This window comes from Ranitomeya variabilis, chromosome 1, assembly GCF_051348905.1.
Source record: "Ranitomeya variabilis isolate aRanVar5 chromosome 1, aRanVar5.hap1, whole genome shotgun sequence".
NCBI lineage: Eukaryota > Metazoa > Chordata > Amphibia > Anura > Dendrobatidae > Ranitomeya > Ranitomeya variabilis.
Window position 1 is genome coordinate 170,778,580 of NC_135232.1, and position 144,179 is coordinate 170,922,758.

Consider the following 144,179-nt stretch of genomic DNA (forward strand, 5'->3'; position numbering starts at 1 on the left):
GTATTATGTTCAAAGAATGAGATATCGCGCTGTAGCACTATTTGTATGAACCCACCTATTCAATTCAATAGAAGCCTATACAAATATGCCATGGACTAAAGATAGAATGACAATAGCATAACTGGTAAAATAAATAAAATCACAATAATACTATGGAATGTAGAATATACTATATAATAGTGAACTGCCACCACTTCAAGTACCAAGAATAATATAAATAAATAAATGATTAGGTACCCTGACGAAGAGGGACGGTCCCTCGAAACGCGTTGGTTAGCCCCTTTGTGTCCTGTGCTACACGCCGTAGGCCCTTGTGACGTCACACGCTGCAGTCTAGCAGCGGCGGCCATTCTTTCACACGCGCATCCAGGACCGCTACCGGCCGGAGTGCTCCTGGCTCTGCGCGTTCGTAGAATACAGCCCTTTCTTTGGACACTTACTCCTGCCGCCAAGTATATAGCATTTCCAGCTACTGGCACCATAGTACCAGTATCGTTATACCAGCGCAGCACAGGCTATTCTGATACCTACTTCTGCCGCCTAGCACCGCAAGTTATTGACATCTATCACTTACATCGCTGTACCAGCTGTTATTCGCCTCAGGCTACCATTTAGGTAAGGAGCATGGCTCATTTGCTGCACATATACTAATCATATATTAATCATTTATTTATTTATATTATTCTTGGTACTTGAAGTGGTGGCAGTTCACTATTATATAGTATATTCTACATTCCATAGTATTATTGTGATTTTATTTATTTTACCAGTTATGCTATTGTCATTCTATCTTTAGTCCATGGCATATTTGTATAGGCTTCTATTGAATTGAATAGGTGGGTTCATACAAATAGTGCTACAGCGCGATATCTCATTCTTTGAGTATTCTTGTTTCACGAATAGGTGTGACGGGCGAGTCACGGCACCCGTCTGATATCAGCAGCTGGCACATATCCTATTTCACTAGCGCCAGTGTGGTACTGTTTATTATCTAGAAGTATTATGTTGAATTTCCCTTTATAAAGGGATGTGTGGGTAAGATTTTTGAACTAGCATCGTACTTATAGAGCAAGTTTCATTACTCATATTAGGCTACTTTCACACTAGCGTTAACTGCAATCCGTCACAATGCGTCGTTTTGCAGAAAAAACGCATCCTGCAAAAGTGCTTGCAGGATGCGTTTTTTCTCCATTGACTAACATTAGCGACGCATTGTGACGGATTGCCACACGTTGCAACCGTCGTGAGACGGTTGCGCCGTGTTGTGGCGGTCCGCCGGGAGTAAAAAACGTTACATGTAACGTTTTTTGCTCCCGACGGTCCGCTTTTTCCGACCGCGCATGCGCGGCCGGAACTCCGCCCCCACCTCCCCGCACTTCCCCGCACCTCACAATGGGGCAGCGGATGCGCTGGAAAAATGCATCCGCTGCCCCCGTTGTGCGGCGGAGACAACGCTAGCGTCGGTGACCTCGGCCCGACGAACTGCGACGGGCCGAGCCCGACGCTAGTGTGAAAGTAGCCTTATTATTCTGTGTAAGGCTGAAACCTGAAGAATTGTGTGCAGCATATTAATGCATTCATGTTCCAAAATGTACAAGTGCAGACCCAAAAATCAACATCAGACTACCAGATACATGCTTAAGGAGATTGTGAGAAGGGCAATACAATAAACAAATTTGAATAATAGACTATATAGAGATTGAGAGCAGAAATGTTACTTTTGCACAATGTACAAAGGTTTCAAAAAATTACCCCAAGGGGTCTGTATCATACACGCTAAAAAAGGCTGTGATGTGGACCTCACAATACACTTTGCAGTAATTACAAGAGGTAGTGATAGGCAGTTCAAGTTTCACCATTGCACAGTGTGCAAAGGTTTAGAAAAGTACAAAATATTACCCTCTTGGGGTATACATAGATGAACACTAAGTACTTGTTGCAGAAGCAGGAGGAGGAGGTGATTTCCTGAACAACTTCCAAAACAAAACATTTGACCTGCATTTACATAAAGTTGCTGTCAGCCCTAGGGCTTACAAAGTTGGAGGAAATCGAGCCCTTGATCAATTTTACAAGAGTCAGCCTGTGTTGCATTTTCCATTGACAGGCGTGTGCGCCTATCCATTATGATTGCACCGGACGAACTAAAAACCTGCTCAGAAAAACCACTTGCGGCAGTGCATGGCAGCACCTCCAAGATGTACAAGTAGAGGTTGGGCCAAGTGTGCATCTTGGACAACCAATAGTTAAAGGGCACTGAAGAATCAGGAAGGACGTTGATATGGTCACTTAAATAATCCTTCACCATTTTGGTCAACTTCTCCCTTCTCTTCATAGTTACACCCACAGATAGCACTTGCTGATGGGAATGTCCCATGAAAATGGCCAGTTGGTGGACATTTCTCCCCCTTGACTTGCACCTGATGTGCGTAGCTCTCTCCTGTAATCCTTGTGGGTGACAAGAGTCAGCACTTCTGCCACCAGCGTTGTCTGAGGGTAACCTTCAAGTTCAGCACGTGGGCCATGCATGGAACTTGTACCAGCTTGCCAAGCTTTAAAGCCGCCACCAAGTTACACCAATAATCACACACAACCAGACTTGGTTGGAGGTTTAGCGGGGAGAGCCACTGATCTGTTTGTTCTTTTATCCCTTTCAACAGATCGGCTGCGTTGTGAGTTATATCACCGAAACAGATGAGCTTCAGCAGAGCGTGCTGCTGCTTCTCCAAGGCAGTGATGCAGATTTCCCAGCTGGGGAGTGATGGGAAGGATAGCAACGCTCAGGATGAGGAGGAGAAGGAGAGACAGGAACTGGAATATGAGGAGACTGAAACCCTGATGGAATTTGGGCCCTTATTCTTGGTGTGGGTAAGATGTGTGATGTCCCAGCCTTTGACCTAAACTCCACCAGGTTAACCTAGTGTGAAATCAAGGAAATGTATCATCCCTGTCCACAAGAACTTATCCATGTGTCTGTGGTTTGGTGGACCTTCCATGTGACTGCATTGGTCAGAGCATGGCTGATATTGTGTAACACGTGCTTATGTAAGGTGGGGACGGCCACCGGGAAAAATAGTGGCGGCTGGTAATCGAGTACCATGGGGCTGCCACCATGAAGAGGTCTTGGAAAGACTCAGTTCCGGCAAGTCGAAATGGCAACATTTCCAGGGCTAGCAATCAGGCAATGTGGGTGCTTAGCGTTTGGGCCTGTGGGTGGCTGGCTGGATATTTCTGCTTTCTGGTAAACGTCAGGGGCAGGAACAATTAAATGCTGTGCTGGGACATGATTGCTGACTGTTGTGTGTGTACAACCGCTGGTTGTTGGCAGGAGGCAACAGCGCCTGCTTTATGGTCAGCAGATTGGGAAGACTGTAACACAGGGGAAGGGGCAGTGGTTTGACCCTCAAACACAGATTTTGTACCCAAGCGTTCTGGCTGGTTGGCAGATGGTGCAAATTACAGCTGTTTCGTCTGAAGGGCTTTCAGAAAAAAACTGCCATACCGGGGAACAACGCATCCTTGGTCTGTTATCTAGCCGAGGGGGGGGGGGGGGGGGGGGCTCTGTGGAACAGTTGACCAAGTTCTCCCTCTGGTCAAAACCACTACCTCTCCTTACCTATCTGCACTGCTGTGCTCGCTAGGCTTTGCCACCATGCCAGGTTGGATCGGTGGCCTCATCATCAACCACGTCGTCTTCCAATTCCTCAATCTGATCCTCCTACTGACTTTTGATTTGAGGCTGACCTAATGGCACCTGTGCATCATGATTATCTTCCACCTCTTCAGACATGAATTGACCTTCCACAACGTGGCTTTCTCCTGGCTGTGGGTGCTCAAATGTTTGGGCATCACTGCACTCTACCTCCTCACTTTACCCCCGATTGCGGTTTGCACGTTAATGACCAGGCCAATTTTTACAATTCTGACCACTGTCCCTTTATGACAATAACTCTGGAATGCTTCACCGGATCCCGGTGATTCAGAGTGTTTTTTCGTGCTATATTTACTTCATGATAGTGGTAAAATGTCTTTGATATGACTCGTGTTTATTTGTGAAAAAAAGGAAAATTTGGCAAAAATTTCACAATTTTCCAAATTTGAATTTTTATGCCCTTAAATCACAGAGATATGTCACACAAAATACTTAATAAGTAACATTTCCCACATGTCTACTTTACATCAGCACAATTTTGGAATCAAATTTTTTTTTGTTAGGAAGTTATAAGGATTAAAAGTTGCCCAGCAATTTCTCATTTTTGCAACACTATTTTTTTAGGGACCACATCACATTTGAAGTCACATTGAGGGGTCTATATGATAGAAGATACCCAAGAGTGACACCATTCTAAAAACTGCACACCTCATGGTGCTCAAAACCACATTCAAGAAGTTTATTAACACTTCAGGTGCTTCACAGGAATTTTTGGAATGTGGAAAAAAAATGAACCTTTTTTCACAAAAAATTTACTTCAGATCCTATTTTTTTTAATTTTGACTAGGGTAACAGGAAAAAATGGACCCCAAAATTTGTTGTGTAACTTCTCCTGAGCATGCCAATACCCCATATGAGAAAGAAAACCACGGCAGAGCTTGGAAGGGAAGACGGCCATTTGACTTTTTGAATGCAAAATTTACTGGAACAATTTAAAAGTCAGTAAGGGTACCGTCTCACAGTAGCACTTTGGTCGCTACGACGGCACGATCCGTGACGTTCCAGCGATATCGTTACGATCTCGCTGTGTCTGACACGCTACTGCGATCAGGGACCCCGCTGAGAATCGTACGTCGTAGCAGATCGTTTGAAACTTTATTTCGTCGCTGGATAACCCGCTGACATCGCTGCATCGGTGTGTGTGACGCCGATGCAGCGATGTCTTCACTGGTAACCAGGGTAAATATCGGGTTACTAAGCGCAGGGCCGCGCTTAGTAACCCGATGTTTACCCTGGTTACCATTGTAAATGTAAAAAAACCCCAAAAACACTACATACTTACATTCCGGTGCCTGTCACGTCCCCGGGCGTCCGCTTCCCTGCACTCCTTCTGCATCCTGTGTCAGCGCCGGCTGGCCGTACATCAGAGCACAGCAGTGACGTCACCGCTCTGCTTTACGGCCGCGCTTACACAGGATGCAGGAGTGCAGGGAAGCGGACGCCCGGGGACTTGACAGGCACTGGAATGTGAGTATGTGGGTTTTTTTTTTACATTTACAATGGTAACCAGGGTAAACATCGGGTTACTAAGCGCGGCCCTTACCCGGTTACCCTGGTTACCCGGGGACTTCGGCATCGTTGGTCGCTGGAGAGCTGTCTGTGTGACAGCTCCCCAGCGACCACACAAGGAGTTTCCAACGATCACGGCCAGGTCGTATCGCTGGTCGTGATCGTTCGAAAGTTGCTGAGTGTGACGATACCCTTAATCCTCCTTTAATTACAGATGGAGGAGGCAGTGATCACAATTCTCTGTTAAATCAGATTATGTTGTTTTTCTTCTTGGTCATGGACATATAATGATCTTATATTTAACATTATTTATTATACATGGTATATGTACAGAAAATTCAGTTCACCTAAACTACAGGAATTTGTGCACTGTATCTCTAAAATGGGAGACCACTTGGTTCTATAATATATTAAAAGAAATGGAAGGAAAACATTTGAATGGACAGATTTGTTGACTGTATGTGTAACATACTGGAAATGATGTATCCAAGCAACAGTCTATCCCGATAAGTGATGGTAATTGATTAAAGGGCGTACAACCTTCATTTTATTATGTAGTTGTGCTAATAATTTGAATGCTTTTGTTACCTTGAACAAAGTCTGTTCTCTTGAACGGTAAAGAATTAGCATAATATACTGAACTAAACTTCAACATATCCCGGTGATTCTGAGCTTGTTTTCTCATGACATATTGTATTTCATGATAGTGATAAAATTTGTTCGATATGGCTAGCATTTATTTGTGAAAATACTAGAAATGTGGCACAAATTTCAAAAATTTAGCAATTTTCAAACTTAATTTTTATGTCCTTAAATCAGAGCATTATGTCACACAAAATAGTTAATAAATAACATTTAATTACCACATGTCTACTTTACAACAAAACAGAACTAATTACTACACTTTTAAAGCTGGGTTTACACTCAATTTTGCAGTAGCTATTTTTTTTTAGCTAAAATATTACATATTCCTTGTCTAAAGAAGAACTGAATGGACACTAAATCTAGAAATTTGATATCTACTCTAACGAGTCATTTTATTTTAATGCGATGGAGTGACTAAGTGCAGAGAGCCTAGTGATGAGAGATGAAGGGGACACTACTTAAGGGAATATCAAGGTCCAGTCTAATCACCTGTCATGCATAATGTCAATGAAAGACAGTCTCTCGCTGATCTAGTGATGTAATTTCTAACCCTATAAATATCAGTCTCGTCTTTCATCATTACTGTGTTTTCATCTGTTACTATCATGCAGTGAATATTATATAACCAAATAAAAAAAACTCAATATCAAAATAATTTTAAGGCCACCTTCATAGGTTTTATTTGGGTTGGTGGGTAGGAAGCGACTAAAACACTAGAGCCACATAATTCTAGCAAGTAAAAATATTAAAAGTTTCATACATAGCTTTCTCATTTTTATATTTTTAAGCTGTAGGCGGTTTGAATAATAATAATCTTTATTTTTATAACGCTCACATATTCCGCCGCTCTTTACAGTTTGCACACATTATCATCTCTGTCTCCAATGGGGCTCACAATCCAGATTCCTTATCAGTATGTCTTTGGCATGTGGGAGGAAACCGGAGAACCCGGAGGAAACCCACGCAAACACGGGGAGAACATACAAACTCCTTGCAGATGCTGTCTTTGGTGGAATTTGAACCTAGGACTCAAGCGCTGCAAAGCTGCCATGCGGCCACCGTGCTGCCCTAGGTTTTCTACATTTGCTTCATAATGCGCCAAAAAAAAAAAAAAAATCTTGATGAAGGAGGCCTCAGGTAGAATAAAAAAAAAAATCACTGCATTATATGAAAAGACGGTGAAAAAAAATCTGAAATTTACTAAAAAATTTGGAAAATGTTTGCAATTTCTAAAATTTAATTTTGTTGAGGTTTTAACACATAGATATACCACACAATATAGTAAATAAGTTAGATTTATTTTCTATCTACCTTATGTTGGCATAATTTTTTTTTATATATTTTTTTTTTCCAGAAAATGTTCCAAACTTGTTACTATAGAGGACCAACTCAGACTTAAATTTATTTTGTAAAAGCTAATCGGGAAAAACAAATGGCAGAATTGCATTTTTTTTCAAAATTTCACCCCACTTGGAAGTTTTTTTTCCCATTTTCAGTACATGACATTGTAAAATGAATGATGTCATTCAAAACTACAACTTGCCCAGCAAAAATAAGCCCTCATACGGCTATATCGATGGGAAAAAAAAAAAAAAAAAGATAAAGCTCTTGGAAAAAGGGAAGGAAAAAAAAGTAAAGATAAAAAACAATTAATTGGTCAACTTTAAAAATAAGAAGGAAATTATATACCTGGACCTCCTGTCAGCGATTCACACTGTGCCTCACGGACCAGGAATACTTGTCCCTTCCCCTCTAGAGAAACTTAAATATACACCTGGTTCAGAAGATTCAGAACATGAAGAGCATGCGGGAAGTAAGCGGATCAATGTATTCCTATATGTATGGAATCGATGCGATTCCGCACTTTAATGAACATGCTGCGTTTATTTCCGGAATGCGATTCCGAAGTGGAAAAAAAGGCAGCATGTGCACAAAAAATGCAGAATGCATTCTAAAAATAGGATGCTTAATGTATGCATTTTTTTGCGGTTTTATAGCGGAAAAAACGCGAAAATTCCTAAACGTGTGCACACAGCCTTAGACTCAGAGGCGTAGCTAGGGTTTTGGTTCAGGGGGGCGAAGCTTCTGAGTGGGCCCCTAACCAGGTAACCTTGATTACAACTGGGTGACGCACCCTAATAGTGGAGGAGAACCTCAGCAGATGACCGCGCTGTTACTGAAGATAATCTCTATATAAAGACCTACATAGATATTACCGCCATATGGTCAGTGGTAGATACCAGCCCTACAGAACATAAGAGATCACAGCACAGTTACAGATGTCTTACTGCTGACGTTCTTTATGATGGAATCGTTCACTTTTCACGTCTTTTCCATCTGGCCCAGACCGACATGACAACTTCTTCCAGCCACGACTCGGCTGCAACAAAGGCACGCTTCACTTCTCACATTCCAGCCCCATCACCATCTATTCCCAACCTGCACAAATGCCTTATCCAGCTGATACCCCAATACTGAGTCACTGCTGCCTTATCTGTCCCTATTACTACACCTGATACCCCAATACTGAGCCGCAGCTGCCGTATCTGTCCCTATTACTGCACCTGATACCCCAATACTGAGCCGCTGCTGCCGTATCTGTCCCTATTACTACACCTGATACCCCGATACTGAGCCGCTGCTGCCATGTGTCCCTATTACTGCCCCTGATACCCCAATACTGAGCCGCTGCTGCCGTATCTGTCCCTATTACTACACCTGATACCCCAATACAGAGCCGCTGCTGCCATGTGTCCCTATTACTGCCCCCGATACCCCAATACTGAGCCGCTGCTGCCGTATGTGTCCCTATTACTGCACCTGCTGTGTGGTTCTCTGTGCCTTCTAAATTCTAAAGTAACCCTGTATAATATATTAATGCCGGGTGCAAGTGCCCTAGAAAACAGTGCCCATATTTTGCCCTCTAGAAAGTAATATTGCCCTGTGTGCCCCTTTGATAGTCACAGTAACCCGAGTTCCCCTATAACAATAAGTGCCCACTCTACATTTAATAAAGTCCCGGGTCTCCCCCCCCCCTTACAGCTCCCCTATACACAGTATAATGCCCCCTGTTTGATGGCTCCAACACTGTATGATGGCCCCCTCACTGTAATCTCCACACTGAATGATGCCCCTCTAGATAGCCTCCATATAGTATTATGCACCAGATAGTCCTCGATATAGTATTATGCACCAGATAGTCTTCAATATAGTATAACTCACTCCCCTTAGGCAGACTCTATAGCACAAGGCAGCACCCATAGACAGACTCTGTAGTATAAGGCAGCACCCCATAGGCAGACCCTGTAGTATAAGGCAGACCCTCCCCATAGGCAGACCCTGTAGTATAAGGCAGCACCCCATAAAAAAAATACTCACCTCTCTTCTTCCTGGTTCCTGCGCTGCTCTGAGCGCCCGCTCATCTCCTGACAGCGGACGGCAGGCAATGAAGTCATCACGCCTGCTGTCAGTGTCGGCAGACGCTGACAGGGGGATGATGGGAGGAGCATAGCGCAGCGCTCCTTCGCTCATCATTGCGGTCAGCTGTATTGGCTAAATGCCGGTACAGCTGACCTTGCGATGACAGGCGGTGGGCCCACTGCTGGCACCGGGCCTCCCCCCGCCTGCTCAGGGGCCCCATAGCAGCCAGCAGAGATCGATTCTCCCTGCTCTGCCACAGAATGTAACTGTATCACTGCGCTCGCCGATACAGTTACAGTAGCATAGCTCCAGGTGGCCCCCTCTGAGCTCCAGGGCCACCGCCCCCCCGGGTAGCTACACCACTGCTAAGGCTATATTGCACACGTTGCAGAGTTGACTGTGGAATTTTCTGTGCATATTCTGCATTTCTTGGCAGAAAACGCAGGTCAGAATCTGCGCCTTTTTTTTTTTTGGTATGTGCACACGTTGCAGATTTTTGTGCTGATTTCATCCTTTTTTAACCCCTGCAGATTTCTATTATGGAATGGGTGTAGAAGCGCAGCAGATCTGCAAAAAGAATTGACATGGTCCTTTTTTGAATCTGCTGCGTTTTCTGTGAAGATTTTTCTGCACCATTATCACAGCATTTTTTTTTTTGCCATTGATTTACATTGTACTGTAAATCACTTGCGGATCTGCAGAGTTTATGCGCGGAAAAAACGCTGCAGATCTGCAGGAAATCTGCAACGTGTGCACATACCATAAAGGAAAAGAACCTGCTTCCTCCAACTACCTGTTTTTCATGGTACAGAAGCAGAGAAAATTAATTCCTTTTATACTTTTCTCAAGACGGTGCTAAATTGTATTGCAGTGATCTTCTTGGGCTGATGGAAAAAATAAAATTGAGTACAATGTTAGCAAATGGAGACTATTGATTCGTCCAAAACAAGGCTGAAAGCTGTGTTGCTGCAAATGGCAGCAAGTATGCTTCAGTGCCTGGTAAGTATTCATGATCTGTTATTAATTACATAACCTTGTAAAAATGTGCACTGTGAAGCATGAGAAGTAACATAATCCATGGCTACTACGACTGGCCTCCAAGTAAAATTTTCCAGCTCTCACAAATCAGCGGCCTATAAAGGGATGCAATGCTCACACCTCCTGTCACGACTCTGTTGTCAGGTGTCCCAGGACCAGGTGCTCCTCTTTCCCCAATGCTGGGGGCGCCTTAGCTCGCCCTGTTCCCCGGATTACTTCTGATGGTGAAGATGCCGGAGCCACGTACCCTGCCTTAGCTCCTGAATCTGCCCTTAGTCTGTACCCTTCTCCCACCCAGGGAACAGGAGAGTAGTAGTGTACCGTAGTACAACAACCAGACTTACAGGGTAATACGAACAGGGGTAAGGGAAAATACCAATCATAAAAATATACGCACAAAATTAAGAGGAAGGATGGGGTTAAACCAAAGTAGAAGAAAGGGAATTATCACACTCAAAACCTAGCAACAGTCACAGATAAATCCACCCAACCCCTTCTCCAATAACAACCACCAACAACCTCCAGCCATGCAGCATAAGCTAACTCTGACAATGAGTGCTAGTCAGGACCCAGACTATATAGGAGAGGCTAACAGTGCACAGCTGAGAGCATTAACGCAGGAAAGCTTCCAGGAGCTCTCAACTGAGCAGATTAACAACTGAACTGCTAAAAGAAACTTAGACCATTTAATATGAAGGTGAAGTGCTTCTAATCAGTGCAGGAGTAGGAGAAATCAGACACTGCGGTCTTCTGGCTCCTCTGTCGCAGTAAACCTATGACACCTCCCTTGGACGTCAGAGTTTTTTAAAATCAGGTGTGAGTGAAGCAGCCCATTAGGGGCTGCTGATTAGTGGCAGCGCTCACATGACAATGTTACATGAATGTCGGGAGACACAGCATCAACATTGCTGGCATAGTGCTGGTGCAGGAGGTGCGAATAATGTGCCATTAAGTTTACTTGGGAGGTGGGAGTTTTATGGCATTTGAGAAGCAGGTGGATGACCCAATTTATATTTTTTAGCTCTCACTGGGTAGAGTTTTATTTTTTTTCTAAAATACAGAATGTAAAAGTAATCATTACATTTACTGTAGTCTTCAGTATTCATGATTGTAATATTTTCCCCTTGTCTGCAGGCTTGATTATGCTTTGATTCTTTTCGATCTCTCAACGCCTGTTTCTTCTTTTGTTAGTGTAGCTGATTCTTGTAATAAAACCAAAAACAGGCAGAGATGCTTACCTGTCTAAATGGGCCTCAATACAATTGCACTACCAGGGTGCAGCGGACCAAAGTAAAATGGCAACTGCACAGGTGCAATAATACCAAATGAAACAGCCAGCCTTCAGCCAGGGATTGGCCGTGTGGTACACCAATGCAAAAAAATACTCTGTATGTGGCAATGTTCACACAAAGAATGCAGAGCATCTGGTTATCAGCCTATTAATGATGCACCATGGCGGGCTGCCCAGTGCTAACTATGATGCATCCTGTGTGAACAGAGGCCAGTTTACAGAACCATTTGGGCCCAACTGCACCCTGAAAAAATATAACGTGCATTCTTTGTGTGAACATTGCCACATACAGAGTATTTTTTTGCATTGGTGTACCACACGGCCAATCCCTGATTGAAGGCTGGCTGTTTCATTTGGTATTGCACCTGTGCAGTTATTATTTATTATAGCGCCATTTATTCCATGGCGCTTTTATTATGTATATCCCTCCTCACATGTAAAACAGGTACAATAATCTTGAACAATACAAGTCACAAGTGGTACAGTAGGAGAGAGGATCCTGCCTGCGAGGGCTCACAATCTGCAGTTGCCATTTTACTTGGGTCTGCTGCACCCTGTTAGGCCGGCGTCACACTCAGCGTATGAAAATACGGTCCGTTTTTTACGGCCGTAATATGCAGAAATGTTCCCAAAATAGTGATCCGTATGTCATCCGTAGGCAGGGTGTGTCAGCGTATTTTGCGCATGGCATCCTCCGTATGTAATCCGTATGGCATCCGTACTGCGAGATTTTCTCGCAGGCTTGCAAAACCGACATCTAATGGATTTATGGGCTCAAATGTTCATTAAAACATATATACAGTATATATATATATATACACACACACACACACACATACACGCTGTATTTATATTTAATTCAGCGTGAGATAGCTTAAAAGCCGGTAATTCAATTGCCGGCATTTGCTATCTCCTTCCCAAACCCGACAAGATATGAGACATGAGCAATAATATACTTGGCACTCAGGAGAGCTTTGTGGTGAAGTAAAACATGATTTATTCAGTGCATCCAGTTCAACATGAACGTTTTCGGTCCCAACATAGGACCTTCATCAGACAGGATTTTTTGAACACTGGAATACACAACGTGTCTGAATGGGCCTACAAGAGGTTCCAATACCAGACCGGGTCCAGGAGGTGTAGTACGGCCTTAGGCAGAAAAGAGGAAGCGCTGTGGACAGGCGAGCTACTCGCTGATGTGGGAAGCGCTGGTGCCGCCGCGATTAGAAAGCGCCGTGCTGCAGGGAGTCCTCCCGGAGAAGGATATGAGACATGGTTTACATACAGTAAGCCATCTCATATCCCTTTTCTTTTTTGCATATTCCACATTACTAATGTTAGTAGTGTGTATGTGCAAAATTTGGGCCCTCTAGCTATTAAATTAAAGGGTTAAATCGCAGAAAAAAATTGGCTTTTTTTATTTTTCCTTTTTTACAGAACGAGGGTCTTCAGGTGGATTAAGAGTCTAATAAAATATTACAACACCCTGTGTCTTTATTTCATTAAAGTACTTTCTAATGTGTGTGTTTTATTACTATTGGATTAATAATGGATAGGTGTCATAATTGACACCTCTCCATTATTAACCTGGCTTAATGTCACCTTACAATAGCAAGGTGACATTAACCCTCTATTACCCCATATCCCACCGCTACACGGGAGTGGGGAGAGAGTGGCCAAGGGCCAGAATAGGCGCATCTTCCAGATGTGCCTTTTCTGGGGTGGCTGGGGGCAGATGTTTGTAGCCGGGGGGGGGGGGGGCAATAACCATGGACCCTCTCTAGGTTATTAATATCTGCCCTCAGTCACTGGCTTTACCACTCTGGCGGAGAAAATTGCGCGGGAGCCCACGCCAATTTTTTCCGCGATTTAACCCTTTAATTTAATAGCTAGATCGCCCAAATTTTGCACATACACACTACTGACATTAGTAGTGTGGAATATGCAAAAAAAAAAAAGGAATATGAGATGGTTTACTGTATGTAAACCATGTCTCATATCATGTCGGGTTTGTGAAGGAGATAGCAAAAGCCGGCAATTGAATTACCGGCTTTTATGATATCTAGCGCTGTATGAAATATAAATATATATATATATATATATATATATATATATATATATATATATACCGTATTTTCCGGCGTATAAGACGACTTTTTAACCCCTAAAAATTGTCCCAAAAGTCGGGGGTCGTCTTATACGCCAGGTACGGCATGTGCAGGGAGCGATCCTGGATGTTCCCAGGGTCTGAAGGAGAGGAGACTCTCCTTCAGGCCCTGGGATCCATATTCATGTTAAAAATAAAGAATAAAAATAAAAAATATGTACATACTCACCCTTCCGAGAAGCCTGGCTCTCACCGGTGTAAGCGTCTGCCTCCGTTCCTAAGAATTGCAGCGTGGAGGACCTTCGATGACGTCACGGTCAGGTGACTGGTCACATGAGCGGTCACGGACCAATCACAGGCCAGTCACCTGACCATGACATCATCGAGGGTCCTTCATGCTGCATTTCTTAGGAACGGAGGCAGATGCTTACACCGGTAAGAGCCAGGCTTCTCGGAAGGGTGAGTATATACATATTTTTTATTTTTATTCTTTATTTTTAACATGAATATGGATCCCAGGGCCTGAAGGAGAGTCTCCTCTCCTTCAGACCCTGGGAACCACACGCTGTATAAGATGACTGGGCATATAAGATGACCCCAGTCTTATACAGCGGGCATATCCCAAATTCCATATTTTATATGGAAAAGTTGGGGGTCGTCTTATACGCCCAGTCGTCTTATACACCAGAAAATACGGTATATATATATGTGTCTCACTGATATATATATATATATATATATATATATATATATACACACATACCTATTCTATGTGTATTTATTCTACCTATTCTATTCTGTCAGTGTGATTTTACTGTACACCACACTGAATTGCCAGCTTTTCTCTATAACACCGGTGCGTATTTCTCGCAAGTCACACTGCTGGTCCGTGTGTAATCCGTATTTTTCTCGCCCCCATACTTTCATTGGCGGATTTTTTGTGCAATACGGTGACAAACGCAGCATGCTGCGATTTTCTACGGCCGTACAAGACCGTATAATACGGATCAGTAAAATACGGGAGATAGGAGCTGGCCCATAGAGAATCATTGTACCGTATGCAATCCGTTTTTTCTGCACCTCTCATACGTCCGTAAAACACGCTAGTGTGACGCCGGCCTTAGTGTATTATGGCCCAGTTAGACAGGTAAGCATCTCTGCCTGTTTGTTTTTTTTTCTTGAATATTGGAGGATTTTTTCCTCTTTTTGGAGGTTCTCATGGTTCTTGTAATACCCTCTAGGTCTCTACACTATACTTTTGTGTGACTTCACACAGTCATTGTTTGAAATGATTGGCCTAAAATTAGATTTCTCTCTCAACCCATTACTTTCATATTTGTTCAACTCATTTTCTCTATTTTTTAGAATAACAAGTTTATGCCCATTTATATATGTCTAAAATGTATTGATTCTTTAGCGGATGCAATCTTAAGCCTTTATTCAGTACTTTATAATGTGCACTTACCAGAATAAAAACACCAAATGTATCTTATTTTAAAATGTATTACATCCTTTTCTAACCTTTATATTTTTTACACTAGTTGCCCAGAGTTCTTTGGTCCATTTGGAATGCTTTCGTTGTGGTGATGTTTCCTCCCTGCAAGGTTTCCCTGGTTTCTTTTTATGCATGCAGACAGGAACTAAACATTTCATAGTTTGGATATATATGGTTTTTCCTCTTGTGCTTCTATAATTATCTCTTTCTTTGGACTATTATAAGTGGTCTGCATATATTTTTACAAAATAACTTTATTTAATTTGTAACAATGCAGTCTGTGTGCATGTATGAAAAAGAGCGGTAATGTGTGATTAATGACAAGCATGTCGGTACTGCTCGTTTCCTCCCAGAATTGTTTCTAAAGCCATGTTCACATAAGAGCAGCATTCAAACCACAAAATTGTAGCCGCATGTTTGCGAATGCCAGGTTGTTTTCACGCTTCAATTTATCTTTAGAGTAGAAAAGGGGTGCTCACTGTAAAGTAGGTGCTCTGGAGTAAAAATACACACGGGGATACTGCATTCCGCCACCCAGGGACCCCGAGCCTGATGTACCTTGAAATAGGCAATATTACGCCGAATCATTTATGAACTATACATGTCTGTATTCTTTTGGGTCTGTTATCCAAAATTGTGGATTTTTCTAATTTTTGCATCAATAAAATTTGAGTGCCGGAGTTTACCATTTAATCAATTTATCTGTAGTCATACTATTCTGCTGAGTTTCTGCAGCAGGTCTGCCTCATGTGAACAGACACTTATATAAACCTACCACAGCTCCATGGAAATAGGTTAATTGAATGTGCCACCTGAAGTTGGGTCAGTTTTGTGAGAAGCAATAATGAAGAATGTTTCTTTCCTTTCTAAAGAATAATTGTTTTGGCGTTGTGAACTATTATTTGAAAGAAGATCTGATTTTTTTTTATTCTATATGTTTTAACAGGATAAATTATTTTAATATGTGCTTGTTAAGGGGGATGGGTTTGTGCAGATGCAATTACGGTAATTAGAAGTTATGCTAAGCTCACATTCCCATTGAGGAAGTCGAAAGGGCGAAACCCTGGGTTGGGAAGGACGTTGACCATATGGTTTTGATTTTCAAAATTGAATTATATTGATGTGTTCACTATACTATGCTCTATTCTGGTTTTCTGGGAGCATTCGTATTCCATTTTAGAAGAAAAAAGAAATGTGAATGGTTTTACACTGTGTCTTGACTACTCCAACTTACAGAGAATCGTGCCATTTATTTGGAAAAGAATATCTTGGACATTGAGAACAACTGCTAAGTGTAAAGTCACAACCCGACATCTATCCCAATGGAAACACCCTGAATAGAAGAACTACCTGCTCTAAAGCATCAATATGAAAGCTCTTTTTCTACTTCTACTTTTGAAACATGTCAATTTCGAGTACAGTCCGATTTACAAGGACACATTGGAGAAATTAAGTTTGAGTAATATGGCTTTCTATTATGTCGATCACCTTATATCATACTATAAGCCTCTCTGGATCCAGGCTGCCAGATGCAAGCTGTCTGCTTACAGATGAAAAATTGTGCCTTGAGAAAAAAAAATGTTCCACGGACCAAGGAAGCATTGAAGGTTTTTTTTCACGCTGATTTTCCAAGAGGGAATATCAAGATATTTTTGCAACAGACGGGTGCAATTAGTTGAACTTTGTATTTTTTTTTCCCAAACTTTTGAAATATATATTTTTTTAACTTAAATATCTATGGAAGTTTGGTGTAGTCAATATAGTCATATTTCCAGGATATTTTTACCACAGAATTTAGTAAAACAAACCGCAATAAAAATATACCTGAATTATTTTCAATGTCATTCCACCTTTAACCCCTTAATGACCAGAGGTATTTTGGATTTTTTGTTTTTCGCTCCTCTCCTTCCCAGAGCCATAACTTTTTTTTATTTTTCTGTCAATATGTCCATGTGAGGGCTTATTTTTTTGTGGGACGAGTTGTATTTTTGAATGACACCATTGGTTTTACCATGTTGTGTACTAGAAAATGGGAAAACAAATCCAAGTGCGGTGAAATTGCAAAAAATAAAGTAGAATCCCACCCTAGTTTTTTGTTTGGTGTTTTTGCTAGGTTCAATGAATGCTAAAACTGACCTGCCATTAGGATTCTCCAGGTCATTATGAGTTCATGGACACCAAACATGTCTAAGTTCTTTTTTACCTAGGTGGTGAAAAAAAAAAAAATTCCAAACTTTGCTTAAAAAAACAATTGCGCCATTTTCCGATACCCGTAGCGTCTCCAATTTTCGTGATACCGGGTTGGTTAAGGGTTTAGTTTTTGCACGCCGAGCTGTCATTTTTAATGATTCCATTTTGGTGCAGATACGTTATTTTGATCGCCTGTTATTGCATTTTAATGCAATGTCTCAAACATAATTGATGGCATCTTGACTTTTTTCTCGCTGCGCCGATAGCAGTCAGGTTAATCTTTTTTTTTTTTTTAATTGATCGGGCGATTCCGAACGTGGCGATACTGAATATGTGCATGTTTGATTTTTTTTTGGGTCAATTTTGAATGGGGTGAAAGGGGAGTGATTTGAACTTTATATTTTTTTTATACTTCTAAACTTTTTTCTTACTTTTCCCATGCTTTAAGAGTCTCCATAGGAGACTAGAAGCTGGCACAACTCGATCGCCTCTGCTACATAGAGGCGTTGGTCAGATCGCCTCTACGTAGAATTGCTGACTTGCTATGAGAATCGACCACTGAGTGGTGCTCACAGCAATCCGGCAGTGACGATAGTTCTCCAGGAGACCTCGGGTTGGCATGCCGACACATCGGTGACCCGCGATCATGTGATGCGGGTCACCGGTGTGCGTATTTCCAGCATGATTGCCGGAAGCACCATTTAAATACCGCTGTCAGCGTTTGACATCGGCATTTAACTAGTTAATAGCCGCATGTTTGCTGTTCAAAACAGCTGACATGTTCCGGGAAAGATGTGGGCTCAGTGGCGTACTATTACGCCTGATTTCGGAAAGGGGCTAAACCGTTCATCTCCATCAGCCTGAATGGAAGCATTTTGAAAACGAGTAATTTTTTAAATGCCGTAATTGAGGAGCATGGCTCGTGGATGGTAGAGGCAAATTTAGTCTCTCAAGGGTCTGCAGATGGACAGTTGAAGTTTCATGGGACAGTGTGGAGATCCTCGGTGACACGGTCAATGGTGGTAGTGTCACATCCTGTTTGAGGGGAGGCCTTGTTGATCATAAGTGCGGGGAGTGGAGGAAGAGGCAGAGACTGGAGCAGAAGAGGGAGAAGTAGGCTCTGATCGGTCATGCTTTTTAACGTGTACTCCCACTGCAGCTCGTGCTTAGATTTCAGATGTCTGATCATGCAGGTAGTGTTCAGGTTCAGCAGATTTATGCCTCTCTTCAAGCTGATGCATGTAGGATAGCTGCGGAGACACCATCACGTGTTTCTCAACGCAAGCAGTGAGTAGCCAGACCTTTCCCCGGGAAGGACAACCACAGGAAGGGCAGCATCCAATAAAGGAAAACATCCAATACAGGAAAACCACCTGTGCCAAGCATGGTATCCATCCACAGACAGCTGTTTCGGGGTGTTTGCCCCTCATCAGTGTGGAGTAGGAATCTGGCTATTAGGAGCTGTGCCTAGTAAAAGGCTGTAAAGGTACAGATGATTGGCCTCGGGGATGCTGCCCTTCCCGTGGTTGTTCCTTCCCGGTGAAAGGTCTGGCTATTCATTGCTTGCGTTGAGAAACACGTGATGGTGTCTCCGCAGCTATCCTACATGCATTTGCATATTTCCCATAAGGGATGGGGGCAGTGTTCTGGATCACTGCGTTGAGAAACACGTGATGGTGTCTCCGCGGTGTTGGATGTTTTGGTCTCCCCGAGGCCAATCATCTGTACCTTTACACTCTCTTCAAGCTGATGGCACAATGTGAAAACCACCCATGTCTTGTTGTCAGGACATTGTCTGAAGAAATCCCACTCCAGGGAGCTCCGTTGAGCTGGCTTAGGTCTTCTCATTTCCTTGGCACGGTGGGCAGCAGAAACAGGCGACGTACTGGCTACGGGTGTGCTTTTTCTACCCTGTTCCCTCTTTGGCTGTGATGCTAGGTCAGCGAGACGACCTCCTCTTCCTCCAAACAGAGCACGTCACCATAATGGCTTTTGCGCCATGTGGGATCTAGAACCTCATTGTCCCCCACATCATATTCAAACCACTTTGCAACCATCTTCCTTGCCGGTTGGCACACTGCAAAAATACACACCAGTTGGTACCGTTTTTTCCTCATCCTCTGACATATGCCGCAGTGGTCCACTGACCATGTGCACTGGCCCTCCTAAATACTCATCCTGCGGTATAAGGTGTTGGGCATCAGTGCATTTAGTCTCTTCCACTTGTGGGTCAGGAATAGGGCCAGAAGGATGGGCCACAGAACCACAGTCAGCAGAGATCTTAAACAGCAGAAGAGACTGCTGAACTTGAGGATCATACAGCTTGGCTATTTTTCAAGGGGGGCGAGGTGGAAGAATGTTCATGACCATAGTCCTAAAGCACCAAATCTGCACTCAAACATTCACGGGTTTGCCTATTACTAATCGCATTCCATTGCATTTTACTTATTCAGCTCTAGGGTAGTGCCTCAAAAAAGCAATTCTGTGTTTGTTTTTCACTCAAACAGTGCAAGGAGTAGAATGGATTTTACATTTTGACATATGGTGTATCTGTGTCCAAAACATACAATTTGTATTTTGCTTCTAAAATTTCTTAAATTGCCACATACTCTCATGGTCAGGTGTCTTAATAATAGATACAGGGGAGCACGGGGGCTCGGTGGTTAGCACTGCAGCCTTGCAGCGCTTGAGTCTTGAGTTCAAATCCCACCAAAGACATCTGCAAGGCGTTTGTATGTTCTCCCCGTGTTTGCGTGGGTTTCCTCTGGGTCCTTCGGTTTCCTCCCACATTCCAAAGATATACTGATAGGGAATTTAGATTGTGAGTCCCATTGGGGACAGCGATGAAAATGTGTGCAAAGCTAAAGCGCTGCAGAATATGTTAGCGCTATATAAAAATAAATATGCAGAAAATGCAAAAACTAAAAAAAAAAAAAAAAAAAAAGGCTATTGCTTGTGCATTTCATAGATCATGGTATTTGTGCAGCTTGTTGGGGGAGAAACACACCCAAAAACTATAGTGAGATTATATTTCAATCTTTCAAAGATTCGATTTTGATTTAATCATAAGTGCACTCAGAGCAAGGTCTAACAAGGTAACGGGGTAGATAAAACCAAAAGATAGATTTTTTTTTAATGCTAAGACAACCCTTTAGGCCGGTTTCACACGTCAGTGGCTCCGGTACGTGAGGTGACAGTTTCCTCACGTACCGGAGACACTGACACACGTAGACCCATAAAAATCAATGCATCTGTTCAGATGTCATTGATTTTTTGCGGACCGTGTCTCCGTGTGCCAAACACGGAGACATGTCAGTGTTCGTGGGAGCGCACGTTTTACACGGACCCAATAGAGTCAATGGGTCCGCGTAAAACACGGACCTCACACGGACATTCTCCGTCTGGGGTCCGTGTGCGTGCAGGAGACAGCGCTACAGTAAGCGCTGTCCCCCCCACATAGTGCTGAAGCCGGTATTCATATCTTCCCTGTAGCAGCGTTTGCTATAGAGAAAATATGAAGAATAGTGTTAAAAATAAAGATCCATGTGTCCGCCGCCCCCCCACCCCCTGTGCGCCCCCCCGCTGGTCAGAAAATACTTACTCGCTCCTTCCTGGTCTGGCCGCGCCTCCTACTGTATGCGGTCACGTGGGCCCGATCATTTACAATCATGAATAGTCGGCTCCGCCCCTATGGGAGGTGGAGCCACATATTCATGACTGTAAATGATCGGGCCCACGTGACCGCATGCAGGAGAAGCCGCGGCCAGACCAGGAAGCAGCGAGGGAGGCGGGTAAGTATTTTCTGACCAGCGGGGGGGGGGGGGGCGCACAGGGGGTGGGGGGGCGTCGGACACCTAAATCTTTATTTTTAACACTATTCTTCATATTTTCTCTGCAGCAAACGCTACTGCAGAGAGGATATGAATCGCAGCTTCAGCACCATGCAGAGTGGGTACCACACGCTCCGTGTGGTACCCACTCGCCATACGGGCGGCACACGTGTGCCTCACGTATGGCCTCCGTGAGTTCCCAGGCACACGGACACGGATAACTCCGGTACCGATTTATTCCGGTACCGGAATTATCTGGACGTGTGGGACAGCCCTTAAAGTGTGTAGAATACAAGACACAAAGTAAAACAATATATACTCACCAAATAAGGGCCTCTATGGTCTTTGGAACATGTTCAACAGTAACTAGGTTTTGACCACGCACTCATGACCGCTGCAGCCAGTTACTGACCTCAGCTGGCATTGGTCTTCAGTGCTACAATCAACACGAAAGCCCACAACCATAGTGTTCACACACCTGGTCAGAATAGCAACTGCTCCTGGACATTTGAAAGGTAGGCTGGACTATCAGGTCTCACCTAATTCTGCCGATTAGACTGAACATGGTTAAAGTGGGCACAGAGCGCTGAACTAATTTGTTAGCTACAGAATGTACAGACATGATGTAAACCTTTCGTATACCATAAGTATCTATTAGATTCCACAATTTTATCTGCACACATTTTTACATTCAACTTGTATTGGCAGTACTACATTATGACAGAGCCCAATTCCTGCAGTGTATCAATTACAGTGCTAGTTTAGTGTAGTTTTATAAAAAAAAAAAAAAAAAAAAAAAAAAATCACACTTTCAGTCTAAGAACCCAGGCTGCATCCTGATATTTAGAAGATGCAGCTCTCCCACTGATTGACAACTTTCTCCCTATATTGTGCATATGCACACACATCCCAAACAGATTAAAGCTAGTGATGAGCGAATATACTCGTTACTCGAGATTTCTCAAGCATGCTCGGGGGTCCTCCGAGTATTTTTTTAGTGCGCGGAGTTTTAGTTTTTCTTGCCGCAGCTGAATGAATTACTTCTCTTAGCCAGCTTGATTACATGTGGGGATTCCCTAGCAACCAGGCAACCCCCACATGTACTTATGCTGGCTAACAGATGTAAATCCTTCAGCTGCGGCAAGAAAAACAAAATCTCCGAGCACTAAAAAATACTTGGAGGACCCCCGAGCATGCTCGAGAAATCTCGAGTAACGAGTATATTTGCTCATCACTAATTAAGGTCAAATATTCACCAGGTAAAGGCCAAAAATGTGTCTAAGGGCCAATGGCAAGGTTAAGGTATACTTTACCAGCATATATATTGTTTGGCAAAGTGCACAGGAGTAGTGTGCTCTTAGCCCCAACTTTTTTAAATCCCAGCTTGGTTGTATCCATTCATGTCAAACACCATCACCAGTCCTAAGCTTATTTTTCTGTATAGGCAGAAGTTTGGCTCCTGTTTTGATAATATTTTAGTAATGATCAATTTCCTCCAGGCAGCTCTTAGATACCTTCCCACCAAGTTCTGCCCTCCTTGATGTGCTGCATGTTCACTATACAGCTGCAGATATAAATTCTGTTTTAAATAAAGATAACAATGTTAAAAGGCAACAAATCCCTGCAATGACTAGCTGCAGAATTAGAGAAGTGTGTATACCATGCACAGATTCTCCAGTGTGTTCCTAAGAGACACAGCTTCACATTGCTCTCCTCTTCTGACAGGTAATAAATAGTTATGAGTGAACGTGCCCGGCTACTGTGTTCTCAGAGCATGCGCGGGTGTTATCTAAGTATCTGGGGCATGCTTGAATATCTTCCGAGTCCCTGCAGCTGCATGTGTTGCGGCAGTTGTCACAGACGCAAAAAATGCAGCCCAAAAAAAAAAATGCAGATGTAAACATTCAAGCACGCCCAAGATACTCTGATAACAACAGAGCATGCTCACTCACACTAGGACCCAGGCTGTAGCTATAAAGTATCACAAGCAGGAGGCAAGGGATCCAGGCTGCAGCTGCTAAGTGCTTAGTGAAGGGTGATTTATAACTAAAGAACAGAAGTTGTCTTTCACCAAGATTTATCATTTGCTGCACTCGGGTCTTGTCCCTTCTCTATACCTGAAAAGCCAGATGAACAAGAGGGAATGTAAATTGCTTGTTGGCACATAAACCTACAGTAGCATATATGCACATGGCATCTTTCAGGTAGATTTCACCTTCAATCCGTTTAATAAAAATACAGCAAAAGCGCCCCATAAAATGAACATGGTGCACAGTAATGTCAAAACGGCATTATTGTGTACATGTTGCGCATTGTCAATGCTTTCAACAGATTCAGGATTCGGAAACCCTAAAGTGGTTAAAAGTAGTAACATGTTCATTCTTTAGCATGGCTTCTGATGGCTCTATACTGAGGGTACAGAGTAAAAGCTGCCGCAAGAACAAGGGCTATGCTGCCTCAGGAAAAACTATCGTTTGCATTTTCCTAGGGCAGCACTGCCAGGGAAGACTCACTTAAACGCTGGCGCACAGCCACTAACACCGTGAACACACTCCCATAGGCTGCTTTCACACATCAGGTTTTTGCCGTCAGGCATAATCCGGCGAATTTTGAAAAAAAAAAAAAAAAAAGAAAGTAAGATTTGTTTGAAAAAGAAAAAAAACAAAAAACATAATTTGACCTCATGTTTCATCAGTTTTTTGCCGGACCCGTCGCTGTCCATTTTTTCAACAGACAGAAAAAACATTCCTATGTACGTTTTCTCCGGCTGCCGGAAAACTAATTTTCGACGGTTCCGGAAAAAATGTGGATGAAACGTGAGGCCATCTGTCGCAATCCGGTGCTAATACAAGTCTATGAGAAAAAAAACGGATCTGGCAGCAACTTTTGCCGGATCCGTTTTTTTTTTTCTTTCAAAATTCACCTGCTTGTGACTGACGGCAAAAACCTGACGTGTGAAAGCAGCCTTAGGGTAAGTTCACACAGGGCATTTTTGCTGCGTTTTTATGCTAATTTTCAGCTGCTTTTTACAGTACCAGCAAAGCCTATGCGATTTGAGAAATCGCATGCACACACACTGGTTTTTGTTGTGATCGGTATTTTGTGCTTTGCTGCGTTTTTTGGACATATAATATGTCACTTTACAGCTTTTTTGCTGCGTTTTTTCAGCATTTTTCACCCATTGACTTGAATGGGTGTTGAAAAAAACGCAGCAAAAATGCAGGTATCATTATTTGCTGCGTTTTTGCTGCTGAAAATTCAAGAACATTAGCATGGACAAAGAAAAAAAAACGCAACAAAAAAACCCAACCAAATACGAAACAAAAAAACGCACCTAAACCTGCGTTTTTGACGCAGCTTCTTTCCTGCCAAGAAGATCAAGTTTTGCTTCAGGAAAAAAAGGAGCAAAAACACCCTGTGTGAACTTACCCTTAGGAAGACCAAAATAGAGGGGAACACGAGTCTAGGGCCTAAATACAGCAAATAAACTAAAACCAATATACACAAAAAATCAATACAATAACCATTCTGCACTGGAAAAAAAAATACTAGAATGCTACATTCATATTAAATGAACAACCCATCAACGCATAAAAGTACAAAGTCAGTTTAGTATTTTCTTTAAGCAATCCACATTTTTTTTGTTTTCATTGAATAGTTTTATTGTAAGACAATTGCAGGGCCAATATAAATGTTATTACAGAACAATAAAGTGCTGTTAACGTAATCACCTGAATCTTGTTTGTGCGCTCTACACTCCTTATAACCACATCAAGCCCTTCCTTCCAAAGAGGATGGGGGGTGGGATAGAAAGAGAAAGGGGGGAAAAAAAAAAAAAAAAAAAAAGATTGAATCTAAATTTCTTTATGAGCTGCATAAGAAAATGATGTAGGTTACGGCTGCTCAGTTCCCCAAAAAGAGAAGAAAGAGGAGAGGAAGGAAAAGAAAAGAAAAAAAAAAAAAAGAAAAAAAAAAGAAAAGGAGGCCGACTGAAAAGAGGTACCAAGGGGTGCGAGTTACCTGGACTGATTACTTGAAAACAGTGAGGACATTAATGCAAAATACATGAGAAGCCCTGGCAAACCAAAGTGCCGCCCTTTTATATTCACACTACATATGTATTAGTACTCACTGAAAATGCAGCATGCCACATGGGCAACTATCTCTGAATTTGTTGCAAATTTCATTTAAAAAGGGACCCCACAAAAAAAAAAAAAAAAAAAAAAAGATATTCCTAAGAGTAATTCATATTTAACATTACCATCCAACAGCAATTTTTTAATGCATCTTTTCTTCCCTGTGGTCTGTCTCGCTGCTAATCGGTCTCCATGCCATTTTGACACTGTGAATCACAGCTTTTATAATACAAAGGACTCGAGACTGTGGTATGGCTTAACAGAAGAAAATGGTCATTTAAAGTCCCTTTAAAAGCAAAACAGGAGGTGAAAGCAAAAGGGTAAGACATTCTGCACAAGCGCGTTTCATTCTAAAGACTTAACAAAACAGAATATTCTCTGCCTATAATGTTGGGTTAAAGAAAAGGCAATATAGAAAGAAGCCATTTACCTGCAGAAATACAGAACGCCAATGAAAAGAAAAAAAAAAAAAAATAGCCATGCTGCCTTAGTGCAGAATAGAAAATGAATTTTCAACTGACTACAAATTGGATTTTAATTGGGCTGGCAAAATGCTGCATAGAAGTATGCTAACACACAACAGTCATGTCCAAGCCAGTGCATAGAGGAGATAAAGCACTTATGGTAATTGCAAACATTAACATGTTCATAAAGCTTTTACAACTTAGCAAATGGTCCATAGAAAGATACCCATCCACACACTGGAAGATTACGAGAGTAAGAGAAGGGGTAAAAAAAACCTTAAACATGAAAATAGGAAAATAAATCCACAAAATCAGCAAGAGCAGGGATGAAGAAAAAAAAAACAAACAAAAAAACAAAACAAAACACAAGAACACAATCAAATTGCCGCTCTCCCCTACCCCCACCCGATACCAACAGGAAGAAAACAAACCAAATGGAACAGATTTTACAGGTTAGGGTGCATATTTTTCAAATTTAGGATGACATAGAAAACCAAATTTATCATAGAATTTGTAGATTTAAAATATGGGCGACCAATCCTTTCAATGCTGATGGAGTGAGATTAGACCCATTCGGATGGAGTCGTTAGCAGCCGATGCCTTACTGATGTTTCCCATTAACAGTGCTTTTGTGAAAAACCGACAGTCCAAGCACGCACCCTTCAGTTGTCCTAGAAGTCCCATAAAAACCATCATCTATGAAGCAACACAAAACTTTCCAGCTTCTCAGGGATTTCCTTCCTGTACTGTAGATTGTGTTTGACAATCACGCGTGCAGCGAGACATTGCAGGGTGGTGTGATTGATGGGCTGGATCAAGTTCTTGGCCATTTCCTTCTCATCCAGCAAATCACAGGCAGTTTGGTTGTGCGCGTTTGTAGAGTCAAAGTGTGCCCCAGATTTGATGAGCAGGTTCATGATATCTGGATGATTGTTGAGCGCTGCGATGTGCAACGGACTGTTCTCTTCAGAGTCTCTGACGTTAACATCCGCGCCACACTCCAACAAAATGGCGGTCACCTGAAGAGAGGGAAACTTGCAAACAGGGTAGCGGCCAACACAAGTGGTGTTTTTGTCTACAGCCAGGTGTAGAGGACTAAAGTTGTTTTTTCCTTTGGGATGCAGCTTAAGGAATCGATAGATATTCTGTTTTTTGAAGTGCTCTTGCTCTGAGCTGCAAGGTACCTTCTCCAGCAAACAGATCAAGTGCAAAATAATAGATAGGGCCTTGGTTAACTGGATTTGGTCAGGCAGCGTTGTTGCATGTCTGACTGCCCTGTCTATTTCTAACACACTTTTACACAATACACCCATAAGGTCATCAAAAGTAACTGTAGTGTCAAACAAGCCTTTTGCGCGGTCCTGAAGCATGAAGGAAAACAGCTCCGCAAAAGACAGTAAACTACTTGCAGTCATAGGACTTAAAGGATCCAGGTTGTTCTGCTGCATGTCCAAGGCATACTTCCATAAATTAATACAACGCTTGAAGTTTCCAGAGTCTGCGTAAACTGCACCGCGGTACCGGATGTAATAGGATGTATCTGGATGCGATGGACCCAAGATTCGCTCCCTTATCAACAGCGCTTGCATCCTCATCTCATCAGGGTCAGCAATAAGGTTGTCTAATTCTTCCGCAGTATTAACCTCCTTGGCATAGTCATAAGCCATTATTAAGGCCTGTGGCACAGGCTTGCTGATGACATTAGTCCTATCACTGTATCTCATATCCATAGCTCTCTTCCAATACTTTAAGGCACCAAGAAGGTCCCGCTTTTTGTCAACAAATGTAGCTCCAAGAAGTTCAAGTGCATTGATGCGCTCAGGTTTACTGGTCTGCGGGTGTTGAGTAAGGAAATCAACAATATTAGTGTGGCCGGTCACACTGGCTGATAGCAGTGGCGTCATGCCATAACCATCTTTTTCCATGCGAGCTCCATATTTCAGAAGCATTTTCATTATTTCCAAACTTCCTGATTCAGCGCAATCATGCAAGGCGGTATTACCTGAAAAGAGAAGTAACTCGAGTTAAACTGAGTCATAGGACATGGGAAACAAGAGATGGAAAAGGAAAAACCCATGAGAGGCAAAGACAAACAAAAAATTGATCACACACTATTCTGCTATGAAATGCTCAATAATTTTACCCATAACTGCCAAAAAATAGGAAACTTTTAGTCCGTTACAAAGATAGAAAGCACGTCATTATGAACGAGGTGGAGCTTACCCCTGACACGGATGATAGCAGGTAGGGAACTGCTCACACACCGCAGCCACAAAATACTGACCTGACCGTAGGACCAGAGCCCAGCAAGTCAGCCAACACCTCCATTATTTTTCTATTTATTTTTTTTTGGCCAGGAAATGATGAGGTTGCGTTCCAGTCACTTGACCGCTGCAGAAAATCACAGGCCTGAGTGGTCAGGTGAGTAAAGACCACCTCCTGGGATTCTTTTAAGCTTTTACTGTGGGAATACAGCCTCATAGCTGCGGTTTTGTTGCTGAGACTATTAATCTTTTACGTTAATCAGTTCTTTGAGGCTCTGGGGTGTGCGGTGCCTGGAAGAAAACGCTGGCACCGGTGTTCATTTGTGTACCACCCCCTCCTATACATGTCACATTGTCTTGTGACGTGCAGTTGTGGCACCGGAATACCGCACTTGCGCGATTGTACTTACCTTTTCTGAAGTAGCAGTGACTCATCGGCGCCTAAGTGGAACAGTGAAGACACTGCCCATAGCAGGGCGGAAAAGGAACACAATCACGCACGTACAGGCATGGGATTCCAGCGCCACAACTGCATGTACATGGCACTGTGTTGTGTATTGGGGGGGGGGGGGGGTACGCAAATTAACACCGGAGGCAAAGTTTTCTTCCATGCACCACAAACCCCAGAGCCTGGAAGAACTAATCAACAGAAAAGATTAAAAGTCTCTCAGCAACAAGACCGCAGCTCTGAGGCATACAGGTGGGACTATTTCATCACCTGTATGCCCATAGTAATAGCTTAACGAGAATGTCATCCCCTGGGACGCTTGTAAGTACGTGATGTCACTACTTCCTACAGACAAAGGCTACAAGAGCAGCCTGGGCTGGAGCTAATGTGATCGCAGTGGGTGAACTTGGTTGCACAACTTGTTGCAATACAGGGTTACTGTTAAGATTAGCCATTCAACAGCCAATAGCTTAATATACAGCACCCAGATACATTCGGGCACCTCCCAAAAATGATATTCCCTCTATTTGATAGGGAATGTTTGGTTGGTTCCCATTTTCTCATTAATGTCAAAAGGTCACAAATTGAGTGTGAGATCATCAACTGAAGTAATAAACAATCATTTTGCAGCAATTAGATATTAATTCCCCAGAATTCAAAATGGCAAATGGGCGGTAATGTTAGGAGCCTTGCAATATTTCAGACAAGATAAAGCAAATTATAGTTTACATGCTCCAAAATCTACACCAACAACCTACAAGAATCTAGTCCATGTTGTTACATACACTCAGCAGAATATCTATAAAAGGGCTAAAAAGGAAAACAAACACCCAAAAATTCTATTACACAGATACTAATTTTAACATTTCTATAGTGATTCGTTGATAACCTTTCCCCCCCCCCCATGTGTAACCCCTTAGTGACCGCCAATACGTCTTTTTACTGACCTGAGATATACGAGAATAGCCTCCCCATACAGGTGACAATCCAGCAGCTGTCGGCTGTACACTATAGCTGACAAATTGCTGTATCAGCCACGATCAGTGTCTGCACTGTCCAAATCTGTTTAACCCCTTAGATGCGGCTGCCAATAGTGACTACATCATTATAAATGGTTAACGCTGTGGGGGGGTTCCCTCTTTAACCACACTGGTGCCCTTAGATCATGATTGTGTGGTCCTGATGTTTGTCATGGCAATCCAGGGCCAAATAGCAGCCTGTTCAGAAGTTACTGGACATTTAGGTGGTAAAAACACACTTTTACCATTCACATCATGTCGCTTTGAATTCATTCCTGAAAATGACTTCATGGGTAAATAAAACTACCTGACAGCAGTTTTCAATATGTCAGGGGGTGCTGTTTTTAAAATGGTTTTGAGGGTCTCCCAATATATTGGACCCCCAGAGTCACTTCAAACATGGATAGGTCCCTAAAAAAAAAATACATTTTGTAAAATTTCCTTGAAAAAAAAAATTGCTGCTACATTTTTAAACCTCCTAAAATGCTAACAAAATAAAAGAACATTTTACAAATTGTGCCGATTTAAAGCAGACACGAGGGAAATGTTATTTATTAAGGTTTTCCTATGGTATGACTACCGGGATTAAAGGAATAATCATTCAAAGTTTGAAAGTTGCTAATTTTTATTTATTTGTAACTTTTTTTTTCAAATTTCTGATATTTTTTAAAGAAACAAAAACATTATCAACCTAAATCATCATAAATTATAATGTGCCACGAAAAAAAAATCTCAGAATCACTGGGATCTGTTGAAGCATTTCAGAGTCATTACCAAATAAAGTGACACTGATCAGATTTCAACAATTTGGCCTGGTCACCAAGGGGTTAACACTAATGCTGAAAATAGATCAGAACCAAGCAGGAGAATCCTAGTTAACTGTTCAGTAGAATTAAGAGGCCGATACTTAAGCACAATTATTCCAAGCAAAGGCAGCACATGTCATGTCTGTACTGTCAGAAAGGCTATAAATACTGTGCACAGCTCTGATCACCGATAAGACACCCAACAAGTGCTCTGCAAGGGCACAAACCAGCTACAACGCACACACCTTGTAGGGAGACAAGAAGGCCCACATTCAACACTTGCATTTTTTTTTTTATATTGACTTTTTTGCTGTATTGTGGTTTCTTTGAGCCAAATTCTTTAATAGAGAGTATGGAGTTAATGAATTTTGCAAAAAAAAAAAATAAATAAATTAACCCCTTCGTGACCAGAGGTATCTTCATTTTTGTGTTTTTAATATGGCCATACGAGGGCTTGTTTTTTTGCGGGACTAGTTGTAATTTTGAACAACACCATTGGTTTTAATATACGGTATCATGTACTGGAAAATGGGGCAAAAAAAAGGGCAGCTCCACAATTGTTTTTTGTTTTGCTTTTTTACTATGCTCATTTAATGCTAAAACTGACCTGTCACTATGATTCTCCAGGTCATTACGAGTTCATAGACACCAAACATGTCTAGATTCTTTTTTTCCTAAGTGATGAAAAAAAAATTCCAAAGTTTGCTTAAAAAAAAAATTAAAAAAAAAAAAAAAAAATTGTGCCATTTTCTGATACCCATAGTGTTTCCATTTTTCGTGATCTCGAGTTGGGTGAGGGCTTATTTTTTGCGTGCCGTTTTTAAAAATACAATTTTTTTGGTGCAGATATGATCTTTTGATTGGTCATTATTGAATTTTACTGCAATGTTGCAGCGACCAAAAATAGGTATTAAGCTTACCGTTAATTATGTTTCCAGGAGTCCATCCTTACAGCACTATGGAGGACGTCCTCCTCCCCCTTGCTGGGACAGGAAACACACAAGAGTTCAAAAGGTCCGGTCCCACCCCCATTCCTCAGTGTTGTAACAAGAACCGCCTCAAGGGAGATGCAAAAAATTATATTTAATGGTAAAGAACATAACACCATGTATTAGGAACATATTACATCATATGCTAGGAACATACTACAGACATGTCAGGTTTATATTACAAAAAGCATAATTATATTAACAGGGAGGGAATTACCTGTGCTGTCAGGATGGACTCCTGGAAACATAATTAACGGTAAGCTTAATACCTATTTTCCAGGACGTCATCCTGACAGCACTATGGAGAGTACCAAAGCACCTCCTCAGGGTGGGATTACCGCTTGGAGAACCTGTCTCCCAAATGCAGTATGCTGACCGGACAGGACATCAAGTTTATAATAAAAGAAAGAACCTGGCACTCAACTTAATGCTTGTGAGATTTTAATCGTAGTAGCCAAAACGTTTCGGTCCTATATCTGGACCTTCATCAGTTACGTACTATGATGAAAAAAGTAAATGACTGTAGTGTCATATAAGGCACAGCATGGTCTGCGTCTGGTATTTGCGCAGATAGGTTTAGGCACACAGAATGGACTTATTCACGCTGATAGGTGCTGTGCTTGTGTCCAGACATGGAATCCGTGTCTGGACACAATCACAGCACCTATCAGCGTGAATAAGTCCATTCTGTGTGCCTAAACCTATCTGCGCAAATACCAGACGCAGACCATGCTGTGCCTTATATGACACTACAGTCATTTACTTTTTTCATCATAGTACGTAACTGATGAAGGTCCAGATATAGGACCGAAACGTTTTGGCTACTACGATTAAAATCTCACAAGCATTAAGTTGAGTGCCAGGTTCTTTCTTTTAGTATCACATGGTGTGGGAACCTACCTGGGCACCACCAGTAGTAGTGCACACGGCTTTATCTTTGAAATCAAGTTTATAATGTCTGCAAAAGGTATTCGCACTAGCCCATGTAGCGGCCTTACAAATCTGCTCTAGAGAGGCGCCTGCCCTCTCAGCCCAAGAAGTAGTCATCCCTCTAGTAGAGTGTGCATGGAGACCCATTGGAGGAGGGATGCCCTCCGACTGGTAGGCCTCGGAGGTCACGGATGTGATCCATCGAGCAATGGAGGCCTTAGAGGCCTTTTTTCCCCTATTTTTCCCGCCGAACAAAATAAACAGATTTGGGTCGATGCGCCATGGGTTGGTGGCTGACAGGTAGTCGATTACCGCCTGTCTGACATCCAGGAAATGCAGCTTCCTCTTTAGAATTGGAAGGGTTACAGCAAAAGGATGGTAACACTATCTCCTGATTCCTATTTTTTAGAGTTCCCACTTTTGGAATGAACGAGGGATCTAGTTTAAGGACCACACTATCGTCTCTAACCTGGAGGTACGGGTCCCGTGTGCACAGGGCTTGAATTTCCCCCACCCTCTTAGCCGTGGTGATCGCCACTAGGAATGCCGTTTTACGTGTCAGGGCCTAAATGGACATGTTATCTGCCGAGGCATAATTATTTTTGCAGAGGAATCTCAGGACAAGGTTAAGGTCCCAAGGAGGAGATAATTGTCTAATGGTGGGGCGCAACCTTTGGGTGGCTCTGATAAATCTAACTATCCAAGGGTGTGTTGCCAGGGGATAGTCTAGAAAGGAGCTAAGTGCCGAGATCTGCACCTTCAAGGTGCTCGGCCTCAGCCCTTTATCGAACCCAGCCTGCAGAAAATCCAGAATTCTGGGTAAGTCGGGAGTGCCTGCCGCAACCTCAGACCTGCCACCCTCCAGACAGAAACGCCTCCAGATCTTCAAGTAGATTGCTGACGTGACCGGCTTCCTACTAGCCTTGATATTGGATATGACCTGGTCAGACAGGCCTCTTGCCTTCAGGATGTTCCTTTCAGGATCCAGGCGGAGAGATGTAGCTTCTCTGGGTCCGGATGGTACACTGGGCCCTGGTGGATTACATCTGGTCTGTGAGGGAGCTCCACTGGACTCTATCGCCAGGTCTACCAGAAGGGAGAACCAACTCCTTCTTGGCCAGTATGGAACTACCAAAATTACTCGAGCCTGTTCTTCCTTGATCTTCCTGAGAACAGCCGGGATTAGTGCTAGAGGAGGGAAAGCATATGAGAGGGGCTCCGTCCAACTCTGACTTAGACCATCTATCCCTTCCGGGAGATCTCGAGGGTTCAGCGAGAAGAACCTTGAGACCTTCGAGTTTCTCCTGTTTGCGAAGAGGTCTATACTGGGAGTGCCCCAACGCCGGCACAGCTCCTGGAAGATGTCCTGGTTGAGTTCCCACTCTGTTGCAAACACTCTTCTTCTGCTCAAGTAATCCGCTATGATGTTCTGGGAGCCTTCTAAGTGGATTGCAGAGATGGAGAGGATCGACCTTTCTGCCCAGCGAAATATTCTCCCCGCCAGCTCCTGGAGAAGATGGTGTCTTGGGCCTCCTTGGTGCTTTAGAAAGGAAACGGTTGTCACGTTGTCGGACAATACCCTGACGTGATGATTCTCCAGAGTGCGAGGATTTCTTCTCAGGGCTTCCCAGACGGCATACAGCTCTCTGAAGTTGGATGAGTTGCGAGCGACGTCTGGAGGCCATCGTCCCTGGAGGATCCTCCCTTCTAAGTGAGCTCCCCAGGCGCTGGCGTCTGTAGTAACTACTACGTAGGGATCGGTAGTCCATAGTACTCCGATTCTTAGTTTCTCTGGGTCTGTCCACCAAAGGAGAGATCTTCGTACTGGATCTGGTAGATATAAAGTACTGTCCAGAGAAGACTGACGACGGTCCCACTTGGAGAGGATTAAGCTCTGTAGTGGTCTTGAATGGAACTGTGCCCATCTTACGCATGGAATGCATGCCGTCATTAGGCGTAGCACTCTCATGGCCATCCTTATTGAGACTCTGCGTTCTAGTAGGAGTCTGATCTGAATCTGTATTGCCTCCAGCTTGGATTCGGGTAGTAGGGATATTCTGTTTGCAGAATCCAGACAGACACCCAGGAAGACCTTTTTGTGCTCCGGAATCAGGTCTGATTTCTGCCAGTTTCTGATCCATCCCAAGTGTTCCATTACCACGATGGTTTGGTTCCTGTGATCCGTTAGGATTTCTGGTGTTCTTGCAATCAGGAGGAAGTCGTCGAGATATGGGACTATTATAATCCCCTGGTTTCTTAGGAAAGCCACTATCTCCGACACCAGCTTTGTAAATACGCGAGGTGCTGAGGCAAGTCCAAACGGCAGGCACTGGAACTGGTAGTGACAGGTCCCGGACGGCAGAACTACCGCGAACCTCAGAAGCCTCTGAGATAGATGGTGGACAGGGACCTGATAATAGGCACTCTTCAAGTCGAGAGTGCACATTACCGCGTTCTGATCTATGAGAAGGATTGCAGAACGGATGGACTCCATACGAAACCTTTTGTACCTGACCCAGGCATTCAGAGGTTTCAAATTTACGATTGTGCGTGAGTCGCCTGACTGTTTTGTTATGGAGAACAGGGAAGAGTAGTGTCCCTGGCCTACCTCTAGCGGTGGTACTGGTATTATGACTCTTGAGGAAAGCATGTCCATTAAGTCTTTTAACATGGGAGAGTCTTGCATAACCACCGTAGGTACGATGTACCTGTCTGGTGGAGGGGAGTAGAACTCTATACTGTAGCCTTCTGACACAGTGCGAAGGACCCATCGATTTTGAGTGACTCTGCTCCAGTTTACTGCGAAATGGCGAAGCCTTCCCCCTATAAGAGTGGCGTCATTGCGATTTAGATTTAGAGGAGGGGCTGAAGAAGAAACTTCTGTTCTTACTACCGTGGCCACGGGAACCCCTATTAAAACCTCTATTGGACCTTCCCCCTCTGAAGACGGACCTGTAGTCGGACTGTCTTCTAAAGGGAAACCCTCTCCGAAAGGACTGAGGCCTTTTAGGCTTGTCCTCTGGGAACCCTTTTTTCTTGTCTGAAGCCGACTCTAAGATAGTATCGAGGGAAGGACCAAACACCCTTGCACCTGAGAAGGGGATTGAACACAATTTTGTCTTGGACGCATTATCACCCGACCAAGACCTTAGCCAGACTGCTCTTCTAGCCGCATTAGACAATGATCAATTTCTGGCTGAAAATCTGGCTGAAAATCTGACTGAAATAAATAAGGAATACTTGGCACTCTGGAGATCTTTTTGCAAGTTTAAGAAATAGATTTTATTCGGTGCATCCAGCTCAACATTAAACGTTTTCGGTCTATACAATCAGACCTTCATCAGAAATAGTTGGGAGAGCGTCCATCCTTGCGGCACGGCGTCCTTATCACTGGCGGTTTCAGCGCTCGTGCCCTTGCGAGTTTCTCGGCCTCCTCCAGCGCTTTGTACACTTATCGCCACAGGCATTAAAGACGCCCTGCGCTCCTGTTCCCCTGCTGTCTTGTGACCGTGGTGTGGATCCCCACACACACACACACACATTGTGGTCTCCAGTACTCAACTATTTCTGATGAAGGTCTGATTGTATAGACCGAAAACTTTTAATGTTGAGCTGGATGCACCGAATAAAATCTATTTCTTAAACTTGCAAAAAGATCTCCAGAGTGCCAAGTATTCCTTATTTATGTTTGATGGGTTGGATACCTAACTTGGGCACCTCCAAGAAACCCTGAGTGCCGTGGTCCATTTCTCTGAAAATCTGACTGACTCAGCCGTCATGTCAGATAGAAAAGCAGTAGCAGATTTCATTATGGGGAGAGAGTTTAGGATCTCTGACCTTGGGGTCTTATTAGAGAGATGCTCCTCTAATTGACCCATCCAAAGGTGCATAGACCGGGCTACCGAGGTAGCTGCAATATTGGTCTTAATTAGAGCCGCGGAAGACTCCCAGGCTCTCTTTAGCAATATGTCCGCCTTACGATCCATCGGATCGCGCAAGGTCGATGAGTCCTCGAATGGGATAGCTGTCTTTTTGGCGACCTTCGCCACCGGGACATCCACCTGGGGTATCTCGTCCCATAGCTTAACATCATCCGGCTCAAAGGGTAGGCGCGCCTTAAAGTCTTTAGACAATGTCAGCCGACGTTCCGCCTCCTTCCACTCTTCGAGCACCATAGCCTTGATATGCTCACTAACCGGGAAGACTGTCTGCCGACGTGACATAAGTCCCCCAAACATCAGGTCCTGCCTGGATTGCGGCTTAGATGTCTCTTCTACTTGCATGGTGCATCGCACCGCTTGCACCAGCTCATTCGTGTCCTCCGCCTGGAAAAGGTACTTTCTCTGATGGTCCTGGCTTCCAGAGGGAAGCTCGCCCTCTTCCTCAGAGACGAGGTCTTCAGAGTCAGACCTGTCATCGGAAGTATATTCCGGCTCTCGCCTGGCCCTTTTGCGACTGGGCATGGGGCTGGGCTTTTCCACCATGGTAGCTACGGAAGTCTGGACCTCTTCTCTGATTAAGGACCTCATCTCAGATAATAAGGTGGGCTGCTCCTCTCTCATAACCTTGGATGTGCAATCCGCACATAAGGTTTTGCCATGGGTGTCCGGGAGTTTTGCATTACATAATGGACATCTACTGGACTTTCCAGAGGCCTTTCCGGATCTCTTAACTTGACCAGGGGGGACGGCTGGGGTTCCCTTATCCTTAAACGATATAAGATAGGGAAAGTAACAGGGTGGCTGCCTATTACCAGGGTGCTAGGGGAGTTTGCGCTCTGCGCACTTACCCCATCCTCAGGTGGCATGCTCTCCATGGTTCCAGAGTGTCAGGTTCCTTGCCGCTGCAGCGTCTGCCAAAGCGCTACGATACCTGAGATCCACGCTGGAACACACGCCTCCCCTGTAATCCAGCGTTACCGGAAGTGACGGTAACGGATGCCGCAAACCGGAAGTGACGCGGTCCCCGGAACTTCCGCCGGAAGAGTCAGAGCCTGGCGTTCACGCTGCTGGATGCTGCCGACCTCGGGAACCGCGTCCGCAGCCGAGAGCCCCCCCACCGGGAGGAGCGGCTGCTGGTCTTTGGAGCAGAGGGACCCCCCTCTGGAGGGTTTCTGCCCTGAGCCTCTTGACAGGGGGAAGGATTTGGCAAGCCGCACGATCCCCCTGAGCTCCGGTAAGCTGCGCAGCTTCTCTCGTGCGTCCCTTGCAGGGACAGGAAAAACACTGAGGAATGGGGGTGGGACCGGACCTTTTGAACTCTCGTGTGTTTCCTGTCCCAGCAAAGGGGGGGGGGGGGGGGGGGGGGAGGACGTCCTCCATAGTGCTGTCAGGATGACGTCCTGGAAAAAAAAGTAATTCTGGCGTTTTGACTTTTTTTTCTCCTTACGCAGTTTACTGATCGGGTTTTTTTAAATTTTTTTTTATATATATTGATAGATCAGGCGATTCTGAACGTGGTGATAAATAAGAGTATGCTTGATTTTTTTATTGTTTTATTTTGAATGGGGCAAAAGGGGGGTGATTTGAACTATTCTTTAATTTAATTAATTTATTTTTTACTTTTGCCATGCTTCAATAGTTTCCATGGGAGACTAGAAGCTGCCATAACCCAATTGGCTCTGCTACATACAGGCAATGATCAGATCGCCTATATGTAGAGTTGCTGACTTGCTTTGAGCGCCAACCACCAGGCGGCGCACATGGTAATCCGGCAGTGACAACCATAGAGGTCTGCAGGAGACCTCCAATTGTCATGCCAACCCATTGGTGTCCCACCATCATGCGACGGGTCACGGATGGGCGGGATATCCGGCGTGCTTGCTGGAAGCACGTTTTAAATGCCACTAGTTTGACATGTACGCAGCATCCAACCCGCAGCATTTACTGTCGTGGGAACGTACCACAATACATCTGCAAACAGGAGATCATTCTTTTTTTTTTTCCCTTCCCTTCCCAGAAGCCAACTTTCAATTAGCTTTATTTCAAGTGAAAAAAAAAAACACATGCAATGAAAAGACACATCAAAAACGCATGTTAAAAAAAAAAAAAAAAAAAGCAGGTGACCTGTCAGTAACCTCAGATGCAGATTTGGTGCAGATTTCACTTTCGTCAAATCCACAGAAATACTGAGCCATTCCTGATCGTGTGCACATACCCTAAAGGCTGAGTCACACATAACGATATCGTTAACGATATCGTTGCAACGTCACGCTTTTGGTGACGTAGCAACAATCCCGCTAACGATCTCGTTATGTGTGACAGCGACCAACGATCAGGCCCCTGCTGGGAGATCGTTGGTTGTTGGGGAATGATCAGGACCATTTTTTGGTCGCTGATCACCCGCTGTATCGGCGTGTGTGACGCCGATCCAGCGATGTGTTCACTTGTAACCAGGGTAAATATTGGGTTACTAAGCGCAGGGCCGCGCTTAGTAACCCGATATTTACCCTGGTTACCATTGTAAAAGTAAAAAAAAAACAGTACATACTCACATTCTGATGTCTGTCACGTCCCCCGGCATCCACCGGGTTAAAACTGCTTTCGGCAGGAGCGCTGCTAATGCGCGCGCTGCTGCCGAGAGCTTCCCTGCACTGACTGTCAGCGCCGGCCGTAAAGCAGAGCACAGCGGTGACGTCACCGCTGTTACTGCCGGCGCTGACACATTCAGTGCAGGGAAGCTCTCGGCAGCAGCGCGTGCATTAGCAGCGCTCTTGCCGAAAGCAGTTTTAACCCTGTGGACACCGGCGGGGGACGTGACAGACATCAGAATGTGAGTATGTGGTGTGTTTTTTTTTTTTGTTTTTTTTTACTTTTACAATGGTAACCAGGGTAAATATCGGGTTACTAAGCGCGGCCCTGCACTTAGCAACCTGATGTTTATCCTGGTTACCCGGGTGCTGCAGGGGACCTTCGGCATCGTTGAAAACAGTTTCAAGGATGCCGATGCCCCTGATCGTTGGTCGCTGGAGAGAGCCGTCTGTGTGACAGCTCCCCAGCGACCACACAACGACTTACCAACGATCACGGCCAGGTCGTATCGCTGGTCGTGATCGTTGGTAAGTCGTTTAGTGTGACTTAGGCTTAAGACAATGATGGATGTAGGCCAAAAAAGTTTAAAGGATTTTTTTTTTTTTCTAGAAGAACAGGACTATATGGTGTCAATGATACCCATTGCAATAAAGTTAGCCATGACTTCTTGTGGTAACTTGACACCAGACCCAACAATGTAGATGATCTGAAGGTATCACCTCAGCAGTGCCACAGGCTGATCTCCTCCATGCCACGCTGGATTGATGCAGTAATTGATGCAAATGGAGCCCCAACCAAGTATTAAGTGCATTTACTGAACATACATTTCAGTAGGCCAACATTTCGGATTTTAAAATCATTTTTTCAAGCTGGTGTTATAAAGTATTTCAATTTACTGAGATAATTACTTTTGGGTTTTCATTGGCTGTAAGCCATAATCATCAACATTAACAGAAATAAACACTTTCAATAGATCACTCTAATTGTAATGACTATATAATATATGAGTTTCACTTTTTGTATTCAAGAACTGAAATAAATTCACTTTATGATATTCTAATTTAGTGAGAAGCACGTGTACATTAATTTTTTTTATTAAACCCCTTTCCAACCTTAGACGTATCCATATGTCCCTGTGGCCTGGTACTTACTGAACAAGGACATATGGATGTGTCAAGGCGATTTTGCGCACACAGACACTGATTCTGACAGCTGACACTCCATGCCAGGATTGGTCCTGTACCACTCCGGTACTTCAACCCCCTAAGTGCTGCAATCGAACTCACTAGCAGCATTTTCGTAGCAGGCAGAGGGAAGAAAGCCCCACTGCCCTTGGATCAGAGACCCTAATCATTGCCATGGTGCCCCCATGAAGTCATGACATTATCCGGGTCACCAGGCACTAGGACGTTAGATCATGTGCAGTGCATGAACTAACTTGTGTCTGCGGGTTGATAGTCTATAAAGGTACATCAATGCTCCTGCATGGCTATACCTTATAATTGCAATCAAACTGCAGAAAGTTAAAGTCCAATAGTGTGGAACTAGGTTAAAAAAAAAAAAAAAAGTTGTAAAAATATTTTCAAAAATTCTCAAACCGTAATAAAACGCGGTCAAAAAGGCCAATATAAAATAAACATGGTACCGCTGAAAAAGTCATCTTGTCCCGCAAAAAACAAGGCACCATACAGCTCCATCAGTGGAAAAATAAAGTTATAGCTCTCAGATTAACCCCTTCATGACCTTGGGATTTTCCATTTTTCGTTCGTTTTTCGCTCCCCTCCTTCCCAGAGCCATAACTTTATTTTTCCGTTAATATGGCCATGTGAGGGGTTATTTTTTGTGGGACGAGTTGTACTTTTGAACGACATCATTGGTTTTACCATGTCGTGTACTAGAAATCGGGGAAAAAAATTCCAAGTGCGGTGAAATTGCAAAAAAAGTGCAATCCCACACTTGATTTTTGCTTGGCTTTTTTGCTAGGTTCACTAAATGCTAAAAATGACGTGCCATTATGATTCTCCAGGTCAGTACGAGTTCATAGACACCTAACATGACTAGGTTATTTTTTATCTAAGTGGTGAAAAAAAATTCCAAACTTTGCTAAAAAAAAAAAAAAAAAATTGCTCCATTTTCCGATACCCGTAGTGTCTCTATTTTTCATGATCTGAGGTCAGGTGAGGGCTTATTTTTTGCATGCCGAGCTGGCGTTTTTAATGATACCATTTCGGTGCAGATACGTTCTTTTGATCACCCGTTATTGCATTTTACTGCAATGTCACGGCGACCCAAAAAAAGTAAATCTGGCGTTTCGAATTTTTTTCTCGCTACGCCGTTTAGCGATCAGGTTAATCCTTTTTTTTATTGATAGATCGGGCGATTCTGAACTCGGCAATACCAAATATGTGTAGGTTTGACTTTTTTTAATTGATTTATTTTGAATGGGGCGATTTAAACTTATTTTTTATAATTTTTTTCACTTTTTTTTTTTTTTTTTTACTTTTGCCATGCTTCAATAGCCTCCATGGGAGGCTAGAAGCTGGCACAACGCGATCGGTTCTGCTACATAGCAGCCATCATCAGATCGCTGCTATGCAGCAGAAATGCAGGTGTGCAGCGAGCGCCGACCACAGGGTGGCGCTCACAGCTATCGGTGATCAGTAACCATAGAGGTCTCAAGGACCTCTATGGTTACTCTACAGAAGCATCGCTGACCCCCGATCATGTGACGGGGTCGGCGATGCGCTCATTTCCGGCTGGAAGTGCCGGTTGAATGCTGCTGTCTGCATTTGACAGTGTCATTTAACTAGTTAATAGCGGCGGGTGAATCGCGATTTCACCCGCCGCTATTGCGGGCACATGTCAGCTGTTCAAAACAGCTGACATTTCCCAGCTTTGATGCGGGCTCACCGCCGAGGCATGCATCAAAGAGGGGGATCTGACCTCGGACGTACTATCCCGTCCGAGGTCAGAAAGGGGTTAAAGGGATGCAAAAATAATTATTGTTTCTATAAAATAGTTTTTATTGTGTAAGAGTGTTAAAATAAATAAACGTGGTTTCGCTGTTGTCGCATTGACTCGAAGAATAAAGCTGCTTTATGAATATTTCCCACACACGGAATGACATAAGAAAACCCAAAAAACAATTCCTGAATTGCTGTTTTTTGTTCATTCTGCCTCCCAAAAATCAGAATAGAAAATTGATCAAAAAATGTCATGTGCCATAAAATAGTACCAATAAAAACGTCAACTCGTCCTGCAAAAAACAAGCCCTCACATGACTGTCAGCCGAAATATGGAATATTTATAGCTATCAAAACATGGCGATGCCAAGATTTGTTTTCACAATAAAAAGCATCTTTTCGTGTGTGACAGCTGCCAAACATAAAAACCCGATATAAATCTGGTATTGCTGTAATTCGCACCGACCGAAAGAATAAAGTTGCCCAATTACTTATACCACACAAGGAACAGCGTAAAAAATAAAACAATTTTCACCAGCTGTTGATTTTTTTCATTCTGCCTCCTAAAGATCGCAGTAAGGCTCAGCGCACATTTATCCTGCGATCAACCCTGGGCGCTTACACCAGGGTTTCAATGTAATCCTCTGAAATAAGTGATTCACACGGAATCCCAGGTGGACGATTACCTATAATGAGGCAGATGGAGGCACTTTGGACGTTGTCTGGCCTATGATCCAGGGGTGTCCCTATTTTTTAGGCGTGCATAAAAGTGCAGTCGGCCATAGTTTTGTGCACTTCTGAAAAAGGACACCGCTGAACAGAGGGGCCAGACAGAGTCCAGAGTAACTCTGCTGCATCATTATAGTGGATGGGTTTCATCTGTCACCACTCAAATTTAGATGGAAACCTTAATGTGAAGTGCTCAGCGTCGAGTGCAGGATAAATATAATCCCAAATGTAAAATGCTTCCAATAAAAGTGTCAACTCAATCCACACAAAAAAATAAATAAATAAAAACACACAACTCCCCACTCAGGTCCATCATCTATTACTGGAAATATAGGGGATTTCCACGTAACTGGTAGTACAAAGACTGTGAAAAAGTGCAATGGCTCCTCACCCACCAAAAGAAATTCAGCACTCCCAAATCCAAATGCCACCCTGCCTTCTGAGCCTCAGTGTGCCTAAACCACATACATCGTCCACATGTTTGCATTTCTGTAGTAATGAGAGTCCGCCTAATTTACGGGTGCATTTCTCCATAAGCATGAGCTGGGCATGATGTATAAGGTACTGGTCACTAAAACATCAGTTTACAATTTTCACTCAGCAATATAGACTGCTACTTGTTTCTGGAAAACATCCATGGAGTCACAAATCATCACTACATAAAGTGATAAAGTTCCCAAAGGGGTAGAATTTCCAAAATGGGGTCACTTGATGGGGAGGAATCTGCTTTTCTTACAGGTTCTGTTTATGGCGTTCACAAACTATTTTAGGAAAATCTGCGCTCCAGGAGGCAAATATTGCTCTGTCCATCCTGAGTCTCTCAGTATGGCTAAGCAGTACTGTACAGCCACAAATGGGGTATTGCCATGTTAAGAAGAAATTGTGGGACAAGTTTTGGTGCCATTATTACCCACTTATGAAAATGTAATATCTGGGGTAAAATTTTGGTGGTAAAAATGTAATTTTTTTGTCACTGCACAATGGTATAAAATTCTGTGACACACCCACGGTGTCAATATGATCACTGCACCCCTAGATTTTGTTGAGAGGTTTAATTTGTAAAATGGGGTCACTTATGGGGAGTTTCTGCTCTTCTGGTACCTCAGGGGCTCTGCCAATGTGACATGGCACCCTCAAACCATTCCAGCATAATCTGAACTCCAAAATGGTGTTCTCCACTTCTGAGCATTGTATTGTGCCTACAAAGTAGTTACACCCTCCATATATGGGGGTATCAGCGTACTCCGGATAAATTGCACAACAAATTTTATGGTGAAATTTCTCTTGTTACCCTTGTGAAAATATAAAAAAGAAATGGGGCTAAAACAACATTTTTGTGACAGACATGTTATTTTTTTTTATTTTCACGGCTCAACGTTATAAATTTTTGTGAAGCACCTGAGGGTTCAAGGTGCTCACCACACATCTAGATACATTCCTTGAGGGGTCAAGTTTCCAAAATGGGTCATTTGTGGGGGCTTCTTCTGTTTAGGCACATCAGCATCAGGGGCTCTCCAAATGGGACATGGCATCCGCTAATGATTCCAGCAAATTTAGCATTCAAAAAGTCAATTGACGCTACTTTTCTTCCGAGCCCTGCCGTGCATCCAAACAGTTGTTTTCCCCCTACATATGGGGTATCGGCACGCTCAGGAGAAACTGAACGACAAATTTGGGTTACCCTTGAGGAAATAACATTTGAGTCTTAAGTAAAATTATGAAAAAAAAAAAAACTAAATTTTTTCCACATTCCATAAATTTCTGTGAAGCACCTGAAAGGTTAATAAGCTTCTTGAATGGTTTTGAGCGCCTTCATGGGTGCAGTTTTTATAATGGTGTCACTTTTGGGTATTTTCTGTCATATAGACCCTTCAAAAGTTATTTCAAATGTAATGTAGTCAGAAAAAAAAAAAAAATAATTTTGTTGGAAAAATGAGAAGTCACTGGTCAACTTTTAACCCTTATAACTTCCTAACGAATAAAAAAATGTTTCAAAAATTGTGCTAATGTAGACATGTGGGAAATGTTATTTATTAACTTTGTGTGACAACTCTCTGATTTAAGGGCATAAGAATTAAAAACTGCAACATTTTCAAAAATTTTCTCACAAAAACGCAAGATGGAAGATATTTTACCACCATACAATATGTCACGGGAAAAAAAATAAAATAAAATAAAGTATCAGTGCAATATGTTGAAGCATTCCAGAGTTATTACCTCAAAGTGACACTGGTAAAAATTGGCCTGATCAATAACGTGCAAACCACCTAGTGGCATAGAGGGGTTGTCTGGATGGGAAGTAGGGATGACATGTGCAAGTCAGGTGCTCCTATTTTAGGCTATGTGCACACGATGCGGATTTACTGCGGATCCACAGCGTTTTTTCTGCGCAGAAACGCTGCAGATCCGCAAAGTGATTTACAGTACAATGTAAATCAGTAGGAAAAAAAAATAATATGCTGTGCTAATGGTGCGGAAAATTCCGCATGGAAAACGCGGCATACAACATCCTCCCCTAATAGATAATATTGCTTTTACAGGCCATACAAAGGGTTTAATTTCTACAATAAGTGCCTCTTGTCATCCCAACTGGATAATCACCCTCTAACAGTTATAGCTAAATGGGAGGCAAATGTAGGCCTTATATTGATGGAGCAATGGAGGGAGATTCTAGAAACTTCCCAAATTATCTTAATGGGTGTGGGATTGATGAGGCACATTTGATGCATATGATGTGGGAATATAGACAGATAGGCCATTTTGGAACAAGGTCATATCCTTGATAGAAATGGTGTATGGAATGAGATTGTTAATAGGTCTCGGTATATGTATATTGGGATTATTGGAGGATGCAGTGGATCCCGATTTGCCCCCATTCATAGGCATCTCTTATCTTATTTCAAGCATGTAAACTTCTTACATTTCATTGGTTAGACACAACCTCCATCTACGGCAGAACTATAATGAAGAATAAATACTGTAATATAATCTGGTTGTAAATAGGAATCTAGCATGAACGTAACTATTCGCAAATTCGAAAAGATATGGAGTCCTTGGTTGAATACTCCAGGGTTGCCCACAAACCTAATGAGGGATAGAATCTTTATGATCTCTAAATTGCTAGTCCTCTTTATCCTTTCTCCCACCTTCTACAAATGTTAGTTATTCTAGAACTGCTCTGAAAATGAATACAAGTATGGTTTATAAAATGGTACACAATTTGGGGGTTGGTTTTCCAATATTTTAATTTCTTAAAGCCACTTCAAAACTGAAAAGGTTCGTAAAAAAATAAGTTTTATAAGGTTCCTTGCGAAAATATTTATATATTGACTGTTTAAAAATTTAGCAGAGATAGATATAGATATACAAATAGATATATTTTTTTCTGCTAAAATTTTTGAAATCGACAAAACTGCCTAACGAAAATGACATTTAAAAAGAAATTGTGATACGGTGAGGCAGACATAAGGTATACGGTATATCTTTAACCATTTTGTGTGGTGTGGCTACCTGGATTAAACAAGGTATAAACAAAAGTTTGAAAATTGCAGAAATTTTTTTTTTAATTTTTATTGGCACAAAGTGGCATGCCAGATTTGAAAAAAGTTACTTGCTCTCTAAGGGGTTAAATGTCCAGTCATGTGGGCAAACTTAATTTTACACAGACAAGCCATTTATTCTGCTATTGCGCTTTATTGCAGGAAACCAGCTATACTAAAGAGTGCAGGATCGTGGACATGACAAACTTCATGCCGAGCATTTTTATAGAGAACAGTAAAGCAGCACTATTGTGTCTTTAACTATGGTTACTATGTCAATAATTAGGAAAGCATTAAACACACCTACACCATGAAGTTGCAAGTGCGTTGATGCGAAATTACCATTACTCTACACTCTGTTAGGCACCCACCTGCCCTATTTCTATGTAAGGCTACTTTCACACTAGCGTCGGGAACAACCCGTCGCTGCGCGTCGGGCCGACGTTCCCGACGCTAGTGTGTTCTCCGCCGCACAACGGGGGCAGCGGATGCATATTTCCCACGCATCCGCTGCCCCATTGTGATGTGCGGGGAAGTGCGGGGAGGTGGGGGCGGAGTTCCGACTGCGCATGCGCGGTCGGAAAAAGCGGACCGTCGGGAGCAAAAAACGTTACATGTAACGTTTTTTTCTCCCGACGGACCGCTACCATACGCCCAAACGCCGCCAAACGCATTCACCGTTTGGAAATGCGTCGCAAATGCGTCGCAAATGCGTCGCTAATGTTACTCTATGACGAAACAACGTATCCAGCAAAAACTTTTGCTGGATGCGGCGTTTCGCAAAAACGACGCATTTGCGACGTATTGCAGTTAACGCTAGTGTGAAACTAGCCTAACGCGTTGTATACAATCTTTATAAAACATGAAAACCATGGCGAGATCCACTCTATTTCCACAATAAGCATCTCTGCATATTGCTTCTAGCTAAAGCAAAGAGGATACACGTAGAAGAGCGGCCATTGGAAGAGCACCACCTCTCCCACATTACTTCATCTGAGGAGCGCCGCAGACCTTCATTGCTCTTAGATGCATAGATGCAGCCCCGCCGCAGCACAAAGCATCACCGCCGCACCTGTTGCAAAATCCCAGCGGAGCAGAGCCGCACCAGCCTGGGATGGGATTTACCGAAGGCCGCCGCACCAGCCTGGGATGGGATTTACCGAAGGCCGCCGCACCAGCCTGGGATGGGATTTACCGAAGGCCGCCGCACCAGCCTGGACAAACCCTGTGACCACACTCCCCTGTGATCACTCCTCCACCTGCACCGATTCACCCCCCGGGTAAGCTGGAGTTCGAACTGTAAGACGGACCCCCATTTGACTCACCACCCAATTTTCCTTCTGAAAATTTGGGGTGCGTCTTATAGTCCGAAAAATACGGTAGTGCTTCAATTGAATGAGCAAGTTTAATCCACAATCCATACAAAAGTTAGACATGCCAGAACAGTCTTGTGAGAAAGCCCATAAACTATCTACCACAGACCTGGGCAAAGTGCGGCCCGTGGGTCACATCAGGCCCGTGGACCTAGAGAGCCGTGGACCTGGAAACCAGAGGTCCATGGGCCGCACTGTGCCTGCCCGCTCGCAGTCTCCACCTGCGCTAACTTCTTTGGTGGAGGAGAGGCCTCTAGCCGTTTCCTCCACCAATCAGTGCGTGAAACAGCTGACGCAATGACATTATTTCATCGCGTCAGCTGTGTACTGCGGAGAGTCAGCGCACCGGAGGCTGGGAGAGAAGCAGAGCACTGGGGAACAGGACCGAGGCGAGTATCTGGTGTTTTGTTTCCCCTTTCATGTGTATGGGATGTTTGGGTTGGCATGGGGTGACTTTGGGGGTGACATCATGCATATGGGGGCGACATGGTGCTGCACATGGGTCAGGCTAGAGGGGCGTCAAGCTGCACATGGGTCAGGCTAGGGGGGGCGTCAAGCTGCACATGGGTCAGGCTAGGGGGGCGTCAAGCTGCACATGGGTCAGGCTAGGGGGGGCGTCATGCTGCACATGGGGAGGCTAGGGGGGGCGTCATGCTGCACATGGGGAGGCTAGGGGGGGCGTCATGCTGCACATGGGGAGGCTAGGGGGGGCGTCATGCTGCACATGGGGAGGCTAGGGGGGGCGTCATGCTGCACATGGGGAGGCTAGGGGGGGCGTCATGCTGCACATGGGGAGGCTAGGGGGGGCGTCATGCTGCACATGGGGAGGCTAGGGGGGGCGTCATGCTGCACATGGGGAGGCTAGGGGGGGCGTCATGCTACACATGGGGAGGCTAGGGGGGGCGTCATGCTACACATGGGGAGGCTAGGGGGGGCTCATGCTTTACATATGGAGGTTGTGTGGGGCTCATGCCGCATATGGGGGAGCAAGGTGTGGGGCTTTTACAGAATATAAGGGGCTGTGGGGAGCTCATACGATATACAGAAGGAGCTGTACTTGGGTTCAAACGATATATAGGGGGTTTGTCAGCATACTTAATTCTGCTCAATATTAAGTTATACAATATTAATAAATTACAATATAAAATCGATAATATTGAGTAGAATTAATTTCTGCCTATTGGTTTGGCCCTCCACCAACAGTCACGGTCTCATGTGGCCCCTTGAGAAAATTAATTGATCACCCCGATCTAGCATGTGGTATTTTAGTGTTCCCTTTATTTTTTTTTTGAACAGTGTACTTAGTTCACTATAGATTTTACTACTTCTTTAGTTGGAAAGAAACACTTATTTCATATGTAAAGTAAAGGGGTCACAGCCATAGCATAACCAAGGACTCAGTGCATCGTTCTGGCCCCCTCCCCATACATTTGTTGCACAAATCGAGAAGTGCCTGAATCAAATTCACAGCTTGGATGTCCACACTGACACTGTAGGAGATGAGAGAGCACAAAGGCCACAGTCTTAGCAAAGGGACGGGTTTGAGTCCGATGTGCACGTACATCCAGGCAGGACTAGGGGCCTCCTTTTTAGATGGAGTTCATGAAATCTTTACATTCAAAACAAAGTTTAAGAAGGCTCATGGTATAGCTAACATCTACATTAAAGGGAATCTGTCACCTCAATTTCCGCATATAAGCTGCTGCCACCGCCATCAGGGGCTTATCTACAGCATTCTGCAATGCTGTAGATAAGCGCGCGCGCCCCCCCCCCCCCCATGTAACCTGAAAGATAAGAAAAACAAGTAAAGGTACCTTCACACTAAACGATATAGCTAGCGATCCGTGACGTTGCAGCGTCCTGGCTAGCGATATCGTTTAGTTTGACACGCAGCAGCGATCAGGATCCTGCTGTGATATCGCTGGTCGTTGAACAAAGTTCAGAACTTTATTTGGTTGTCAGACCGGTGTGTATCGTCGTGTTTGACACCAAAAGCAACGATACCAGCGATGTTTTACACTGGTAACCAGGGTAAATATCGGGTTACTAAGAGCAGGGCCGCGCTTAGTAACCCGATGTTTACCCTGGTTACCAGTGTAAAATGTAAAAAAAAAAACAAACTACATACTCACCTTCGCGTCCCCCGGCGTCCGCTTCCCACACTGACTGAGCACCGTAAAGTGAAAGTGAAAGTACAGCACAGCGGTGACGTCACCGCTCTGCTGTTAGGGCCGGCGCTCAGTCAGTGCAGGAAGCAGACGCCGGAGGACGCGAATGTAAGTATGTACTGTTTGGTTTTTTTTACATTTTACGCTGGTAACCAGGGTAAACATTGGGTTACTAAGCGCGGCCCTGCGCTTAGTAACCCGATGTTTACCCTGGTTACCCGGGGACCTCGGCATCGTTGGTCGCTGGAGAGCTGTCTGTGTGACAGCTCTCCAGCGATCAAACAGCGACGCTGCAGCGATCGGCATCGTTGTCGTTGCAGCGTCGCTTAATGTGAAGGTACCTTTAGATTATACTCACCCAGGTCCGGCGCCACCCATCTTCATGCGATGACGTCCTCTTCCTTGCTTCCTGTCGCGGCTCCTGCACAGGCGTACGGATTTGCCCTGCTGAGGGCAGAGTAAAGTACTGCAGTGCGCAGGTGCTGGGCCTCTGACCTTTCCCGGCGCCTGCGCACTGCAGTACTTTACTCTGCCCTTAACAGGTCAGAAATAAGCTGCGACAGAATCAAGGAAGAGGATGTAATCACATGAAGGGAGGCGCGGAACCCAGGCCTGCGATGCCCATCAGTCCGGACAGCCCCTGGGTGAGTATAATATAACCTGTTTTTCCTATCTTTCAGGTTACATTGGGGGCTTATCTACAGCATTACAGAATGCTGTAGATAAGCCCCTAATGGGGGTGGCCGCAGCTTATATACGAAAAATAAGGTGACAGATTCCCTTTAATCTTTAATGTGTCCATCCCTGAACACCTTATGCTGTAGAGGAGTCTGCGTTTTTACACAGTACAAGCTTTCGGTGTTCCTAGTACACAGGCACGCCCAGAGAAGGAATGTGCTGCACTAGAGCCAGAACCCGATGTACAGGACCTGCTCTACTGACAGGATAATCTCGCCAAGCATTTTACAGTCCATAAACCCTGCCGCTTATATGAGCGTCTAGGAAAAATAGTTGCCTATTAATTGACATTCTTTGGCGAAATTCCACTGGGCCTCAAAACAAAACCACACACAGTACACTGGGCATTTACTAACACCACTTCTGTATGATTCATAGCAATCTCAGTCAGAATACCTACTTTTAGCCCCACATACATGTATACATACATTTGCAACAAAATTTCTGATACCGCTACAATCTGTTCTCAAGCTGAAAAGGTGGGTACAGTGAAAGTGGGAGCAGACCTCTATAATATCAAGAGATTTATAGACAAATGTAGGTAACCGTGCAACACCTTTTTAGGCCATAGAAAGATGGCGGATTAAGAGGCGAGTCGCTCACCAATCCACTATTCAACAGAGGTAAGAACAAACGAATTTCCTAAGGTATCATCAATTGTATTCATACTAGATTTCAGATTTTTAAAATAGTGGTGTCCAACTTCTAGATCAAGAACAATGTCCATTTTAGTTCTTATTTCTATTAATAAAGAAACTAACAAATGATTTATGAACAAATATACTGCAAAATACCAGAATGTTGGATGAAGCAATCTTTCATTTCAGATACTCAAAATCAGTCTTAAATGGGAACCTGCCAGGTCCCCCATGCCTCCAACCCAGCACCAATCACATACAGTGGCTATGGAAAGTATTCAGACCCCTTTAAATTATTCACTCTTTGTTTCATTGCAGCCATTTGGTAAATTTAAAAAAAAAGTTCATTTTTTTCTCATTAATGTACACTCTGCACCCCATCTTGACTGGAAAAAAAAACAAATGTAGAAATTTTTGCAAATTGAATAAAAAATAAAAACTGAAATATCACATGGTCATTAGTATTCAGACCATTTGCTCACTCATATTTAGGCCACATGCTGTTCATTTCCTTGTGATCCTCCTTGAGATGGTGCTACTCCTTCATTGGAGTCCAGCTGTGTTTAATTAAACTGATAGGACTTTATTTGGAAAGGCACACACCTGTGTATATAAAACCTCACAGTGCATGTCAGACCAAATGAGAATCATGAGGTCTAAAGGCCCCGTCTCACTTAGCGACGCTAAAGCGATCCCGACAACGATACGACCTTCAGGGATCGTTGCTGCGTCGCTATGTGGTCGCTGGTGAGATGTCAAACAGTGAGATCTTCCAACGATCGCTGCTGCGATCTCACTGTTTGACATCTCACCAGCGACCTGTACAACGATGTCACATGGGAGCTATTATGACGATTCAGTGTCTGAGTCGTCAACGAGGTCGTTGGTAAGGTGTCAAACACAGCGATGTGTGCTACCCAGCGGGACCTCAACGATCAAAAAAAGGTCCAGGCCATTCCGACACGACCAGCGATCTCACAGCAGGGGCCTGGTCGCTGCTACGTGTCACACATAGCGAGATCGCTACTGAGGTCGCTGTTGCGTCACAAAACTTGTGACTCAGCAGCGATCTCGCTTAGTGAGACGGGGGCTTAAGAAACTGGCCAAGGAGTGCAGAGACAGAATTGTGGCAAGGCACAGATCTGGCCAAGGTTCCTAAGAGCACAGTGGCCTTAATCCTTAAATGGAAGAAGTCTGGAACCACCAGAAGTCTTCCTAGACGTGGCCGTCCAGCCAACCTGAGCAATCGTGGGAGAAGAGCCTTGATGAGAGAGAGGTAAAGAAGAACCCCAAGATCACTGTGGCTGAGCTCCAGAGATGCAGTAATGATATGGGAGAAAGTTCCACAAAGTCATCACTGCAGCCCTCCACCAGTCGGGCCTTTATGGCAGAATGGCCCAACAGAACCCTCTCCTCAGTGCAAGACATATGAAAGCCCGCATAGAGTTTGATAAAAAAAAAAACAGACACATGAAGGACTCGCAGACTATGAGAAATAAGATTCTCTGGTCTGATGATGCGAAGATCAACCATTTTAGTGATAATTCAAAGCGGTATGTGTGGAGAAAACCAGGCACTGCTCATCACCTGCCCACTACAATCTCAACAGTGAAACATGGTGGTGGCAGCATCATGTAATGGGGATGTTTTTCAGCTGCAGGGACAGGATGACTGGTTGTCATTGAAGGAAACATGAATGCGGCCAAGTACTGAGATATCCTGGATGAAAACCTCTCCCAGAGTGCTCTGGACCTCAGACTTGGTCGAAAGTTCACCTTCCAACAAGACAATGACCCTAAGCACTCAGCTACATAAAAAAAAAAAAAAAAAAAGGAGTGGCTTCAAAACAACTCTGTGACCATTCTTGACTGGCCCAGCCAGAGCCCTGACCTAAACCCAATTGAGCATCTCTGGAGAGACCTGAAAATGGCTGTCCATCAACGTTCACCATCCAACCTAACGGAACCGGAGAGGATCTGCAAGGAAGAATGGCAGAGGATCCCCAAATTCAGGTGTGAAAAACTTGTTGCATCACTCCCAAGAAGACTCAATGGCTGTACTAGCTCAAAAGGGTGCCTCTACTCAATACTGAGCAAAGGGTCTGAATACTTATGACCATGTGATAATTTGTTTTTTCTTTACTAAATTTGCAAAAATGTCTACATTTCTGCTCTTTTTCCAGACATGATTGGGTGCAGAGTGTACATTAATGAGAAAACAAATGAACATTTTTGAATTTACCAAATGGTTGCAATGAAACAAAGTGAAAAATTTAAAGGGGTCTGAATACTTTCCGTACCCACTGTATGTATCAGTACATTCCCTGCCTATCCATCCCTGTATAAAGTTTTTAGGTAAAAATTAGGTTTAAAAAAAGCATTTATATCATCTCTGTTTTCTATCCTAATTAGGGCTTTGACTAGTCGATGGGGCGTTAGTTTGCCAAGACTAGTCAGCCACCCCTGTGGCTGTGATAATTTGCAGGAGCTGTGGTCATCGCAAGCCCCTGCAAATGTCATGCAAATGCTCATTTCGGCAGCGTTACTGCGTCTCTGAAGCCGCGTGTATGCTTCCCGGCTTCAGAAGCGCACTGCACATGACCAGAAGATCAGTAGATAGCTTCTGGTCATGTGCAGATGATAAAAGGGAGAGAGGGCTGACCAGTCTTGGCAAACTAACGCCAAGTCAAAGCCGACTAGTCAAAGCCCTAATTAGCATAGAAAACGGGTGTCATTCACTAACACGCGCACACCCCTTAAAGGGAATCTGTCACCCCCAAAACCGTGTATGAGCTGCGGCCACTGGCATCAGGGGCTTATATACAGCATTCTGTAATGCTGTAGATAAGCCCCCGATGTAACCTGAATGAGGAGAAATAAAGGTTTTATTATACTCACCCAGGGGCGGTCCCGCTGCAGCCGGGTATGATAGGAGGCCCCGGACCGCGATGCCCATCTTCAAACGATGATGTCCTCTTCTTGTCTTCTTGCCGCGGCTCCGGCGTACTATGTCTGCGGACCACGATGCCCATCGGACCCGGACCGCAGTAGGACCGCCCCTGGGTGAGTATAATATAACCTTTATTTCTCATCTTTCAGGTTACATCGGAGGCCGCAGCACATATACGATTTTGGGGGTGACAGACTCCCTTTAACCCCTTCCCGACCCATGACGCCACGTAGGCGTCATGAAAACCCGTGCCAATCCGACCCATGACGCCTATGTGGTGTCATGGAATGATCGCGTCGCTGCAGAGCGGGTGAAAGGGTTAACTCCGATTTCACCTGTTCTGCAGGGACAGGGGGAGTGGTACTTCAGCCCAGGGGGGGTGGCTTCACCCCCCCGTGGCTACGATCGCTCTGATTGGCTGTTGAAAGTGAAACTGCCAATCAGAGCGATTTGTAATATTTCACCTAAAAAACTGGTGAAATATTACAATCCAGCCATGGCCGATGCTGCAATATCATCGGCCATGGCTGGAAAACCTGAAGTGACCCCCCCCCCCACCCCACCGATCGCCCCCCCAGTGCTCCATTATGGGGTCCGGTCCCCTCCGTCCTGTGCTCCGCTCCCCCGTCCTCCTGCCCGCTCCCCCCCTGCTCCTATGTCACCCCCCCGTGCTCCGACGCCTCCCCTGTGCCCCGATCTCCCCCCCTTATACTTACCGAGGCTCCCGGTGCCCGTCCGCCTCCTCCATGGGCGCCGCCATCTTCCAAAATGGCGGGCGCATGCTCAGTGCGCCCGCCGAATCTGCCGGCCGGCAGATTCAATACAAAGTACATTTTGATCGCTGTGGTAGGTTCTATCACAGCGATCAAAATAAAAAAAATAATAAATAACCCCCCCCCCCCCTTTATCACCCCCAAAGGTAGGGACAATAATAAAATAAAGAAAATATTTTTTTTTCTTTTTCCACTAGGGTTAGGGTTAGAACTAGGGTTAGAACTAGGGGTAGGGTTAGGGGTAGGGTTACGGGTAGGGTTAGGGTTATGGCATGTGCACACAGTGCGGATTTGGCTACGGATTCGCAGCGGATTGGCCGCTGCGAATTCGTAGCAGTTTTCCATAAGGTTTACAGTACCATGTACACCTATGGAAAACCAAATCCGCTGTGCCCATGGTGCGGAAAATTCCGTGCAGAAACGCTGCGTTGTATTTTCCGCAGCATGTCAATTCTTTGGGCGGATTCCGCAGCGTTTTACACCTGTTCCTCAATAGGAATCCGCAGGTGAAATCCGCACAAAAAAACACTGGAAATCTGCTGTAAATCCGCAGGTAAAACGCAGTGCCTTTTACCTGCAGATTTTTAAAAAATCGTGCGGAAAAATCTCACACGAATCCGCAACGTGGGCACATAGCCTTAGGGTTGGAATTAGAGTTAGGGTTGGAATTAGGGCTAGGGTTGGAAATAGGGTTAAGATTAGGCTTGTGGTTAGGGTTACGGATAGGGTTAGGGGTGCGTTGGGGTTACAGTTGTGGTTAGGGTTGGGATTAGGGTTAGGGTTGGGATTAGGGTTAGGATTAGGGTTGGAATTAGGGTTACGGGTGTGTTGCGGTTAGGGTTGTGGTTAGGGGTGTGTTGGGGTTAGGGTTGTGATTAGGGTTATGGCTACAGTTGGGATTAGGATTAGGGGTGTGTTGGGGTTAGTGTTGAAGTTAGAATTGAGGGGTTTCCACTGTTTAGGCACATCAGGGGTCTCCAAACGCAACATGGCGCCACCATTGATTCCAGCCAATCTTGCGTTCAAAAAGTCAAATGGTGCTCCCTCCCTTCCAAGCCCCGACGTGCGCCCAAACAGTGGTTTACCCCCACATTTGGGGTACCAGCGTACTCAGGACAAACTGGGCAACAACTGTTGGGGTCCAATTTCTCCTGTTACCCTTGCAAAAATAAAAAATTACTTGCCAAAACATAATTTTTGAGGAAAGAACAATTATTTTTTATTTTCACGGCTCTGCGTTATAAACTTCTGTGAAGCACTTGGGGGTTGAAAGTGGTCACCACACATCTAGATAAGTTCCTTCGGGGGTCTAGTTTCCAAAATGGGGTCACTTGTGGGGTGTTTCTACTGTTTAGGCACATCAGGGGCTCTGCAAATGCAACATGATGCCCGCAGACCATTCCATCAAAGTCTGCATTTCAAAACGTCACTACTTCCCTTCCGAACCCCGACGTGTGCCAAAACAGTGGTTTACCCCCACATATGGGGTATCAGCGTACTCAGGAGAAACTGGACAACAACTTTTGGGGTCCAACTTCTCCCGTTACCCTTGGGAAAATAAAAAATTGTGGGCTAAAAAATCATTTTTGAGAAAAGTAAAATTATTTTTTATTTTCATGGCTCTGCGTTATAAACTTCTGTGAAGCACTTGGGGGTTCAAAGTGCTCACCACACATCTAGGTTAGTTCCTTGGGAGGTCTAGTTTCCAAAATGGGGTCACTTGTGCGGGAGCTCCAATGTTTAGGCACACAGGGGCTCTCCAAACGCGACATGGTGTCCGCTAATGATTGGAGCTAATTTTCCATTCAAAAAGCCAAATGGCGTGCCTTCCCTTCCGAGCCCTGCCATGCGCCCAAACAGTGGTTTACCCCCACATATGGGGTATCATCGTACTCAGGACAAACTGGACAACAACATTTGGGGTCCAATTTCTCCTATTACCCTTGGGAAAATAAAAAATTCTGGGCTAAAAATCATTTTTGAGGAAAGAAAAATTATTTTTTATTTTCACGGCTCTGCGTTATAAACTTCTGTGAAGCACCTGGGGGTTATAAGTGCTCACTATGCATCTAGATAAGTTCCTTGGGGGGTCTAGTTTCCAAAATGGGATCACTTGTAGGGGATCTCCAATGTTTAGGCACACAGGGGCTCTCCAAACGCGACATGGTGTCCGCTAACGATTGGAGCTAATTTTTCATTCAAAAAGTCAAATGGCGCTCCTTCCCTTCCGAGCCTTACCATGTGCCCAAACAGTGGTTTACCCCCACATGTGAGGTATCGGTGTACTCAGGAGAAATTGCCCAACAAAATTTAGGATCCATTTTATCCTGTTGCCCATGTGAAAATGAAAAAATTGAGGCTAAAATAATTTTTTGGGGAAAAAAAAGTACTTTTTCATTTTTACGGATCAATTTGTGAAGCACCTGGGGGTTTAAAGTGCTCACTATGCTTCTAGATAAGTTCCTTGGGGGGTCTAGTTTCCAAAATGGGGTCACTTGTGGGGGAGCTCCAATGTTTAGGCACACGGGGGCTCTCCAAACGCAACATGGTGTCCGCTAAAGATTGGAGCCAATTTTTCATTCAAAAAGTCAAATGGCGCTCCTTCCCTTCCGAGCCGTGCGCCCAAACAGTGGTTTACCCCCACATATGAGGTATCAGCGTACTCAGGACAAATTGGACAACAACGTCCGTGGTCCAGTTTCTCCTTTTACCCTTGGGAAAATAAAAAAATAGTTGCTAAAAGATCATTTTTGTGACTAAAAAGTTAAATGTTCATTTTTTACTTCCATGTTGCTTCTGCTGCTGTGAAACACCTGAAGGGTTAATAAACTTCTTGAATGTGGTTTTGAGCACCTTGAGGGGTGCAGTTTTTAGAATGGTGTCACTTTTGGGTATTTTCAGCCATATAGAACCCTCAAAATGACTTCAAATGTGAGGTGGTCCCTAAAAAAAATGGTTTTGTAAATTTTGTTGTAAAAATGAGAAATCACTGGTCAAATTTTAACCCTTATAACTTCCTAGCAAAAAAAAAATTTGTTTCCAAAATTGTGCTGATGTAAAGTAGACATGTGGGAAACGTTATTTATTAACTATTTTGTGTCACATAACTCTGGTTTAACAGAATAAAAATTAAAAATGTGAAAATTGCGAAATTTTCAAAATTTTTGCCAAATTTCCGTTTTTTTCACAAATAAACTCAGAAATTATCGACCTAAATTTACCACTAACATGAAGCCCAATATGTCACGAAAAAAAAATATCTGAATCGCTAGGATCCGTTGAAGCGTTCCTGAGTTATTACCTCATAAAGGGACACTGGTCAGAATTGCAAAAAATGGCAAGGTCATAAGGCCAAAATAGGCTGGGTCATGAAGGTGTTAAGTAGTACAGTAACTCAGTGGAGGCTACCTCTGTACATATTTATAGGTGGATGAAGCTACTGTAGGGCCTAGAAACAGTCATGACGGAGTTAATACACCTTACAGATGCCACCACATTCCACACAGACAGAAATACCGTAAGTAACTTGTAAGATCAGTAGATGCCGTTTCAGTAGTTATTTTAGGATAGCTGTTACCATGCAAGGAAGACATCCATGTCAGGTAACAAAACTCAAAAAAGCAAAAGGCTGATCAGAGCTGGATTCCCGTTACACTTGCAGAGTTTCCCAATCTGTGACACTGTGCCATGGAAAGCTCGGCAACACAGCAGTATACAGCGCTAGAAGCCCCCGATAGAGAATTTAAAGTTGTGTTTCATGACTTCACTGCCCGAATATATGATGTAAAGTTACTGAGCTGTATACCTTAACGAGTAATAAAAGCCCAGTAAGGCCAGTCACAGATACTGGTCAGTGTTTCTAAGTGGAACATAAAGGAAGACCTTGCAGTTCCTCCCTGTTTCCGGACCACTCATGGTTTTCACTTATAAATACTGAAGACTAATACTGCCAAGTATAAGTGGCCTGAGGGTGAACTCGCACGTTGAGATATTACAATTTTTTGCCAAGTGTCATTTTGTGAAAAGCATGGCAAATTGTGATGTCACGGTGTACTGTGAATTTAATACGGGGCAACATGTTGTGAGTAAAGTGAACCTGTAATATCCTACACACAACTGTCCTGCACTGGGGGTGCAATGTCTGGAGGGGGCTCAGGTGCTGTGCTCCCTCCACAATCGGCTCTATAACAGCCATGGCCAGAGCACAGTACCATCCATGGCCATTAACCATTTAAATGCTGCTGCAAATCTCCATCAGCAGCATTTAAATGACATCAGAGCTGGTGTGGCACCTCGGCTCATATTGCCACCCTGTGATACAATTGCAGGGCACTGATGGGTTACTATTACAGCTGGGGGCCCGCTAAAACCCCCCTATCTTGGTACTCCTTTCAAACAGATCTTCAAAATTAGACTGCAATTTACATTATATACTGAAATAGTGGTATCGCAGTATAAGTAACCTGATCAGGATAAGAAAAAAAATGAATTATGAAATGACTAAAAGATAGATAGATCTTAGCTATCTATAATCACTTTTTTTACCCCCATTAAAAGTTAAATAAAAAAAAAAAATCCAGCAACGGCTCATCCAGATCTATCTAAATATAAAGGTAACAGGATTGGGAAACGGTGTAACAAAAACAGAATCGCTTCAGTCACCACACTTCCCTAAAATACAATAAAAAATGTTAGTTCCAAACGTATGCATTTTTGGTCACCGCTTAAAATAATAAAAGCAGCAAGTTTGCTACTGCCGCAATCACACTGACCTGGAGAGCCATGCTACCAGGTCACTTAAAATATAATGAACACTGTAAAAACAAGATACAAAAACCCATGGAGGTGGAATTCCATATTTTTCACCATTTCTCAATTGGAATTTAAAACCCACAAATCTTCAAATATATGTGGGTGAAAGTAAACTTTTGGTTTTTGGAAAGGGGGGGCAAGCGCAAGAATCCCTGGAGTCATCTGCCTGCCTAAGGCCATTTTTCATGGCTCAGCTGCAGATTTTAAACCTCAGATCAAACATCTCAAAAGAAAATCTGAGTGACGGTGAGTTATAATAGGAGGCGGAGGTGTCATCTATGTGTGCTCAGTCTGAAGCCAAAATTACAGTTTCAGGTTTGCAATTCGGATGTGGATTAGCTGAGACACTAAAGGGAATCTGTCAGCAGGTTTTTTTTTTGCTATGTAATCTGAAGACATCATGCTGTATTGCTTAAAACACAGATTTCAGTAATGTCTCTGGGGTTAGCTTTCTCAGCTCTGCTTCATTCTAAATCTAAAAGCTCTGAGTGTGTCAGATACATCGTTATACATTGTTGGATTCAGGGTCTCTGACTGCATCAGGCTGCACTCAGATGGAGGAAGCAAAAACCTGCAGACACATTCCTTGTAAAAGGGGATTTTTAATTTTTTTATTTTTATTTCACAAATGCAATGTGCCACCGCCAAAAATATTACTACAGCCAGAAACTGGATTACACTAATGTCGTAAATTTTCATTATCCGGGCAGGTCTCTCCAATCCCCATCCATGCTCCGCTTATTTTGGTGAAGCTGGCCAGGACTTTACAGGTGGAGTGGGCGAGCAGTGACGGCAGAAGAATGAACTGTGAACAGAGATGGCTCTAGCAAAGAAGCCTAATGGGAAATGTAGCCTACGGGCACAGAGGAACAGCTGGCAGGAAGTTCAGGATGTAAACTGAGCAAAACAAAATGGCTGCAGGATGCAAAAAATAAAAAAGGTATCAAGATCAAGTAGCTAGGGATAGTGATGAGCGAGTGTGCTCGTTACTCGGGTTTTCAGAGCATGCTCGGGTGTTCTCCGAGTATCTTGGGCGTGCGCTTATATTATGTTTCTGTCTCCACTGCTGTATGATTTTCATCTGCTAGACAACCTGAACACATGCAGGGATTGCCTGTTTGTTAGCCTGAATACATGTGGGGATTCCCTGTCTAGTAGCCACAAATCATGCAGCTGCGAAGACACAAACATAATATAGGAGCACGCCTAAAGGCCCCGTCACACACAGCGACGCTGCAGCGATACAGACGACGATGATGCTGATCGCTGCAGCGTCGCTGTTTAGTCGCTGTGTGGTCGCTGGGGAGCTGTCACACAGACCGCTCTCCAGCGACCAACGATGCCGATGTCCCCGGGTAACCAGGGTAAACATCGGGTTGCTAAGCGCAGGGCCGCGCTTAGTAACCCGATGTTTACCCTGGTTACCAGCGTAAAAGTAAAAAAAACAAACAGTACATACTCACCTTCGCGTCCCTCAGCGTCCGCTTCCTGCACTGACTGAGCGCCGGCCCTAACAGCAGAGCGGTGACGTCACCGCTGTGCTGTACTTTCACTTTACGGCCGGATCTCAGTCAGTGCGGGAAGCAGGTGGCAAGGGACCTGACGGACACCGGAATGTGAGTATGTACTGTTTGGTTTTTTTTTTACATTTACGATGGTAACCAGGGTAAACATCGGGTTACTAAGCGCGGCCCTGCGCTTAGTAACCCGATGTTTACCCTGGTTACCAGTGAAGACATCGCTGAATCCATGTCACACACACCGATGTCAGCGGGACCTCAACGACCAAAAAAAGGTCCAGGCTATTCCGACACGACCAGCGATCTCACAGCAGGGGCCTGGTCGCTGGTACGTGTCAAACATAGCGAGATCGCTACTGAGGTCGCTGTTGCGTCACAAAACTTGTGACTCAGCAGCGATCTCGCTATGTGAGAAGGGGCCTTAAGATACTCGGAGAACACCCGAGCATGCTCTGAAAACACCAGTAACGAGCACACTTGCTCATCACTAGCTAGGAACCAATTAGATGGACCGCCAAATCAGTTTTCAATTCCCCCTCCCAGAAAACCCCCATTGTGAGCTTCTCTGCTCCCCTTCCCCATGATTAGACAAGAAGAGTTTATAATTAGTAGTGTCCTTGTCTGGGGGAGGGGAACAGAGAAGAGCAAACATTTGCTAGACCTGCCCTGAAGAAGGCAATTGAACCAACACAGTCAGCAATGGAGTTTGGAAGGAAATGAAATAAGGTCACGTTTATATTGCAAAGATTGAAAGGAAAAAAAAAAACCCCCCAAAAAAACCACACACAACACAACCTGTGTGTAAAACTACTCTTGCAGCAATTTTTGCAAAAACGTATTTATACATTAGGTCCTTTTCTCACATCAGTTTTTTGCCGTCAGTCACAATCCGTTGGCTCAATGGATTGACGGATCTGCTGCAGATTGTGAAAAACGTTTTTTGGACGGATCAGACTAGCAGATCTGGCTAATTGGATCGGAGCATGCTCAGTTAAAAAAAAAAAAAAAAAAAAAACGGAATCCATTCCGTTTTTTCAACGTACACAAAAAAGTTACTTTGTCCGTTGTCTCCGGCCACACAAATTTTGACGGATCCGGCGAACAATGGATGAAACGTGAGGCCATCCATCGCAGTTTGTCGCTAATACAAGTCTATGAGGGAAAAAAAAAAACAAAACAAAAAAAAAAAAACCATCAACAAACAAAGATCCGGCTTTTTTCAAAATTCAACGGATTGCGACAGATGGCAAAAAAAACTGATGTGTGAAAGGGGCCTTGTTCAGTTCACCTTTGGCCATTAGAGCGTGGGGTTCCTTTGTAAGAGCTTAAGTGAGCAGATGAGTTCTGAGGCTATGTGCACACATATTCTAGAGGTCTGCGGATTTTTCCGCAGCGGACAGCGGATTTGATAAATCCGCAGGTAAAAGGCACGGATTTTACCACGGATTGTGTGTGGATTAGTGTTGAGCATTCCGATACTTGCTGTATCGGAATTCCGATACCGAGATCCGATATTTTTGTGGTATCGGGTATCGGTATCGAAACAACATTAATGTAAAAATGTGTAAAAGAATTAAAATAAAAAATATTGCTATACTCACCTCTCCGACGCAGCCTGCACCTTACCGAGGGAAGCGGCAGCGTTCTTTGTTTAAAATTCGCGCTTTTCTTTCCTTTACTGAAGTCCCGGCTTGTGATTGGTCGCGTGCCGACCATGTGGCCGGGACGCAACCAATCACAGCAAGCCGTGATGTAATTTCAGGTCCTTAAGGATTTTAAAATTACGTCCCGGCTTTGTGATTGGTTGCGTCGCAGTCACATGGGCAACGCAACCAATCACAGGAAGCCGTGATGTAATTTCAGGTTTTTAAGGATTTTAAAATTACGTCCCGGCTTTGTGATTGGTTGCGTCGCAGTCACATGGGAGACGCAACCAATCACAAGCCGTGACGTCACGGGAGGCTGGACACGCGCCCATTTTAAAATGCGCGCGTGTCCAGCTTCCCGGCTTGTGATTGGTTGATCGCGACGCAACCAATCACAAGCCGGGACGTCACGGGAGGCTGGACACGCGCCCATTTTAAAATGCGCGCGTGTCCAGCCTCCCGTGACGTCACGGCTTGCTGTGATTGGTTGCGTTGCCCATGTGACTGCGACGCAACCAATCACAACGCCGGAACGTAATTTTAAAATCCTGAAGGACCTGAAATTACGTCACGGCTTGCTGTGATTGGTTGCGTCCCGGCCACATGGTCGGCACGCGACCAATCACAAGCCGGGACTTCAGTAAAGGAAAGAAAAGCGCGAATTTTAAACAAAGAACGCTGCCGCTTCCCTCGGTAAGGTGCAGGCTGCGTCGGAGAGGTGAGTATAGCAATATTTTTTATTTTAATTCTTTCTTTCTTTTACACATTAATATGGTTCCCAGGGCCTGAAGGAGAGTTTCCTCTCCTTCAGACCCTGGGAACCATCAGGAATACCGTCCGATACATGAGTCCCATTGACTTGTATTGGTATCGGGTATCGGTATCGGATTGGATCCGATACTTTGCCGGTATCGGCCGATACTTTCCGATACCGATACTTTCAAGTATCGGACGGTATCGCTCAACACTAGTGTGGATTTCACCTGTGGATTCCTATAGAGGAGCAGGTGTAAATCGCTGCGAAATCCGCACAAAGAATTAACATGCTGCGGAATGTAAACAGCAATGTTTGTTTTCCATAGGTTTACATGGTACTGTAAACTTATGGAAAACTGCTGCGGACCCGCAGTTGCAGATACGCTGCGGATCCGCAGTAAAATCCACAACGTGTGCACATACCCTGAGACTTCACAGGCTGTAACTATCTCACCCTGGATGATGGGTGGAGTTGGGCAAACATCCCACAGCCAACAATGCAAGATAGGAATGCAGGACTGATCACACTGGGCAGATTTCTCAATACTGTCACAGGACGAGTCCTGGCACTGTGTGAATGCTCATTAACCCCTTCATGACCCAGCCTATTTTGGCCTTAATGACCTTGCCGTTTTTTGCAATTCTGACCAGTGTCCCTTTATGAGGTAATAACTCGGGAACGCTTCAACGGATCCTAGCGATTCTGAGATTGTTTTTTCGTGACATATTGGGCTTCATGTTAGTGGTAAATTTAGGTCGATAATTTCTGCGTTTATTTGTGAAAAAAATGGAAATCTGGCGAAAATTTTGAAAATTTTGCAATTTTCACATTTTGAATTTTTATTCTGTTAAACCAGAGAGTTATGTGACACAAAATAGTTAATAAATAACATTTACCACATGTTTACTTTACATCAGCACAATTTTGGAAACAACATTTTTTTTTGCTAGGAAGTTATAAGGGTTAAAATTTGACCAGTGATTTCTCATTTTTACAACAAAATTTACAAAACCATTTTTTTTAGGGACCACCTCACATTTGAAGTCAATTTGAGGGTTCTATATGGCTGAAAATACCCAAAAGTGACACCATTCTAAAAACTGCACCCCTCAAGGTGCTCAAAACCACATTCAAGAAGTTTATTAACCCTTCAGGTGTTTCACAGCAGCAGAAGCAACATGGAAGGAAAAAATGAACATTTAACTTTTTAGTCACAAAAATGATCTTTTAGCAACAATTTTTTTATTTTCCCAAGGGTAAAAGGAGAAACTGGACCACGAACGTTGTTGTCCAATTTGTCCTGAGTACGCTGATACCTCATATGTGGGGGTAAACCACTGTTTGGGCGCACGGCAGAACTCGGAAGGGAAGGAGCGCCATTTGACTTTTTGAATGAAAAATTGGCTCCAATCTTTAGCGGACACCATGTCGCGTTTGGAGAGCCCCCGTGTGCCTAAACATTGGAGCTCCACCACAAGTGACCCCATTTTGGAAACTAGACCCCCCAAGGAACTTATCTAGATGCATAGTGAGCACTTTAAACCCCCAGGTGCTTCACAAATTGATCCGTAAAAATGAAAAAGTACTTTTTTTTCACCAAAAAAATATTTTAGCCTCAATTTTTTAATTTTCACATGGGCAACAGGATAAAATGGATCCTAAAATGTGTTGGTCAATTTCTCCTGAGTACACTGATACCTCACATGTGGGGGTAAACCACTGTTTGGGCACATGGTAAGTCTCGGAAGGGAAGGAGCGCCATTTGACTTTTTGAATGAAAAATTCTCCATCGTTAGCGGACACCATGTCGCGTTTGGAGAGCCCCTGTGTGACTAAACATTGGAGCTTCCCCACAAGTGACCCCATTTTGGAAAGGAGACCCCCCAAGGAACTTATCTAGATGCATAGTGAGCACTTTAAACCAACAAGTGCTTCACAGAAGTTTATAACGCAGAGCCGTGAAAATAAAAAATAATTTTTCTTTCCTCAAAAATGATTTTTAGCCCAGAATTTTTTATTTTCCCAAGGGTAACAGGAGAAATTGGACCCCAAATGTTGTTGTCCAGTTTGTCCTGAGTACGATGATACCCCATATGTGGGGGTAAACCACTGTTTGGGTGCATGGCAGGGCTTGGAAGGGAAGGCACGCCATTTGGCTTTTTGAATGGAAAATTAGCTCCAATCATTAGCGGACACCATGTCGCGTTTGGAGAGCCCCTGTGTGCCTAAACATTGGAGCTTCCCCATAAGTGACCCCATTTTGGAAACTAGACCTCCCAAGGAACTAATCTAGATGTGTGGTGAGCACTTTGAACCCCCAAGTGCTTCACAGAAGTTTATAACGCAGAGCCGTGAAAATAATAAATACGTTTTCTTTCCTCCCAAAAAATTTTTTTAGCCCTGATTTTTTTATTTTCCCAAGGGTAACAGGAGAAATTTGACCCCAAGATTTGTTGTCCAGTTTCTCCTGAGTATGCTGATACCCCATATGTGGGGGTAAACCACTGTTTGGGCACATGCCGGAGCTCGGAAGTGAAGTAGTGACGTTTTGAAATGCAGACTTTGATGGAATGCTCTGCGGGCATCACGTTGCGTTTGCAGAGCCCCTGATGTGCCTAAACAGTAGAAACTCCCCACAAGTGACCCCATTTTGGAAACTAAACCCCCAAGGGAACTTATCTAGATGTGTGGTGAGCACTTTGAACCCCCAAGTGCTTCACAGAAGTTTATAACGCAGAGCCGTGAAAATAAAAAATCATTTTTCTTTCCTCAAAAATAATTTTTTAGCCCGCAATTTTTTATTTTCCCAAGGGTTACAGGAGAAATTGGACCCCAAAAGTTGTTGATCAGTTTCTCCTGAGTACGCTGGTACCCCATATGTGGGGGTAAAGCACTGTTTGGGCACACGTCGGGGCTCGGAAGGGAGAGAGCACCATTTTACTTTTTCAACGCAAGATTGGCTGGAATCAATGGTGGCGCCGTGTCGCGTTTGGAGACCCCCTAAAAAGTGGAAACCCCTCAATTCTAACTCCAACACTAACCCCAACACACCCCTAACTCTAATCCCAACCCTAACCACAACCCTAACCCCAACACACCCCTAACCCTAGTCTTACCCCTAATTCCAACCCTAAGGCTATGTGCTCACGTTGCGGATTTGTGTGGATTTTTCCGCAGTTTTTGAAAAATCTGCAGGTAAAACGCACTGCGCTTTACCTGCGGATTTACCGCGGATTTCCAGTGTTTTTTGTGTGGATTTCACTTGCGGATTCCTATTATGGAGCAGGTGTAAAACGCTGCGGAATTGCACAAAGAATTGACATGCTGCGGAAAATACAATGCAGCGTTTCCGCGCTGTATTTTCTGCACCATGGGCACAGCGGATTTGGTTTTCCATAGGTTTACGTGGTACTGTAAACGTGATGGAAAACTGATACGAATCCGCAGCGACCAATCCGCTGCGGATCCGCAGCCAAATCCGCACCGTGTGCACATAGCCTAATTCTAACCCTAATTCTAACCCTAATTCTAGCCCTAAGTGCAACCCTAGCCCTAAGTGCAACCCTAAGTGCAACCCTAAGTGCAACCCTAGCCCTAAGTGCAACCCTAAGTGCAACCCTAGCCCTAAGTGCAACCCTAAATGCAACCCTAGCCCTAAGTGCAACCCTAAGTGCAACCCTAGCCCTAAGTGCAACCCTAAGTGCAACCCTAAGTGCAACCCTAGCCCTAAGTGCAACCCTAAGTGCAACCCTAGCCCTAAGTGCAACCCTAAGTGCAACCCTAAGTGCAGCCCTAAGTGCAACCGTAGCCCTAAGTGCAACCCTAAGTGCAACCCTAAGTGCAACCCTAAGTGCAACCCTAAGTGCTACCCTAGCCCTAAGTGCAACCCTAGCCCTAAGTGCAACCCTAAGTGCAACCCTAAGTGCAACCCTAGCCCTAAGTGCAACCCTAAGTGCAACCCTAGCCCTAAGTGCAACCCTAAGTGCAACCCTAGCCCTAAGTGCAACCCTAAGTGCAACCCTAGCCCTAAGTGCAACCCTAAGTGCAACCCTAGCCCTAAGTGCAACCCTAAGTGCAACCCTAGCCCTAAGTGCAACCCTAAGTGCAACCCTAAGTGCAACCCTAAGTGCAACCCTAAGTGCAACCCTACCCCTAACCCTACCCCTAACCCTACCCCTAACCCTACCCCTAACCCTACCCCTAACCCTACCCCTAACCCTACCCCTAACCCTAACCCTACCCCTAACCCTACCCCTAACCCTACCCCTAACCCTAACCCTAATGGAAAAACAAAAATAATTATATTTTCTGTATTTTATTATTATCCCTACCTATGCGGGTGATAAAGGGGGTGATTTATTCACTATTTTTTTTATTTTGATCGCTGTGATAGAACTTATCACAGCGACCAAAATGTGCAGGAACGAATCTGCCGGCTTGCAGATTCGGCGGGCGTACTGCGCATGCGCCCGCCATTTTCCAAGATGGCGGCGCCCATGAAGCAGACGGCCGGACACCGGGAGGGACATCGGAGCTAGGTAAGTATGGGGGGGTGGGACCGGAACACGGGGGGGGGGGGAATCGGAGGACCTGGGGAGCGGACAGGAGGACCGGGGGAGCCGACAGGAGGGAGGAGGGGAGCGGAACGGAGATCGGGGCAAAAAGGACGACTGGGGGGGCGATCGGTGGGCTGGGGTGGGGGCAGATCGGGGTCTCCAGCCATGGCAGATGCTATTGCAGCATCGGCCATGGCTGGATTGTAATATTTCACCATTTTCATAGGTGAAATATTACAAATCGCTCTGATTGGCAGTTTCACTTTCAACAGCCAATCAGAGCGATCGTAGCCACGGGGGGGTGAAGCCACCCCCCCTGGGCTGAAGTACCACTCCCCCTCTCCCTGCAGATCGGGTAAAATAGGAGTTAACCCCTTCACCCGATCTGCAGGGACGCGATCATTCTGTGACACAGCATATGCGTCACAGGTCGGGAAGGCACCGACTTTCATGACGCATACGCTGTGTCACAGGTCGGGAAGGGGTTAATCTGAGCGATGTCACTGTGCTAAGGTCTATGTTGTCTAAGTGCTTGCAGCAATAAACAAACTTCTAGTCCTGCCCAGACGGGTTCTATGTATTCTCTAAGGCTGAATCCACACACAATGTTTAGAGAGCTTTCGGCACAAAAGATACACACAGCACACCTGTACAGGGAGACATAAGGAAATGTGTCTAATATGCCTCAAGTCTTGCATCATTATACACAAATCTGAAGTTTTCTGTGTGTTGTATGACAATACGGATGGTTCTTCACCGATGCGTTTTTATTATGGGTATGTGCACACGCAGAATGGACCTCTGCAAAAAAAATATTTCCGTAGCGGATTTTAGAAATCCGCAGGTAAAAGGCACTGCATTTTACCTGCGGATTAACAGCGTTTTTTATGCAGATTTTGTGCGGATTCCCCTGCAGTTTTACACCTGTGGATTCCTATTGTGGAGCAGGTGTAAACCGCTGCGGAATCCACACAAAGAATTGACATGCTGCAGAATGTAAACCGCTGCGTTTCCACGCATTTTTTTCCGCAGCATGGGCACAGAAGTTTCTGTTTCCCATAGGTTTACATTGTACAGTAAACTCATGGGAAACTGCTGCGAACTCGCAGCTGCGGATCCGCAGCAAAATGCGCAACGTGTGCACATAGCCTAATGGTGGTCTGCTGCTGTCTTGGCTACATGGTGCACAAATAAAATATAAAAAGTATGAAGGAAGCCTACAAGTACATGGTGCAGACATGTCACTAAGATCCTGTTCATACAATGCAGACTAATACCTTATTTTGACATCATTATGCGCACAAGGTGCAGTTTCGACCTTACAAGATGAAGTTTTCCTTCACACCATCTGGTCATTTGCACGACATTTTAGACGCCGGCGCACCCCCAAGCTTTCCAGGCAAAAACTGCTTCACCAGTGAGCGGTTTTGCCATTATTCTTGCGGTGCTGCTGCAGCCGGAGTCTTTTCCACTATACTTTAAGTACAGAGCGCAGGCTGCTCCTTGGCCGCAACTTCTATTAACCACTTCAGGGTTTCCAAAGTGATACAAGACGGAACGTGTGCACAGTAATGTTGTCGTTACATTGCCGGGCATTATGTTCATGTTCTGGGGAGCTCTTGCAGCTACTGGAAGTAGCCAGAAAGACGCCCATGAGCAGAAACGGCCTTTTGGTGTTTTATTCATTGAAATTTGTATTATGGTTTAAAATCTGCGATTCCCCCCTTTTCTTACATCGTTTACATGAAAAAAAAAAAAAAAAAATTATATATATTTCTTATTACATAATATTTGAGGAGTTTTCCCCATGAACAAAGTTCATTTTAATCAATAGATTCCACAATTAGATGTTTAAAATAAATACAAAAAATAAATAAAAATTATAATAATGTTCCTGTGCTGAGCTAATCTTATAAATGTGCCCGTGCTGTGTACTGTGTAATGGCAGTGTCTGACCGTACAGGGACATGGTCTGATCATACCACAGCTCCTGGGCAGGGGAGGAAGTAAAAGTTAGCATACAGACAGGTCAGCACAGGATCGCAAATGACTCTTTGGAGGCAAATTTATTAAAAAAAAAAAAAAAAAAAAAAAAAAAAAGGAAGTGAAATGCTTTCTCACAGAAAGGGTCTGCTGCGTTCTATTGCTGTCCTGTCTGTATACTCTTACTTCCTCCCTGCCCAGGAGATGTGGTATGATCAGACCATGTCCCTGCACGATCAGACACAGCCATTACACAGTAGGGCACATTTTTAAGATTATTTCAGGACAGGAGCTTTTATTTAAAACACATGAAAGTATTATTCTAAAGGTCCATCGATTAAAATGAACGTTAAATTTAGTGGTAAAACCCTTTTAGTGACCAAACACTAAATTAATTTCTTTTTTATAGAATTGGACTTTATGAAAGTTTCTTTTAAATGGATCCACGCAATTCTCTCTCTCTCTCTGGTAAAGAGGTTACTGTGGCCGCAGCTGTCAGTACATTGGGGAAACTGTGGGAAGAGTTGATCTGCCTACATTTACACAAATGTTCCTCTACTGACTGGCTATATTAACATGTTTGACATGGGAATCTTTACAGAAATAATAAAGATAATGGATAAGAAGTGTGAAAATTCCACGAGATGAGTAATACAACCCCTTTAAAATTATGTGTATCAGATTGGAAAAAATACATCGGCTTCTGAAAAACAACTCCACGTCTGTGTATAGGTTGTATCTGGTATTGCAACTGTTCTCTATTTAAGTAAATACTGTACGTTAAAGCTGCAGTACCACACACAACCTGTGGATGAGCGTGGCGCTGGTTTTTGGATAAAAAGCCATTGTTTTTTTTACCTGAACCACCCTTTTCATATTCAGTGATCAGATCAATTGAACTCTTTAGAGATAAGTTCTCAATCACAAGGCCAAAACTGTAAAGTGTTTGTAGAGAGAGATAGACACTTTTACTATCACAGCCTACAAAAAGTGGCAAGAGAACTAGCAAACACTTTAAAAGAAGCAATGAAAGACGTTCATCAATCCAAGATCTTCAGAAGCCAGTAACTAACATCACAGCATGTGCATTTTATTGTGATCCATTATAGCAAAAGTATAAGGATCATTTGGATCTTAAGAGCCAGTCAGACTAACTTAAGTCAGTTATTTTACCTACTGACCCACAATAGAAACCCCTCCCCCTGAACATGACATGCTGGCTTCTAGGCCCACTGACTAAAGGTACCTTCACACGAAGCGACGCTGCAGCGATAGCGACAACTATGTCGATCGCTGCAGCGTCGCTGTTTGGTCGCTGGAGAGCTGTCACACAGACCGCTCTCCAGCGATCAACTATGCCGAGGTCCCCTGGTAACCAGGGTAAACATCGGGTAACTAAGCGCAGGGCCGCGCTTAGTAACCCGATGTTTACCCTGGTTACCAGCGTAAAATCTAAAAAAAACAAACAGCACATACTTACATTCACGTCCCCCTGCGTCCACTTCCTGACTGACTGAGCGCCGTACAGTGAGAGCAGAGCGGTGACGTCACCGCTGTGCTGCTTTCACTTTCACTTTGCGGCGCTGAGTCAGAGGAGGAAGCAGACTGCAGGGGACGCAATGTGAGTATGTGCTGTTTGTTTTTTTTACATTTTACGCTAGTAACCAGGGTAAACATCGGGTAACTAAGCGCGGCCCTGCGCTTAGTAACCCGATGTTTACCCTGGTTACCAGTGTAAAATATCGCTGGTATCGTTGCTTTTGCTTTCAAACACAACGATACACAGCGATCGGACGACCAAATAAAGTTCTGGACTTTATTCAGCGACCAGCGACATCACAGCAGGATCCTGATCGCTGCTGCGTGTCAAACGAAACGATATCGCTAGCGAGGACGCTGCAACGTCACGGATTGCTAGCGATATCGTTATAATGTCGTCTCGTGTGAAGGTACCTTAAGGCCATATTTAGGCTTTATTGCCTACAAGCTTTTAGTTCTACAAGAGCCTGCAAGTTCCCATCTGTCAGGAGGAGGAGAAGCCGATACGTAACACCACAGCTATGCGACCTGTTCTGCCACACTGACCGATGAAGCCACATACCGGAATTACACCTTGGTCTACAAGTCATTAGTGGGCTTTACAGGACCGTTATAAATCTGATGTGATTCTTTAGCGTTATAAAAGAATATTGAATTTTCTCATTTAACTGAAATGTCAAGAAGAAAAATAACATTCTGGGCACATAAGCGGCACAGCTTCTAGATTCAGCACAGTGCCACTTCCACCAACCCAGTAATTAAGGGAACTGAACAATGGATGATTGTGCCTGCAGGATAATACACCAGGGAAGTCCTTATGTAGGAGTCTGGGATCAAGGTGTGAATACAAGGGCAAAATACAAAAAAAAAAATTATATGTACGTATATTAGGCCAAGTTTTTCTTCTAATATGTACCAAGTGATTTTCTTGTTCATGAATTCACCAGTTATAAGCCATGAGAGTGTGTAAGGTTGTGTATTTTCCAAATACAGCAAAAGTATTATAAATATCAACATATGCAGCATATGAGAAAAAAAGAAACAGATGCCATAAATGTAACAGAAGGAGACATGCACATTATAGCAACCTGGTAAGAGAGCAAATAAATTCTATATGGCTGTGAATAAATCAGAAACAATTCATTCACCTAACAAAGTGTAAAGGTACCTTCACACGAAACGACTTTACAACGAGAACGACAACGATCCGTGACGTTGCAGCGTCCTGGATAGCGATATCGTTGTGTTTGACACGCAGCAGCGATCTGGATCCTGCTGTGATATCGCTGGTCGTTGATTAAAGTTCAGAACTTTCTTTGGTCGTCAGATCGGAGTGTATCGTCGTGTTTGACAGCAAAAGCAACGATGCCAGCAATGTTAAACATGGAGCTAACGACCTGTGAGAACGATAAGTGCGTCACCGCTACGTCACAGGATCGCTCCTGCGTCGTTCTGGAGCTGCTGTGTTTGACATCTCTCCAGCGATGTAAACAGCGACGCTGCAGCGATCAGATCGTTGTCGTTCTAAAGTCATTTCGTGTGAAGGTCCTTAAGAACTTGTATAAGACACATTCCCCTATGCAATGCACAAATTACATACACGGCTGGGTCGTGAAACAATTACCTTTCACACTCTTCCTATTAACATCCGCTCCTTTTTCAAGTAGGAATTGAGCTATCTCTTTATGACCTTTGTAGCAGGAGATCATCAGACAAGTGTGACCATGCCGGTTGGCGACTTCCAAGTCAGCTTTGTGCTCTACCAAATACTTCACAATCTCCAGATGCCCGTCAAAGCAGGCTGCCCTTAAAGGAGTAGAATTAGTAAGGGTTGTGTTGTTCACAGAGGCGCCGTGATCCAGAAGTGACTGGACAACTTTCAGGTGACCCGCTGCAGAGGCTGCCCAGAGAGGCGGTGCCCCTTCTATCGTTTCACCATCAAAATTGACAGATCCCCCGATTTCCACTGAGGCACTGCACTGATCCAGCAGGTAATCCACCATATCCAGGTGGCCGTATCGCGCTGCCATTAAAAGGGGTGTAGCTCCATTGGTTTTCTCGGACATTAACAAAACGACTTCGTCTTTGGCCTTGCTTTCCAGTAACTTGGAAAGAAGACGCAGCTTGCCATCACGAGCCGCATTAAATACTGCTGTCTTGAGATCCATGGTCGCTCTGATGTAAAAGACTTGTTTGTGTTAGAAGAAACCAAAATCTGTCTCAATGACAGCCAGTATTTTCCAGAAAAAGGCACACAAAAATTTACAAGATCCTGCCTGTTGGCTCAGGAGAAGCATAAATAGGGACTCACAGACGCATAAAGCTGAAAAGAAAAAAAAAAAAAATGAATTAGTGTGCTTAGTGGAATGCCACTAACATTCATTGCAGGTAGTTATATAGCAGCCAACCATCATGCTCCTCATAGTACTAAACAGTCACAGTCCACGTGAAAGCACTACAAATACTATGATGAAAGACAACATCCATGTACCCCAATGACTAATTTCAGGAATATGTTTTACTGGTGTGCTTTGGTCGGTCACCATAAGTGAAAAGTATAGAGACCACGAGTGTAATCTTCTCAATATGCCATTGTCAAAGATCAACCCTCAATAATGACAAAACGGAGCAATATCATGCGAAACCCACCAAAAAGATATTCCTGTTGTTTACAGGGGTATTCTCGTGTCCAAGACCCTACGCCAATATGTAATAGGTGCAATAGTAATAGTATTCCCAAATACCTCCAATTAGAAATGTAATATAGTTTTTCTAATTCGTCATGTCTCTTTCCTCATGCGCAGGCATTGCCAGACCTTAGGTATCCATGGTTACGACCACTAGCAACTAGTTAACTGTCACTACACTCACCGGCCACTTTATTAGGTACACCATGCTAGTAACGGGTTGGACCCCCTTTTGCCTTCAGAACTGCCTCAATTCTTCGTGGCATAGATTCAACAAGGTGCTGGAAGCATTCCTCAGAGATTTTGGTCCATATTGACATGATGGCATCACACAGTTGCCGCAGATTTGTCGGCTGCACATCCCAAAGATGCTCCATACAAGGCAGGATGGATCCATGCTTTCATGTTGTTTACGCCAAATTTTGACCCTACCATCCGAATGTCGCAGCAGAAATCGAGACTCATCAGACCAAGCAACGTTTTTCCAATCTTCTACTGTTCAATTTCGATGAGCTTGTACAAATTGTAGCCTCAGTTTCCTGTTCTTAGCTGAAAGGAGTGGTACCCGGTGTGGTCTTCTGCTGCTGTAGCCCATCTGCCTCAAAGTTCGACGCACTGTGCGTTCAGAGATGCTCTTAGGCCTACCTTGGTTGTAACGGGTGGCGATTTGAGTCACTGTTGCCTTTCTATCAGCTCGAACCAGTCTGCCCATTCTCCTCTGACCTCTGGCATCAACAAGGCATTTCCGCCCACAGAACTGCCGCTCACTGGATTTTTTTTCTTTTTCGGACCATTCTCTGTAAACCCTAGAGATGGTTGTGCGTGAAAATCCCAGTAGATCAGCAGTTTCTGAAATACTCAGACCAGCCCTTCTGGCACCAACAACCATGCCAAGTTCAAAGGCACTCAAATCACCTTTCTTCCCCATACTGATGCTCGGTTTGAACTGCAGGAGATTGTCTTGACCATGTCTACATGCCTAAATGCACTGAGTTGCCGCCATGTGATTGGCTGATTAGAAATTAAGTGTTAACAAGAAGTTGGACAGGTGTACCTAATAAAGTGGCCGGTGAGTGTATATCAGTGGTCGTAACCATGGATACCTAAGGTCCAGCAATGCCTGCACAGAGGAAAAAGACAGAGCGAATGAGAAAAACTAGACATTTCTAATTGGAGGTATTAGCCATTATTATTATACCCACCACAGATTTGGATTGGATCTAGGCGATAGGTATATAAGTATTTATAGTGGAGGAAATTTTGTATTATAAGACTAGGATCATGTGCCATTATATGCACGGATAAAGATATACTTAGGCACACTCTGGGGAGTCTGATGCAACAAAGTGTTTAATACATACAGTATTCACAATGTTCACAAACGTTTCGGTCTGCAAACGACCTTCATCAGTGTGCTCTATAGCTAATCGGAGAAGGGTATGTGAATAAAACCCTTGAGAAGGATATTGCATCAAAAAGATTTTTCTAATTGGGTAAACAGGCAATCCTGTAGATAGAGGGCTAGGCCAGCCGATCAAGTTAGAAACAGCTGGAGAGGAGGAGGGAGACGCTGTATCCACCGCAAGTCTGGTGACCGTCAGCTATAGAGCACACTGATGAAGGTCGTTTGCAGACCGAAACGTTTGTGAACATTGTGAATACTGTATGTATTAAACACTTTGTGGCATCAGACTCCCCCAGAGTGCGCCTAAGTATATCTTTATCGTATTTTATGGTCTGGGCACCTACTATCAGGCACCTCTACCATTGGGCTGTGCTGACCATTTACTGTACCGCATTATATGCACGGAGGCATCAGTTCCAATGGTCCAAGGTATAAACTCAACAAATTACATGGGGCTTGCAAGGGCAACCAGTAAGGGTTGAGTATAAAGGTGTCACGGGATTTCAGCTCAAAACACCAGTCACCCACAGTAGAGAGCTGCTGGACAGACCTTCAGGAGGACAGTCCCCTTAACCATTAGGCTGGATTCTCCGACTCCTGTATTCAGTATTTCATGTTAGCCTGCCACAGATTCTCTAGAGCTGGAGACAAACTTTGTCTTTTACGAGATTGCATGGGTGGAAAACACACTGGACCTGCAGATCTAACTACAGGAATTTTCCTACCTTTGTGTAAATGGACAATAGGAGAAAGAGGCTAGAACAACAAACATGTCGCTAACGTTACCGAGCAGTCATCAACCATTTCCTAATTCTCAGTTCCTCAGATGGTGCTGCTTGGTATACTGCACATGTTCTGGAATGTCAGTGCAGATTCCTCGACAAGTACATATTATGTGAACCCACCCTAAGGCCACATTCATCGCTCAGTTTTTTTCTTGAATGTAAAGGAAAAATTTATGGCTAAGCTCTTCTTCTAGTTTTACCATCAGTAATTTTCTCACATGACAAGTCTCTGATATTTATAAGAACACACAGTCCAAGAAAATAAAGTAAAGAAATAAGAACTGCTCCATAAATTATAATGGGTAATTGTTCGTGAAGTACAGATCGAACATGTACTTGAAAAATAGATGACTGAAGGAGGCCTTAAAAGGCAGAGTTAAAACAGCGCTATTAAGTGTGATAGTCTACATGTTACGTAACTAATAGTCAGGGAACCCCAGCAGATTACTTAAAATTATTTAATAATACAAGTATACCGCAAATATACCAGATTTACATTTTAAAGTGCCTATGCCGCCTTTTCATGGTCTCCCATGACCAGGACATTCCCTTTAATGACAGGACTCAACAGCCAATAATATTGATGGCAGTCAGTACAGGAGGTCACTGCGGCGGCCATTGGGGTGTTGAGAAGTAGAAACGTGATGTCAGATGTAGAGGTGTGATGTCATAGCAGTGGACAAGTAATCAAGAGCTGTGGGGACATGGGCAGCGAGGACGATTTCACAAGGTGAAGATTAGCTCCCCTCAACAGCTTCTGCTCGTGGTTCATGATAGGACTATGGCAGAAAAACATCTTGATCAACAATTAAGTCGCTGTAAACTGTCATTTAAAGGGTTATTCCCAAGATGGTTAATAGTCCCCTATCCACTGCTCTGTGGGGGGCTGACAGCAGAGACCACCAGCGCTGTATATTACCAGCAGAATCATAGACAACGAATGGAGGAGAAAACAAGCAGCTACGCGTCATTGCGGACAGGGCTCGAAAAATTCTGTGCTTCAGGAACCCCCCCACCGGGCCGGCTGCAGGTCCCAGCGGTCAGACCCCAGAGATCCCGAATATCTACTGAACAACTCCCACTTTTAAGTTTATATGATGCAATCAACACCCAATCACCATCACAATACAGCAGTATTATAGCAATGACAAAGGTCCCCATGTAAAGGGGAGAAGGAAGAAAACCCCTCTATTGTGCCGAAATATCAAGGAGAGACTGGGGGTCCTGGAAGTGGGGACACAGGTAACAATTCACAGTAGGGAAACGTCAAACAAAGATGCTGCAGGGCAGAAACTAATATCCTATAGATCACAATGGGTTATAGGTCTCCTGTACATTCATCAAGATGGGGGCGAAACCATAGAAATACACAGGACTAATCACCAGAGCATGGGGGACACTGCAGGGAGGATGGAGATATGCGAGACATAACAGTACACACATTTTATGCAATACTATACACAAATTACAATGAATATATATTATATATACACATACATATACACACACTCCCACCACACGCACATTATATATACACACATTACACATAATATACAATATTACCCACATACATTATACACGCGCATTATATATATATATATACACACATTTCACATTATACACATTTTATATATACACACACACACTACACATAATACACATAATACACATTACCCACATACATCATACACACACATTATATACACACACACTACACATAATATACAATATTACCCACATACATCATACACACACATATTACATACACACACACTACACATAATATACAATATTACCCACATACATCATACACACACATATTATATACACACACACACACACACACTACAGATAATATACAATATTACCCACATACATCATACACACACACACACACACACTACAGATAATATACAATATTACCCACATACATCATACACACACATATTATATACACACACACACACACACTACAGATAATATACAATATTACCCACATACATCATACACACAATATTATATACACACACTACAGATAATATACAATATTACCCACATACATCATACACACACGCCTACAGGGGTAATGGCGGCGCCGGACATTGCCCTGACAGCACAACACGAGCACAGGACACGGGAGCCCCGGACCAGGAAGCCACTCACAATGCGGAAGGTCACGTCCACGAGTGTCGCATCAGGCAGTCCGCACACACTCGCGGTGACACACACATTCACGCCGTCAATAGTCACTATGTAAACGGACGGAAGTAAGCAGCGCAGCCATGGCGCCGCTTCTTTCACCACATGGGCTGAGGACAGGGAGTGTTTACCACGGCCATGGTTACAGCGGTCTGTCCCTGCTCTCCTCCCGGGACGTTATGCTCCCTGTAGAAGCCGCCGCAGCCGAGCTGCCGGTGTGACGGGGCAGGCGGGGCTCTCCTCCGTCTGATAGGAACTCCACCTAAGCTGCTAGAGCGCGTTAGTCATCAACAGGACAAAGCTCAGCCAATCACAAGTAAGGGGCGGGGCGTAACAGCACAAACGGTCTCATCCTTCGCACCGTGACGTTCTGGCGTCTAGTTAGGTTGAGTTAACAACGTCGTCGAGCGTCTGGGTGGAGGGAGAGGACAATGGTGTTGGGGTACGGAGGCATGAGTGGGCGTGGCCCATGGCGAGTGACGTAACGGAGAGTGAGTGACACAATAGTGCTGGAATGTGAGAAACTTCTAGTCATGAAGTGGTGGCTGCCGCCTACGTGACCGGCCGCAGGCGGAATCACAGGCTGCTAGTGCTGGGCTGAGTGCATAGGAGATGGCATGGCGCATCAGCCATGGGCGGGAGGCTTCAGCTGTGGAGAGCTGCCCCGGCCGCCTGGGGCTATGTCTCACAGCTAATGACCGGGGAGGGGTAATGAGGGGCTCACAGTGCCCACCCTATAGGGGCTGTCATTCCCGCACTATAGGTGACTGCTGCTGTCCTGAGCCCACCAGAGAGCCCCGCACAGGGTGTGGTGACATGGCGGCTCAGTGGGGTGACATGGCGGCTCAGGGCGTGGTGACATGGCACAGGGTGTGGTCACATGACGGCTCGGTGGGGTGACATGGCACAGGGTGTGGTCACATGACGGCTCGGGGTGACATGGCTCAGGGTGGGGTGACATGGCGGCTCAGGGTGTGGTTTCATGGCGGCTTAGGGTGTGGTGACATGGCTCAGTGTTTGGTCTCATGGCGGCTCGGCATGCTCACATGACGGCTCAGGGTGTGGTGACATGATGGCTCGGGGTGGGGTGACATGGCGGCTCAGGGTGTGGTGACATGGCTCAGGGTGGGGTGACATGGCGGCTCAGGGTGGGGTTTCATGGCGGCTCAGGGTGTGGTCTCATGGCGGCTCAGGGTGTGGTCTCATGGCGGCTCAGGGTGTGGTTTCATGACGGCACAGGGTGGGGTGACATGGCGGCTCAGGGTGTGGTGACATGGCGGCTCAGTGTGTGGTCTCATGGCGGCTCAGGGTGTGGTTTCATGACGGCACAGGGTGTGGTCTCATGGCGGCTCGGCATGCTCACATGACGGCTCAGGGTGTGGTGACATGATGGCTCGGGGTGGGGTGACATGGCTCAGGGTGGGGTGACATGGCGGCTCAGGGTGTGGTTTCATGGCGGCTCAGGGTGTGGTGACATGGCGGCTCAGTGTGTGGTCTCATGGCGGCTCAGGGTGTGGTTTCATGACGGCACAGGGTGGGGTGACATGGCGGCTCAGTGTGTGGTCTCATGGCAGCTCGGCATGCTCACATGACGGCTCAGGGTGTGGTGACATGATGGCTCGGGGTGGGGTGACATGGCGGCTCAGGGTGTGGTGATATGGTGGCTCAGGGTGTGGTCACACGGTGTGCGCTACATGTTGGCACATGCCGGTGACTTTGCTGGTGGCTTTTTAGGGAACGTGCCAGCGATCAGGAATAGCTGCGGTCAGTCACGCAGGGGAATCCACAGTGTGCACTGGACCCTGCAGATTTACTGCATCCAATACATTCTAGGGTGGGAATTTCTGTGGCGAGGTTAGCGTCTCCACAACCGAAATTGACATGCTGCGGCTCGTAAACCCGCGCCGCGGGGGAGTGTGCGCAGCGTCAGCTAGAAGCACCGTGGGCAGGAGATTTCTATAGATCCCATCTGCTGTGCTTGTATCGTAGAACACAGCACAAACATGTTCCCCATCATAGAGCGAGACAGACTGTTTGTGCTTCTGGGCGGCCTGTGGACAGGTCTCTCCTTGGTTTCTCTGGCTTAGAGCAGGAAGATAAGACTCTGCCTACAGTCCGGCCCCGGAGCACGAGCATCTCATTAACTGAAAACTTCCAACACTGATTACACAAGAACCCCAAGACGGATTCCTTCACCCCAGGAACACTGCCAACCTGACAATGCCTGTAGTTTACTAAGCACAATCCTGCTGACAGGTTCCCTTTAAGAGTATGTGCACACGTTGCGGATTCTCTGCGGATCCGCAGCGTTTTTTGCGGTGCAGAAACGCTGCAGATCCGCAATTGATTTACAGTACAATGTAAAACAATGAGAAAAAAAAAAGCTGTGCACACGTTGCGGAAAATCCAGTGCGGAAATGCTGCGGATTAAAAGTAGCATGTCACTTCTTTTTTGCGGATCTTCAGCGTTTTTGTACCCATTCCATTATAGAAATCCGCAGGGGTAAAAAAACGCAGTAAATCCGCAAAAAAAAAAGCACAAAAAAACGCTGCGGATCCGCATAAAAACGTGACAAATCCGCAGCTGCATTTTCTGCCAGGAGAGGCAGAATCCGCACCAGAAATTCCTAAGGCTAATCCGCAAAGGATTTTCATTGTTCTTGCAGAAATTTCCTGAGAAAAACCTGAAATTTTCTGCAAGAAATCTGCATGGGGGGAACCTGCAGCATACCTGTCGTCGCAGTATGCCGGGGGTCCATCTAGCCGGATTCAGGCAGCGGGGGGCCCTGTCTCGGACATGGTGGATTCTCCCTCTCTGAAGGCCACGATCCGGGGTCGTTGAGCCCTGTGCGTGTGCGGGGGAGAGGCAGTGAAGCAGGATCCATTCTGCCTCTCCCTCAGAACCATAATGGCCAGTAATAGGTGGCGGCAGCCGCCTGGTAACATACCTCCGGTCCATGGCCCAGGAGGTGGTGGCGGCGGTCACCTATAGGAAGTGCCGCAACTTGGAGGCAGCGGCGGCTGTTGCGACGCTTCCGACGCTCCCTCCTTGCGTGCGCTGGTAAGGTAACGCGCGCTGACCACAAAGCTTTCTGGGATATCCAGAGTGCGCAGGCGCGAGGGTAATTTCCGGGGCGGCGCAAGGCATCTCTGGGTAAAACTGATGCCCGCCCGGAAATATAAGGCAGCCAAACCAAACGCCGGTGCTCAATTATTTTCACCATGAGTGTAAAGGAGCAGCCGGCAGAAGAAATTCCGCAGTCCCCTACAAAAAAACGCCAGCAGCAACAGTGCCATCACCAGCAGCGGCGACAGCAGCAGGACGCCTCTTCCCAGCGTCGCAGCTCAGGATCCCAGTACAGCAGAGGCTCCAATGGATCCGGGAAAACAGTGGTTCAAATCGAGGATGCAACTCCTAGGCCAGAACCGGTATCTCCCTCACATTAGGAGGGTAAGTGACCTCCGTGAAAGTTCATATTCTAAATGGGGTTTATTATGTCTTCTTAGGGGAAGAAATGTACAGCGAAATCCAGACACAGAGTATGTCCAATCTGCTCTGTAGAATTACCCGCTACGTGGGTAAAAAGCTCTGTGCATAGAAAGTACTATATGTGAAGAGTCCCCAAGATTCGCATCTGACCTAAAGGAGTTAATCAAAACCCAAGTGGAAGATGCATTAAAAAACGTTAAAAGTCTAAAAAGGAAGCATAAATCCAGGCGCAAATCCCCGGAGTTCAGTTCCAGTGAGGGAGATAGTGATCAGTATAGATCAGATAGTTCACTCTCTTCTCCATCATCCTCTTCATCTCCAGAAGGGGGTCGCAATTGCTTCCCTATTGAAGAAACAGATGCTTTAGTAAAAGTAGTTAGGACAACCATGGGGCTAGTGGAGACTCGGTCCAAGAAAACGGAGCAAGATCTTATGTTTAGTGGCCTAGAACAACGGAAACGAAGAGCGTTCCTATTAAATGAAAAAATACAAGCGTTAATTAAAAAAAGAATGGAAGAGGCCAGATAAAAAAGTCCTCCTAACCCCAAAGAGGAAATACCCATTTGACGACCCAGCTTGCTCTTTCTGGGGAAAGGCGCCAAAATTAGATGTTGCCATTGCAAAAGCCTCTAAAAAATTTGCCTTGCCTTTTGAAGATATGGGGACCCTTAAGGACCCCATGGATAAGAGGGTGGAAGTATTCTTAAAGGGCTCTTAGGTGGATGTACTGCCAGAGCGTTAATGGTGTGGCTAGACCACCTACAGTCACAACTAAAGGATAGATCCCCAAGAGAATCAATATTGGACTCAGTCTCAATAATGAAGGGAGCAGCTGTGTATCTAGCAGACGCCTCTATAGACTCGGTGAGACTGGCGACAAGGTCTGCCTCATTTTCAAACGCAGCTAGAAGGGCTTTATGGCTCAAGTGTTGGCCGGGAGACCTACAGACAAAAGCCAAACTATGCTTGATTCTCTGCGAAGGAGAATTTTTATTTGAGCCTACCCTAGATGACATTCTTGAGAAAGCAGGGGACAAGAAAAAAGCTTTGCCAGGGTTTCCCAACCAATCCTATAGACGGCCCTTTCGGAGCAGAAAATTTATGCGTAGAAGACCTCCTAAAAATCAAAAAGAAGGATGGGAGGATAAAAAATTTAAAGGAAGAGGCTTCATGTTCAACAAACCTGATAATAAAAAACAGCCCCAAAGAAGGTGTGCCCCAGGTGGGAGGAAGATTGACATACTTTCTTCCAGCTTGGGAGAAAATATCTGGGAGTGCGTGGATACTAAATATAATAAAGACAGGATTGAAACTGAAGTTCCATACGATGCCATATCATTTTCTCACAACACCACAAAGGAAAGTAGAAGCCGAGCAACTGGCCCTTCAAAAGGAGATACAGAGTCTTCTGACAAAGAACGTCCTGCAGGAAGTCCCAGACCAGGAGAAGGGCACAGGATTCTACTCCCTTCTGTTTCTTCGAACGAAACCGGATGGAACTTACAGGACGATCATAAATCTGAAAAAACTAAACAAGTACCTAGTGACTCAGAGTTTCAAAATGGAAACAATAAAAACCTGTGTCAGAACGCTTTATCCGTCTTGTTTTATGACTGTCATTGATTTGAAAGACGCATACTACCATGTGCCCATCCACTCAGATCGCCACAAATTCCTCAGAGTGGCGGTATTAATGCAAGGGGAACTACCAATTTAGGCCCCTTCCCTTCGGCCTAGCCATAGCCCCGAGGGTGTTTACGAAACTAATGGCAGAGGTCATGGCTCACATAAGAGAGCAAAATATACTAATAGTCCCATATCTGGACGACCTCCAGGTAGATAGCGAGTCATCCCTCCATTGCAGTCAACAGTCGGACAAAGTGATGACATCGCTGACAAATCTAGGTTGGATGTTGAACCTAGCAAAGTCCAGAATTATCCCAACCCAAGTACAACAGTACCTAAGGATAATGATAGACTCAATAAAGCAAGAATGCTGTCTTCCGGGGGGAAAAGTTTCAAACATGATTCAACTGGTAACACAATTCAAGGGATCCCCAGTCGTCACTTTGCGCAAGGCAATGTCCGTACTGGGATCAATGACAGCCTGTATTCCAGCGGTCCAATAGGCCCAGAGTCACACCAGAGATCTCCAGTGGGAGATACTAAAAGCAGAATCTCGTTTAAAGGGGGATTTAGAAAAGTGCTTAGAAATCTCCTCACAAACAATACTTTCCCTAGCTTGGTGGGTGGATCCAGACAACCTAACCAGGGGTGTTCCGTGGGTATGGCAGATATCTATAACACTGACCACCGACGCGAGTCCTTGGGGATGGGGGGCTCACTTAGACAATCAAATTGCTCAAAACCCCTAGTCGGAGGAGGAAAAACTAGTTTCCTCAAGCATGAAAACTGGCAGTGAAATGTGCGCTCAACCACTTCCTAGTCTTCCTCCGTTCCCACCACGTGAGGGTGCTCTCGGACAACAGGGTGGTAGTAGCATACTTGAATCACCAGGGGGAATAAGATCTCGAGCGCTGATGGAGGTAGCAAAATCTATCCTCTTGTTAGCAGAGGCCAATCTGTCCTCACTGTCAGCCCTTCATATCAAAGGGACAGAAAATCAGGCCGCAGATTTTTTAAGCCGAACACAGATGAAGCAAGGAGAGTGGGAATTAAACCAGGCGGTATTCAACCACATAGTAGAGCTTTGGGCTCTCCCGGAGATAGACTTGTTTGCAAACAGTCTAAACCGGAAGACATATGTCTTCTGTTCAATCGACCCACGGGGGAGTCCAGTAACCCTAGACCCCCTTTTTAATTTCTTGGAACTTTCAGCTAGCCTATGCCTTTCCCCCCAATACCACTAATTCCCTTAGTAAGGACAGAGCAAGGGTAATCATGATAGCTCCCTTTTGGCCGAAAAGAGCATGGTCTCTATGGCTGCGGATAATGTCTATAACAGACCCTTGGGTTCTCCCAGATTTCCCGAACCTTCTGTGTCAGGGGCCGGTAAATCATCCGCAAGTGAAAAACTTGCATATGACGGCCTGGAATTTGAAAGGGAACTTTTAACCAAGAGAGGATTCTCTTCAAACTTAGTTTCTACTCTCTTGTTAAGTAGAAAACCAGTAACTACTAGAGCATATGGGAAGGTTTGGAGAAGATTTTTGTCAGTTTTGGGTGTCAGTTTATCTGGGGAGATCCAAATTCAGAAAGCGTTAGAGTTCCCTCAAAAGGGGTTGGAAAAAGGCTTAGCAACAAGCACACTTAAAGTTCAAGTGGCAGCGCTAGGCGCCCTTTACAACTGCGATTTAGCGGGGAATCGCTGGATAAAAAGATTTATTAAGGCCTCAAATAGATCTAGACCAGTTGTCCGCCACACTACACCTCCCTGGGATCTAAACTTAGTACTTTCTGCACTGACTAAAGCACCTTTTGAACCTTTGTCACAAGCTTCTTTAAAAATAATATCCCTCAAAACCTCTCTTCTTGTAGCGCAAACGTCGGCTCGTAGAATTAGTGATATGCAGGCTCTATCAGCATACCTGCCTCTGACCCAGATATTAGATGATAGAGTAGTCCTTAGGACCGATCCATCCTACCTTCCTAAAGTGGCGTCACGGCTTCATAGATCTCAGGAGATCTCTTTACCCTCTTTCTGTCCAAACCCCAGAAATAGAAAGGAAGAACTCCTACACACACTAGATGTTAAAAGATGCTTAACCCCTTCCCGCCGCGGCCCTTTTTTGTTTTTGCTTTTTCGTTTTTCGCTCCCCTCCTTCCCAGAGCCATAACTTTTTAATTTTTCCATCAATATGGTCATGTGAGGGCTTATTTTTTGCGGGACGAGTTGTAGTTTTGAACGACTCCATTGGTTTTTCCATGTCTTGTACTAGAACACGGGAAAAAAATTCCAAGTGTGGTGAAATTGCAAAAAAGTGCAATCCCACACTTGTTTTTTGTTTGGCTTTTTTTCTAGCTTCACTAAATGCTAAAACTTACCTTATATTATGATTCTCCAGGTCATTACGAGTTCATAGACACCAAACATGTCTAGGTGTTTTTTTTATCTAAGTGGTGAAAAAAAATTCAAAACTTTGCTAAGAAAAAAAAAAATGCACCATTTTCTGATACCCGTAGCGTCTCAATTTTTCGTGATCTGGGGTCTGGTGAGGGCTTATTTTTTGCGTGCCGAGCTGAAGTTTTTAATTATACCACTTTTGTGCAGATACGTTCTTTTGATCGCGGCGACCAAAAAAACTTAATTCTGGCGTTTCAAATTTTTTTCTCGCTACGCTGTTTAGCGATCAGGTTAATGCTTTTTTTTATTGATCGATCGGGCGATTCTGTAGGTTTGATTTTTTTTGTATTCTTTTATTTGGGATGGGGAGAAAGGGGGGTGATTTAAACTTTTATATTTTTTTTTCATATTTTTAAAAACATTTTTTTTTAACTTGTGCCATGCTTCAATAGCCTCCATGGGAGGCTGGAAGCTGGCACCACTGGATCGGCTCTGCTACATAGCAGCGATCATCAGATCGCTGCTATGTAGCTGAAATGCAGGCTTGCTATGTGCGCCAACCACAGGGTGGCGCTCACAGCAGGCCGGCATCAGTAACCATAGAGGTCTCAAGGACCTCTATGGTTACTGTCCTGACACATCGCCGACCCCCGATCATGTGACGGGGGTCGGCGATGCGCTCATTTCCGGCCACGCGGCCAGAAGCAGTAGTTAAATGCCGCTGTCAGCATTTGACAGCGGAATTTAACAGGTTAATAGTGGCGGGTGAATCGCAATTTCACCCGCCTCTATTGCGCGCACATGTCAGCTGTACAAAACAGCTGACATGTCGCGACTTTGATGTGGGCTCACCGCCTGTACTGGTACGGCGCATGTCGTGAAGGGGTTAACCCAATATCTAGCAGCCACGAGGGAGTGTAGGAAGGATATGTCTGTGTGTGCTTTCAGTGTCCAAAGGACATAAAGCATCGAAGGCCACGCTGGCGAGATGGGTAAGGGATGCCATCATCCTGTCATATTCTTCGGGTAATGAAGCCATTCCAGAGAGGGTCAGAGCTCATTCGACCAGATCGGTGGCGACCTCCTGGGCAGAGAGAGCGGGAGCATCAATTGAACAGATATGTAGAGCAGCCACTTGGTCTTCTCCCTCTACATTTTTTAAACACTACCAAGTAGACCTGACTTCTTCAGACCTCACCTTTGGCAGAAGGGTCCTGGAGGCAGTGGTCGCCCCCTAATATACATTCTATGAAATTCACTCTGTGGTGCCGGAATAGAGAGAATATCGTAGTTACTTACCGATTACGGTATTTCTCTGATCCCATGACAGCACCCGTATGTTCCCTCCCTTCACGTGTGGGTGTGCACACTAAGTTTAGTCATTAATATTTAGTCACGCGGTGCCTCTAATAAGCCTAAAATTAAAATTTTTTGTTTGGATAACCATTTAAAGTTACAGCTGAAGTTCTGTTAAGGCTCTGTAAACCAACTGATGTGGGAGAGAGGTAATGCCTTTTTCACCTGTAGGTTTCCTGTCCCTGAGGGCGGCTCCCTCTCTCTCCATGGTGCCGTCATGGAATCAGAGAAATACCGTTATTGGTAAGTAACTACGATATTAATTGAAAAAATGACACAGACTCCTTTTATTCTCAATTAAACCATACTTAGTGCAACGCCTAATTCCACCGAAGCCCTCGATCTCCTGTCATAAAAATAAATTAAAAAAACAACAATATACCATACCTGTCCGTCGTTATGTCCCACGCCGTAATCCATGTCTGGGGGATAATTAGTTTTCAACCTGGACAGTGCCGAGATGCGACCGTCCAGGCTGAGAACTACTGGTGAATGAGCTGCTGAGAGCAGATGTATGTCACATAGAGGTCATCAATGTGTGTTCTCCGTGTGCAGGACGTTTTGCCATCCATGCTGCTGACGGTAAAAAACTGACATGTCAGCTTGTTTTGCCCATGGATACACGGTAAGTAGAAACCCACTGACATGTGCACAGACCCATTCATTGGAATGGGTCTACGCGTGTACGTGTCTCTGGTAAGTGTGAAAACTGTCATCACATGTACTAGAGACATGGACGTGTGAAAGAGGCCTTATGGAGATGGAATTCACAGACATGATGAACGCGAGGTGACCAAGTATATCACTGGAAGAGGGAGCTGAGCAAAACATGACCTATACAATCCTCATGAGGACACGGGTACAGAATTAAGCTTTACAAAGTGTGTAATTAAGGTGCACCTACAGGCTTAGGCTACGTTCCCACGATCCGCAATTAGCAGCGCTTTGGAAGCAGCGTATTTTCACTGCCTTCTATTGAACGCAGGTAAATGTGCTTGTGTTCACTGAACCGTGTGAATTCACCACGTTCAATACATTCTATTGATTACATTTCTGTTGCGGAGACTAGTGTCTCAGCAAGAGAAATTGCCATGCTGTGGTCCTGAAAGACTCGCCACATGTTAGTTTCCACAGGTGATCCACAAGCGCACATATGCGCATAGAGGACATGTGATTTCTAGAAATCCCATCCAGTATGCTGTAACATCTGGCCTCTTCTGTTTTGGCGCTGCATAAATGCGCAGCATCAAAACTGCAGCAATTCTTGAATGTGGGAACGTACCCTTAGAGTTTATTAAGGAAAGACACCCAGATTGAGCCCTCTGCTTCCCTATCCTGAGAGTGAACGGGAAAATTGTGTGGGATTTGGTCCACCCACTGCTGGATCAAGGTTACCACCTTTATGTAAGTAAGTTTGATACCAGCATCCCACTCTGTCTGACTTGCACAACTCATGAATGCCAACTTGATGCGCTCTACACAATTAACATATGCCACCACATTGTAAAATTCACATACCAGGACACGCTAGTTCAATTCCAGTATATGGTCACTTTTGGGGGGTTTCGACTTTTGGCACATCAGGTACTCTCTAAACGCAACATGACGCCGGCAGACCATTCCATCAAACTACATTCCAAATTTCACTCCTTCACTTCTGAGCCCTGATATGCGCCAAAACAGTGGTTTTCTCGCACACGAGATATCAGCGTATGAGAAATTGAACAACACATTTGGGGGTCCATTTTCTCCTGTTACCCTTGTGAAAATAAAAAAAAATTGTGCTAGCTAAAAGATCATTTTTGTAAAAAAATTTGATTAATTTTTTTCATTTTCATGACTCAACTTTATAATTTTCTGTGAGGCACCTGCAGGTTCACGGTGCTCACCACAAATCTAAATAAATTCCTTGGGTGAGTCTAGTTTCCAAAATGGAGTCACTAGTGGGGTATTTCCACTGTTTAGGCACATCAGGGGCTCTGCAAATGCAACATGACACCCGCAGTCCATTCCATCAAAGTCTGCATCCCAAAACGTCACTCTTTCACTTTTGAGCCCCAGTGTGCGCCCAAACTGGATTTTCCCCACATATAGGATATCTGCGTACTCAGGAGAAATTGCTCAACAATTTTGGGTCTATTTTCTCCTGTTACCCTTGCAAAAATAGAAAAAAATGGGGTCTAAATTAAAATTTTTATTTAAAAAATGTAAATATTCACTTCTCTCAGTGCTGTGATTGGTGACTGTAATTGCTCCAGGCATGCCTGCATGACTGTCAGCCAGCTCTGTATTGGTGCTACCAATGTCAAGGGGGTGATTTCTGCCGCTGCTCTCAGTGCTGTGACTGAGCGGTGACTGCAATTGTTCTGTGCACACCTGCATGACTGACTGCCAGCTCTGTACTGGTGCTACCAATGTCAGGGGATGATTACTGCTGCTGCTCTCAGTGCTGACTGAGCGGTGACTTTTTGTTCTGTCCACACCTGCATGACTGACAGCCAGCTCTGTACTGGTGCTACCAATGTCAGGGGGTGATTACTGCTGCTGCTCTCAGTGCTGACTGAGCGGTGACTACTTCTTCTGTGCACACCTGCATGACTGACAGCCAGCTCTGTACTGGTGCTACCAATGTCGGGGTGATTACTGCCGCTGCTCTCAGTGCTGTGACTGAGCGGTGACTGTAATTGTTCTGTGCACACCTGCATGACTGACAGTCAGCTCTGTACTGGTGCTACCAATGTCAGGGGGTGATTACTGCCGCTGCTCTCAGTGCTGTGACTGAGCGGTGACTGTAATTGTTCTGTGCACACCTGCATGACTGACATCCAGCACTGTACTGGTTGGTGTACCAATGTCAGGGGGTGATTACTGCTGCTGCTCTCAGTGCTGTAATCGGTGACTGTAATTACTTCAGGCACACCTGCATGACTGACAGCCAGCAGCTCCTGGGAGAAATAAAGTTAATTTTTTCCTGGGTTCTGCACTTTCAGTACAGAGGCTGGGCACCTCCATAACACTATTATCCTGCAGATTAACCCTATATTTGCAGGTTAATGGTGTTATCAGACCTGAGGTTCCCTTTAAATACTGTAGTTATAGGATACATTAGAAGTAAATGCTGTGGGTTTCTTTCGTTGTGTGATAATAAATACACAAATAAAGGTTTAGGAAAATTCGTAGTTGGCATACCCCAATGTGCAGATCTTCATGTCCTCATGTAATATGGGCAGCCCTTATGTTCTATCCAGTTCATACAAAGCCCTAATTGGATAAAAGACAATAAAATGTAGTTCTACTGTAAAAATGTGGGGGGTTTACTATTCATTGAATGAAGAGGATATAAAAAAAGTGTAAGCCGACAACTAGGTGCTGTTCTGCTTCGGTGCCTGCAGTTCTGCTTTCATACATAAACCTTTTTTCATTGTCAATTTTTCCAACCTTTTCTTTGAGGACATTTTGATTTTACCGTTGTCATAGCTACAATGTCTGCTCTCCGCATAATTGTGTACTTGATGCACTACTTCTTGCTTAAAAGATTTCTGTTGATTCATAAATATAAAGTAATAATCCATCAGCATACACAAAGTTCATTGCTCAAATGTACAACTGTATAGAATGAGCTGAGCTTTAATTTCGGGCTCCGCCAACCCAAATGTTACATTGCTCCTCCACCATGATAACAAAGTACATATGAAAGTCCTGATATATAGTTGACCTAGCCAAGAAAAATCTACCGGTCCGATTCAGCAAAGCTTTCATGCCAGAATTCTGGCATAAACTCTTGAAAAGTCACAAAATGTAGGCGTTTTCACACCATCGTTTACGACATCGCCCATTCCACAGACACCATTGTCTCTTGCAAAAGAGTTAAAATAATAAACAACAATATTCCTCACCTTTCCTCAGAGATGAACATAATCCATTTGTCCTACAACGGGTCAAGCTCTGCTACATCTAGATGGCAGGCTGCATGGTTGCATGATGCGACCATACAACCTGTCATCCAGCAGAGACACTGAGCAGTGTCTGTGCAGTGTCTTCCTGTGAACTCCCATTCCCTGTCTGATGGCACCACGAGCGTGAGAAAGTTCTCCTGCTCACGGTCCTGTCAGACAGGTCCTAGGAGTTCACACCCAATGAACTCACTTCATCTCTCTGATGTCAGCCATCTTTTCTGGGCCAGCTAAAATCTGATGTTTATAGCCTGGGGGGCCAGTATCCATGGCCCCTTCCTGGGCTATTAATATCAGCCTACAGCTGTCTGCATAGCCTTTGCTGGTTATTAATTATAGGGGGACCCTATGTCATTTTTTGGGGGGTCCCCCATTTTAATTGCCAGTAAGGGCTAAGTATACAGCTGTGAGCTAATATTAATAGCCTGGGAAGCTCCATGGGTATTTCCTCCATCCGTCCCAGGCTATAAACATCTGCCCCAAGCCGTTGGCTTTCCCTCTTCTGGTTAAGAAAATTACGCTTGAGCCCACGCCATTTTTTTCAGAAAAATAATCTTATAATAATTAAATACATGTACAGTAAGTTGCACACACACTGTACTAATTGTATTTGTCACTGACATCTACATATCTATCTATTCTATGTGTATTTACTGTATATCATCCATCTATTCTATCCTGTCGGCTCCTCCTGTGATTTTACAGTACGTGGCTGCTGAATTGCCGGTTTTTCGTCTATATATTTATATAATATATATACATATACTGTATATGTGTGTGTCACTGACGTCTATATACAGTTGTGCTCAAAAGTTTACATACCCTGGCAGAATTTTTGCTTTCTTGGCCTTTTTTCAGAGAATATGAATAGTGATGAGCGAGTGTACTCGTTGTTCAGGTTTTCCCGAGCATGCTCGTGTGACCTCCGAGTATTTATCACTGCTCGGAGATTTAGTTTTCATCACGACAGCCGAATGATTTACAGCTACTAGCCTGCTTGATTATATGTGGGGATTCCCTAGCAACCAGGCATCCCCCACATGTACTTAGCCTGCTAGTAGCTGTAAATCATTCAGCTGCCAGGATGAAAACTAAATGTCCGAGCAGTCATAAATACTCGGAGGTCACCTGAGCATGCTCGGGAAAACCCGAGCAACCAGTACACTCTCTCATCACTAAATATGAATGATAACACCAAAACTTTTTTCCACTCATGGTTAGTGGTTGGGTGAAGCCATTTATTGTCAAACTACTGTGTTTTCTCCTTTTAAATCATAATGACAACCCAAAACATCCAAATGACCCTGATCAAAAGTTCACATACCCTGGTGATTTTGGCCTGATAACATGCACAGAAGTTGAATGGCTACTAAAGGTAACATCCTCACCTGTGACCTGTTTGCCTGTAATCAGTGTGTGTGCATAAAGGCTGAGTGAGTTTCTAGGATCCAGACAGACTCTTGCATCACAGTCATGCAGAGTGAAGTGGAGCAACAGTGAAAACTATACTTATAAAGTAAAACTATGGGCTAACCGTAACAAACAAAATATGTGTATATGTACACTGCTGACTCCTTCATAGTCAGTGTGCACGGCAGCGCCACACTTAGGCTTCACGCAGCACACGTTTGGCCAGAGTGCTTTCAGGGTATGTGCACACATTGCAGATTTTGCTGCGGATCTGCAGCTGCGGGCCCGCAGCAGCTTTCCATGCCTTTACAGTACCATGTAAACCTATAGAAAACACAATCCGCAGTGCCCATGCTGCGGAAAAAAAACGAGCGGAAGCGGAATCCACACAAATTCCATATAAAACCCGCAGTAAATCCGCAGGTAAAAACGCAGTGCCTTTTACCTGCGGATTTATGAAATCCGCTGCGGAAAAAATCCGCAGCCCTCAAAAATATGTGTGCACATACCCTCAGAGTCAGAGAACTGTCCAGTATGCAAATTGAGGGGGGCGTTTTGGTGCTCCAGGCTTATGGCCATGCCAAGGGGTGCATCAAAGCCACTTCATTTGCATATGAAATATAAAGTATTTTAAAACTAACTGCAACAATTAAATGTATACTGCTAATATGATTTTTATAGGAACCAAGTCTCCTATATGACTGTTTTGTTTTATTTATTTAATTTGCATTTCAGGGATGGCAAACTCTCTTTAACCCTTAACGACCAGAGGTATTTTTGGTTTTGTATTTTCATTTTTTGCTCCCCTCCTTTCCAGAGCCATAACTTTATTTTTTTGTAAAAATGGCCATGTGAGGGCTTGTTTTTTGCGGGACGAGTTGTACTTTTGAACAACACCATTGGTTTTACTATGTCGTGTAATACAAAATGGAAAAAAATTCCAAGTGAGGTGAAATTGCAAAAAAAGCGCAATCTTGTTTTTTGTTTTGCTTTTTTACCATGTTCACTAAATGCTAAAACTGACCTGCCATTATGATTCTCCAGGTCATTATGAGTTCATACATTTGAAAAAACTGACCGTCACATCCAAACATAGACTAAGTGTGAACAGGTGCTGAACCTAGAGTCACCAACTCTTATATAGTCAAGCAAATAAGGCAGCACACTGTAGCGCTGAAACATGCAAACATGAAACACGAAAATTGAACTGCATTACTGCACTAGAAATATGAAAAATGAGAGCGTTTAGCGCATAAAAATGGCCAATTTTATGTGTACCTGGTAGCCACTTTACGGCATCTCTCTTATACCAGGTCCTACGCTTTCCTTTCCTCGCTGAGAATAAACGTCTCCATCTGAATGGGTACCTATGAAAACCTCTTCTTAGACTAGCATTCTCACTCTCTGTGGAGGGGTAATGGACCTGCTGTAATTAAAACACCTGTGACTAGGAGGCGGAGTGCTCCGTCAGAAGGCTAAATAATACATACAAATAATACGGTCAGTTTTTTCAAATGTATTATTTAGCCTTCTGACCGAGCACTCCGCCTCCTAGTTGGCCATTTTTATGCGCTAAACGCTCTCATTTTTCATATTTCTTGTGCAGTAATGCAGTTCAATTTTCGTGTTTCATGTTTGCATGTTTCAGCGCTACAGAGTGCTGCCTTATTTGCTTGATTATGAGTTCATAGACGCCAAACATGTATAGGTTCTTTTTTATCTAAGAGGTGAAAAAAAAATCCAAACTTTGTTAAAAAAAATAAATTGCTCCATTTTCCGATACCCATACCATCTCCTTTTTTTGTGATCTGGGGTCAGGTGAGGGCTTATTTTTTGTGCACAGAGCTGACGTTTTTAATGATACCATTTTGGTGCAGATACGATCATTTGATCGCCCATTATTGCATTTTAATGCAATGTTGCAGCGACCAAATAAAAGTAATTCGTTTTGACTTTTTTTCTTGCTACACCATTTAGCGATCAGGTTAATCCTTTTTTTTATTGATAGATCGGCCGATTCTGAACCAGGCGATACCAAATATGTGTATGTTTGGTTTTTTTATTGTTTTATTTTGAATAGGGTGAAAGGGGGGTGATTTGAACTTTTTATATTTTTTTATTTTTGTAATGTTTTTAAAAACATTTTTTCCCCTTTTGGCATGCTATAATAGTCTCCATGGGAGACTAGAAGCTGCCATAACCCGATTGGCTCTGCTACATACAGGCGATGATCAGATCGCCTGTATGTAGCAGAATTACTCACGTGCTATGAGCGCCGACCACCGGGCTGCGCTCATAGCAATCCGGCAGTGACAACCATAGAGGTCTGTAGGAGACCTCTGGTTGTCGGCCGACCCATCGGTGACCCTTTACCGGGGGTCACTGATGGGCAGATTTCCGGTGCGATTGCCGGAAGTGCATGTTAAATGCCACTGTCAGCATTTGACAGCGGCATTTAACAGGTTAGTAGCCACGGGTGGATCGCGATGTCACCCACGGTTGTTCCGGGCACATGTCAGGTGTTCAAAACAGCTGACATGTGCCAGGAAAGATGTGGGCTCGGTGAGCCCACATCAAAGGGAGGGAGTCCGACATCGGCGTATTATTACGCCCGATGTCAGAAAGGGGTTCAGCCTTATTCAAACATACAAAAGGTTGAACGATTACTGTGTAGAGCACCATGGAAGTACTATGGTGTTTGTGTAGAGGTGCTGAAAAAGTAATGAGCCAAATATGTTTGTGTGTTACATTCTGCAGAGATGAGTTTTACTTGTGTTGTAGTCATTTGAATGGTATGCAGAGCACGCACGTCTGGTAGCCTCTATATGCTCCCTAGTGGTAATATTGGTCTTTGGAAGTCAAATTTACAGTGAAAGTCTATGGAGCCTCGTTCTAACTCTCCATAGACTTTCATTGTAAAAGAGAGTTCACAAAGCGCAATGTGACCTCAGATAGTCTCAAGATTGTTCATGTCGGTGAGCAGTAGAGAACGGAGCTGGACACCAGAGACAGCGGCATTAGGGGACTATATTACTACACTCACACTATTGTACATGCATGCAAATATTTTAATACAAAAAACAAATTGTGGTAGTGTTTCTTTAAGTAGCAGAATGGAGGTATTATTCAGTCACTGCTGTATATGCTAGTAATATGTGGTCATAGCATGGCGGTATTATTTGGTTATGTGATATTATTGGTGTTAGTTTACTGGGTTTTGGATAGTAACCTGTTATGGACCTGGTGGTTAGGAGCACCCGGAATGACCTGATGAGTAAACTAGTAATCAGAACAAGCTCTGGGAAAGTGGGAACTCTGCTGACCGCAAATCCTACTCCTATCACACACACTAGAAATAGCTGTGGAGCATACCTAACTCTCCCTAGACGCCTCTTCACAGCCTAAGAGCTAACTACCCCTAAAGATAGAAAAGAAGCCTAACCTTGCCTCAGAGAAAATCCCCAAAGGTAAAGTCAGCCCCCACATACAGGTCCTTCTCAAAAAATTAGCATATAGTGTTAAATTTCATTATTTACCATAATGTAATGATTACAATTAAACTTTCATATATTATAGATTCATTATCCACCAACTGAAATTTGTCAGGTCTTTTATTGTTTTAATACTGATGATTTTGGCATACAACTCCTGATAACCCAAAAAAACTGTCTCAATAAATTAGCATATTTCACCCGTCCAATCAAATAAAAGTGTTTTTTAATAACAAACAAAAAAACCATCAAATAATAATGTTCAGTTATGCACTCAATACTTGGTCGGGAATCCTTTGGCAGAAATGACTGCTTCAATGCGGCGTGGCATGGAGGCAATCAGCCTGTGACACTGCTGAGATGTTATGGAGGCCCAGGATGCTTCAATAGCGGCCTTAAGCTCATCCAGAGTGTTGGGTCTTGCGTCTCTCAACTTTCTCTTCACAATATCCCACAGATTCTCTATGGGGTTCAGGTCAGGAGAGTTGGCAGGCCAATTGAGCACAGTAATACCATGGTCAGTAAACCATTTACCAGTGGTTTTGGCACTGTGAGCAGGTGCCAGGAAGCATGAAGTGCTCCAAAATCTCCTGATAGCTAGCTGCATTGACCCTGCCCTTGATGAAACACAGTGGACCAACACCAGCAGCTGATATGGCACCCCACACCACTGACTGTGGGTACTTGACACTGGACTTCAGGCATTTTGGCATTTCCTTCTCCCCAGTCTTCCTCCAGACTCTGGCACCTTGATTTCCGAATGACATGCAAAATTTGCTTTCATCAGAAAAAAGTACTTGGGACCACTTAGCAACAGTCCAGTGCTGCTTCTCTGTAGCCCAGGTCAGGCGCTTCTGCCGCTGTTTATGGTTCAAAAGTGGCTTTACCTGGGGAATGCGGCACCTGTAGCCCATTTCCTGCACACGCCTGTGCACGGTGGCTCTGGATGTTTCCACACCAGACTCAGTCCACTGCTTCCTCAGGTTCCCCAAGATCTGGAATCGGTCCTTCTCCACAATCTTCCTCAGGGTCCGGTCACCTCTTCTCGTTGTACAGCGTTTTCTGCCACATTGTTTCCTTCCAACTGACTTACCATTGAGGTGCCTTGATACAGCACTCTGGGAACAGCCTATTTGTTGAGAAATTTCTTTCTGGGTCTTACCCTCTTGCTTGAGGGTGTCAATGATGGCCTTCTTGACATCTGTCAGGTCGCTAGTCTTACCCATGATGGGGGTTTTGAGTAATGAACCAGGCAGGGAGTTTTTAAAAGCCTCAGGTATCTTTTGCATGTGTTTAGAGTTAATTAGTTGATTCAGAAGATTAGGGTAATAGGTCGTTTAGAGAACCTTTTCTTGATATGCTAATTTATTGAGACAGGTTTTTTGGGTTATCAGGAGTTGTAGGCCAAAATCATCAGTATTAAAACAATAAAAGACCTGACAAATTTCAGTTGGTTGATAATGAATCTATAATATATGAAAGTTTAATTGTAATCATTACATTATGGTAAATAATGAAATTTAACACTATATGCAAATTTTTTGAGAAGGACCTGTATATTGACTGTGAGTTAAGAGGAAAGTCACAAACACAGGAATGAAACAGGTTTTAGCATAGGAGGCCAGACTTCACTAAATAGTCAGAGGATAGCAAAGGGAACTATGCGGTCAGCACAAAAAGACTACAAAAAACCACGCAGAGTAAGCAAAAAGACTCCCCACACCGACTCACGGTGTGGAGGTGCCACTCTGCACCCCAGAGCTTCCAGCTAGCAAGGAAATATCATGATAGCAAGCTGGACTAGAAATTAGCAGTACTAAGAAATATATTCAGGAAGCAGTAACAACAAATGAACTAGCAAAGACTTAGCTTCTGCTGGAGTAGACAGGTCCTCAGAGAAGTCCAAGAGAGATCTGAACCAATACTGAAACATTGACAGCTGGCATTAAGTAACGATCTGAGTGGAGTTAAATAGGGAAGCCAGCAGCAATAAACGAGAGCAGCTGACAAAGCCAACCTCAGTGACCAGCAGTTCCGCTCAAAGCCACCAGAGGTAGTCCAAGAGCAGAACTAACCAAAGTACCATTCATGACCACAGGAGGGAGTCCGAGAACGGAATTCCCAACAGTACCCCCCCCCTTGAGGAGGGGTCACCGAACCCTCACCAGGGCCCCCAGGCCGATCAGGACGAGCCAAATGAAAGGCATGAACTAAATCGGCAGCGTGGACATCGGAGGCAACAACCCAGGAATTATCCTCCTGACCATTGCCCTTCCACTTAACCAGGTACTGAAGCTTCCGTCTCGAAATACGAGAATCCAAAATTTTTTCCACCACATACTCCAACTCCCCCTCAACCAACACCGGAGCAGGAGGCTCAACGGAGGGAACCATAGGCGCCACGTACCTCCGCAACAACGACCTATGGAACACATTATGGATGGCAAAAGAAGCTGGAAGGACCAAACGAAATGACACAGGGTTGAGAATTTCAGAAATCTTATAAGGACCAATGAAACGAGGCTTAAACTTAGGAGAAGAAACCTTCATAGGAACATAACGAGAAGACAACCAAACCAAATCCCCAACACGAAGTCGGGGACCAACACAACGACGGCGGTTAGCGAAACGTTGAGCCTTCTCCTGGGACAACGTCAGATTGTCCACTACATGAGTCCAAATTTGCTGCAACCTGTCCACCACAGAATCCACACCAGGACAGTCAGAAGGCTCAACCTGCCCCGAAGAAAAACGAGGATGAAAACTAGAATTGCAAAAAAAAGGCGAAACCAAAGTAGCCGAACTAACCCGATTATTAAGGGCGAACTCAGCCAATGGCAAGAAGGTCACCCAATCATCCTGATCAGCAGAAACAAAGCATCTCAGATAGGTTTCCAAAGTCTGGTTGGTTCGTTCGGTTTGGCCATTTGTTTGAGGATGGAAAGCCGAAGAAAAAGACAAATCAATGCCCATCTTAGCACTAAAGGACCGCCAAAACCTAGAGACAAACTGGGAACCTCTGTCCGACACAATGTTCTCCGGAATGCCATGCAAACGAACCACATGTTGAAAAAATAAAGGCACCAAATCAGAGGAGGAAGGTAATGTAGGCAAGGGTACCAAATTGACCATCTTAGAAAAGCGATCACAAACCACCCAGATGACAGACATCCTTTGAGAGACAGGAAGATCTGAAATAAAATCCATGGAAACATGCGTCCAAGGCCTTTTCGGGACTGGCAAGGGCAAAAGCAACCCACTGGCACGAGAACAGCAGGGCTTAGCCTGAGCACAAGTCCCACAGGACTGCACAAAAGAATGCACATCCCGTGACAAGGAAGACCACCAAAAGGACCTAGCCACCAAATCCCTGGTACCAAAAATCCCAGGATGACCAGCCAACACTGAGCAATGAACCTCAGAAATAACTCTGCTAGTCCATCTATCAGGGACAAATAGTTTCTCCGCTGGACAACGGTCAGGTCTATCAGCCTGAAACTCCTGCAGCACCCGCCGCAAATCAGGGGAGATGGCAGACAGAATTACCCCCTCTTTGAGAATACCAGCCGGCTCAGGGACTCCCGGAGAATCAGGCACAAAACTCCTAGAAAGGGCATCCGCCTTCACATTCTTAGAACCTGGAAGGTATGAGACCACAAAATCGAAACGGGAGAAAAACAGCGACCATCGAGCCTGTCTAGGATTCAACCGCTTGGCAGACTCGAGATAAGTCAGATTTTTGTGATCCGTCAAGACCACCACGCGGTGCTTGGCTCCCTCAAGCCAATGTCGCCACTCCTCGAAAGCCCACTTCATAGCTAGCAGCTCCCGATGTCCAACATCATAATTACGCTCAGCAGGCGAAAACTTTCTAGAAAAGAAGGCACATGGCTTCATCACAGAGCCATCAGAACTTCTTTGAGACAAAACAGCCCCTGCTCCAATCTCAGAAGCATCAACCTCCACCTGAAAAGGGAGCAAAACATCTGGCTGACGCAACACAGGGGCCGAAGAAAAACGACGTTTCAGCTCCTGAAAAGCCTCAACGGCCGCAGAGGACCAATTCACCACATCAGCACCTTTCTTTGTCAAATCAGTCAAAGGTTTAACCACACTAGAAAAATTAGCGATGAAGCGACGGTAAAAATTAGCAAAGCCCAGGAATTTCTGGAGGCTCTTCACAGATGTAGGTTGAGTCCAATCATAAATGGCCTGAACTTTAACAGGGTCCATCTCGATAGTAGAAGGGGAAAAAATGAAGCCCAAAAAGGAAACCTTCTGAACTCCGAAGAGACATTTAGACCCCTTCACAAACAAGGAATTAGCACGAAGGACCTGGAACATCATCCTGACCTGCCTCACTTGAGACTCCCAATCATCCGAAAAGACCAAAATATCATCCAAATATACAATCATGAATCTATCCAGATACTTTCGGAAGATGTCATGCATAAAGGACTGAAACACAGATGGAGCATTTGAAAGCCCGAATGGCATTACCAGGTACTCAAAATGGCCCTCGGGCGTATTAAATGCTGTTTTCCATTCATCGCCCTGTTTAATACGCACAAGGTTATACGCCCCTCGAAGATCTATCTTGGTGAACCAACTAGCCCCCTTAATCCGAGCAAACAAATCAGACAGCAGAGGCAAAGGGTACTGAAATTTGACCGTGATCTTATTGAGAAGGCGGTAATTTATACAGGGTCTGAGAGAACCATCCTTGTTGGCCACAAAAAAAGAACCCTGCTCCCAACGGTGATGAAGACGGGCGAATATGTCCTTTCTCCAAGGACTCCTTTATATAACTCCGCATAGCGGCGTGCTCTGGCACAGATAAATTGAAAAGTCGGCCCTTAGGAAACTTACTACCAGGAATCAAATTTATAGCACAATCACAATCCCTATGAGGGGGTAGGACACTGGATTTGGGCTCATCAAATACATCCTGGTAATCCGACAGAAACTCAGGGACTTCAGAAGGAGTGGAAGCAGAAATTGACACCAACGGAACATCGCCATGTACCCCTTGACAACCCCAACTAGACACAGACATTGATTTCCAATCCAATACTGGATTATGAACCTGTAGCCAAGGCAAACCCAACACGACCACATCATGCAAATTATGCAACACCAAAAAGCGAATATCTTCCTGATGTGCAGGAGCCATGCACATGGTCAACTGAGTCCAGTACTGAGGTTTATTCTTGGCCAACGGCGTGGCATCAATTCCCCTTAATGGAATAGGATACTGCAAAGGCTCCAAGAAAAAACCACAGCGCCTGGCAAACTCCAAGTCCATCAAATTCAGGGCAGCGCCTGAATCCACAAATGCCATAACCGAGTAGGATGACAAAGAGCAAATCAGAGTAACAGACAAAAGAAATTTAGGCTGTACAGTACCAATGGTGACAGACCTAGCGAACTGCTTAGTGCGCTTAGGACAATCAGAGATAGCATGAGTGGGGTCACCACAGTAAAAACACAGCCTATTCTGACGTCTGTGTTCTTGCCGTTCAGTTCTGGTCAAAGTTCTATCACATTGCATAAGCTTAGGCCTCTGCTCAGAGGACACCGCCAAATGGTGCACAATTTTGCGCTCACGCAAACGCCGATCAATTTGGATGGCCAAGGACATTGATTCATTCAGACCAGCAGGCGTGGGAAATCCCACCATAACATCCTTAAGGGCTTCAGAAAGACCCTTTCTAAAAATTGCTGCCAGGGCACACTCATTCCATTGAGTAAGCACAGACCATTTTCTAAACTTCTGACAATATATCTCCGCTTCATCCTGACCCTGACACAAAGCTAGCAAGATTTTCTCTGCCTGATCCACTGAATTCGGTTCATCATAAAGCAATCCAAGCGCCAGAAAAAACGCATCTACATTAAGCAATGCAGGATCTCCTGGCGCAAGGGAGAATGCCCAGTCTTGAGGGTCCAAAGAAATAATAATTTTTACTTGCTGAATGGGGTCACCAGAGGAGCGGGGTCTCAAAGCAAGAAACAGTTTACAATTATTTTTGAAATTCAGAAACTTAGATCTATCCCCAGAAAACAAATCAGGAATTGGAATTCTAGGCTCTAACATCGGATTCTGAACTACATAATCTTGAATGCTTTGTACTCTTGCAGTGAGATGATCCACACAAGAGGACAGACCTTGAATATCCATATCTACACCTGAGTCCTGAACCACCCAAAGATTAAGGGGAAAAGAGAGACAAAACACACTGCAAAGAAAAAAAAATGGGTTCAGAACTTCTCTTATCCCTCTTTTGAGATGCATTAACACTTTGTTGGCCAGCTGTACTGTTATGGACCTGGTGGTTAGGAGCACCCGGAATGACCTGATGAGTAAATTAGTAATCAGAACAAGCTCTGGGAAAGTGGGAACTGTGCTGACTGCAAATCCTACTCCTATCACACACACTAGAAATAGCTGTGGAGCGTACCTAACTCTCCCTAGACGCCTCTTCACAGCCTAAGAGCTAACTACCCCTAAAGATAGAAAAGAAGCCTAACCTTGCCTCAGAGAAAATCCCCAAAGGTAAAGTCAGCCCCCACATATATTGACTGTGAGTTAAGAGGAAAGTCACAAACACAGGAATGAAACAGGTTTTAGCATAGGAGGCCAGACTTCACTAAATAGTCAGAGGATAGCAAAGGGAACTATGCGGTCAGCACAAAAAGACTACAAAAAACCACGCAGAGTAAGCAAAAAGACTCCCCACACTGACTCACGGTGTGGAGGTGTGTTATGATCCTAGAGGCAAGGATCGCAAGTTTGACTAGCTAAGTAACTAAACCGACGACCAGCTCTGGGAAGTGGTATCTGGATTGACCGCAACCTGATCCTATCCGCAAACAACTATAGGCAGCCGTGGAACGTTACCTGAAAATCCTAGACGTCTCTTCAAGGCCTGAGAAACTACCTATTCCTAGAGGGAAAGTAAAGTCCTTACTTGCCTCAGAGAAATGACCCAAAAGATATAGAAAAGCCCCCCACAAATATTAACGGTGAGTTAAGGGGAAAGCACAAACGCAGAGATGAAATAGATTTAGCAAATGAGGCCCGCTAACACTAGATAGCAGAAAATAGGAAGGGAGCTGTGCGGTCAATAGAAAACCCTAAGCAAAATATCCACGCAGAGATTGCTCGAGCCCCCGCACCAACTAACGGTGCGGGGGAAGCAACTCCGTACCCCAGAGCTTACCAGCAGCAAGAAATCACATATTAGCAAGCTGGACTAAACTCATAATACACTGAAATCATATTGCAGACTGATGAGCAAAAAATAATCAAACAGAAACTTAGCTTCTCCAGAAGAGACCGAAAACGAAGATAATCAGGGGAGATCAGAATAGCACTGAATACATCGACAGCCGGCAACAAGTGGAGGTGAAGCAGAGCTAAATAGGAAACTCCCTAGTGCATAACGAGGCAGCTGATTCAGCCACAGATCCGCAGGATAACAAAGCCACCAGGGGGAGCCCAAAAACAAAACTCACACAATACCACGTGTGACCACAAGAGGGAGCCCGAAAACAGAGTTCACAACAAAGGTGCCACTCTGCACCCCAGAGCTTCCAGCTAGCAAGGAAATATGATAGCAAGCTGGACTAGAAATTAGCAGTACTAAGAAATATATTCAGGAAGCAGTAACAACAAATGAACTAGCAAAGACTTAGCTTCTGCTGGAGTAGACAGGTCCTCAGAGAAGTCCAAGAGAGATCTGAACCAATACTGAAACATTGACAGTTGGCATCAAGTAACGATCTGAGTGGAGTTAAATAGGGAAGCCAGCAGCAATAAATGAGAGCAGCTGACAAAGCCAACCTCAGTGACCAGCAGTTCCACTCAAAGCCACCAGAGGGAGTCCAAGAGCAGAACTAACCAAAGTACCATTCATGACCACAGGAGGGAGTCCGAGAACGGAATTCACAACAGTAACCATAAAATCGTTGTTTTTTTTTTTTTTGTAAATGTATAATATACCTATAAGTAATAAACTTTTATAGGTTTATTATTATACATTTTTAGAATGGTGAGCATAACTTTATACTCCCTAGCACTGCTTTTGGTGCCCTCAGATCTGAGCAATATCCTTTCAGTAGTGGTGGCCCAGATCCAAAACTTGATAAATATTTGTAGGAGATCAGAATCCACAAAAACCTCCAGTTATATAACGATTCACACACATGCATAGCCCCCTCCTCAACTACTCCTCATCTCCATAAACACTATGGTAGGCCGGTTTCACACGTCAGTGGCTCCGGTACGTGTGGTGACAGTTTTCTCACGTACCGGAGACACTGACTCACGTAGACATTAAAATAATGTGTCTCTGCACATGTCAGCGTGTTTTCACGGACCGTGTGTCCGTTTGAAAAACACGGAGACAGGTTAGTGTTCGTGGGAGCGTACGGATCACACGGACCCATTAAAGTCAATGGGTCCGTGTAAAACACGTACTGCACACGGATGCTGTCTGTAGCGCTGTCCCCTGCTTTGGGTGTTGAAGCCGGAATTCATTCCTTCTTCCCAGCCGTGTTCGCTGGAGAGAAGGAATGAAAAATCATTTTTTTTAATTTTGTTTGTCTTTAAAATCAAGTTCCTTGTCACCTCCCCCCTCCCACCCCCTGTGCGCCCACCCGCTGGCAATAAAATACTCACCCAGCTCCCTCGATGCTTCCTCTCAGCGTCGCAGCTTGTCCTGTATGAGCGGTCACATGGTGCCGCTCATTACAGTGATTAATATGTGGCTCCACCTCCCATAGGGGTGGAGCCGCATATTCATCGCTGTAATGACCGCTCATACAGGACAAGCTGCGGCGCTGAGAGGAAGCATCGAGGGAGCTGGATGAGTATTTTATTTCCAGCGGGCGGGCACACAGGGGGTGGGAGGGGGGAGGTAACAAGGAACTTGATTTTAAAGATAAAAAAAAAAACATTGATTTTTAATTCCTTCTCTCCAGCGAACGCTGCTGGAGAGAAGGGATGAATGGCGGCTTCAGCACCACGCTGGGGACAGCGCTTACTGTAGCGCTGTCTCCTGCACGGTCCATGTGGTACTCAGGCGGCACATGGCTGCCGCACGTGTGCCACACTGATGTGCTACGTGAGCTCACGGACACACGGACACGGATAACTCCGGTACCGATTTTTCCGGTACCGGAATTATCTGGACGTGTGAGACTGGCCGTAGGAAAGGCTGGCCTTCCCAAATAAGTGGTGCAGGTTCTGCAGTGATGCGCCAAGTGATCTAACACTCATTACAATAGGTAGTATTTTCGATTCTCTAAAGCTATGCACAAATTTTCACACGTAACTGGAATGTAACTATACTATAATTATGTCTTATTGAAGGATGATATTTAGTAGTGCACACTTAATTTAACTAGTTTATTGTATATGGCTCCTGGCTCCACCTTTCTTGTTAAGTCATCCAATACTGCATTGCAAAATAAGCTACTTTGCGTGTGTTACCTATGCTTGTGACTTAATTCTTAAATAATAGGGTGGAACATGATTAATGTAATAGATTACAAAAAAACACGTTCCAAAACCAGCCTTGATACATACAAGTGCTTCTCACAAAATTAGAATATCATCAAAAAGTTAATTTATTTCTGTTTTTCAATACAAAAAGTGAAACTCATTTATTATACAGAGTCACTACAAACAGAGTGATCTATTTCAAGTGTTTATTTCTCTTAATGTTGATGATTATAGCTTACAGCCAATGAAATCAATGAAAACCCAAAAGTCATTATCTCAGTAAATTAGAATAATTAACAAAAAACACCTGCAAAGGCTTCCTAAGCGTATAAAAATGTCCCTAAAGGCCCCGTCACACACAGCGACGCTGCAGCGATACAGACAACGATGCTGATCGCTGTTTTGTCGCTGTGTGGTCGCTGGGGAGCTGTCACACAGACAGCTCTCTCCAGCGACCAACGATCAGGGGAACGACTTCGGCATCGTTGAAACTGTCTTCAACGATGCCGAAGTCCCCCTGCAGCACCCGGGTAACCAGGGTAAACATCGGGTTACTAAGCGCAGGGCCGCGCTTAGTAACCCGATGTTTACCCTGGTTACCAAAAAAAACAAACAGTACATACTCACCATCTGTTGCCCGTCAGGTCCCTTGCCGTCTGCTTCCCGCTCTGACTGAGATCCGGCCGTACAGTGAGAGCAGAGCGCAGCGGTGACGTCACTGCTGTGCTCTCACTTTGCGGCGCTCAGTCAGAGCAGGAAGCAGACGCCAAGGGACCTGACGGGCAACAGATGGTGAGTATGTACTGTTTTTTTTTTTTTTACATTTACACTGGTAACCAGGGTAAACATCGGGTTACTAAGCGCGGCCCTGCGCTTAGTAACCCGATGTTTACCCTGGTTACCAGTGAAGACATCGCTGGATCGGTGTCACACACACCGATTCAGCGATGTCAGCGGGACCTCAACGATCAAAAAACGGCCCAGGCCATTCCGACACGACCAGCGATCTCGCAGCAGGGGCCTGATCGCTGGTACGTGTCACACATAGCGAGATCGCTACTGAGGTCGCTGTTGCGTCACAAAACTTGTGACTCAGCAGCGATCTCGCTAGCGATCTCGCTATGTGAGATGGGGCCTTTAGTCTGTTTCAGTGGGCTCCACAATCATTGGGAAGACTGCTGACTTGACAAATGTCCGGAAGATTAGCAACTCAAAACCCATAATCAACAGTACTCAAGGGTATCCAGGACATGGGCTACAAGTGTCGCATTTCTTGTGTCAAGCCACTCATGACTAATAGACAATGCTAGAAGTGTCTTACCTGGGCCAAGGAGAAAAAGAACTGGACTGTTGCTCAGTGGTCCAAGGTGTTGTTTTCAGATGAAAGTAAATTTTGCATTTCACTTGGAAATCAAGGTCCCAGAGTCTGTAGGAAGAGTGAAGAGGCAAAGAATCCAAGCTGCTTGAGGTCTCATGTGAGGTTTCCACAATCAGTGATGGTTTGGGGAGCTATGTCATCTGCTGGTGTAGGTCCACTGTGTTTTATCAAGACCAAAGTCAGCACAGCCATCTACCAGGAAATTTTAGAGCACTTCATGCTTCCCTCTGCCGACAAGCTTTTTGGAGATGGAAATTTCATTCTCCAGCTGGACTTGGCACCTGTTCACACTGCCAAACGTACCAATACCTGGTTTAAAAACAACAGTATCACACTGCTTGATTGGCCAGCAAACTCACCTGACGTTAACCCCATAGAGAATCTATGGGATATTGTCAAGAGGAAGATGAGACACCAGACCCAACAATGCAGACGAGCTGAAGGCTGCTATCAAAGGAACCTGGGCTTCCATAACACCTCAACAGTGCCACAGGCTGATCGTCTCCATGCCATGCAGCATTGATTCAGTAATTGATGCAAATGGAGCCCAGACTAAGTATTGAGTTAATTTAATGAACATCCATTTCAGTAGGCCAACATTTCTGATTTTAAAATAATTTTTCAAGCTGGTGTTATAAAATATTCTAATTTACTTAATGACTTTTGGGTTTTCATTGATTGTAAGCCATAATCATCATCATTAGCAGAAATAAACATTTGAAATGGATCACTCTGTTTGTAATGACTCTATATAATATACTAGCTGTTTCCAGCCAGCTAACGCTCGGCACGCTCATTGCTATCTAATTATCGCTGCTGATGATTAAACTTAACCCCTTAATCCCATATGACGTACTATCCCGTCAAGGTGACCTGGGACTTAATTCCCAGTGACGGGATAGTACGTCATATGCGATCGGCCACGCTCACGGGGGGAGCACGGCCGATCGCGGCCGGGTGTCAGCTGACTATCGCAGCTGACATCCGGCACTATGTGCCAGGAGCGGTCACGGACCACCCCCGGCACACTGCGATCAAACATGATCGCAGTGTACCGGCGGTATAGGGAAGCATCGCGCAGGGAGGGGGCTCCCTGCGTGCTTCCCTGAGACCCCCGGAGCAACGCGATGTAATCGCCTTGCTCCGAGGGTCTCTTACCTCCTCCTCCCTGCAGCAGGCCCGGATCCAAGATGGCTGCGGCATCCGGGTCCTGCAGGGAGGTGGCTTCACTGCGTCTGCTCAGAGCAGGCGCCGGGAAGCCTCCTGGAGCTGTGCACGTCAGATCGCCAATCTGACACAGTGCACAGCAAAGTGTCAGATCGGCGATCTTACACTATAACATCATCCCCCCCGGGGCAATGTTATAGTGTAAAAAAAATTTAAAAAAAAATGCAAAAAAAAAAAATATATTGTTCCTATAAATACATTTCTTTATCTAAATAAAAAAAACAAAACAATAAAAGCACACATATTTAGTATCGCCGCATCCGTAATGACCCGACCTATAAAACTGTCCCACTGGTTAACCCCTTCAGTGAGCACCGTAAAAAAAAAAGAGGCAAAAAACAACGCTTTATTATCATACCGCCAAATAAAAAGTGGAATAACACGCTATCAAAAAGACGGATATAAATAACCATGGTACCGCTGAAAACGTCATCTTGTCCCACAAAAAAACAAGCTGCCATACAGCGTCATCAAAGAAAAAATAAAAGTTATAGTCCTCAGAATAAAGCGATGCAAAAATAATTATTTTTTCCATAAAATAGTTTTTATCGTATAAAAGCACCAAAACATAAAAAAATGATATAAATGAGGTATCGCTGTAATCGTACTGACCCGAAGAATAAAACTGCTTTATCCATTTTACCAAATGCGGAACGGTATAAACGCCTCCCCCAAAAGAAATTCATGAATAGCTGGTTTTTGGTCATTCTGCCTCACAAAAATCGGAATAAAAAGCGATCAAAAAATGTAACGTGCCCGAAAATGTTAAAAATAAAAACGTCAACTTGTCCCGCAAAAAACAAGACCTCACAAGACTCTGTGGACCAAAATATGGAAAAATTATAGCTCTCAAAATGTGGTAACGCAAAAAATATTTTTTGCAATAAAAAGCGTCTTTCAGTGTGTGACGGCTGCCAATCATAAAAATCCGCTAAAAAACCCGCTATAAAAGTAAATCAAACCCCCCTTCATCACCCCCTTAGTTTGCGAAAAATTTAAAAATGTATTTATTTCTATTTTCCCATTAGGGTTAGGGCTAGTGTTAGGGCTAGGGTTAGGGTTGGGGCTAAGGTTGGAGCTAAAGTTAGGGTTAGGGTTGGGGCTAAAGTTAGGGTTAGGGTTGGGGCTAAAGTTAGGGTTAGGGTTTGGATTACATTTACGGTTGGGATTAGGGTTGGGATTAGAGTTAGGGGTGTGTGTTGTGAATTCCGTCTGGGTTCCCTCTGGTGGCCTTTAGCGATACTGCGGGTCTGGAGCTGGGCTCAGCTGCCTCATTTCCTGCTATGCTGGTTCCTATTTAACTCCACCTGGACCTTTACTTGTTGCCAGCTGTCGTTGTATTCAGTACTGGTTCTGACCTCTCCTGGATTTTCCTGGTGACCTGTCTATTTCTGAGAAGCTAAGTCTTGCTAGTTCTTTTTGCTCATTGTTTCCTTGAATATGTTTCTCAGTATATGATGTGTTCAGTCCAGCTTGCTTATATGTGATTTTTCGCTTGCTGGTAGCTCTGGGGAGCAGAAGTGCGCCCCTCACATCGTGAGTCGGTGTGCGGGTTCTTGTACTTTCTGCGTGGATAGTTTTTGATAGTTTTGTACCGACCGCACAGATCCCTGCTATCTTCTGTCTATTTAGTGTTAGCGGGCCTCATTTGCTTAAACCTGTTTTTCATTCCTACGTTTGTATTTTCCCCTTAACTCACCATTATTATTTGTGGGGGGCTGTCTAAACTTTGGGGTTATTTCTCTGAGGCAAGTGAGGCTTTGCTTTCTCTCTAGGGGTAGCTAGTTTCTCAGGCTGTGAAGAGGCGTCTAGGTTTTTAGGTAACGCTCCACGGCTGCCTTTAGTGTGTGTGGATAGGATCAGGATTGCGGTCGGTATAGTTCCCACATTCCCGGAGCTTGTCCTACTATTCAGGTTTACCTATCAGGTCAGTTTGGTGATCCTACCACCGGATCATAACAGTACAGCAGGCCCGTAAAGAGTTAATGCATCGCAAAAGAGGAATAAGAGAAATCCTGAGTTCATTTTTTTTTTTTCCCTCTGCAGTGTGTCTAGCCTCTCTCCTCCCCTTAATCTCTGGGTGGTTCAGAATTCAGCTGCAGCTATGGACCTTCAGAGTCTGTCTTCTAGTGTGGATCATCTCACTGCTAGGGTACAAGGCATTCAGGATTATGTAGTCCGCAGTCCTATGTCAGAGCCTAAGATACCTATTCCTGAGCTGTTCTCCGGAGACAGATCTAGGTTTTTGAACTTTAAAAATAATTGCAAATTATTCCTTTCTCTGAGACCTCGTTCCTCTGGTGATCCGGTTCAGCAAGTTAAAATTATTATTTCTTTGTTGCGTGGTGACCCTCAAGATTGGGCATTCTCTCTGGCGCCGGAAGATCCTGCATTGCAAAATGTGGATGCGTTTTTTCTGGCGCTTGGAGTGCTTTATGAGGAACCTAATCTGGTAGACCAAGCAGAAAAAGTTTTGCTGGCTCTCTCCCAGGGTCAGGATGAAGCAGAGGTTTTCTGTCAGAAGTTTAGGAAATGGTCTGTGCTCACTCAAAGGAATGAGTGTGCCCTGGCAGCGATTTTCAGAAAGGGTCTTTCTGAAGCCATTAAGGATGTTATGGTGGGGTTCCCCACGCCTGCGGGTCTGAATGAGTCAATGTCTTTGGCCATTCAGATTGATCGGCGCTTACGGGAGCGCAAACCAGTGCACCATCTGGCGGTATTTTCTGAGCAGAAGCCTGAGTCTATGCAATGTGACAGGATTCTGACCAGAATTGAACGGCAAAATCACAGACGTCAGAATGGGTTGTGCTTTTACTGTGGTGATTCTGCTCATGTTATCTCAGATTGTTCTAAGCGCATAAAAAACTTCGCTAAGTCTGTCACCATTGGTACTGTACAGCCTAAATTCATTTTGTTACTTTGATTTGCTCTCTGTCATCCTACTCAGTTATGGCTTTTGTGGATTCAGGTGCTGCCCTGAATTTGATGGATTTGTCTTTTGCCAGGCGCTGTGGTTTTATCTTGGAGCCTTTGCAATTCCCTATTCCACTAAAGGGAATTGATGCCACGCCATTGGCCAAGAATAAACCTCAGTACTGGGCTCAAGTGACCATGTGCATGACTCCTGCACATGAGGAGGTGATTCGCTTTCTTTTGCTACATAATTTGCATGATGTTGTCGTGTTAGGTCTGCCATGGCTGCAGGCTCATAATCCAGTCCTGGATTGGAAAGCAATGTCTGTGTCAAGTTGGGGTTGCCAGGGGATTCATGGTGATGCTCCTTTGGTGTCTATTGCTTCTTCTTCTCCTTCTGAAGTCCCTGAATTTTTGTCGGACTACCAGGATGTATTTGATGAGCCCAAGTCCAGTGCCCTACCTCCTCATAGGGATTGTGATTGCGCCATAAATTTGATTCCTGGTAGTAAGTTCCCTAAGGGACTACTTTTTAATTTGTCTGTACCAGAACATGCCGCTATGCGGAGTTATATCAAGGAGTCTTTGGAGAAGGGGCATATTCGCCCGTCCTCGTCCCCTTTGGGTGCGGGGTTCTTTTTTGTGGCCAAGAAGGATGGTTCTTTGAGACCCTGTATAGATTATCGCCTTCTAAATAACATCACGGTCAAATTTCAGTATCCTTTGCCACTGTTGTCCGATCTGTTTGCTCGGATTAGGGGGGCCAGTTGGTTCACCAAGATAGATCTTCGTGGAGCGTATAATCTTGTGCGCATGAAGCAGGGCGATGAATGGAAAACAGCATTCAATACGCCCGAAGGCCATTTTGAGTACTTGGTGATGCCTTTTGGGCTTTCTAATGCCCCTTCTGTGTTCCAGTCCTTCATGCACGACATCTTCCGAGAATATCTGGATAGGTTTATGATTGTGTACCTGGATGATATTTTGGTCTTTTCTGATGATTGGGAGTCTCATGTGAAGCAGGTCAGGATGGTATTTCAGGTCCTGCGAGCCAATGCCTTATTTGTGAAGGGCTCTAAATGTCTCTTCGGAGTCCAGAAGGTTTCCTTTTTGGGCTTTATTTTTTCTCCTTCTACCATTGAGATGGATCCAGTCAAGGTCCAGGCTATTTATGACTGGACTCAACCTACATCGGTAAAGAGTCTTCAGAAGTTCTTGGGTTTTGCTAATTTTTACCGTCGCTTCATCACTAATTTTTCCAGTGTGGTTAAGCCTTTGACGGATTTGACCAAGAAGGGTTCTGATGTGACGAATTGGTCTCCTGCGGCCATGGAGGCCTTTCAGGAGCTCAAACGTCGGTTCTCTTCGGCTCCTGTCTTGCGTCAGCCGGATGTCTCTCTGCCCTTCCAGGTCGAGGTTGATGCTTCTGAGATTGGAGCTGGGGCTGTCTTGTCACAGAGAAGCTCTGATGGCTCTGTGATGAGGCCATGTGCTTTCTTTTCAAGAAAGTTTTCGCCTGCCGAGCGGAATTATGATGTTGGTAATCGGGAGTTGTTGGCAATGAAATGCGCATTTGAGGAGTGGCGACATTGGCTAGAGGCAGCCAAACATCGTGTGGTGGTCTTGACGGATCACAAGAATTTGACTTATCTCGAGTCTGCTAAACGGCTAAATCCTAGACAGGCTCGATGGTCGCTGTTTTTCTACCGTTTCGATTTCGTGGTTTCATACCTTCCGGGTTCGAAGAACGTGAAGGCTGATGCTCTTTCTAGGAGCTTTGTGCCTGACTCTCCGGGAGTTTCTGAACCGGCTGGTGTCCTCAGAGAGGGGGTGATTTTGTCTGCCATCTCCCCTGATTTACGACGGGTACTGCAGGAATTTCAGGCCAATAGACCTGACCGTTGTCCACCGGAGAGACTTTGTCCCGGATAGATGGACCAATAGAGTCATTTCCGAGGTTCATTCTTCGGTGTTGGCGGGTCATCCTGGAATTTTTGGTACCAGGGATTTGGTGGCTAGGTCCTTTTGGTGGCCTTCCTTGTCGCGGGATGTGCGTTCCTTTGTGCAGTCCTGTGGGATTTGTGCTCGGGCCAAGCCTTGCTGTTCTCGTGCCAGTGGACTGCTTTTGCCTTTACCTGTCCCGAAGAGGCCCTGGACGCATATTTCCATGGATTTTATTTCGGATCTTCCAGTCTCTCAGAAGATGTCTGTTATCTGGGTGGTTTGTGATCGTTTTTCTAAAATGGTCCATTTGGTGCCCTTGCCTAAGCTGCCTTCCTCCTCCGATTTGGTTCCACTGTTTTTTCAGAATGTGGTTCGTTTGCATGGTATTCCTGAGAATATTGTGTCTGACAGAGGATCCCAGTTTGTGTCCAGATTTTGGCGGTCCTTTTGTGCTAAGATGGGCATTGAATTATCTTTTTCATCGGCCTTCCATCCTCAGACGAATGGCCAAACCGAACGAACTAATCAGACCTTGGAGACTTATCTGAGATGTTTTGTTTCTGCGGATCAGGATGATTGGGTGACTTTTTTGCCATTGGCTGAGTTCGCCCTCAATAATCGGGCTAGTTCTGCTACTTTGGTTTCGCCTTTTTATTGCAATTCTGGTTTTCATCCTTGTTTTTCCTCAGGTCAGGTTGAGCCTTCTGACTGTCCTGGGGTGGATTCTGTGGTGGATAGGTTGCAGCAGATTTGGAACCACGTGGTGGACAATTTGAGGTTGTTACAAGAGAAGGCTCAGCGCTTTGCTAACTGCCGTCGCTGTGTGGGTCCCCGACTTCGTGTGGGGGATTTGGTATGGTTGTCTTCTCGTTATGTTCCGATGAAGGCTTCCTCTCCTAAGTTCAAGCCTCGTTTCATCGGTCCTTATAAGATTTTGGAAATCCTCAACCCTGTGTCATTTCGTTTGGACCTCCCAGCATCATTTTCCATTCACAATGTGTTCCATAGGTCATTGTTGCGGAGATATGTGGTGCCTGTGGTTCCTTCTGTTGACCCTCCTGCTCCGGACTTGGTCGAGGGAGAATTAGAGTATGTCGTGGAGAAGATCTTGGATTCTTGTGTTTCGAGACGGAAGCTTCAGTACTTAGTTAAATGGAAGGGCTATGGTCAGGAGGATAATTCCTGGGTTGTCGCCTCTGATGTCCATGCGGCCGATTTGGTTCGTGCCTTTCATTCGGCTCGTCCTGATCGGCCTGGGGGCTCTGGTGAGGGTTTGGTGACCCCTCCTCAAGGGGGGGTACTGTTGTGAATTCCGTCTGGGTTCCCTCTGGTGGCCTTTAGCGATACCGCGGGTCTGGAGCTGGGCTCAGCTGCCTCATTTCCTGCTATGCTGGTTCCTATTTAACTCCACCTGGACCTTTACTTGTTGCCTGCTGTCGTTGTATTCAGTACTGGTTCTGACCTCTCCTGGATTTTCCTGGTGACCTGTCTATTTCTGAGAAGCTAAGTCTTGCTAGTTCTTTTTGCTCATTGTTTCCTTGAATATGTTTCTCAGTATATGATGTGTTCAGTCCAGCTTGCTTATATGTGATTTTTCGCTTGCTGGTAGCTCTGGGGAGCAGAAGTGCGCCCCTCACATCGTGAGTCGGTGTGGGGGTTCTTGTACTTTCTGCGTGGATAGTTTTTGATAGTTTTGCACCGACCGCACAGATCCCTGCTATCTTCTGTCTATTTAGTGTTAGTGGGCCTCATTTGCTTAAACCTGTTTTTCATTCCTACGTTTGTATTTTCCCCTTAACTCACCATTATTATTTGTGGGGGGCTGTCTAAACTTTGGGGTTATTTCTCTGAGGCAAGTGAGGCTTTGCTTTCTCTCTAGGGGTAGCTAGTTTCTCAGGCTGTGAAGAGGCGTCTAGGTTTTTAGGTAACGCTCCACGGCTGCCTTTAGTGTGTGTGGATAGGATCAGGATTGCGGTCGGTATAGTTCCCACATTCCCGGAGCTTGTCCTACTATTCAGGTTTACCTATCAGGTCAGTTTGGTGATCCTACCACCGGATCATAACAGTACAGCAGGCCCGTAAAGAGTTAATGCATCGCAAAAGAGGAATAAGAGAAATCCTGAGTTCATTTTTTTTTCCTCTGCAGTGTGTCTAGCCTCTCTCCTCCCCTTAATCTCTGGGTGGTTCAGAATTCAGCTGCAGCTATGGACCTTCAGAGTCTGTCTTCTAGTGTGGATCATCTCACTGCTAGGGTACAAGGCATTCAGGATTATGTAGTCCGCAGTCCTATGTCAGAGCCTAAGATACCTATTCCTGAGCTGTTCTCCGGAGACAGATCTAGGTTTTTGAACTTTAAAAATAATTGCAAATTATTCCTTTCTCTGAGACCTCGTTCCTCTGGTGATCCGGTTCAGCAAGTTAAAATTATTATTTCTTTGTAGCGTGGTGACCCTCAAGATTGGGCATTCTCTCTGGCGCCGGAATATCCTGCATTGCAAAATGTGGATGCGTTTTTTCTGGCGCTTGGAGTGCTTTATGAGGAACCTAATCTGGTAGACCAAGCAGAAAAAGTTTTGCTGGCGCTCTCCCAGGGTCAGGATGAAGCAGAGGTTTTCTGTCAGAAGTACAGATCCCTGCTATCTTCTGTCTATTTAGTGTTAGCGGGCCTCATTTGCTTAAACCTGTTTTTCATTCCTACGTTTGTATTTTCCCCTTAACTCACCATTATTATTTGTGGGGGGCTGTCTAAACTTTGGGGTTATTTCTCTGAGGCAAGTGAGGCTTTGCTTTCTGTCTAGGGGTAGCTAGTTTCTCAGGCTGTGAAGAGGCGTCTAGGTTTTTAGGTAACGCTCCACGGCTGCCTTTAGTGTGTGTGGATAGGATCAGGATTGAGGTCGGTATAGTTCCCACATTCCCGGAGCTTGTCCTACTATTCAGGTTTACCTATCAGGTCAGTTTGGTGATCCTACCACCGGATCATAACAGGTGTGTCAGGGTTAGGGGTGTGGTTAGGGTTACCATTGGGATTAGGGTTATGGGTGTGTTTGGATTAGGGTTTCAGGTAGAATTGGGGAGTTTCCACTGTTCAGGCACATCAGGGGCTCTCCAAACGCGACATGGCGTCCGATCTCAATTCCAGCCAATTCTGCATTGAAAAAGAAAAACAGTGCTCCTTCCCTTCCGAGCTCTCCCGTGCACCCAAACAGGGGTTTACCCCAACATATGGGGTATCAGCGTACTCGGGACAAATTGGACAACAAGTTTTGGGGTCCAAGTTCTCTTGTTATCCTTGGGAAAATAAAAATTTGAGGGGCTCTGCGTTGTAAACTGTAGTGAAACACTTGGGGGTTCAAAGTTCTCACAACACATCTAGATAAGTTCCTTGGGATGTCTAGTTTCCAATATGGGGGTCACTTGTTGGGGGTTTCTACTGTTTGGGTACATCAGGGGCTCTGCAAATGCAACGTGACGCCTGCAGACCAATCCATCTAAGTCTACATTCCAAATGGCACTCCTTCCCTTCCGAGCTCTACCATGCGCCCAAACAGTGGTTCCCCCCCAACATATGGGGTATCAGCATACTCAGGACAAATTGGACAGCAACTATTGGGGTCCAATTTATCCTGTTACCCTTGTGAAAATACAAAACTGGGGCTAAAAAATCATTTTTGTGAAAAAAAAAAAATTATTTTCTTGGCTCTGCGTTATAAACTGTAGTGAAACACTTGGGGTTCAAAGCTCTCAAAACACATCTAGATAAGCTCCTTAGGAGGTCTAGTTTCCAAAATGGTGTCACTTGTAGGGGGCTTTAATGTTTAGGCACATCAGGGGCTCTCCAAACGCGACATGGTGTCCCATCTCAATTCCAGTCAATTTTACATTGAAAAGTCAATCGGCACTCCTTCCCTTCCGAGCTCTGCCATGCGCCCAAACAGTCGTTTACCCCCACATATGGGGTATCAGCGTACTCACGACAAATTGCACAACAACTTTTGGGGTCCAATTTCTACTCTTACCCTTGGGAAAATAAAAAATTGGGGGCGAAAAGATCATTTTTGTGAAAAAAAATGATTTTTTATTTTTACGGCTCTGCATTATAAACTTCTGTGAAGCACTTGGTGGGTCAAAGTGCTCACCACACATCTAGATAAGTTCCTTGGGGTCCATTTTCTCCTGTTACCCTTGGTAAAATAAGACAAATTGGAGCTGAAATAAATTTTGTGTGAAAAAAAGTTAAATGTTCATTTTTATTTAAACATTCCAAAAATTCCTGTGAAACACCTGAAGGGTTAATAAACTTCTTGAATGTGGTTTTGAGCACTTTGAGGGGTGCAGTTTTTAGAATGGTGTCACACTTGGGTATTTTCTATCATATAGACCCCTCAAAATGACTTCAAATGAGATGTCTTCCCTAAAAAAAAATGGTGTTGTAAAAATGAGAAATTGCTGGTCAATTTTAACCCTTATAACTCCCTAACAAAAAAAAATTTGGGTTCCAAAATTGTGCTGATGTAAAGTAGACATGTGGTCAATGTTATCTATTAAGTATTTTGTGTGACATATCTCTGTGATTTAAGGGCATAAAAATTAAAAGTTGGAAAATTGTGAAATTTTCACAATTTTCGCCAAATTTCCATTTTTTTCACAAATAAACGCAAGTTATATTGAATAAATTTTACCACTATCATGAAGTACAATATGTCACGAGAAAACATTGTCAGAATCGCCAAGATCCGTTGAAGCGTTCCAGAGTTATAACCTCATAAAGGGACAGTGGTCAGAATTGTAAAAATTGGCCCGGTCATTAACGTGCAATCCACCCTCGGGGCTTAAAGGTACCTTCACACGAAACGATATCGCTAGCGATCCGTGACGTTGCAGCGTCCTGGCTAGCGATATCGTTTCGTTTGACACGCAGCAGCGATCAGGATCCTGCTGTGATGTCGCTGGTCGCTGAATAAAGTTCAGAACTTTATTTGGTCGTCCGATCGCCGTGTATCGTTGTGTTTGAAAGCAAACGCAGCGATACCAGCGATATTTTACACTGGTAACCAGGGTAAACATCGGGTTGCTAAGCGCAGGGCCGCGCTTAGTAACCCGATGTTTACCCTGGTTACCAGCGTAAAAGTAAAAAAAACAAACAGTACATACTTACATGCGTCCCCCAGCGTCTGCTTCCTGACACTGACTGAGCTCCGGCCCTAAAGTGAAAGTGAAAGCACAGCGGTGACGTCACCGCTGTGCTGTTAGGGCCGGAGCTCAGTCAGTGTCAGGAAGCAGACGGCGAGGGACACGCAGGTGAGCATGTACTGTTTGTTTTTTTTACTTTTACGCTGGTAACCAGGGTAAACATCGGGTTACTAAGCGCGGCCCTGCGCTTAGCAACCCGATGTTTACCCTGGTTACCCGGGGACCTCGGCATCGTTGGTCGCTGGAGAGCGGTCTGTGTGACAGCTCTCCAGCGATCAAACAGCGACGCTGCAGCGATCGGCATCGTTGTCGCTATCGCTGCAGCGTCGCTTCGTGTGAAGGTACCTTAAGGGGTTAAGTAAACAATGACAACAATCCTACGATTTAGTCGATATTGTTGTTGTCGATCAGCTACTGCATCGTCCGGATTTTCCTGCGGCCTGTGAGATGGACCTGGTGACTCTTTTTGGCTCATTTTGTTTTGGAGAATGCGGATGCAATTAAATGTACGTTTACCTTGGTTGAAGTGGTTGAATTACATAGAAAGGAAGTGATGCGTGTGGTAATGTGGGGGGGGCAGAGCCTCGTGTGGTAATGTGTGGGGACGGAGCCTCGTGTTGTAATGTGGGGACGGAGCCTTGTGTTGTAATGTGTGGGGACGGAGCCTCGTGGGGTAACAGAGCCTTGTGTGGTAATGTGGGGGAACGGAGCCTCGTGTGGTAATGTGTGGGGATGGGGCCTCGTGTGGTAATGTGTGGGGACGGAGCCTCGTGTGGTAATGTGGTGGAACGGAGCCTCGTGGTAATGTGTGGGGACAGAGCCTCGTGTGGTAATGTGTGGGGATGCAGCCTCGTGTGGTAATGTGTGAGGACGGAGCCTCGTGTGGTAATGTGTGAGGACGAAGCCTCGTGTGGTAATGTGGAGGGACGGAGCCTAGTGTGTTAATGTGTGAGGACGGAGCCTCGTATGGTAATGTGTGGGGACTGTTATGGACCTGGTGGTTAGGTGCACCTGGAATGACCTGATGGTTAAACTAGAAGACAGGACGAGCTCTGGGAAGTGTGAACTCTGCTGACCGCAAATCCTAATCCTATAACACACACACTAGAAATAGCTGTGGAGCGTACCTAACTCTCCCTAGACGCATCTTCACAGCCTAAGAGCTAACTACCCCTAAAGATAGGAAAATAAGCCTTACCTTGCCTCAGAGAAAATTCCCCAAAGGTAAAGGCAGCCCCCACATATATTAACTGTGAGTTAAGAGGAAAGTCACAAACACAGGGATGAAACCGGTTTCAGCAAAGGAGGCCAGACTTACTAGATAGACTGAGGATAGGAAAGGGATCTATGCGGCCAGCACAAAAAACTACAAAAAGCCACGCAGAGTGTGCAAAAAGACCCCTGCACCGACTCACGGTGCGGAGGTGCCACTCTGCAAACCAGAGCTTCCAGCTAGCAAGGCAATATCATGTTAGCAAGCTGGAGTAGAACTTAGCAAGTACTAAGAAATATATTCAGTACACAATGAACAACAAATGAACTAGCAGGGACTTAGCTTCTGCTGGAGTAGACAGGTCATCAGAAAGATCCGATAGAGATCTGAACCAGTGCTAATACATTGACAGCTGGCATGGAGTAACGATCTGAGTGGAGTTAAATAGAGAAGCCAACCCAGCCGCAAACGAGGGCAGCTGAGGAAGCAACTTCAGAACCAGCAGTTCCACTCACAGCCACCAGAGGGAGTCCATGGACAGAACTCGCCGAAGTATCATTCATGACCACAGGAGGGAGTTCAAGAACGGAATTCACAACAGTACCCCCCCCCTTGAGGAGGGGTCACCGAACCCTCACCAGAGCCCCCAGGCCGATCAGGACGAGCCAAATGAAAGGCAAGAACCAACTCGACCGCATGGACATCGGAGGCAAAAACCCAGGAATTATCCTCCTGACCATAGCCCTTCCATTTGACCAGGTACTGAAGTTTCCGTCTCGAAATACGAGAATCCAAAATCTTCTCCACCACATACTCCAACTCCCCCTCGACCAACACCGGAGCAGGAGGGTCAACGGAGGGAACCATAGGCGCCACATATCTCCGCAATAATGACCTATGGAACACATTATGGATGGCAAAAGAAGCTGGAAGGGCCAAATGAAACGACACAGGATTGAGAATTTCAGAAATCTTATAAGGACCAATGAAACGAGGCTTAAACTTAGGAGAAGAAACCTTCATAGGGACATGACGAGACGACAACCAAACCAAATCCCCAACACGAAGTCGGGGACCAACACAGTGACGGCGGTTGGCGAAACGTTGAGCCTTCTCCTGGGACAATGTCAAATTGTCCACTACATGAGTCCAAATTTGCTGCAACCTGTCCACCACAGAATCCACACCAGGACAGTCCGAAGGCTCAACCTGCCCTGAAGAAAAACGAGGATGAAAACCAGAATTACAAAAAAAAGGCGAAACCAAGGTAGCCAAACTGGCCCGATTATTAAGGGCGAACTCAGCCAATGGCAAGAAGGTCACCCAATCATCCTGATCAGCAGAAACAAAGCATCTCAGATAGGTCTCCAAAGTCTGATTAGTTCGTTCGGTTTGGCCATTTGTCTGAGGATGGAAAGCCGAAGAGAAAGACAAATCAATGCCCATCTTAGCACAAAAGGACCGCCAAAACCTTGAAACAAACTGGGAACCTCTGTCCGACACGATGTTCTCCGGAATGCCATGCAAACGAACCACATGCTGGAAAAATAGTGGAACCAAATCAGAGGAGGAAGGTAATTTAGGCAAGGCTACCAAATGGACCATCTTAGAGAAGCGATCACAAACCACCCAGATGACCGACATCCTTTGAGAGACAGGGATATCTGAAATAAAATCCATGGAAACATGCGTCCAAGGCCTTTTCGGGATTGGCAAGGGCAAAAGTAACCCACTGGCACGAGAACAGCAGGGCTTGGCCCGAGCACAAGTCCCACAAGACTGCACAAAAGAACGCACATCCCGTGACAAGGAAGGCCACCAAAAGGACCTAGCCACCAAATCTCTGGTACCAAAAATCCCAGGATGACCAGCCAACACCGAACAATGAACCTCAGAGATAACTCTACTAGTCCATCTATCAGGGACAAACAGTTTCTCCGCTGGACAACGGTCAGGTCTATCAGCCTGAAACTCCTGCAGCACCCGCCGCAAATCAGGTGAGATGGCAGACAGAATTACCCCGTCTTGGAGAATACCAGCCGGCTCAGGAACTCCCGGGGAATCAGGCACAAAACTCCTTGAAAGGGCTTCGGCCTTCACATTCTTAGAACCCGGAAGGTATGAAACCACAAAATTGAAACGGGAGAAAAACAGCGACCATCGAGCCTGTCTAGGATTCAACCGCTTAGCAGACTCGAGATAAGTCAGATTTTTGTGATCCGTTAAGACCACTACGCGATGTTTGGCTCCCTCAAGCCAATGTCGCCACTCCTCGAACGCCCACTTCATAGCCAACAACTCCCGATTGCCAACATCATAATTACGCTCAGCAGGCGAAAACTTTCTAGAAAAGAAAGCACATGGCTTCATCACAGAGCCATCAGAAGATCTTTGAGACAAAACAGCCCCTGCTCCAATCTCAGAAGCATCAACCTCGTCCTGAAAAGGGAGCGAAACATCTGGCTGACACAACACAGGGGCCGAAGAGAAATGACGTTTCAACTCCCGAAAAGCCTCAACGGCCGCAGAGGACCAATTCACCACATCAGCACCTTTCTTGGTCAAATCAGTCAACGGTTTAACAACACTAGAAAAATTAGCGATGAAGCGACGGTAAAAATTAGCAAAGCCCAAGAATTTCTGAAGGCTCTTCACAGATGTAGGCTGAGTCCAATCATAAATGGCCTGAACTTTAACAGGATCCATCTCGATAGTAGAAGGGGAAAAAATGAAACCCAAAAAGGAAACCTTCTGAACTCCGAAGAGACATTTAGACCCCTTCACAAACAAAGAATTAGCACGAAGAACCTGGAACACCATTCTGACCTGCTTCACATGAGACTCCCAATCATCCGAAAAGACCAAAATATCATCCAAATATACAATAATGAATCTATCCAAATACTTTCGGAAGATGTCATGTATAAAGGCCTGAAACACAGATGGAGCATTAGAAAGCCCGAATGGCATCACCTGGTACTCAAAATGGCCCTCGGGCGTATTAAATGCTGTTTTCCATTCATCGCCCTGTTTAATACGCACAAGGTTATATGCCCCTCGAAGATCTATCTTGGTGAACCAACTAGCCCCCTTAATCCGAGCAAACAAATCAGACAGTAGAGGCAAAGGGTACTGAAATTTGACCGTGATTTTATTGAGAAGGCGGTAATCTATACAAGGTCTCAGAGAACTATCCTTCTTGGCCACAAAAAAGAACCCTGCTCCCAACGGTGACGACGACGGGCGAATATGCCCTTTCTCCAAGGACTCCTTTATATAACTCCGCATAGCGGCGTGTTCTGGCACAGACAAATTGAAAAGTCGTCCCTTAGGAAATTTACTACCAGGAATCAAATTAATAGCACAATCACAATCCCTATGAGGAGGTAGGGCACTGGATTTGGGCTCATCGAATACATCTCGGTAATCCGACAAAAACTCAGGGACTTCAGAAGGAGTAGAAGGAGAAATTGACAACAACGGAACGTCACCATGTACCTCTTGACAACCTCAACTGGACACAGACATTGATTTCCAATCCAATACTGGATTATAGACCTGTAGCCATGGCAAACCCAACACGACCACATCATGCAAATTATGCAACACCAAAAAGCGAACATCTTCCTGATGTGCAGGAGCCATGCACATGGTCAACTGAGTCCAGTACTGAGGCTTATTCTTTGCCAAAGGCGTAGCATCAATTCCCCTTAATGGAATAGGATACTGCAAGGGCTCCAAGAAAAAACCACAGCGCCTGGCAAACTCTAAGTCCATCAAATTCAGGGCAGCGCCTGAGTCCACAAATGCCATAACAGAGTAGGACGACAAAGAGCAAATCAGAGTAACGGACAAAAGAAATTTAGGCTGTACAGTACCAATGGTGACGGACCTAGCGAACCGCTTAGTGCGCTTAGGACAATCAGAGATAGCATGAGTGGGGTCACCACAGTAAAAACACAGCCCATTCTGACGTCTGTGTTCTTGCCGTTCAGCTCTGGTCAAAGTCCTATCACATTGCATAGGCTCAGGCCTCTGCTCAGAGGACACCGCCAAATGGCGCACAACCTTGCGTTCACGCAAGCGCCGATCGATCTGAATGGCCAAGGATATTGATTCATTCAGACCAGCAGGCGTGGGAAACCCCACCATAACATCCTTAAAGGCTTCAGAAAGACCTGTTCTGAAAATTGCTGCAAGGGCACACTCATTCCATTGAGTAAGCACAGACCACTTTCTAAACTTCTGGCAATATACCTCCGCTTCATCCTGACCCTGACACAAAGCTAGCAAGATTTTCTCTGCCTGATCCACAGAGTTAGGTTCGTCATAAAGCAATCCAAGCGCCAGAAAAAACGCATCTACATTAAGCAATGCAGGATCTCCTGGCGCAAGGGAGAATGCCCAGTCTTGTGGGTCACCACGTAACAAAGAAATAATGATTTTTACTTGCTGAATGGGGTCACCAGAGGAGCGGGGTTTCAAAGCAAGAAACAGTTTACAATTATTTTTGAAATTCAGAAATGTAGATCTATCTCCAAAAAACAAATCAGGAATTGGAATTCTAGGCTCTAACATAGGATTCTGAACTACATAATCTTGAATGCTTTGTACCCTCGCAGTGAGGTGATCAACACAAGAGGACAGACCTTGAATGTCCATATCTACACCTGAGTCCTGAAACACCCAGAGGTTAAGGGGAAAAGAAAGACAAAACACACTGCAGAGAAAAAAAATGGTCTCAGAACTTCTCTTATCCCTCTATTGAGATGCATTAACACTTTGCTGGCCAGCTGTTCTGTTATGGACCTGGTGGTTAGGTGCACCTGGAATGACCTGATGGTTAAACTAGAAGACAGGACGAGCTCTGGGAAGTGGGAACTTTGCTGACCGCAAATCCTAATCCTATAACACACACACTAGAAATAGCTGTGGAGCGTACCTAACTCTCCCTAGACGCCTCTTCACAGCCTAAGAGCTAACTACCCCTAAAGATAGGAAAATAAGCCTTACCTTGCTTCAGAGAAAATTCCCCAAAGGTAAAGGCAGCCCCCCACATATATTAACTGTGAGTTAAGAGGAAAGTCACAAACACAGGGATGAAACCGGTTTCAGCAAAGGAGGCCAGACTTACTAGATAGACTGAGGATAGGAAAGGGATCTATGCGGTCAGCACAAAAAACTACAAAAAGCCACGCAGAGTGTGCAAAAAGACCCCCGCACCGACTCACGGTGCGGAGGTGCCACTCTGCAACCCAGAGCTTCCAGCTAGCAAGGCAATATCATGTTAGCAAGCTGGAGTAGAGCTTGGCAAGTACTAAGAAATATATTCAGTACACAATGAACAACAAATTAACTAGCAGGGACTTAGCTTCTGCTGGAGTAGACAGGTCATCAGAAAGATCCGATAGAGATCTGAACCAGTGCTAATACATTGACAGCTGGCAAGGAGTAACGATCTGAGTGGAGTTAAATAGAGAAGCCAACCCAGCCGCAAACGAGGGCAGCTGAGGAAGCAACCTCAGAACCAGCAGTTCCACTCACAGCCACCAGAGGGAGTCCATGGACAGAACTCGCCGAAGTATCTTTCATGACCACAGGAGGGAGTTCAAGAACGGAATTCACAACAGAGACAGAGCCTCGTGTGGTGATGTGGGGGGACAGAGCCTTGTGTGGTAATGTGTGGGGATGGAGCCTCATGTGGTAATGTGAGGGGACAAAGCCTCGTGTTGTAATGTGTGGGGACGGAGCCTCGTGTGGTAATGCGAGGGGACAAAGCCTTGTGTGGTAATGTGTGGGGACGGAGCCTCGTGTGGTAATGTGGGGGGGCTGAATTATGTGTGGTAATGTGGTGGGGGCGGGATTATGTGTGGTAATGTGGTGGGGGGCAGGATTATTTGTGGTAATGTGATGAGGGTATTATCCGTGGTAATGTGGGGGGTGGGATTATGTGTGGTGATGTGGTGGGGGGGCGTTATTATGTTTGGTAATGTGGTGGGGGGTGGGATTATGTGTGGTAATGTGGTTGGGGGCGGGATTATCTGTGGTGATGTGGTGGGGGGGCGGGATTATGTGTTGTGATGTGGTGGGGGGTGGGATTATGTGTGGTGGGGGTGGGATTATGTGTGGTAATGTGGTGGGGGGCGGGATTATGTGCTGTAAGGTGGTGGGGGGCGGGATTATGTGTGGTGATGTGGGGGGCAGGATTGTGTGGTAATGTGGTGGGGGCGGGATTATGTGTGGTGATGTGGTGGGGGCGGGATTATGTGTGGTAATGTGGTCGGGGGGTGGGATTATGTGTGGTAATGTGGGGGCGGGATTGTGTGGTAATGTGTTGGGGGGGCAGGATTATGTGCGGTAATGTGGTGGGGGGCGGGATTGTGTGTGGTAATGTGGGGGGCGGGATTATGTGTGGTAATGTGGTGGGGGGCGGGATTATGTGTGGTAATGTGGTGGGGGGCGGGACTGTGTGGGGTAATGTGGTGGGGGCGGGATAATGTGCGGTAAGGTGGTGGGGTGTGGGATTATGTGCGGTAAGGTGGTGGGGTGTGGGATTATGTGTGGTAATGTGGGGGTCGGGATTGTGTGTGGTAATGTGGTGGGGGCGGGATTTTGTGTGTGTAATGTGGGGGGCAGGATTGTGTGTGGTAATGTGGCAGGGGCGGGATTATGTGTGGTAATGTGTTGGGGGGGCGGGATTGTGTGTGGTAATGTGGTGGGGGCGGGATTATGTGTGGTAATGTGGTGGGGGTGGGATTATCTGGTAATGTGGTGGGGGCGGGATTATGTACGGTAATGTGGGGGGCGGGATTATGTGCGGTAAGGTGGTGGGGGCGGGATTATGTATGGTAATGTGGTGGGGGGGCAGGACTATGTGTGGTAATGTGGTGGGGGGGCGGGATTGTGTGTGGTAATGTGGGGGGCGGGATTATGTGTGGTAATGTGGGGGGCGGGATTGTGTGCTGTAATGTGGTGGGGGGCGGGATTATGTGTGGTGATGTGGTGGGGGCGGAGCCACTGTGCAGGGGGCGGGATTAGCGAGTAATCACGATGCCTCTTATATATATAGATGAGTTTCACTCTTTGTATTGAAGAACTGAAATAAATTAACTATTTGATGATACTCTAATTTAGTGAGAAGCACTTGTATGTGTGTGTGTGTGTTTAAATATGTGTGTGTATATATACACTCACCGGCCACTTTATTAGGTACACCTGTCCAACTTCTTGTTAACACTTAATTTCTAATCAGCCAATCACATGGCGGCAACTCAGTGCATTTAGGCATGTAGACATGGTCAAGACAATCTCCTGCAGTTCAAACCGAGCATCAGTATGGGGAAGAAAGGTGATTTGAGTGCCTTTGAACGTGGCATGGTTGTTGGTGCCAGAAGGGCTGGTCTGAGTATTTCAGAAACTGCTGATCTACTGGGATTTTCACGCACAACCATCTCTAGGGTTTACAGAGAATGGTCCGAAAAAGAAAAAAAATCCAGTGAGCGGCAGTTCTGTGGGTGGAAATGCCTTGTTGATGCCAGAGGTCAGAGGAGAATGGGCAGACTGGTTCGAGCTGATAGAAAGGCAACAGTGACTCAAATCGCCACCCGTTACAACCAAGGTAGGCCTAAGAGCATCTCTGAACGCACAGTGCATCGAACTTTGAGGCAGATGGGCTACAGCAGCAGAAGACCACACCGGGTACCACTCCTTTCAGCTAAGAACAGGAAACTGAGGCTACAATTTGTACAAGCTCATCGAAATTGGACAGTAGAAGATTGGAAAAACGTTGCTTGGTCTGATGAGTCTCGATTTCTGCTGCGACATTCGGATGGTAGGGTCAGAATTTGGCGTAAACAACATGAAAGCATGGATCCATCCTGCCTTGTATGGAGCATCTTTGGGATGTGCAGCCGACAAATCTGCGGCAACTGTGTGATGCCATCATGTCAATATGGACCAAAATCTCTGAGGAATGCTTCCAGCACCTTGTTGAATCTATGCCACGAAGAATTGAGGCAGTTCTGAAGGCAAAAGGGGGTCCAACCCGTTACTAGCATGGTGTGTACCTAATAAAGTGGCCGGTGAGTGTATGTATATATATATATATATATATATATATATATATATATATATATATATATATATATATATATATATATATATAATAAAAAATAAATAAATAAGTACAAATAAATATATCTATTGTTTTTGTGCCTTTCCAAAGATGTGTGATAAAGGACTTTGTGGATGATATGTAAAATGCAGAAGTTTTAAGGTTGCTATAAGGCTGGTCCAGATACTTTTGAAGAGGGAAGCTGTACAATATTTTTAGCAGTCCAGAAATAGTCCTAGGCTCCAGCTCGGGCTGGGTACACCTAGTGCAAGCGTGGTGAGCAAAGCAGAAAAACAAAACACTAACTGCCAAGCAACCAGATGAACATGAGCTGAACGTTTGGAGCAGTGATAAACATAGCAGATTAACCAGGGTAGATATTGCCAAGACTCTACAGACATGGCTGGTTACATTTTCCATAATGAACAAATCAATGAAATTACACTGCTCTTATTAAGTTTTAGTCTATTCAGCCTTCTCAGGATACTCCTACCTACCACTCATAAAGAAGTCTACATGCCATCAACACACAGCATCTTGTAGACACTACAGTAATTATTATCATTTTCACTCATTTCTTCCTGCCCTGTCCTGAACTGGCTGCTAAACATTACAATGAAACACTCAAAATTGCCCTCAATGAAGTAGCAATCTGGGTGTGACGAACGTCTAGGAGAAAATTAAATATGTCAGCAGATTTCTTCTACTGTAAGGGTACTGTCACACAGTGGCACTTTGGTCGCTACAACGGCACGATCCGTGACGTTCCAGCGATATAGTTACGATATCGCTGTGTCTGACACGCTACTGCGATCAGGGACCCCGCTGAGAATCGTACGTCGTAGCAGATCGTTTGAAACTTTATTTCGTCTTCAAGTGTCCCGCTGTGGCGGCATGATCGCAGGGTGTAACAAAGGTGTGCACGATATTCCCAATGTCCCGTATGACTTCTACATTGCAACTACGTCATGAAATTATCGCTCCAGCGCCGTGCATTGCAAAGTGTGACCGCAGTCTACGACGCTGGAGCGATAATCAAGCGACGCTGCAACGTCACGGATCGTGCCGTCGGAGCGATCAAAGTGCCACTGTGTGACAGTACCCTAAGTGCTTGATGATAACTAGTCAGTCATGTTGTTAACTGGCCACATTAAATCCCTGACTGTACTGTTCCAGTCGTTGCACTGGTTGCGCGTTTTCTTTAAAATTACAATTTCAAGTTATCAGTCTGACTCACAAAGCTTTTCACAGTACTGCACATCTTCGCCTTCATTTCTGTCTACTACCCTACTGGTGTCTTTGTTTTGCTGGTGATCTTAGACTAATATCCTCCACAATCCAGATGTCACAAAAGTGTCACGTCCCCCTAGAAGATCAGGAGTTAGATGGTCACGTCGGGTAATGAATCGCAGGTCTTATTTGGAGATGGTGTGATTTGTGTCCCATATTAAATGGATTTAGTTTATTCTGGTGCCGAAGAGGTTAACAACTCTTTCTATGCTGGTCAAAACATGCAGCTCCATTTCACCTGCTTTTTATCTGGTTATTACATCTATCTATATAAACTAGTCAGACCTTCTTGTCCCTGTCGGTGAAAGATTCATCTTCCTGTGTTGTGTGCTAAAGCTAGATGGTTGGAGTAGACTTGTTGTAGAAGTGTTCTGTGGTTTGCTGTAGTACGTGTGTTTTTATCTTCTGGTCCCTGTTCCCATTTAATTTATTCCTCCCTATCCTCACTATTGTTGGTTACTGCTTTTATATGATAGAGGTTTTCTGTTATCCATGTTTTTGTCTTTGTGTCTTGTTTACATTATATTTCTGTCCCATGCCTCATGGGGTTGGGGAGGGGACAGATCAGGGTTTCACAGGAGCATAGTAAGGTCGGAGACTTGGGCCTCTCTACCTTCAACAGTATCCCTGCTACAGCGATGATACAGTCCCAGTTCCAGGCACAGTTTGAGACCTCCTTCCTTACCAATGACTGTCACGGCATGACACCAGATCTTTCACTCTCAACTTCAGGAATTTTCTTGTGTTTCACCATTTCTTTAGAATGTGTTATCTGAACAATCAGATTGAGTCCGAGAATATAGTTTTATGTGTGCCCTAAATGCATTTTGATCCTAGGATAGGTCATCACTATCAGATCATTGAGTGACGGACACTTGGCACCCAGTCTCTGCTGTTTTCAGCTCTGTAAACAAGGAACACAGCTGGATCAGCACAGCTCCATTCACTGTGTTTTGGCTGTGCCCCCTACAGTACTTGAAAACATGTACTACACAGTGAACTGAGTCATGCTGTTTCGGCTTTCTTCACTGCTTACCTCTGTCCATCGCTGAAGCTGATAACAGCTGATCGCTGCAGGTGCTAGGTGTTAGAACCTCACTGATCTAATATTGATGAACAATTCTACATGTAGTCCTTCAATCCCTTCATTTGTTTTAGAATGGCCTAGTAAAAGACTATTTAACAATCAGTGGTATGTGTCACGGATGTGTCAGAGGCTGCAGACCGTTGCACTTCATCTGTCTGCAGAAGGACTCAGCAGTTTGCCTTGCAAAGTTCTAAAAGAAAAAAATGTCCAGCTTCACCGAATCCGTGAAAAAAAGTTTTCATTATTCCCAAACTTAAACATGGAGGATACAAAGTTCAGCACAAACCATATGGGTAAGAATCTCAACGTGTTTCTGGAGACTAAGCTCCCTTAAGAGATTAAGGGAGATTAGTCTCCAGAAATGCGTTGAGATTCTTACCCATATGGTATGTGCTGAACTTTGTATCCTCCATGTTTAAGTTTGTGAATAAAGAAAACTTTTTTTCACGGATTCGGTGAAGCTTGACATTTTTTTCTTTTGGATTCTAAACGCCTGACACAGCGGGTCCGTGCTCCCAAAACTCAGCTTATGCATCACGGGTGAGCTGGTTTATATTCCTTCTTTGCAAACTTCTGCCTGGTCCTTCTGATTCTAGGACCCAGTGGCCACCTCCCAGGGCTCTAATGGCACACCTGGATCTGGGTGTTTATAACTCCCAACTTGGTGTTGGGAGCTGCAGGTGATATTACCATTTGCATTTCCCTTTGAGGCTTGGAGCTGTAGCAGTCGTCTATTGTCCTCTTTGGAGTTTGGAGGACCTTGGTGTTGCTCTCTGAGACTACTCAAGCTAAGTGTTCCTCTTTTTTCGTTTGTCTATCTCAGTTGTCTTTAGAGGTAGTGGGGATTGATTAGTGATCATCATCCTGTCCTTTCCAGTGGAGGGCTTATCACCAGGGTGATGCAGGGATTAGGTATCCTGCTCGACGATAGGTGCAGAACCTATATTTGGACGGCAGTTTTGCCTGGTAAAATGGGCAAAAATCCAAGTGACTAGACATGCAAAACTAATTTCAGACATACAACAAAAGATTTGCATCTGTATTTGCAGTTAAAGATGTCTCTATAAAGTATTGATTTTTCTGCAAGTGATAAGAAAACCATCCAGTCAATCTCCCACCCCCTCAGAGTGATGAAGTGCTGAAAATATGAACAAAAAAGTATTGCATTATTTTGAAAAATAGGAAGTTTGAGCATTGATAATCAGAGGGTGTTTTTAAGCTATGATAGATAAAAAAGGGGTTTATTTTCTTGAACAGTGAAGAAGGAAGAACAAGTGCAGATGTGCATTTATTAAGCATGATGTGTAAAAATGCAAGTGGCAAATTTGATGGCACCTTCAAAACTTTACATAAAGTGACTAGAGACCCATCACTGATTACGGCTGGTCAGGACCTACATAGTGACGGAGATGCATGACATGTTGGTGGTGGTGTGCAAAATGAACACTTACATACAGTACATGTACATATGAAACATTTTTCAATTGTTGACTTGTTTTACTTTAAGATTGCCTTTCCATTGATTTCCATTAAGTGTTTTTACCCAACTGAACTGAGTTTAATACCTCACTATTCTGCCAGTAATTGGTTGCAGCAGGCATATCTTACAAACACATGACATTGCAGAAGCTCAAGGAATAAAGAAATGTTTGTATTTTACATCAAATTCTGCTGATTTAAAAATATTTACTGTAATGGGACTTGGGACACATTAACCTGCTGAAACCGTGGCAAGACAGGGATCTGGTAGAAGCACCATGCCTAGGGGCCAGTCCTGAAGCCAGGGTCGAGGATGTTACAGAGACACTGTCACCGGCCCAGAAACAACAGTGCCGTGAGCTGCTTCAGCAGAACCAGGACCTGTTTACGGAGCTACCAGGTTGTACACAAGTTGTGGAGCATAAAATCCTGGCTGAACCACATGTGATGGTGAATCAGAAGCCGTATCGGACTCCCGAGGACCACCGCGAGGTGATCTCCAAGGAGGTGAGCAGAATGTTGAGCCTGGGCGTTATCAAGGATTCAAGGAGTGGTTGGTCCAGCCCTATTATCCTTGTAACGAAGCCCGATGGAAAGTGGTGCTTCTGTAACGATTGATGATCTTATTGAGAGGCTAGGGTCGGCCAGATGGACCTAACGAAGGGGTACTGGCAGATTCCCATGTCCCCAAGTGCCAAGGAGAAGACGGCCTTCTCTACACCTGATGGATGCTTCTATTATACCAGAATGCCGTTCGGTCTACAAGGAGCCCAATCTGCCTTCCAGAGGGCTATGGACCGGATCCTAGCCCCTCACAAGAAGTACGCCGCCACTTATTTGGACAACATCGTGATTTTCAGCCCGGAGTGGGGAAGTCACCTGTAGAAGGTCCAGGCGGTACTAGATGCTCTAAGGAAGGCAGGGTTTACCATAAACCCAAAGAAAGGGCAAAATACTTGGGCTACATTGTCAGAAGGGGAGAAATAAAGCCGCAAATAGACAAAGTGGAGGCAATCCAAAAGTGGCTACAGCCAGTCTCCAAAAAGCATGTCAGAGCATTCCTGGGCTTTGTGGGATATAACCGCCAGTTTATCCCGAACTTCGCCAGGGTAGCAGCCTCTCTGACAGACCTCCTTAAAGGGACAAAATCGATGATGGTCAAATGGTCCTCTGAAGCTGAGATGGCATTCTTGGAGTTGAAGCTCATCCTGTGCAGACAGCCAGTCTTAGTCGCATCAGATTTCACTAAGGAGTTGTTCTCCAGACGGATGACTCCGAAGGTGGATTAGGAACTGTGTTGTCCCAGGTAATAGATTGCGACAAACACCCAGTCCTGAACCTTATTAGGAAACTCTCCTCCTGTGAATGGTTGTAGATGACGAGGAAAAGGCTAACATATTAAACACCTTCTTCTCCACGGTATTCACGATGGAAAATGAAATGCTAGGTGAAATCCCAAGAAACAATGAAAACCCTATATTAAGGGTCACCAATCTAACCCAAGAAGAGGTGCGAAACCGGCTAAATAAGATTAAAATAGATAAATCTCCGGGTCCGGATGGCATACACCCACGAGTACTAAGAGAACTAAGTAATGTAATAGATAAACCATTATTTCTTATTTTTAGGGACTCTATAGCGACGGGGTCTGTTCCGCAGGACTGGCGCATAGCAAATGTGGTGCCAATATTCAAAAGGGCTCTAAAAGTGAACCTGGAAATTATAGGCCAGTAAGTCTAACCTCTACTGTTGGTAAAATATTTGAAGGGTTTCTGAAGGATGTTATTCTGGATTATCTCAATGAGAATAACTGTTTAAATCCATATCAGCATGGGTTTATGAGAAATCGCTCATGTCAAACCAATCTAATCAGTTTTTATGAAGAGGTAAGCTATAGGCTGGACCACGGTGAGTCATTGGACGTGGTATATCTCGATTTTTCCAAAGCGTTTGATACCGTGCCACACAAGAGGTTGGTACACAAAATGAGAATGCTTGGTCTGGGGGAAAATGTGTGTAAATGGGTTAGTAACTGGCTTAGTGATAGAAAGCAGAGGGTGGTTATAAATGGTATAGTCTCTAACTGGGTCGCTGTGACCAGTGGGGTACCGCAGGGGTCGGTATTGGGACCTGTTCTCTTCAACATATTCATTAATGATCTGGTAGAAGGTTTACACAGTAAAATATTGATATTTGCAGATGATACAAAACTATGTAAAGCAGTTAATACAAGAGAAGATAGTATTCTGCTACAGATGGATCTGCATAAGTTGGAAACTTGGGCTGAAAGGTGGCAGATGAGGTTTAACAATGATAAATGTAAGGTTATACACATGGGAAGAAGGAATCAATATCACCATTACACACTGAACGGGAAACCACTGGGTAAATCTGACAGGGAGAAGGACTTGGGGATCCTAGTTAATGATAAACTTACCTGGAGCAGCCAGTGCCAAGCAGCAGCTGCCAAGGCAAACAGGATCATGGGGTGCATTAAAAGAGGTCTGGATACACATGATGAGAGCATTATACTGCCTCTGTACAAATCCCTAGTTAGACCGCACATGGAGTACTGTGTCCAGTTTTGGGCACCGGTGCTCAGGAAGGATATAATGGAACTAGAGAGAGTACAAAGGAGGGCAACAAAGTTAATAAAGGGGATGGGAGAACTACAATACCCAGATAGATTAGCGAAATTAGGATTATTTAGTCTAGAAAAAAGACGACTGAGGGGCGATCTAATAACCATGTATAAGTATATAAGGGGACAATACAAATATCTCGCTGAGGATCTGTTTATACCAAGGAAGGTGACGGGCACAAGGGGGCATTCTTTGCGTCTGGAGGAGAGAAGGTTTTTCCACCAACATAGAAGAGGATTCTTTACTGTTAGGGCAGTGAGAATCTGGAATTGCTTGCCTGAGGAGGTGGTGATGGCAAACTCAGTCGAGGGGTTCAAGAGAGGCCTGGATGTCTTCCTGGAGCAGAACAATATTGTATCATACAATTATTAGGTTCTGTAGAAGGATGTAGATCAGTGGATTTATTATGATGGAATATAGGAATATAGGCTGAACTGGATGGACAAATGTCTTTTTTCGGCCTTACTAACTATGTTACTATGTTACTATGTTACTATGTGAGAAGAACTATGCCATCGTTGTTCGGCCATCAAATGGACGATTGACAGCCTGAGGTACTACCTGCTAGGCTGTAATTTCAGGATAGTATCAGATCATGTGCCCCTGAGATGGATGAGGGAAAGGAAGGGGAAGAATGCTTGAGTGACAAAATGGTTTTAGCACTGCAGGATTTTAATTTTCATGTTGAGCATAGGCCAGGGAAGCTGCATGGGAATGCAGATGCCCTGTCCAGACTCCTCTGCTTAGCCAGTGAAGGTGCCAAAACCCCCAGCTTTGGGCAAAGGGGGGAATGTTTGACAGAGTTACTGGTAATGTAATAGAAGGGAGATATGTTTCACTACACCTAATGGCGTCAGTGATATAAAATCCAGAGTGTTATTTCCGCCAGCACAGTAAGTGTTGTGAGGGTTAAGTTAACGTATGTTATGGGCTGGTTTTTAGAGGGACATTCATAGAGCGGGTGGGAGAGTGTCCACCCATATCTCCACCTACAGAGCTATCACCACTGTGTGCTGACAGGACCTTGGTGAGGTCAAAGTCATGATCACTCACATGGTGGAGGAATCACATGGTCTGGGCTTAAATGGCTGAAGGAAAAAGCCTTTCAGTGTTCAGTTTGTACACCTGGAGAAGGAGTGCTGCATGGACTAGTGAGCCTGAACCGTGTGTGTTCTGTCAGCCGTGAGCTGTGAGGATCCCCGCTCACAGAAGGACTGCATTTGTTCTGCCACCATTTTGTTTTGTTTCCTGTTTTGCACAGTGGGCTGTATTTTCTTTACTACACCTTGGTTTATGCCGCCTATGTAAGAGGGTGGTGCTGTTATGGACAGTAACATGCTGCCACTTTAAGAGACAGCACCCCCTTGTCTGGTGTGATGGAATGTTCTGCTTCCCCCTGCTATAGACTGTGAAGATGAGCTGCCCTAGAATTAGGGGAGGAGTTGAGCCTGAACTGTGTGTGTGAGCTGAAGCTACTACAGAGAGAACTTTGTGTTGTTTGCTACAAGAAAGGTCCCACTACCTGGGACGGAGTGTACTTGTGAAATTTGCAAGACTTCCGGGTACAGCAAAGGTGGCTGTTCTGTGCTAGTTTGTGAAGCCACGAAGATACTGAGAAAGGGACTTACAGTTTCCAGGAGCATCCCTAGGATCCAGAAACAAGGAGAAGACCACGCTTCACAGAGCTGACAGAAAGCCGTGCGCACCACCATATTAGACTGCTGGGGCCCCCCTGGGACTGGACCTGAGTCCCCAACATCACTGTGAGTCTGTGAGACATATTTTGAGTCAGTAATAGTTGGAGCACCCGTGCTATTTTACGGACAAGATAAAGTTTATAACTCTTGTTAAGTGTCTCTTGCCATTGCATACCCCTGTTTGCATCTTCCTCACCCACTTCATTCCTTGCCTCCCAATAAATCTACCCTTTGTTGTTTGCACCTCATCTTGTGTACAGTAGTTTTTTGCCCTTAAATCAGAGAGTCATAGTTAATAAATAACGTTTCCCACATGTCTACTTTACATCAGCACAATTTTTGAAGCATAATGTTTTTGTTAGGAAGTTATAAGGGTTAAAAGTTGACCAGCCATTTCTCATTTTCACAACAAAATTTGCAAAATCATTTTTTTAGGGACCACCACAGATTTGAAGTGACTTTGAGGGGCCTATATGACACAAAATACCCCAAAGTGACACCATTCTAAAAACTACACCCCTCAAGGTACTCAAAACCACATTCAAGAAGTTTATTAACCCTTCAGGTGCTTCACAGGAATTTTTGGAATGTGGAAGGAAAAAATAAACATTTACTTTTCTTTTACCAAAATTTTCCTTTGGACCTAATTGTTTTTTACTTTCCAGGGGTAACAGATGAAATTGTATGATACAATTTGTTGTGCAATTTATCCTGAGCATGCCGATACCCCATATGTGGGGAAAATCTACTGTTTGGGTGCACAGTAGGGCTCAGAAGGGAAGTAGTGCCTTTTCACTTTTTGACTGTAAAATTTGCTGGCATAATTAGCAGACACCATGTCATGTTTAGAGAGCCCCTGATGTGCCTAAACATTGGAAACCCCCAACATGTGACATCATTTTGGAAAGTAGACCTCGTAGGGAATTTATCTAGATGAGTATTGAGCACCTTGAACCCACAGGTGCTTCACAGAAGTTCATAACGTAAAGCCTGAAAAAAAAAATCACATTTTCCCCAGATAAATCTTTTTTAGCTCCAAATTTAGCATTGTCATAAGAGTAAAAGGAGAAATTGCTCCATACAAATTGTTGCGCAATTTAGCCTGAGTTTTCAAATACCAAATAAGTGAAGGAAAACAACTGTTTGGGCACACGGCAGGGCTTGGAAGAGAAGGAGTGCCATTTGATTTTTTGAATGTAAAATTTGCTGGAATAATTAGCGGACGCCACGTCGTGTTTGGAGAGCCCCTGATGTGCCTAAACAGTGGAAACCCCCCCCCATAATTGACATTTTGGAAACTAGACCCCTTTGGGAACTTATCTAGATGTGTATTAAACACCTTTAAACCCCCAGGTGCTTCACAGAAGTTTATAACAGAGCCGTGAAAATAAAAACATCACATTTTTTCCCTCAAAAATCTTTTTTAGCTACAAATTTTGTATTTTAACAACAGTAAGAGGAGAAAATGGACCCCAAAAATTGTTTTGCAGTTTCTCCTGAGTTCACCGATATACCATATATGGTTGAAAACTACTTTTGAGGCACAATGCAAAGCTCAGAATGGAAGTAGCACTACATTGCAGGGCAGATTTTGCTGAAAGGGGTTGTCCACATGCAACATGTGACATCATGCGACATGCAGAATGCGACATGTGACAACATGTACCATGCGACGACATGCACCATGCGACGGCATGCAACATCATGTGACATGCACCATGCGAAATGTGACATGCGACATGCAGCATGTGACATGTGACAACATGTGACATGCAGCATGTAGCATGCGACATGTGACGACATGCAGCATGCGACATGTGACAACATGCAACATGCGGCGACATGCACCATGCGACAACATGCGACATGTGGCATGCGACATGTGGCGACATGCGACATGCAGCATGCGACATGCAGCATGCAACATGCGACGACATGCCACATGGGACATGCGGCGCCTTGCGATGACATGCAGCATGCGACATGCAACATGGGACATCATGCGACAGTCAGCATGCGACGTGACGACATGTACCATGCAACGACATGCACCATGCGACAACATGTACCATGCGACGACATGCAACATGTGACATAATGCGACATGCGACAACATGTGACATGCACCATGTGATGACATGCACCATGCGGCGACATGCACCATGCGACATGTGACGGCATGCGATGACATGCACCATGCGATGACATGCAGCATGCGACATGCCACATACAGTACATACATACAGTACATACATACAACATACATATAGACATACAGTACATATAACATAGAGTACATACCATCACTTGTCACTTTGTTCCCCGAAGCCAGTGTTACCTGTAAAAAAAATTAAAATAATAAACAAACAATATCCTCCCTGATCTGCAGAAATCCAATTAAAACGAGTGTCCCTCGACGATCTCCCATGGAGAGCAGGAGCATCAGCTGATGCGACCGCTCTCCAGGGGCTCCAGGAATACAATGATGGAAGGTATCCTTCCACAATGTATTCCTACTCCCCTGTGAGAAAATAGTCCCTAGTCTCACTTTTGGCATTGTTGTGTGAGAAAGTTCCCATGCAGCATTTTGCCATAAAGTGAGACCAGTGAACTATAGTAACCTCTCAGTGATGCACTGCAGGAGCTATTGTCTCCTGTCAGTGTGTCACTGAAGGTCCTATAGAGCAGTGACATCACCCGATGTCACTGTTCTATAGGGGAGATCGTCGTGGGACACTCGTTATTAATTGGACTACGGTGGACAGGTAGTATATGATTTATTATTTTACGTTTTTTGCAGGCGCTGAAGTATGGTAAATATGGTTAAATGAAGAGTATTAAAATACTTTTTTCCTAATGTGTGTGTGTTTTATTAACCCTTTATTACTATTGGATTAATAACAGATAGACGTCTTATTGACGCTTCTCCGTTATTAACCCGGCTTAATGTCACCTTACAATAGCAAGGTGACATTAACCCCTTATTACCCCATATCCCACCGCTACACGTGAGTGGGAAGAGAGGAGCTAAGTGCTGGAATTGGCGCATCATACAGATGCGCCATTTCTGGGGCGGCTGCGGACTGGTATTTGTAGCCGGGGGGGGGCCAATATCCATGGCACCTCTCTATGCTATGAATATCAGCCCGCAGCTGTCTGCGTAGCCTTTCTGGCTATGAAATATAGGGGGACCCCACATCATTTTTTTGGGGGGGTCCCCCTCTTTTAATAGCCAGTAAAGGCTACGCAGACAGCTGCGGGCTGATATTCATAGCAGGCTACAAATATTGGCCCCCAGCCGTTGGCTTTCCCCCTCTGGTGCAGAAAACTTTGCGGGAGCCCACGCCATTTTTTTTTTAGTTTTTTTTTAAATGAAACATTGTTCATTAACCCCTTTCTGCCAGCTGACGAAATAGTACGTCAGCTGGCAGTATCCCCAGGCTTTGAGGTGGGCTTCGGCGGTGAGCCCACTTCAAAGCCGCAAAATGTCAGCTGTTATCAATACAACAAAAAAAATGTACATGATCGCTAAACGGCGTAGCGAGAAAAAAAAAATCAAAAGCCAAAATTATGTTTTTTTGATCGCCGCGACATTAAAATGCAATAATGGGCGATCAAAATAACGTATCTGCACAAAAGTGGTATTATCAAAAACATTAGCTCGGTACGCAAAAAATTAGCCCTCACCCGACCCAATATCCCAGAAAATATAGACGCTACGGGTATCGGAAAATGGCACAATTATTTTATTTCTTTTTAGCAAAGTTTTGAAATTTTTTTTACCACTTAGATAAAAAATAACCTAGACATGTTTGGTGTCTATGAACTCGTGATGACCTGGAGAATCATAATGGCAGGTCAGTTTTATGCTGTGTGCACACATTGCAGATTTGGGTGCAGAATTTTCTGTACAAAATCTGCATCTCCTTGCAGAAAACGCAGCTGCGTTTTGGATGCATTTTTTTCACGTTTTTTTCATGTTTTTTGCGCGGTTTTGATGCGGGTTTTTGTGTGGTTTTGATGCAGTTCTTGGTGCGGTTTTTGGTGCAGTTTTTGCACGGTTTTGATTCAGTTTTTGCTGCAGTATTTGGTGCGTTTTTTTTGCGTGGTTTTGATTCTGGTTTTTGATGCTTTTTTATGCAGTTTTTGGTGCAGTTTTGATACAGTTTTTGGTGCAGTATTTGGTGCGGTTTTGATGCAGTATTTGGTGCGGTTTTGATGCAGTTTTTGGTGCGGTTTTGATGCAGTTTTTGGTGCGGTTTTTATGCTGCTGTTGGTGCGGTTTTGATGCAGTTTTTGGTGCGGTTTTGATGCAGTTTTTTCTGCAGTTTTGATGCTGTTTTTGGTGCAGTTTTTGATGCATTTTTTTATTTTTTTGGTGAGGTTTTTGCATGTTTTGTGCGTTGTATGCGTTTTTGAAAGCTAAATAAAGGTGTATTATTGAACAAAAAAAAAGATTTGTGATGTCATTATTGTCCAACCTCCTCTTTTACATTTGTCCAACCCACACTGTAATAATTATAGGGGATAACTCAGGAGACTCTTTGCATGGAACAAGACAACTACAGGACACAGTTTTATAAGTGGTAAAGTCTATATTATCACACGGTGATTCAAACAGGTGCAGACAGAAACTCAAGTCCACAACACTTGGTGTAAATATTAAATGCAGCTTAGCAGTCTATAGGGAACTTCAGAGGAAAATGCAATCACGCAAAAAGTCTATGAAGCATAATTATTCTTGAGGATACTTGACACAAATAAGTCCTTGCTTAGTCCAAAACACAGATAGATATGCTTATAAGGCAGTTCAAATAATATCTTAGCTCAACCAGGGAGGCCTGGTTAATAGTGTCAGGTTTTTGCAGAGCAGAAACAGCTTACATGACCAGCAAATGCAGATGGAAGTAAACAAGAGCAGCAGATGAAGGAGGATTACTGGAAACTGGTGAATGCAGCATGAACTCAGAGCAGAGTAGCAGGATCACCACACAGGTTCACAGGAGCAGGAATACAGCCAGGGAGTAATCAGAGTCAGGAGCTGGATGCAAGGCAGAATACTCTAGCACAGACTGAAGGCTGGGGTGGAGTTTTATAGCAGGAAGACATAGTGCACATGAGACCAAAGACGCCATCTTAGAAAAGGGCAGTAATGCACAAAAGGTAAAAAATGTTCAGAGTCCTGATATTACTCCCTCCTTAGAAGCGGCCTCAGGACGATCCTGGACCTGGTTTCTCAGGGAATCTCTGATGAAAATGAGAAATCTGTTGGGCATTGATGTTTTCCACAGGTTCCCAAGAGTCTTCCTCAGGGGTATATCCCTGCCATCTTATCAGATATTGGAGCCGATTCCTGCGAATCCTGGAATCAATAATTTCCTCCACCACGAATTGTTCTTGCCCATCAATCACCACAGGCTGCGGAGGTGGCACAACACGTCCCTGGAAGGTATTAGGAGATACAGGCTTTAGTAAAGATACATGAAAAACTGGATGTACCTTCATAGTCCTAGGCAGCTTCAGCCGGCAGGCCACAGAGCTCACAATACCGTTGATCTTGAAAGGGCCAATGAATTTCTGTCCAAGTTTTTGTGAAGGAACGTTTAACTTCAGATTCTTAGTTGCTAACCACACGGAATCTCCTACCTTGAACATGGGTGCAGGTTTACGGAATCTATCAGCCGATCTCTTATAACGTTCTTGAGCTGTGGTCAGGGATTCCTGCAGAACCTTCAGATTTTGCCTCATCGCATTCAGCCTTTCCTCCACTGCTGGAACCAGAGAATTAATTGGAGACCAAGGTAAGATACAAGGATGATAACCCAGATTGGCAAAGAAAGGTGTAAATTTAGTGGAGGCGCTCTGAGAATTGTTATATGAAAATTAGGCTAACGGCAGCAACTCCAACCAATCATCCTGCAGATGGCTGACATAGCATCTTAGATATTGTTCCAGTGTCTGGTTGGTACGCTCAGTCTGACCATTTGTCTGGGGATGGTAAGCGGAAGAGAGACAGACATTAATATTGAGTGCAGAGCAAAACCCCTTCCAGAATCTTGAAGTGAACTGTACTCCACGGTCAGAGATGATCTCATCCGGAACCCCATGCAACCGAAAGACATTCTGTATTACCAAGTTCACTGTATCTTTAGCTGAGGGGAGGCCGGTGCATGGAACAAAATGAGCAGCTTTAGTCAGGCGATCAACTACCACCATGATTGTATTCATGCCCCCCGATGTAGGCAGCTCCACAATAAAGTCCATTGCTATAGACCCCCAAGGGCGGGACGGAACAGGTAATGGTTGTAGAAGACCTGTAGGTGCCACATGAGGAGTCTTGTAACAAGCACATACCTCGCAAGAGAGAACATAGTCCTTAGTATCCTTCAGGCAAGTTGGCCACCAGAAGAATCGGCCCAGGAACTCTTGTGTCTTCTGTAGCCCCCTGTGACCAGCCAACTTGGAGTCATGTACCAACTTGAGGATCTGCAGACGGACGACCTCAGGGACGTAGATACGTCGATCTCTGAACCACATGCCACCCTTAAAGACAAGATTAATATCCACAGGTGGGTTGGCCAGAAATACATCACCGTCATAGGCCTCCCTGCACTCCTTCCACAAGTCCTGATCATGGATAACTCCAATGAAATTGGCATCAGATAGAATGGTCTTGGACGGGGCTCCAGGTACGGAATCCGCAGCATGGATTCGGGATAAAGCATCAGCCTTCCCATTACGAGAACCTGGACGGTATGAGATAACAAAGTTAAACTGATTTAAAAATAAGTTCCAACGAGCCTGACGAGGAGAAAGACATCTAGCGGATCTAAGGAACTCTAAATTGCGATGGCCAGTTAGCACTATGATCTGTTGTGCAGCTCCTTGCAGATGATGCCTCCATTCTTTGAAAGCCGCAATAATAGCCAGCAATTCCTTGTCTCCCACGTCGTAATTCTTGTCTGCTGAGGTTAGTCTATGGGGAAAGAAAGCGCAAGGATGTAGCAGACCCTTCTCTCCAGTTCTTTGGGAGAGAATAGCCCCCAAAGCATTATCAGAAGCGTCCACCTCCACAATGAAAGAAAGTGTTGGATCTGGGTGTATCAACAGCGGTGCTGATGTGAAACAGATCTTAAGCCGATCAAAAGCTTCTTGAGCCTGTGATGACCACTTAAAGGGCTTTTCCTTCTTTGTCAAGGAAGTAATGGGACGGACAATATCAGAAAAATTTCGAATGAAGCGTCTGTAGAAACTTGCAAAACCAATAAAACGTTGGACCTCCTTAACGTTCTTGGGTACCGGCCAGTCAAGGATAGCCTGAATCTTACCAGATTTCATGTTCAGCCCCTGGGGAGAGATGATATAACATAAGAACTGTATCTCAGAACGATGGAACTCGCATTTCTCCGGCTTAATATACAGATGGTTCTCTTTCAGACGTCTTACAACAGTTTTGACATGTTCATGTTCCTGTAGAGGCAGAAAAGATTAGTATATCGTCCAAATAGATCACCACAAACTGGTCCAACAAATCTCTGAAAATGTCATTAGCAAGGTGTTGAAACGTTGCAGGGGCATTACAAAGCCCGAAGGGCATCACAAGATATTCAAAGTGTCCATATCGGCATCTGAATGCTGTCTTCCACTCATCCCCTGGACGAATACGCACCAAATTATAAGCCCCACGAAGATCCAGTTTAGAGAACACTTTAGCATGGCGGACTCTTTCCAGTAATTTGGGAATCAGAGGTAAAGGGTAACGGTTTCGTACGGTTACCTTATTGAGTCCCCGATAGTCAACACAGGGTCTCAGGATCCCATCCTTCTTTTTTACAAAAAATATAGGTGCCCCTGCTGGTGAGGAAGAAGGCTGTATGAAGCCTTTGGCCAGATTTTCATCAATATACAGGTCCTTCTCAAAAAATTAGCATATAGTGTTAAATTTCATTATTTACCATAATGTAATGATTACAATTAAACTTTCATATATTATAGATTCATTATCCACCAACTGAAATTTGTCAGGTCTTTTATTGTTTTAATACTGATGATTTTGGCATACAACTCCTGATAACCCAAAAAACCTGTCTCAATAAATTAGCATATTTCACCCGTCCAATCAAATAAAAGTGTTTTTTAATAACAAACAAAAAAACAATCAAATAATAATGTTCAGTTATGCACTCAATACTTGG

The 144,179-nt window shown here is 44.6% G+C and overlaps 1 protein-coding gene across 1 annotated transcript; it reads right to left on the reverse strand.

Moving 5' to 3' along the window:
• Nucleotides 1-25,891: 25,891 nt before the first annotated feature.
• On the reverse strand, nt 25,892-78,938 carry FEM1C (fem-1 homolog C). Its single transcript, XM_077290584.1, has 3 exons — nt 78,711-78,938; nt 73,128-73,826; nt 25,892-27,836 (listed from the first exon to the last, which is right to left on the reverse strand). Exons 2-3 carry the CDS (start codon nt 73,669-73,671, stop codon nt 26,527-26,529), a joined length of 1,854 nt encoding a protein of 617 aa, XP_077146699.1. The 5' UTR covers nt 73,672-73,826; nt 78,711-78,938; the 3' UTR covers nt 25,892-26,526.
• Between the last annotated feature and the right edge of the window lie 65,241 nt (nt 78,939-144,179).

What these genes read in the sequence shown, in the direction of transcription:
- FEM1C (XM_077290584.1), bottom strand. Translation starts at nt 73,671, where the DNA reads ATGGATCTCAAGACAGCAGTATTTAATGCGGCTCGTGATGGCAAGCTG. An exon ending in TAATAGGAAGAGTGTGAAAG is followed by an intron (nt 27,837 to 73,127) that starts GTAATTGTTTCA and finishes TTCTCTTTTCAG; the next exon opens with GTAATACCGCCTTGCATGAT.